We start from the raw sequence: 129,761 nt of genomic DNA on the forward strand, positions 1-129,761 counted from the left end.
TTACAGGCTGGATTTCTTTCCAGGGTCCAAATTATGAACATGAGATTTGGCTTCTCTATTATGAACTTCCTGTTCAGGTGCATGACTAATCTGGAGAGAAAAATTAATGCATGGGGACAACATAACAACGATGCTATTCCTAAGCTTGATTTATTTATTTATTTTAAAAACCATTTGTTTAGTTTTCAATGGTACTCACTTTGGAGCTGATGGGAGTTGAAAATATTCACTGCCTCACAGAGCCAGGCCTGACAGGCATCCTGATACAAAGATCTGACAGTGCTGAATGCTGCTGAGGCAAAAACCTAAGAGGATTTGCAACCATTTCTAATTGGGCCAGCCTTGACCAGTGCCATGTCCATCTTTGGAGTCACGAGGAACTGGATCTGCTAAACATGGAAGAAGCTTCAAGCAAGTTCTCACAGAAGCCACTCCTGTAGTCCCACCATCTACCAAAACCAGGCAATGCTAAACCAATACAATTTCACTGCATTCCATTCCATTCCATTTCATTCCATTCCATTCCATTCCATTCCATTCCATTCCATTCCATTCCATTCCATTCCATTCTTTTCAATTTCTTTCAGAATTTTATATTTTATTAATAAAATTTAATGTAATTTAATTCTATTTCCTTCCCTTTCTATCCATTGCACTTCATTTGTTGATTTCTCATTTAATTTCCTTTAGTGAAATGAAAATTCTTCATTTCATGCAAGGAAATGAAATCACAAGATTTCAATGAGTATCATTTCAGTAAGGTTAGGTTCATTTCACTGCACTTCACTCTATTCCATTTCATTGTTTTCATGTAATTTCACAATTTACTCTTTTTTTTTTTTTGCATTTCATTAAATGTCATTCTTTTTCCTTTTCTGTCTTTTCATTTTACTTCATTCCTTGATTTCTCATTTCATTCCTTTCATGAAATTAAATCTCGAGATTTTAATGAGTATCATTTCAGCAAGGCTCAGTTGATTCCATTCCATTCCATTCCATTCTTTTTACTTCATTTCACAATTTTTTTTTTCAAATTAATTTCAATCTATTTCCTCTTCTGTCTTTTCATTTCACTTCATTGCTTGGTTTCTCATTTCATTTTCTTTCATGAAATAAGAATTCCTAATTTCCTTTCATGAAAGAAAATCTCAATATTTGAATGAGTATAATTTTGTTTTAATTAATTTCACTACACTTCAGTTCATTCAGTTCATTCCGTTCCATTATTTCCCCTCCAATTCAGTATTTTCTTTTTTATATATTTGCAATTCCACTTCATTCTATTTTCTTTCCTGTCTTTTCATTTCACTTCATGCCTCGATTTCTCATTTCATTTCATTTCCTTTCATGAAATAAAATTCCAAGATTTCAAGGAGTATCATTTCAGTAAGTTTCAGTTTATTTCACTGCACTGCAGTTCATTTCAGTCCATTTCAACAATTTAACTGCTCCTAAGAATTTTTTAAAATTTCATTTTATTCTATTTCTTTTCCTGCCTTTTCATTTCATGTAATTCCTTGAATTTTCATTTCATTTCCTCTCTTTCTATATATTTTAGAGGAGGCATATTTGATTTACATCTGCCGTCACCCAGTGACATAAAATACAGTTTGGTGACACAGCCTCAATGAAGAGACTGAAGGTCAGGGGACAATTAATCTTATTCTTGCCCATAATTTAATATGAAGATATCTGACATATTTAGGACACTTAGGATCCAAAGGTGAAGGCAGTGCTCTTCTGGATTTCCAAGTATCTAAGAGGGAAACTGTCTTAGTTCACTTGCTTGTCTTTGCCTAGAGCAGCCAAAGGCTGTTGATGATTTGTTGCACAGCCCTCATGTGTTGTGAAGACTCAAATGAATCCACAGTACCACAATGCACCCCGTTAGCCTTGAATCACTGCAAATGCTGTAATGCAGATAAAATCAGAAGTCTGGGTAGATTTTCCGGAGTCCAGTTTTGCTCTAAAGAAGTGTAATGATAAACCCCACCTTCCCTTGGAAGGCAGCACATGGCCTTTCTTCTGCTTCTGGGAATCAGATGGGGACTCCTGACTGCATGGTCAGAAAGAGCTCGTTGCTGAAAGGGGTCCCAGTTCTCATTCATTTCATTGGAAACTGAGATCAGTGTGTATATCCAGAGCCTTCTGTCTGTAACAGCTCCTAGATTCAGAAATTCAGGGAACAGGAGCCTCCCAGACCAGAGAAAACTGACTGAAGAGGCATCATTCTCTTTAACGATGCTTCTTCTTGGCAATTTTTCCTCCCACTTTTTCCATAAACCGAAGAGACCACTATCATCTAAGCCTTGTTGTAGGTATGCCTATCCCCAGTAAAATGATAGAATTTGTGATAGTATTTGTGATAGAATCAGCCCAGCACTCTAATTGAGAAGCTGGACACTTCACAGCTGTAATGATGTCTTTTTTAATGCCAGGCTTCAGCACTTCTGTAGCTCTGTCTACACTGCACACTGCTGCAATGTGAATGGATATGTAAGAAAACCTGCTAAATTATTGTGGCACTTCTCTTCCCAAGTGGTTACCCAAAATCTGATGGAAAACCAGAGCAGGAGGTGTACAAGCAGACAGTAAGACTATCCCTCATTTTTGCTGCAGCACTTCAGTAAAAGCCAATTATACTGAGCTCCAGTAACGGCTCTATCAGTAATAGACTGCAGACATTTATAATCTTCATCAATGAACAGGCTAAGTGAAGCTAAATCATTCTGCTAAACCTTTTAGTAAGTCATTAACCCTGAATTATTAACAACAGGCATCTCTGGTAATGGTTATGAGAGAAATAACAACTGGTTGCATGGTTATTAGCATGAGAGCGGTGAACAAGGCAGGCGAGCAGCATGTGCTGCCATGGAATTAATAGAAGGGACAAAGGTAGCAAATGTGATTTCCTGCAGGGCAGTGCAGTTCCAGGGGCTCCCAGAGCTACTCAAAGACACTTGCTTTGGCAAGAGCAGCATGTACTCAGCAGTAGATGGATGGAAGTCAGAAGTGGATAATAACAAGGAATGTTAAAAATAAATCTAGCCTCATTAAGTTAAAAAGAAAAAAGAAAATAGTGAACCTGACAGGGCAGAAACTGGCAACTCTTCAGTTCAAGCAGTTATCCAGGGGACAAGAAATTCATACTGGAGCACCAGGAAGCAGGCAGATGAAGTGACCTGCTGTGCTCTCTGTGCTCCCTAACTGGATCATATCAGTGTCAGTTTTCTGAGGATGTGAGCTCACCAGTTTCAGAAAGGAGGGGGTCTTTTAAGAAGTCTTACCTTAACAACACCCTAAAACATTAGCAGATCCTTAAAACCTTTGGCTACTGCTGTTTTCATAGGAGCATTCACAGGCACCTGTGAATATTGGGCCAATGAAAGCTGGTGAGCTGACAGCCCTGGGACCAAGGCACAGACACAGCACTCATGAAGCAATGTGGGCTCCCTTCAGTGCCTGCCCCTCTCTAACCGTTTTCATGGACCATTTGCCAGCAGAGCAAGGAGCTCCATGTCCCTTCTTGTCCTCTTTGCTGAGAACTTAAATGAGCAAGGCAAATAAGGGCAACCTCATATATGGGAGGGAAAGTGTCCTGCTGGGTACTGCTCTGCAAGTAAGCAACTTGTTTTGCTTCCCAGCATGACTGGGGTAGCAGAATGAAACTGGAACAACAGTATTAATTACAAAAAAAAAAAAAAGCTGAGTTAATAGAAGGATAAGCAGAGGAGAAATGAAGGCAAACACAGTAAAATGGAAAAAGCGAGTCCAAACTAAAACCAAGGCCCTTATTGTAAGCAGAACCAGTCTGATGTCAGAAATGCAGAGGTGAAAGAGATGCTGAAGCCCCAAAACTTGGAAGTTTGTGCTTGCCTCTCGACTTTCTTTTGAACCAGGTGTAGTAAGCAAACAGCTCCCTCTGTTCTTACTGGAGAACATGGGGAATTTGTCCACGTCCCCTGGACTTTGTTAAAATTTAGATGTCTTTTCTTTCTTCTCCTTTCTTCCTTCTCCAAGTTTCTGCTTAATATATTTTAGCAGGTGAATGCAATTTTCCTGGGTTATAAAATGTCTCACACAGCAGCTGCCTCTGCCCTGCAGGGCAGCCCCTTTGCCTTGCTGAGGAAAGGTGCCTCGAATCCCAGTCAGCCTCATCCATGCAATTTCTTTATGGGGTCTTTGTGAATTATTTAAAGTCTGCTCTGACACCTGGACAGAAGATAATTCAATCTCAGCCCTTTCTGTTGCTGTTCAATAACCTATCTTCCTGTTCTGGAAAATGTAGTGGCTGTGTGCCACTATACAATAGTAGTGAGGAGAGAAATCTGGATGCATGAAGTAAGTTATATACATTATATAGGGAGAGAAGGATTTGTCTGTCTATTCTGGCTGCACACCTTGGCCTGGGAGAGTGATAGGCAAAGCAGGGCCCATCTCCCCTCTGCCATAGGGCTTCCCCTCCAGTATAGTACAATTCCTTTGGGAACCGTGTTGAAGGGACTGGATGTGTCCTTGACTATGGGAGATCCCCCTGGGTTTAGGGCAGATATTTACTTGCTTTGTAATTCTTTCTGCCCCCAAGTCATGCCTGAACATCCACAGGAGATCAAGGACAGGAGCTTGAGATGTACTTCTCGTATCTGTGCTACTCCCCCTCTGACAGCTGACATGCTAAGCTGTGTTACCATCCACAGCACAGAGCAGGGAGGAAGAAACAGCTTTTGGGCATGAGAAGCAAGTTTTGCATAAGCTTGAGAATAGGCTCTGTGGTCCAGTTGCCTGACCTGCTATTTCTCATTGAGCTCAATAGGTGTCTTCAGATAATTGCCAAGAGAGGCTTTACTTCACCTAATGCACAGGGAGTATTAGTAGGGCTGCATTCATTTAGCTGCCTAAGATAGATATGAAGACCAGAAAATCCCAAGTTTAGATTTGTCACTGTCCTAGGGTGACATTATGATGCTTGTATCCCCAATTGTCTGTTCTGTTTATGAGGCAGGGAGAAAAAGAAGCACAGAGTTTCGTTATCAGCTGCACTCTTCCCTACAGTCTGCTGGAACACAGAACTCCACTGTTGTTGTCTGGGCATGGACAGGGCAGAACACAGCTCTCCTTTTGCTTTTTTATTAGTTAGTTTAGCTATCTGAGGCAGTTTGAGTTTTCCCTGGACTGTTTTTCTTTCTCTTTTTCTTGGAACCATTTGAACCTGCTCCAGACCAGGACTCGGGGAGACACCGAGAGCTTGCACTTTGTAGCCTGTCGGGGCCTACTGTGGACAGCAGCCTTACCCAGTGCCGGAGGGACTGATAACAGAGCAACCACCCACCGGAGAGACTTTCTGAATTTGTCATCTCTTCAGAGCTGTAAATTAGTTTTGTCATCCGGTATTGTTAATTTTGTGTGCTGGGGAGTGCCTTGCCTGTTAAATAAACAGGTTCTTTCCACTTCTCTCCGAGGAAATTCTTCCCGAACCAGTTGGGGGAAGGGGCTGTGTGGGTTGGCTTTCTGGGGGGCCCCTTTTGGAGGTTTTCTCCCAAATTTGCCCTAAACCAGGACAGTCACATAACAAAATTCTGAAATCAATGTCATTTCCATGCAACAAGGTTTAATTCACAGAATTTTATTGGAGCTCAGCCCACACTACATGAAAGTTTCTGTTGGTGGGACAGAGAGTATTTCTAGCTGTGGTTTTGATGAGCACTAACAAGAAGCACTAACTAGTGTGCCCAGTACCATCAGTTTGGAATTAAGTCTATGGGCAAAACTGGGCATCAGCCAAGTTTAATTCTCACAAGCTGGGAATCATGCACAGACAGAATGAGAAGGGGCCCCAAAACTCACATTGTGCATCTCCCTCAATGTTTTCATGGCCTCTATTTATTTAAAACAGTCTTAAAAATCTCTCAGAGGTTTTAACAGCTTCTTCAGACCATCTCTCTCTCCTAGTAACCATTCCTGTGACTAGAATGCTTTTCCTAATATCTAACCTAATTCTCTCAAGCCTTGATTAAGTCTATTATTCTTGTCCACTTATACAGATAAATTCCATGTTCTCTGCAAAGTATGCTTCTTACAGAAAACTGAATTTCTGTGTTCTCTTTGGTCTTCTGTTGTTCAGACTGAATGCTACATAATCTGTGAGGACAGGACAGGTTCTTCCAATTCTCTCTGCTTGATTCTCTCTGCTTGGCTGCTGTCCAGCTGCACCATGTTTACCTTGAAGAGGAAAAAAATTGCTCAACATTTGACACACCGCTCTATCTGAGGCCTTAGTGGTGCTGAGTGCAGCTGAATGATTGCTTCATGCATTTTATAAGTTACAGTTCTGTGCAAACACTGTGTTGACATTTGACATTTTCACAACAGCTAGGTTCTGTTGACTCATGCTCAGGTTGTGATTCACTACCTGCAGGGCTCCTGTCAGACCTTAGATCCCCACCCTTCACCCAGCACTCTGCAGGTAAAGCCCCTGTTTGTAAGTCAGTGTTCAAGGCTGACACATTGCTCACTCCTGCTCCTCTTTTCTCATTTTTAGAAATATTGGCAAGGTGAAGCCAGTTCTTGTTTCCTGGAGTTCTCAGTACACACTCATTTTCTCTCTGCTGAAGGCACATGAGTTGTTCATCTTCACTAACCCCTCACCAACAAGGGTTTTGCTGGATCTGTTTTAATTCTCATCCAGTTAGCTCAAGGGAAAACAGCTTATGATCTGCATAAGATGTGCTCATCCTCCCATCTGGTCTCATTTACACAGTGAACATCCTGCCATGGTCATAGCAGCCCTCTTGTCTCTTGAGGCCCTGAAAACATCCTGAGGTCTTAGGTCAGGGAGCTGTGGAGTTCTCCAGGTTGTCCAGGTTGCTGGGCAAGCTGGGGGCATGTGGGGGCAGCCCCCAGCCCAGGGTGTCACCTTGTGGGTGGGAACACAGGTGTGGATCCAAAGGCAGGAAGTCCTCTCATGAGAATTCAAGCCCTATGTGGAAAAAAAATAGCATGAGAAAAAAAATCCTCTTTTTCCCCCCAGATATTCAAGCATGCAAAACCCCCAAACTCAACTACATAAATAATTTCCCCCAAAAACAGCCTTTCAGGAAGTTTTATCCAACATAAGCAAAAAATGGTAAAACTCTCTTCCCTTTAAAAATTGTATTTGGCACAGTCCTATCAAAAGGCTATCAAGCAAAATTAATACATTCATGTTTTCTGGTGTATTTGCAGATCTGCACTTCTTAAAATAAAAATGTTCTAATATGTCATAAATTTACATTTCTTCAGTTACCCTGTCTGGCTCCTTTAATAAAATGACTGCAATACAGTACACACTGCAGTGTGAATCTGTAAAGCCTCAGAGCTCCAAATATTAATCAAGAAGCTTTCATAGAAATTAATAAATGGAAGCAAAAAAAATTTAATAAGGGATGAAATTTCACAAGCTGCTAAAAGACCAGCAAAGATGAATTTCATAATATTTTATAAGGCATTTAAAGTAAATCCAATACTTTTCAATGGCATTATGAAACTGAAATCACATAACTGACTGGAGGCTTGGGGCGTGCTTCAGTTCAGGGTTGGTTTTACAGCACTCTGGTCTTGTTTGCTGGAGTGGTAATTCTGAGCATCAGCTGGTCGTGCAAACACCTCTGGAAAGTTTGATATCATAAAAGGAAGGAGTAGCCAAGGAAGTACAAACACTGATAGATACATCTGTGGGATAAACCTGAGCATGCAGCTGCAACTGAGACAATTCAGGAGAAGAAAAATGGAAATATTGTGTAAGCAAAGATGGAAGATAAAATGGAATATGTCTCATTTTTCAGTACCAATCACTGTGTTTTCATCAATCTTACTGTAGGAAAATTGACAGAATTACTTCTGCTCACCACAGCTTTTGGTCTGGTTTTGCTTCTTGCTGTCATGTACAGTTGCTTACAAGATGCTAATAAACACTTTTCTTGAATGGTTGCAGCACATCTATTATTCCACTAGCCTGGATCATGAGTGGGGCCACTAAATGCTACTACAATACAAATAAATCATTAAACAATCATGAAAAAACAACAGAGCAGCTTGTAGTGATCCTCTATTTATGGCAATAGAGGTATTATTAATTTACTTTGTACATAAAATCAGGATTCAGTCGAATTTTCTCCTTTGGTTTGGATTAGCCCACATGATGGCAATCTCTGTTATTAACATGCAGTGAGTTATTCCTTCAAACACTGCCAGTTTCAGGTGTTTCATCTGCACAATACCAAAAATAAGACAAGAAAATCAGCTTGGATTTCAGTAAGTACATGAAACAGCCAGGAGTTTTCCTGACGAAGTACAAATAGCCTGTAACACCATGGAGTGAACCCCTCATACAGGCTTTAGCAAAATGCTCTGGCACAGCCTGAAGAGCAGATGAAAAAAAAAAAAACCCCGATGAAATCCACATTGCATCTGCAGAAGCTGTGCCCCTGCTGCACCCATTCTGTGTCCTCTGCTTAACCAAAACCACTCTCTCCATTTCCAGCTGGATAACGGATGTAAAGCTGAAAATGCCACAGGACAGGTATTCTGCTACCTCCTACCTTCAGGTAGGAGCTAGTGAAAGAAGTGAGGAAGGAAAAAAAAAGGCCAACTACACAATAGTCAGATAAGTCGAACTGCAACTCAGCTTTATTTTTTTTTTTAAAGTATTCTTCAATAATGGCTCAGAATATTACCACAATGTGCAGGGACAAGGCAGTGCCCTGGGCTATGACTGTAGATTACTTTTTTATATATATATTTAAGAACTTAAGAAATGTTGAAGCAGGGCAGTTCGACATTTCTTAAGCATGTATTTCATAATTTTAACATCTTCTAGATCTCTCATATTACAGCAGGATTTATCAAATGCAATGTAGTCACAGAAGTCTTGAAGACTTGCATAAATACAAATATTGATACTTCACTTTGAATACTGTCTATGATATAAATTCTGCCTTACCTTTAAAAAAAAAATCTCCAGATCATTATGTGACCTGGGAGTCTTTCCTTTTCTTTCTCTTTAAGAGTTTTTAAATATATATATATATATATATATATATTTATATATATTTGCTATTGTACATCAAAGTATATATGAATCCCATAATTTCTATTATATTTTCTGCAGACATGGTCTGAAGCAAAATCACTGACAACTAAATCAAAAACTTCCTGGTTATCACAGGAAAGCCAAAGAGGATCTTTCCTCTTTTTTTGTGTGTGTTTCAGTACTGATATTTTTTAAACTTGAAAGGATTCTTCATAAATTAGAGTTCCATAGATCATTTAAAGTAGTCTTTATAAGCAAATTTACATATTGTAACATGCGTTTGAGAGGCGGTTAGTATCAAAATCCAATAGCATTTCTAATAGTATCAATTTCCAATAGCATAGAGCCGTATGACTTTCCGTGATGTAGATATACATTTCACTTCTAAAAAGCCACAGTTCTTTTTCTACATCTGCTCTTATCAAATCCCCAGGATTCATTCAAAAAACTGCAGCTGTTTCGAATGCTGACGCTGTTATCCCCACTGTGGATTAAGACATACACCCAACCTGGTGACATCACCGCATGGAAGATTGATAAGCTTCCCCAAATCCACGGAGAGTCTTTTCTATCTCTGAATCCTCATGATTCATGTCACCCAACAGTACAATGTGATGAGGACACGACTCAGTGCAGGCTAAGGGTCTTCTTCCATCAAAGGAATCTCTAGGAGAAACAAAGAAATGGCATTGATTGCTGATTGCAATTTCCCTTTTTGCTTTTGCAGAGTGTAATTGTTACCAATTCTACAAAACCAGAAATGGACATTGCAAATATCTGAACGAGACATGGGATATTGCCAATTCTAGACCCACTCGGACCCTAACACCTCTATGAAAATTAGATAACTAAAACAACACAGATTTTCTCCAATAAGTTAGGACCACAAAAACCTAAATGCAAACATCCTTGATACTATATTAATCATTGAAACAGCATTCGGAGGTGGAAGGGACTTTAACTGGCAGCCCTGTAATTTCTTCCTCTCCTCCTGGGTCTCCTGTTCCTCTTGTGATACCACTAAAACTATCCAAACCCCTCTGAAGCAGAAGACTTCCTCCACCCAGACCTTCACCCACACTGAATTTAGGACAGTGGGCTTCAGCTCAGTGACAATGGAGAGTGGGATATGAGCCTCTCCCTCAAAATGTCTCCAAGGAAAGCCATCCAGTTTCCTTAACATGCTGAGCAGCACCAACCAGAACTCCATGAAATCATGTCAGTACATGCTCATGTTTGATTTAAAGGTGGGCAATAACACATGGCAAGCTCCCTCCTGGCACATGGACCTGTGGCACTTTCTCCTTATGCCCTGACTTCCATGTCCATGGCTTAAGGCTCACATGCCTCAGATGGAAGGAACATTTTACTGGATGAACAGACATGATGAGTTTGTTAATAAAGGCTGCTAATTTTGGCCCAGTATGAAAATATTATTTATTTCCTCTTTCAAGGAGAAAATCCTGTTATTTGCTGTGAAAGCCAGGGTATGTGAGGGAGCTGTGAACATACGAGTTGAGGAGCAGATGAACAGACCAGCACAGGCAAGATGATGGTTGGCTTTCCTGCTGACAGGTGTTTGCTCACCTCCTTGTTGATGAGACTGGGGTCTGGATAGGAGCCTTCTGGCCTGGCATTCAAATCACATGCACCAAGCTAGCAAGGACATATCACAGACACGAAATTCTATAACCATGGAGTTTTATGATTTAAAAAAAAGTTTCAAATTAAGGTGTAGACAAAACCATGGAGAAAGTAGGAGTGAGTCAGTGAGTCAGCTGCCAGTACAAACAAATGATGTCCCCTGTCCATGCACCTATGCAAGACTCACCATCTGTGATATTGATCTGGGGACTTGTGGATACAGCATCCCCGTCAGTGCTGTGGGATATGTCAGTTCGATCTGAGCCAGGATGTGCTGCCACTTGGAATGTTAGGGATGGGTACAAACTTTGGAGCAGTTCAGAGGAATCCGACCTATTGTCACAGGTCTCAAATTCACTGGGCTGCGTGTCTGGAATCCTGGGACCGGGGTAAGCAGGGGGATTCTGATCTTCTGTCTGCAAAATATGCCCCTGGTCTGTGGCGGCTGAGTATCCAGGTGCCAGGGCATTCAAGCTGCTGCTGACAGCTTCATCGTAGGAAGGCAGCATGACAGGAACACCATCCACCACTACAAAGTTGGGATCACCCATGGAGCCTTCCTGGTTGCCTCTATGTCAAACACAGAAAGGTTATCGCAGAGAGCAGGAGCATGTTAGCAGCACCTCGGAGCAACTGCTGAACTCCAGTAAACACAGTACTTTCTAGTCATGCCAAATGAAGCTACAGGTTCATTAACATTCACAGAAATGCTTGGTTTGACATGTGGAAGCTGTTACAATCGGAAAAAATGAAACTGGTAATGGGAAGAACAGCTCCAAGAAGGGAAGGCAAACAGGTATGTGGAAGAGATAAGGAGCCCCATTTGCTGTGCTGTGCACAGTAGGTGTCATGGATATAAGATCACAGATGTAGTTCACCAGGCAAAAGTGTCTGAACCCCTGGAAAAAGGTATGCTAGAGCACAAAAGTGTTTACAGCCCAAGGAAATGGGTGCTGAGATTACTGATCACCACTGCTGGATGACAAGAGTTTGGTGGCAAGACTTGTTGCATCCTTTAGGTCTTTGTTTCAAAGGATGGAGGCTTCCTTAACCAGTATTAATCTGATTTCTTTTTTAAGCAAAACATTTCTATTGATTGGGAAGGTCCATTAAACCCTAAAGTTTCTGCTTAGTAGCCTATTAAACACAGTATAGTCCAGGCAGGAGGTCCTAGGTACCTTAAACACATGAAAGCATCTGAAAAGGAGAGGACTAAAAACCATTTTAGTAAGCTAGACAAGTTCAGGCTATAGGCCTTCCTCATGGAGAACTCTATGTCAATCAATGACAAATGCTCCCAGCTCCATGATATTTTATGGAAATAAAGGAAGACGCAGGAGATGTTTATGAATCGTGATGAAAATAACACTAATGAAGGTAAAGCAAACCTTTAATATAAATTTCTCCATAGAGAAAAAAGAAATTCTTTCTTAAAACTTATATTACTAAGTCTACAGTAGTTAAAAAATTAATTTCCCCAGCACCTGAAAACGAGTACTTAAAAATATTGCTATTTTTACAGGCAGAACCAGCAGCTCTCAATAGAGAGCAGTAATTACTCCCAGAGTGAATCTGGCAAACTTTGCCTTTTATCTTAGCTGCATGAAGGACTACTGCAGGTTTTTGGGGGTGCCCTTCCACACTAGTGGTTCAGGGTGCCCTTCCACACTAGTGGTTCAGGGACTTCTTCTCAGAGCAGAACAAAGTATCTGCAAGGTTCATAAGCTGCTCCATTTCTCCAGGAAGGAGTGCTGAGTGTGAAAACTGAATCAAGGCCCTCAGCCTTCAAAATAAGAAAGAAACTGGTACAAACCGTGGAAGGAAATGTGTCTTAAATTTGGTCTGGAACATCCTGGCTAAAATAACCAGTAGCAGTATTAATAAAACACTGGTAGCAGTAAATGCCACTATTTTCCATGTAGTCAGGAGGGTCTCCTGTGTATTTGGCCAGGTTTGTTCTGTAACAGAAAGACAATACAAGAGTAGTGCTTGTATATTCCCATTGTTATTTTATATTCAACACTACTCAGAAGTGCACATTTTTTATATGCAACTTGTAAAAACACATATAAACCCTTTGCCATAAACCAAAAGCAGTCTTAACATAAAGCTGTCACAGAGGCTGGATGTTGCTTTTTCTTCTTGACTGGTCTTTTATACATGCAATCATGACCTTAGCTTGCATACATATAAAATATCCAGATGTTAAAAAATACATTCGAAGAGGTAATGATCAAAATGGTTTAGAACCATTCAGAATCCTGGGAATGCATTATATTTACCCTTTTCGAAAAATCTTGAAAAGAAGTTCAAAAATACCAGCATCTTAAAATCAGGGCTCATCACTTAACCATGAAACAGATGAAGTTCACCAGGCATTGCCAACCTACAAATATGCTCTGAAATGAGGAGCTGGAAGAAGACAGGACTGTTAGGATAGGACAGTCCTTTACCTGTTTTGACACAGTACACTTGGTAGGAGGGGAACCACTCTCCATACTGGCAGGTGATGTACTTGTAGTCATTGGTGAGGGTGTAACCAGGGTCGCAGTAGAATTCCACCACCGTTCCGTGGTTGTAGCGCTCGCAAGGCCGTGGGTGGCAGATGTAATCTCCATGACTCACCATTGGAGGTAGTGGACAAACTTGGGCAAACAAACAAAGGGAAAAGGAGAAAGACATTAATGCCAGCAGCCCACCACTGGGAAGCTTCAGAGTGTCAAAATGCAGCCCGCACACTTCAGGGTCCCTCTCGGCTCCCTGCAGTTCTGGGTACGTCTCAGTGGCACCAGGCCACTGCCCAGGCAGGCCAGGTGGCCATCCACACCAGTGGAGGGATGCATATGCCAAGGGGTCACTGAGGTGGGATCTAGAAAGGTTCCAACCCGCTGTGGGAAGAGGAGGGTGAGAGGAAGGCAAAAGGAGACACATTCCCATCAGGTGGCTGCATGGGGATGGAGCAGGGCAGTCAAAATAAGGAGAATCATGCTTTTCATTAAGCATTTATAATTCAGCTGTAACATGCTATTTTTTGTTTCATTAACATAATTAAATGGTTGTATGCATTAATTAAATTCCTTTTAGAAATAAGTTTGCCATCAGCAGTGCTCTAAGAGATGCAAAGCACCTAGTGTTGCTTAAGCATGTGCAGTCTGTATCACTGTAATTTTATTACGTTGAGCTTAAAGTCTACTGGTAGTATTTGTGTTTTGTTATATTTGAACAGCCCGACTGATCTCAGTGGGACCACTGGTGGAGTGAGGTCTTAAATACAGCAGAGGCTGAGCCTGTGTTAATTAAGTAGACTGGTTTACTTAGGGTTAGGTAAGTAAGAGAGAATTGCAATATAAACATGTGTGACTTTTCCTGTTGGCCCTGGGATGACAGCCCAGGCAGATGAACTCCATGGAGAACTGAGAAAGCACTCTGGAAAACAGCAGTGGGGAAAGCAGCTCACAAGCAGTATTTTTACAAGAGAGGAAACTTCCATGGTGTAAGTGTTGGTTGATTACTGCTTTCTTAAGTGCTTCTAGCACAGGGCAAAAAAATCCTACAAAGTGTAATGATGTTTCAAATGACTGCATACTGACCCAAAAGGGCTTTAGTTACTGGATGACTACTTTTATTTCCCTTCAGAGGCAGTTCCTGCCTGGCTCAGTGCCCCATCCTACAGGCCCTTCCCTTCACTTCGTGCCTCTCCCATGCAGGCAAGACCTGCTGCATTGATTTAAATAATGAAAATGACATCTCTTGGACATAGAATCTTCCTAGAAATTACAATTCAGCTGCTTCTCCCTGTGAATCTTGTAACATGATTCTTGTAACATGAATAATGCATTTCATAAAAAAATACACAAGATATTAAATGAATCTTCAAGAGAGGCTGATTACAATGTGCAGCAATGTCTATTTCCCATTCTCTGGAGACACGGTTTTGTTTGCATTTTCACTGGCAAAGCTTAGTGATACCTTGAAATCAGAGTAAGTAATTCACATAAAAATTCATATCCTCAATGCTCTGCACACTTTCCAAAGTCTCTGGACCCACAAGTAAGAGGAATACTTTATGGGGAAGTCAACTCAAGATTGAAAACAATTTTCTTAAGATTAGGGTGAGGTTGTCAAACTGAAATAGCAGGAAAGCACTTATTAATAATTCTTGTATATAAAAAGAAAATGATCAGTGAAAGACATGATCCTGGCCTACAACAAAGAAACCTGGTATATTTTTATTACCTATGCTTAGAGCATGAGAACAAAGGAAGAGAACAATTTAAACTCCTCTGCAACTGCATTTTGCCAAGCTCTGGCAATGTGCAAGAGATGTGTAGATGCCCACAACCTTTCTAGCAATGAGCAAGTAGAGCACACCTTATCACAAAGAGCAACACTCAGAAAAACTAATTTTCCCCTCCAGCAATGTAGCTGCTATATCATCCCTAACCTCTTAATGCCATTGAGAGCCAAAGCAGCCTGCTGAATAGAAAAATCCCTCAAAGCTGGCATCCCAGCAATGTGGGTCAGCTCAGGAATGACACATTTCCAGGCAGATTTAAAGCTATACACTGTGGAGACAACCCAGATATGGAGCTGTCAGTCTGTTTACAAACGGAGGTGTATTTTGTAACAACCAAAAACGAGTATCACTCTTTGTGCAGGACATGTCCCCAGTACTAAAAAGGGTGTCACTCCTTCCAGGGACACATCCATATTTCAAGAGAAATGCATGTGTATTGGTGCTGCCTGGAAACTCCTGCAAACAATTTTTTATTGCCCTGCTAAGTATTAGTTATGAATTAGTCAAGGTTTATGGAGTCATACATGCCAACAGCTCCTGCATGAAACTGGGAACCAACAGATGCAATGGAACAGGTTTGAAACTGAGGGCTTTTAGCTCAGCTGAAACAGTGCTTCATTCTTATGTCAGCTGGACTGCAGGAGTCAGGGATTCTAACTCACTTGGAGTGTCACTCACCATCTCTCATGAATTTTACATTCAACCAGTTTCAGGATCCCTTTAAGACTTCCATGGGCAAACTGGCCCACATGTACAGTCTGTAGAACTCAGGTTCAAAGCCTCTTTTCACAAATCAAGTCAAAGGTACATTGTGGTAATCACATATTCTGTGAACAGAGAGAGACATAGCTCTCCCAGTATTTTTCTGGGAAGCTGTGAGAAAGCTCAGAGAAAGAATTAAAACAATTATTATCTCAATCTCTGCACCTGGCAGGCAATCTCTGTTTGTCAAAGATGTTTGCAAGAAGGAGTTTTCCCTTCTTGACCAATAGGTGAGAGAAGATTCCTAAAGGCCAATCAGGTCTTAGGTCCACCATTGTTTCCATAAGAACTGTGAATTTCTAATAAGAAAGTGCTTTTTATGCCTTCTGATGATAGAGTATCTGTATCACCTTTGTATGTTCCCGATACCCCTTTGGTGATAGTACATCACAAATAACCGTCAATGAACTCACTTGGAGCTCTGGGCAGTTAGTCATACACACAGTCCTTTTCTCCACTCACTTCATTCCCATGGTCATGCTGATCCAAGATCCTTTAAAGCCAGGGGAAAGACAGCCAGCAAGTGGCCTTGGTTTTGACCATAGAAAAGAAATATTAGGAAATGCTAGAGGGCTACTGAACTCTCTTGGCTCTCTTGGACAGAAAATTTTTAGTGCAGAGCTGGTTACATTACAGGGTCTGAACACTTATTTATGCCAGATACCAGTGTATGATAGTGGTTACATGGATTAAAGGAATGTGTCAGATCAAATATGGAGGGAAACTCTGGTGACAAACCTAAGGCCACAGAAGATTTTTAGGAAAGGTAAAATTCTAGCATTCCCAGTGATGAACCCTAATTGTGTTTGGAAATTACAGGCCATGGACTTCAGGCAACTGCATCAAACTCACAGAATTAAAACAGCCATAAACTGATTATAATAAAAGCATATCTGAAAACATTTTCACTGCCAAAGCCAATAGCAGTATGCACAATAATCACAGAAACAAGGGAATTCTACTTCAGAAAGTTCTCACAGATCAAAAAAAGCCCTAAGAGCTGCTCTTAAATATGATACCAACTCTTTACTACCAATAGTTTTCAGCATCTTCACTTTATAAGGCTTTAGAGACTAGTGCTCTAATTACAGCATCCAGCATGGATAATCCAGTCGTATTTTCTGATGACCAGCATTAAAGACCACATACCTGTGTCCTTAACTTTAGAGCTTGGCAGAGGGACAGACATAATTTAAACAGTGTTTGCTGATGGTCCTGCAGCAGGTGATCCTGAGTCTCTGGATCTGTCTTTGTACAGCAATTGGCCACACATTGTAAGGGGATTTACAGGAACTTTATAGCTTAGCATTCAAAGCTGAAAAGTTGAATCATTCATCAAAAAGAAAGAACAATTGTGTTTATATGATAAACAAATCCCTTGCTGGATGCTCAACAGTCCTGTTACTTAAGGAAGTTGAAGGGAAGAATTCCTGATTTGATTTCATGGAGTTCCCTGCCTGCTCCTAAGAGCTGCTGGAGCAGAGAGCCCTCCTCTGAGATGAGCTTTCTGCTCTGGCTGATTTTAATGAAGGACTAGCACTACCAAGAAGAGCTTAAAACCTGGTGAGCTGAGCCCTGTATTACTAGCAGTGTGGCACTGTGGCCTGGAGCAAAGGCAAGGGCTGGTCTGCCCCACAGAGTGTCCTTTCCATCACAGCCTCCACACAGCCACATCCCTTGGAGCAGGGCCAGGGGAGGGTGGCACAGGCTCCATTCTTCATTAATTGAAGAATTAATGAGGTTCACCCAGTGACTTTTTTTCCTACCCATTATGGTCAAGAAGCTTTTTAAACTCTGCCTGGAGGATGCTGCAGTAATTCTGCAATGTTGACACTGGAACTGAAGGAGGGAGGCAAGATTTTTTTGCTTTAGCATATTCTCAATTAACATCAATGGCACAGAACAAAGACATTGCATGACTTTTTAAAAGCCACTGGTAGAGATATAACGGTGGAGTTACAGATACTTACACTGCTCAAAACCCGTTTTTTAGTCAATGTTCAAAGGTTTTAGTCTGTGGTCCAAGTAGAGAGGTGGTAAATCAGTCAGGTTTTGTCCAGCATTTTTTATATGAGCCAAAAACTAAAAGCAAAAATGTCTTGAAGTACAGGACACTTACTTATTAAAAAAAATAAGGGGTAGGAACAAGAAAGCTTATTTTCCATCTGTGATTATTTGTCTCAAGATACTAGTTTACATTTTATATAGGACATTAATTTCTTGGTTAGCTGGGTTAGCAGAAAGCTCCAGTGTAAGGCCAGCCATTTCTGTTTGACACAGGGATGGAGAGGATTAGAGACATTTGCACCTCGTAAAGAATAACTTCTTCCAAACACATCGTGAATGCCTGCTCATTATGCAAAGAATGAGAACAGATTAAGATGAAACATCCAGATGAGAAAGACACGGATAAAAACCTGCCAGTTCCACTGTGCAGGAAAATGCTGGTGTGTCTCACTCAGAGAATCATCTGAGAGGGGGAGAGACTCTCTGCTTTGTTCACAAAGTGAAAGAGAACAAGAGTTTCTTTCTCCTGACCCTCATTTGTCATTTTTGTATACATCAGGACACTAATTATCACCAGGAATCTGGACACCTGACAGATGGCTAAGTCACCCCAACCAATGTTTAATTCAAGCTGTCACCTACTCCATGAGAGCACAGCTGTGTATGTCCCAGCAGTTCTGACCCTTCCCATCGAGGGTGGCCAGATCCCCACCTGAACCTTTACTGGCTTCTTCTGGGGCTGAAGAAGGGATGCTTTTCCATATATTGCCTCCATACAAACACATGCTTAGGGATGCAAGATCTGAAAATTATATTTTTTACAGGAACATAGATGATGAAGATTATGTTTGTTTCTTTTCCTGCTTCTTTATGAACACTGTGCTAATAAACTTGGTTTCTTGGTTCCCTCAGTGTCATCACCCTTCATACCTTCAGAATAAAACAAATCATCAACTAAGAAGTTTTTCTTTCATATTCAGAAGGATTCCCGTCCAGTTCACCTGACAGACCTGTCCATTTCCACAGGTAAATTACTAGCAAATGAATCACACCTGCACTGCACAGTACAGAGCCTGAGGAAATTCTACACTTTGAATACTAAAAAAGGGATTTTTATATTCTATACTTAGATTTCAATTTACAGAAATGTACAAAACCCAATGTATTTTAATTCTAAAATAGCAAAACAAAAATTTCCATTAAAATGGAAAAGGATGGAAGAAAAAAAGAATGGAAGAAAAAACTACTGGACTTAACCACTCATATCCAATCAAAAGCTTGAAGAAGAAATTTAGAGATTTGTTAAAAGAAGGAAATGGCAAATCCAGTGGCTTTAAAATAAGCCCTGTCAAAACATCTCCTTCTAAGAAGAGCTGCTTAATGAGACTTTTTTTAAATTACACTATTCAGGAATGTAAGCAGAACAGGAAGCATTACTGGAGTACCTTTTCATTGATTGTGAACATCAGCTTAACAACATCCTAATGAAGCATTCCTACAACAAATTCTGCTGGCACGGTGAAGGGAGACTTGGTGCCTATTACAGCTGTACTGGAACAACCTTGGAGGCCATTGAATTTGCGTTCTGAAAGCGATGCCATGCTTTCAAGAACTTTTCTGATTACTTGTTCCTACAGCAAAAAAAACCCCAAAAAAACCCCAGCACCAAAACTAATAACAGAATAGAAAGTTCTGTGGAAACAACTGAGCACTCATATATAAAGTAAATCCTATTTAAGCCTGACTGAAGATGTAAAGTAAGGAAGATGCAAGATGCTTACTTTGAACACTTAACTTGCCAGAGAATCTATTTCTTGAAAGCCTAGAGAAAGAATTATTAATAATATTGTATTCTCAGCTGACAGTATCCAAGTTCTTCTCAGTCAACCTTTCTTGATTACTTAACTGTCATAATGCCACTTAGACGTTGTCTACTGAAAAGACACCTAACAGGTAAGCAATTTCTTCTCAACCACTCAGCAAGTCAATGTTCAAGCAGTCAGGAACATACCCCAGGTCTCCTGGCTCCAGACTGCTGGCTGTATCCCTAGAAAGTCACCCCTGGGTAATTCTGAAGCAGCTTTGACAGCAAGGTAAGCCTTTCAATGTGCACACAGTGAGAAGAACTTCTCACCTTCTACAGAGTGTGAAATGAATTGAATAATCAAGTTTTTTAAAGAAAAGCTGCTTCTCTGGTCTAGCTTTGACAAACATCATCTTAATGAGAATTTCATGAAACAATATTAAAGTAATTTCAAACATATTTTAATAATAATTTAATGTTAGCTGATTCCAACAGTATTTTACAAACACTTATGGTACACACTTCCTTCCTGGAACTGCAAATTACATAGCAGGTTTTGCAGTACCAGTCAGTTGAGCTCCTACAGGAGCATCATGCCAAATTCACACTCAACCTCAACAACTCTGCCCTTCCCAGCACAGTGCCCCGTGAAATGCTGAAGTCTTTAGTTTCAAATGCATTTCACAACAAATACAGGATGAAGCACACCCTAAGTGATACTTTCCTATAGATTATAAGTTAAACAGAGAAAGTTCCATTTAAACTACAAAAAATTTGCAAAAATTACAAGTTTGCAGCTAGAGCAGTAGGACATCTTTTAGCAAATGGCCCGCAATTATATTTAAGGAAATATTTATAGTCATTATTAACATGTGAGTGCTTGGAGCACTGTGGTCTCATTTACAGCAGATAATTCTGGCTTTCTTCATAATTTTGTTCCAATTTTGTTTCTTCCTTCCCTCATGAGTGGATGGCTTTATGATCAGCAACGGTCTTTTCAGGACTTTGAGAAGCAAATGCTGGGGACTACACAGACACTTTCCAGGAAGGACTTAGAAAACTGCAAAATAAATCAAGGCTTGGGTATTTGACAGGCATCCCAGGATAACCTGAGGACTAGAAGTACTCAGAGGTATAATGGAGGTAGAGGGGAGAGAGAGAGAGCAGTCATGAAGCTGGCTAAGAAAACCAGGTAGCCAAAGGGTCCTGTCAGGAATGTCTTAAAAAGCCAGTGCTCAACGAAATCTGGATGTGTCAGTAGGTTTTTATGTTACTGTCCTGGTTTGATAAGGAAGTGAATTTTTTAGGAGGTTGTGGTCAAACCAATCAGTACTCAGATTTGAATATTGGCACCTGTTGTGGCCACTGAAGACATGGATACACCTCTGAGAACACAGGGTGTTAAAAGCAGAGAACGCCCAGGAGAACTCTCTCTTGATTTCTGTGAAAGAGGTCAGACTTCCCCTGCCCAGCTGCGGGCTGGGTGAGGGGAGGGAACGGGAAGCCTTGCGGCCTGGGTGAGGTAGGGCGAAGCCTTGGACAGAGAAGGGGGGGTGAGGGCCGCTGCAGGATGGAAGGATGGAGGAACACTGAGAGCCATTAGACAGCACCCCTTCCCCCCCGGGAGAGAGGAAGAGTGAGCTCTGTGCCACCTTGAAATTTGATATCCTGTGCCGGCAGCACAGCCAAAGGAGAAGGGAGGGGGGGGGGGGGGGGAGGGGGGGGAAGAAGGTGTGCGGTGAGAAGATGCCCGGCAGCTGTGGGAGTTTTGGGCGGGCAGAGTCCGAGAGTCCGAGATTTTAACCCTTTTCCTGGATGATGGAAACCTTACAAATACTGATCTTCCTGGATCTGAAGGAGAAGAGAGATAGAGATGAAATAGGAGGAAATGGGCAAGTATGGTGTGAAAGGTCGTGCAAGATGAAAGATGTCAGAAGAAGTTGAGAAGAATCCCAGGTGGGAGGAGATGATGGAATGGCTTTTGGCTGCACTCTCTTCTTGTATAGCCATGGACAGACCCATTTTTTCCCTGCGACACAGAGACTGCTTTAAGGGGGAGGCAATCGCTTGGAGCTAAGAGAGTGCAGTGATGTTATGTGAAGCACTGGCATGAACAGAGCCACGGATGAGGAGGGTGGTGCCCTCTGTCTTCAGTGAAGAAGAAGATCTTTGTTCTCAAGACCCCTTGGCCCTAGGGGATGAATTTTGGAGGGGGACTGGTGTCCTGAAAGTGAGAGACTGTTACTTTTTTGGAACTGGGCAAAGCCTCCTTAAAAGAGGAACCCTAGAAGCAGTTCTGGTCTATGCGCAGTGGTGAGAGCACGTGACATGGAAGGAAGAGGTCATGAGGGCAAATGTTCTCCAGGCGGTGCCACGTGTGACATGGAAACACAACAGGTTTCAACTGTGTTTCCTGGGGAAGCCTATGGTACAAGGGGGACTCCTCTCTCCCTGATGAACTGAGAGTTGATTATCTGAGGGGTGGTGACGAACTGAGGGTTGATTATCTGAGGCGTGGTGACTGGATGGAAAATCTAAGGTTTTATTTTGTGCTGTGGTGGAAATTGGAGGGAGGAGGAATGTTTTGGAAGGTTTTCATTCTGAGTTCTGTGTGTGTTTCTTTTACATATTGCAAGTTTTTTTTCCTTTATTCTGAAGTTAGAGCCTGCTTTGCTCTATTTCTGCTCTATTTCTCACAGCAGCCACTGGAGGGAATGTATTTTCATGGGGGCACTGGCATTGTGCCAGCATCAAACCATGACAGTTACGTTAATCCCTTTTTTAAAATAGCTTATTCTTCTCTGTTATAAGCAGGAATCCCTTGAGTTTGTGTGGGGTTACCTACACCCATCATCAGGGACTGATGGAGACAAGGAATGCTGGAATAGACAAGCTGTAATGCAGGACTTAGCTGAAGGCTGAGGAAATCAAGCTATGGCACATAAGGAAGGAAAAAGAACAAGGTCTCATTCCTAATGGAGAGCTATAAGGGAAAAAAAAAAGAGGGGCAAGGAAAACCAGCAGATTATCTTAGCACTGTAATTTCACAAATCATCTTACAAGACCAGGAAGGCATGGAGGAATGTTGGTTTCTGTTATTTATGTTCAGTTCCCAAGTGCCTGCCTACACTGATTGGTGAAAGTGCCACCCTTTAAATACGGGGTTTTATCTCTGGAAATGAACAAGTGAGTAGACTTCCTGCTGCACAGTCGATAGCTACAGTTCCCTCCATTTGTGGAAGATGTTCTGTGAGTGCACCATGTGGCCAAATTTAATGAACATGTCCATAAAGCACAGAGATGTTTGATTTCAAGGTAGGCAATGTGTTATTTTGCCTTCCAAGCAGCCTTGTCAGATACAGTTAAAGATTAATATCATAAAGTAATCCTCAGGAAGAATTTTTGTCTGCTTTCCCCCACCTAACTCACAGTATATTAATGTAGCATTGCCAGACATGAAGGACAAGGGAAGAGACACAGAATCTTGACTCCATGTTTCAGAAGGCTGGTTTATTATATTATCATATCTATTATATTAAAAATGCTAAACTAAAACTATACTAAAAGAACAGAGAGAAAGATTCATCAGAAGGCGAGACAGGAATAGAAAGGAATGAATAACAAAGTCTTGTGACTAACCAGAGAGTCTGAACCAGCTGCATCCTTGATTAAGTAGAAACATACAACAAGGACCAATCAAGGTTGCATTCCACAGCAGCAGATAATCATTGTTTACATTTGTTCCTGAGGGGGCCCCCCCCCTCAGCTTCTCAGGAGAAGAAAATCCTAGCAAAAGGATTTTCATAAAATATCATGGCAACATATTTAAAGCACTATGGATAAAACACTACATGTATCTGGCAGCTAATATGGAACTTCAGGGCAGAAATTATGGCTCCATGAACAAATTGAGATGTCTGGCTGATTCTGGAAATGCTAAGAAGTTTCTGAAAGGTACAGAGGTGATAGAGCAGGTGTGAAACAATGATTTTCTGTGGAAGTCCTGTGCAACAAGCAATACCAAAGACATAAAAGAAACAGATTACAAGATGTTATTCTGTTGCTTTCTTGAAAAACTACAAACAGTGGAGAAAGCACCTATTTCAAACCCAGCCAAAAATCAAAGAAGATTTCTGCAATGCAATAAAGGAGCAGTCACTTAGAAACACAATGCTATTTATGTTCTTCAATATCTTCAACTTGGAGCCTGTTCTCTAAGCCCTCCATCCCTCATAACAAGAGCTGCAAAAAGCCCATTTTGTTATGTATCTATTCTGTCTTGGGTTTGGACTATTTTTCTTCATGTTTCACTTTGCAATATAGCTGCTGGAGTTACAAAATTGGATGACTATTTAGCAGAATAACTTCTGCTAGACTTCTCTGTCTAGCATTTCATGTCTCTGTGCTACTTTTGAATTCAATTCTTTTCCACACCTCTTCAGCTGGGTAAGTTGAAGAGTAACAGATGAAGTTCATCATTTTCCAACAGCACAAAAATCCAGATACTCCAAGTTAAAATGTTCATCGTCCACACTCATACATTAATGCAGATAATTTCTGTACTCCTGGGTGATGAATGAATCAACTGTCTACAGTGCAGAAACAAGCAGAATTATTGAATGACTTTTTCTGAAGAAAAATATACTTTTTAACTTCTTCAACACACTTGCTTTCCACAACAAGTACCCCCAGGGTGAGACACTGTAAGCCTATTTAGTCCTTTGGGTATCTGGCTAGAGGTGTCACTGACATAAAGGTGTTGCCTTAGTAAAGGTCCTTAGATATATGGCTGTCTGCTGCTATTTGAGCATTTACTCCTGGTTATAGTTTCATTTTGCTGTAGGCAGTGAAATACCACTGCAGTCAGAGCTATAAAAACCAGGCTATCAATGTGCCCTATGTTTACATTAACTCAGTTAACCTGGATGACCTCTTTGGAAGTTGAGCAATACTTATTTTATTCTCCCTCCTGCCTGCCAGATGAGTGGTTGCAAACCTGAAACAGAATCCTGGTATCTACCTCACTTAATTTCTCAATACTACAGTGTTTCATAACTTGCTTGTATTGCTGCCCTTAGCTCCCTCTACAGGACTTCTGTCTGTTGGAGATGTGCTGCATCAACATTATCATCCCTGAGGATACACATCAGTCTGTCATGTTGGAATTTATCTAAAGCCTTCTCAAAGTCAGCAGAGAAACAGAGAGAAGTCCATTTGTACCAATGTGTAACCTCCGAGGCTTAGGATTGCTTACTTCCTCCTGTCTCCTGAACATAACTGATTACAGGCTGACTGCTATCCCTTTTTCTCAGACTGCTGCTCTAAGTTCCTTCACGAATTTAAAAGATTTTAAGTGCTTAGTTTATCAGATAGCTCAGTGTCAACCACTGTTCATAGCATTAGGAACTGTTATGGAAGAATGTAGATCTGTGAAGCTTTCCTTCAAAGTGTCCTGCACATAGCTGGTTAGAAAGTTTCAGCTATTTTGTTTTGAACTATTACAAGGCTATGGCACTTCATCTCTAATATCACCCTCTTCTGTTACACCCTTTACTTTCTAGGTTCTAAGTCAGAATTATTAGCCCCTCTCTATGAGTGTCTATCCCCAGGCTTATGAAAAGAAAAATTTTAAAGCTCTGTTCTGTATTCTGACCTGTCTTTCCAGAGTATTTTTTTTCTCTGCAGCATATTTTGTTGGTTTGGATTTTCATCTGGCTAACCCCTTTTTATTCTCCAGAAATCTCCTGGTACCCAGGTAACGGGGGTTGCGTTCCCTTGCACTTCTGGCTTTACTGCAAAATTTCTTAATTCCTTCCTTCTCCTACCTTTCTTCCACAGTTTCCATAATTTTCAAAATCCTGTCACTACCTTTATGGTTGCTTAGCTTTGTATCTTTTCATATACACTCACAATGAGGTGTTTTTTTATTCCACAATTCGGAAATACCTTCAGGTTTTTTCTGTATTTTACTCTCTTCTGTTTAATGAATCTCCACTTTGAAGTCTATTCTTCATGTTTGTTTCATTTTAATTTTGAATCTACCTAAAAGAATTTGAAATTTTCTGTTTTACATCCTTTCAAATTTAACCTTCGCTAAAGAATATGCTGGTACCACAAAGAGAATGAAGTTTTGATATTTGATTTCTTACAAGACCAGCTTTTCTGTTCTGCTGGGATGATGCTGAAACAAGACATTCTAGATAACAGGACCATGTCTATTGTTTGCAAATTGAATCAACCTCTTTTCTCTTTTACTCTCAAATACAAAGCCAGGAATTCCCAATGACACTATCCAGACAACTGCTTTATTTTCTGGCACTATAATCAAATTCTCCCAGCCCTTCCTCTCTTTATCTGTTTCCCTTGCCATTCCCCACCCAGTTCTTTATAAAAACTATTCTGGAAGATTTTCAGAGGGCATAAAAAATTAAAATACAGACTCGAATTGGCAAGGAATGTAATCATATGCAGATCATGTTCCCAAAGTACTCACAGCCAAGGGGGTTTTTTTTAGTTTGGTTTGGGGTTTCTTGGGTTCAGGGTTTTTGGGGTTTTTTGTTGTTGGTTTCTTTTTTTTTCCCCTCCTCAAAATCCTGTGTAATATCTTAATTCACTTAAAAGTACCATATTATAAACATTTCCTGGTTCCAAATGTTTCATTTCACAGAGTTCCATACAGGTATGTTTTCAAGTGTTTGTTCTCCTCTGATGTTTTTGGAAGCTGTTTGATTTATTTTACAATTAATATTTATACCCCGTGTGGTATTCTTTACTCATTGATTCTGCACCCATATTTTGCATACCAGATTTTACAGAAGGGAATCACTAACTTACATCATTTTCTACATAATTGGATGGATAATTAACCCCAAATTGGTAATTTAAAAATCATATTAAAAACCAAAAGCCCATTTTCCTTCAGTTTTCTTGGAAGTGTCTATTGAGTTTCAGCACAGAAGAAGGTTTAAAAAGTTTCTGCATAATTGTGGAATTCCACTAGAAAAAAAAGGAAATTAAGAAAGTTAAAGAATAAGAAAATTCAATGTGAAGATGATTCATCTGATCCTCTAAATGACTGTAAAATTTTCTAGAACTGGTAAAACAACACTGTTTCCTTTACTGACCTTCTCTGGTATCGCTCAACCATTTCAACTGAAGCCGCCCAAATGATTCAGCTTGAGACTGACACTCAAAAAATCAATCCAAATGTTTTAAATCTGGCAAAGCTACCAGCATTTAAGAAGAGGATCTCATACCAGTAAGGACTTGGCAATCTGAGCTAGAGGCATCCTTTTTTGCCAGTGTCATAACCACTGCCCTTGCAAGATGCAAACAGCTGTTTCTGAGCAGTGGCTGCTCAGCTCTGGAGTGCTGGCTGCACTTCAGTGCCAGGTGACACAGTCTCTATGCTCTGCTCTGACTAGAGCAGCACTGATTACACTTATCAGAAAAAAAAGCCTTCCTTCCCTAACAGCAAAAATTAATCTCTCACCTGAGCTGGTGGAAGCTCTCTGCTCACCAATATTAAGGGTAAAGCTGGGAATCATCAGAAAGCCTGATGTGCAATAGGAGCTGCATGGTCCCTGGTGTGATCTTCTGTTTAAATAGAGCTACAAACCCTTCTTTCAGAATTTTTTTGCCCTAACAAAGAGGAAAAAATTCACCATATTGATGCATAGTATTTTTGTGACTACACACAAATTTAGGAAATCCCTTCTGTGGAGGATTCAACAAGAACATACATCTAAATGAGGAAGCTGTAAGCAGCATTGTTTATAGCAAAATAAAAGCTCTCAAATAGTTTACTGTAGCTTCCTAGCAGTCATCTGTTTTTAATCATTACCATATCAAAATACTGAGCAGGAAATATCATTACAATACATTTTAAGTGGAGAGAAATAAATGGAATTAATTTGTTATTTGCAGATTTCCTCTGTGAAAAATACTGCTTGGCAAGATTACACTGCACACATAAAAGGAACACTGAAAAATTAGCTTAACACTGGAATGCAAGGTGGAGAATAAAAAAGTATGCAGGAAAGGAATTTTGTCCACTAATTAAGAGTAGGGGATTGTAACAAGATTCCTGGAGACCAGCACTCCTTGCATAAATCTCTTGAACAAGCACTTTCAAACAAGGGCATCTCAAGTTGATTTACCCTATCTGAATTCATTTTGGATCACTGCACACCTGCTGAAGCAGCCCTACAGCAGAGTTCACAAGGGGAGCTGTCAGGAGTGATCTTTCAGTGCTGCTGGAAGCTCTCTCTTCTCCCCCAAAGCTGAGCAGAACCAGCTCTTGCAAGTGTTGTGCTCCTGATTTGGTCTCCTGTGGTTCACTGAATGAATGCACTATGGGACGCCCATGTGAAACCACCATGGGAAGTTCTGGCATTTAAAGAGTGCAGTAAGAAAGTGATTCAAAGGGAGGCTGAATCGAAATCAGAACTCAGGAGGCCTCCCCAGTGGCCTTGGCACACACTGATCCCCCCATCACAGATCATCATAGTTCAGTGGGGATGATAATTTTTGACATGTAATATAAAATATAGAACTGTCAGGGCTGAAGTTCCTGCCTCATGTTTTAAATTATCACGAAAAAGGGCCTCTCTATGACTTCATCATACAAGCAAGAAACAAGGAGCACATGAGTTTTCTTTGGTATTTTGATAGCAGCTGGGATGCTCACCTGTGTTAAGTGACAGTAAGACACAATTCTTCCTGCTTCACATGCTTGAGTTTCATGCTCTTATCTTTCTAACTGAAGAACTGTAATTTTTCTCAAATCAGTTATATTGTTTAGATTAAGCCTAACAGGGCCCTTTTGATTTTTTAATGTGTTGTCCATGCTATAAACAACAACAAACAAGCCTTCCAAAAATGGCTTACATAGAGCTGATTGAGGATTAATCTTTCATGGTGGGCTAAATAAACAACAACAACAAAAAAATCATCTTGTTTTGTCATTCCAAAATTGCAAAGGCATTTTTGAATTTTGGAACTTGCACTGTCATCTAAAAATAAGGATAATTAAATTATTTTTGTGCAGTTTGTCACTTTGTTGATGCTTTTGGCAAATTTTTGCACTTCCAGAATGCTTAGCATTTAGTTCAGTGACATAAGCATCAATATGAATGCCTATAATTGCTTTTAGCTAATTTCTACATATAGAGAGCTTCCTTACAGGCTTGAAATAGAACAAAAATGTAGTTTTTTTAGGGGAATGAAATGCAGAGGATGTATTTGGACTCTCAAGACTCCCTAGGATGTTTCATTCAAGATGTGAAGATGGAGGAGGGTATTTTATGCAGTTTTGGCAATGTATGGAGCAATCCATCTGGTATTGCTGTTTTAAATGTCTGGGATGCAAACACAAACACACTACAACACCCTCCATCCCAGCTCTAGTCACAGATTATTCCTTTTGGCTCAGTAGGATCTATCTGCTTCACAATGAATGGTTTTTATGCTCCTCATCAATAAATTAGCTCAGTCGTTTTTCAGTTGTCAATTCTTCTTTAAGGTTAACTGCTAGGGGAGACAGTGAATACTTGAGTGTGCAGCACCATGTGGCGCTGAGTAATGACTGCAGCTGGCACAGCCCAAACCAAGGGTTTCTGTGGGGTATTTTTTAGCTGATCATGGAAATCTATCCATATGCGTAGGAGCACTGACCATCTGCATAGGAAGGTGAGTTACATAACTTCTTCAGTGTTTTGATCAGAAAGGCAGCAGAGAGTTCACATTTTAAAGGCAAAGCAATCATTAGGAGTTTTCCCTCTTGCATTGGGACACTGTGAGAGCAAACACTACTAGGGAACACCACAAGCTGAGGGTGCAGTGAAGCACAGCAGGAACACATCAGAACCCACACAGGCTCTGCACATAGGGAATATCACTGAGAATGGAACCGTGGCTACAGCCCTGAGTTAAAACCACAGAGAGCATGCAGGTCTTGCAAACCAGAAAGAGAAACAAACAGTAAGGCATTTACCTTCCACATCAAGACACCTAGGTGGGCTATCTGACCAGATAAGGTTATACATGCACTCAAGGATCTCTGCCCCTTCTAGTTTATATCCAGGAACGCACTGATAATACACCACTGTTCCTATGGGGAAGGAGGCCCCAAACTCAGAAATGTTAATGTAACTATGAGGAAGAACCAATGGCCTCAGGCAACCTGCAAATTAAGAAGAGGGAGGTTTCTTTTATTATCAAGTGCTTATCTCAGTCATCTTTACACATCTCAGTTACTGTTTCTAAATTGAGGAGTGCGATATTTTTCATCCTCTCCGCTATGAATGGCATGTCTGCATGATCTCCCTCAGATAGATCTGCCTCATTATCCAGTTTCAAACCCTTTTGTTGTTTAGCTCACATGCTTTGCTAACATGGGCTTCACTCCCAACAAATCCAGGAAAGGTTTTCTGAAACTGACAGTATTTTGTTTAACAAACATCTACCATTTCAGCTGATGGCAATCTCTTTTTGAGGTAGAATCTTTAATAAATAAAGATTGCCATTTATATAAATGGTGAATTTTATTCCTCCTTCTAAAAAATGACAGGCATATAAACCCTCTTAAATATTAAAACCGCTCCTGTGACAAAGTGCATGCAACTTTAAAAGATTTGCAGTTAGAATTAATGACTTTGAAATTCTAGTCTGAGAAAGTCTAAAGGAACATGACTTCCTAGGAGCAGTCCCATGACAAACATTGAGCGAGGTCTCAGACTAGGTTATCAAAAAGTTAAGGTGTCTGTTATCATCACAAATTGTAAATGTAGTCAGAATCAGAGACTATGTTCCAGTTCTACTCCTGGAATTACTCCTGAGGGATTTGTATCATGGCTGGTGCTGAGCAGTGACAGTTAAATGGTCACCAACCAAAATTCGGGGCAACAAAGAGCAGTGAATTTAACAGATAGCATGTCTTTATAACATGTCATTCCTCATGGCCCTAGAAATGATCCTCTGGGTACTGCTTGATACTGTTTAATTTTTTAATTTGCAATAATGTGGAGAAAAGATAACTAGTAATTGTGGAATGACAAATAATATTTTAGAATTATATGACTAATGGAGGCTGCATTATAGCAGTCCATAAATGGGTCTCTTGCCACTACTAGGAATTTGTGAAGGATGTTCATAGGACTCCCACAATTTTAAGCCAGAGGAGGAAACAAAAATCAGTCTGAGAACTTCTTGTAAGGTACTGGCATTTAAAACAAAAAGCCTCAGCAGCATTTCAAGCAGCCATTTCCTTGCAATGGTCTTTTGAGGGAGAGGAACAAACCCAAAAGAAAATAAAAGAAAAAGCTTGAAAGCTTTTTGCAGCATGCTGTACCACCAGAGCAATTATTTCAATAGCTGTTGAAGCAGCTGGTTATGTCCCGCTCAAATAAAGCTTCAAGCATCCTATCTGCTGGCTGCTGCTTCTACCCTGATCAAGAATGCTCCCCACACACCACACTAATTCCTGCAAACTGAGCAGTCCATCGAGCAGGACGACATAAGCAGCCCCAGTGAGACAGAAAGAGCACAGACTGTCCAAGCAAGACCAAGCTTACTCTTCTCTGAACTGTAGCAGGGAAAATTTGGTCCTGCTGGCTCAGAATTTTAATGCTCATTATGTTCCTGGTCATGCAGGACAGAGATTTATTCGAATTTGTATGACAGCCAAGCATTTGTGAAAATTCCTAGGTCTCCAAACACTGCTTGAAAAACTCCATTTTGACATTTTTTTGCTAAGTAACATCATTCCAGATCAGTAATTAATATTATCTCATGGCAAAAGTAGAGGTTAGATTCTTACGTACTCCACAATCCTTCCCCACTGCTCTGGCAGGGAAAAAAAAGTCATCTTAGTGTCATAAGACTCCCTTGCTTTCTGTAATGAAAGGGCCATAGAAATGTAACTGACAGCCTACGTAGAGCAAGTAGACAAGTGACTTTAGTCTTACCAGTGCCTGAGATGTCAAAAAGAAAATTCTGGAATTCTGCAGTAACTTTATGTAATTTGGAAAAATATGGCAGGGTCTTGAATCTGAATTGCCGATTCTCTGCCTACCCAGTAATCACGGCACTTGGGTCTTGTGCAATTTATTTCTTAACTTTTATTAGCACTGCTTTTATTTTGAAAAGCAGTTAATATTGACTATTGAGTAGGAGTAATTGATTGTCTTTCACAGTATAAACACAGCAACAGAAGTAACAAGCCAAGGGGTATTTGGGGTACTGCTGCTAACTCAGTAAATATTGCGTGTCAAAAACTTTTTCCCTGGATCTTTGGCAAATACAGCATCTGCAAATCAATCTTTTAAGCATTCATTTCCCCCTACTGCAAAAGTTTTAACCTACCTAAATTAGATGTGAGGTACACCCCCACAGAAGGGGGCTGTACACTTCATACTGCCACACGTGATGCCATTGCTGGTAAGACATCCCAAAACTGGCGCCTGCTTTGCTATGGTTTTGCAAAACCTCCCCTTTGCTGTTAGGCCTGTTCAGATACAATGTGTGCATCTAAAATGCTGAGCTAGCCAGGTAATATGTCTAAGTTTCTGCCCCATTGGAGGGAAGGATCTTGGATGACAGTCTGATGTGCTATGCTCCTGAGAAGTGTGCCAGCTCCCCTGCCTGTCTGCCCTGACTCTGCAAATTGGTGTGACAGTGTCATTAAGTGCCTACAGAGGTGTTAGCTCTATGAGTGGACACATGGCATTAGGGAAAGTTGGGACTAACAAAGTCTGCTCATCAGTTAAAATCTCTTGCTGCTGTTCAGTGGGCCAAGCTTGTTACCAAGACGTGACTTGGTTAAAACAGAGTCAGTGGCACTCAGATGTGCTTATTAGAAATGTGAAGGGAAAGGGAGCCCAGGGTTATTGAATTTCTAGTGCTAAAGCTGACTTACCCCCAGCCATTTCTCACAGTCTAAGCTGAGTTGGGATCCCATGCTGTTGATATTTCTAGTTCTATGGCTAATGGCTTTTCTGGCCAAAATCATCCCTGTGCACACCCTGAATTTTCAGTCAATACGTAAAGGTTTAATGGACTGTGAATCTAATCAACAGCTCTGCTGAATACTCTGACAGAAGAACAGGTTTCAGTTTCTCTCCTCTACCCTTGCCTTCTACACAAGGTAAAGGACGATAAAGTACAGTTAGAAGCTTAAATATTTCCACAAATTAATTGGTGAAAAAATGCAAGACGCCCATCTCAGATTTGAGATTTGCAAACAAAAAAGGAGTATTTAAAGTAGTATTATAAGCATGGCAGTGAGCAAAGGGGAAGAGAAATCAAAAAATCTTAGCAGCAGCACTACTCAAACACTGCACTGTGGAGCTTATCAGATCACTTATATTCTTACAACTGTAGGAAAAAATATTGGCAAACTATCACAAGATGCATGAGCTATAAAAAAGGACGTGCAGGAGTACTAAACCTTGACATATGGGTAGATTATCCCATGTTCCATCATCTTGGCATATAGAAACTATGTTGTCTAAGTCAGGGTAACAGATCTGGAATCCTTCATGACAGCTGATTATTAACTTATCGCCAGTCCTGTATGTCTTGTTATGAACCTCTGCATCTTCAACATGTGGAACAAGGCAATCTGTGACTTCATGAGAAAAAGAAATAGTAACTTAATTAAAAAAACACAGCTAGCTGTTCAGTAATCAAGCTCTTAAACAGAAGTAAGCATCCAATATAAGTACTCTGCTTAAACTGTTTGGAAAATACACGCATTTCAGTAAAAGTGCCCTTTCCCTAGTAAACTACCATTTTGCCAAGTCTATAGCATGGTAGGAGAAGGTGAGGTGCTACAGTAATGGATTGTTCCCCCAGTCTTTTTAAAACTAACAAAATTAGGAGCCTTTAGGAAGACTGTGGTTGATTTTGGCCCTCCATTCATCATGTGTGCAATTACACCCCAAAGTCTGACTATCCCAAGGTTCCATGCGAAGGCAGACTCTGACAGCACTAAGGACAGGACAAAAGAAAAGATATAATACAGATATAGCATGAGGAACACAGAAAAGCGGCAGTTTTAGCAGAGGGACAGATGAAAATCAGGTACATTTACAAGGGTTTATCTAGCTCCATTCCACAGAGCTCATTATGAGAATGCCTTCACTTTAATTTCCTTGATTATGTTTTCAACCAGATAGTTTTGTGTGCCTGCATTCATATGCCTTTAGAGGACATGATTTTTAGGGTCCTGAGCAGCATCTCGAGTGCTTGTAGAAGATTCTCAAGAAGGGACTGCAAACCTGAAGTGATATACAGGCATGGGCCCTAGTGCCTGTCTGTGACACATGCATCAGACAGTAACAGATCTCACTCTAGGTACCAGTGCCAAAGACACCAAAATACAGAGTGAAACTCAGAACACTGAAAGATGTACAAAGTGGAAAGGGGAAGCAGGGGGGGAAACCCCCTAATAATACTGAATAATTGAGAAAAAAGGCAAGAGAGTCTGAGGGAATATTCTGGGTGACTCAAAGTTCATCCTCATCACAAAAGCAAAGTGAGATGAAACGATTTGAAACAGAAGACAGGGAAAGATAAAATATTGGCAGAAAAATTTTATTTCTCTGCCAGCAATCAATCCATGACAGAGATGGTAATAAAAGTTTCCAGGCATCAAAACTCGCAAAGTATTTCAAACACAAGAAAGACAGAAAAAATATTATAAGCCTGTGTTACTCTGTTTTATTCCCCCAACACCTCTACCATGAGAGACAATTATATTAATTTAGGAATACTGTATTTATTAAGAAAAAAAAATCCCTTGAAACTTGTACAGAAGAGAAAGTTTCTGCCATTTTCATGGGTAATTCTTGCTAAAGAGGAAGAGGCAAGGCTAAATTTGAATTTAGCAATTAATTGTTAGTATGCACTAAGCAAAGTGATAGTCACAGCTTGTTTGTTTTGAAGCACAAGTAGAAGGAAGATAAATTGTCATTTAGCACAGGACTCACAAACTACTAAGAGCAAATGTATTTCATAATGTTTTTATTTAGTTAGGCAAACTGAGACTCCATCACTAAATTTTACTAACCTGAAGCGAGACAGTGTTCCTACCTTCCCATCACAGGGATATTTATAAAATACATTGTACTTAGCTAATTTTTTTAGTATGGGGCCTGAGCATATTATTAGTTAAAAATTCTTCCATTTCTCTTATTACTTTTTAGCTTCTTGGCAGCAGCTGTAGGTGCCTCCTGCTGCTGGTAGCAGGAAGGGCTGGCAGCCTGCCAGGCAGGCTGAAAAACTGCAGCAAGAAATTTTCTTGGAATTTATTTATTTATAAATGCACAAGTCTGGGAGGATCCATGCCCTAGCTAGAGGTTGTAAAATACACTGGCGAGGGTGCAGACATTACTTTCAAATTACTTTCAGTTTTCTCTCTCTATAAAGTTAATCAGCAGATAAGACAGCAGAGAATGCCTCAGAAGAAATACCTTGTGCTAAACCATAAATGCTGTCATGAAGAGTCTGTTCTGGGCACCCCACAAGGATGGGATGAGATAGATGGAGAACCTGCTTGGCAGCCACGCAGAAGGAGATGGGAGATGGATGCCAGAATATAACGTCAGTGAACAGCTCCCTCTCTTTCTACGTCTTTCTGTTGCTATACAAATGAAAGTGGTGTATGTACACACAGCACAGTAAAACATAAGATTTCCCTTTCAAAGTGGGGGAAATGGACTCTGTAACAACAATCTATCACAGAGATACCATCCCTATTATTCCAAGGAACAGCTGTAGATGGGATCATTTTAATCGGGTAGATGTTGGCAGAGAACAGCGATAAGTTGCTCACTGCACCATCCTCCACCTGCCACATTCTGGCTGACTTTGGTAACAGGCTTATTACAAGCCCCAGCTAAACACCAGACCAATGGACCACAATATTATAGCTCTTTTTCCTGACGCCGTGCAAGCAAATGCTTTCCCACTGGCTGAATTCATATTTAGCACTTAGGCATAAACTGCAGTAGCCACCTCTTCACAACAACTGGATTAGCTGGCACAAATTCTGCATGGAAAAGCTAGAAGGAAGTGACTGAATTTTAAAATGTCCTGTCCTAGAAAATAAACTACTTTATTCTAAGTCCTTCTCAGCAAATCCATGGAAGCTGCTAAAGCATTTAAGAGAATATACGGTTAACCAGCATCGAGCAGCAAAGGCTATGACTTACACTCCTTTCTGGCAGTTTTACATGATCTGCTTACATCTACTGTGTGAGTATTAAAATGGGCCACCCTAAAGCACACATTTCTTATCTTGCAGGGGCAGAAAGAGGTGAGGTAGAGCAAACAGGCTCAACAGCCTGACAGGCACAGGGGCTCACCTTGCATTAACTTTCATGAAGATGTGTACATTAGGAACTCTTGGCTTTAGCAAACCAAGTGTGTCCCCATCACAGAAAATTGGTCTGAAGAATAAAATTTGTTAAACAATATAGTTAGAGTGTTTTGCTCATGCAAACCATGCAGAACCTCTCAGAACTGTTCCTTCCACCCCATGGGGCAGGAAGATCACCCTATCTCCACCCAAGAGCACTTGGACCCCAACAGCAACTGAGAAAGAAGGCATGACCTAGACAGCATCAAGATAGCCACACCATCCATGGGTACCAGCTGGCCTGGGATGGCTTGTATCTATTGCAGGTGAGCCCTTACCATCCAAAAATTATCCCTGGTCCATGCTAATCCAAGAAGGTGCTTGTAGGATTTACTTGGGAGTACTGCCCTGCCGGATGTTGGCCCAAACCACCCTTACAACACTGTAAGAGTGTGTACAATTGAAGAACTGTGTCCCAATCCCTGTTCTGGCACTGTTTTGTTTGCTACCTGTATGTAAATTCAAATGCAGAGGTCTGGTGCTCCTGTGTATCTCACTGTGGACAAGTCTCTGAATTAGCCTTGACTACATCGAGTCACACCACTGGCAGGCTGGAACAGAGAGAAACAGGGAGGAAGGATGAAAGGAATATCATAAAGAATTGGTTTGATGCAGGGACAGCTCATCTACACTCTGTTCTCTTAAAAGTAAGCATTTAAGAGCAATATTGTCCCTTGGTTTTTTTACTAGTGTTAAATCCACAGTAGTGTGTTATTAGGATTGTTCTGTGGATGGCAAACACAGTATTTTAGTGCTTATTAAATAACCTTTTCTTTTTATTGTCTTTGCTTGTATTTCAACAGTGAAGAGAGATTTCACCTAAGATCTGTGGCCATTGAGCTGTGGCCTGTTTACAAATATCACAGAGTGCTCATAATCAGGCTTAAGAATCAGCAAACACTTGGCAAGACAGATAAGAGATGGAGAAATAAAAATACTTCAGTTATCTCATAGACTCAGGGACAAAGGCAAAGCAAATGGAGGGCTAAATGTCCTACAGGAAAGCTGTAGCAAACCATGTACTAGTCCACTACTTTCACTGCAGGTTTATCATCCTTGTCAGCGGGAGAATGAGGCACTGAGAACATCTCCAAAATGTCTGCTTGCAGAAGCACAGGGAGAGAAGGGCACAGCTCTTTGCTTCATTGCCATCTCCATGCAAACTGTAAATTTAGATTCAATCTCATCGGAAAGAGCTAGCATTTGTTCCAAGTAGGGCAACAGCCTCAGCAGCCACACTATCACAGTGGGAGAAGATTAGATTAAAGTGTGAACATGGCATACTGCTCTTAAACAGTAAATACAAAATTCCTACCTCAGAGGTTTGGTATTTATGTGCATAAGCGTATTAGAGCTGATGAAAGGTACAGTCACACCATGCTGCAGATCAACATAAGAATATAACTCTAAGCATACACATTTTTGACAGGGCATTTATTGGGCACCAAGTCATGCAACTTCATTCTCATCCTGACACTTAGAATCTCCTGCCTCTTAACGAGAAATGACAAACCTATAAAATCAAATAGATTGGGTGAAGAGCTCCAGGAAAATGTATTAGATCTATAATCAATTACATTCTAAAACAGGTTGCTTTGCTTCCTTTGGTAAATAGCATCCATTTGTGATTAGAAATTGTGCTAGCAAATACATTACAACAATTAAACGTACATAATATATAGACATAAAATTATCCTTTTCCGAATCCAAACTCCTGAGAGTAAATGAACTCCAAAGTACAGAGTGTTTTCACTGTTCAAGCTCAGCTGGCACTGCCTGACATTTAAATATGCTGGGATGAGAGGCATGTAGAGCATACCATAGCCCACAGAGCAGACAGCCCCCGCCGTAAATGGTAAATGCAGCATAAAGTTTATTTCACCTTGTGATAGTAATGATGAATGGGAAAACATCAACTTCTCCCTTCTCCAGCAGTTGCTAGAAATTTCAAATTTCTTTCTCTATATCATTACAGAATTTCTGCAATGAAGACTTGTATGTATGTCATTAGACAGCTGAGAATTACAAACCCTGTTGTAATTCTCTCTTAACTCATCTCCAGATGTGCCACGTTCCTACACTGTCCGCCTCCCTACCATGGCCCTCTTTCAATATTCTGCTCCCAGTGTGCAAAAGGATCAGTCTAAAAATCACTTAAGCCAATGCCTAGGCCTCATAGACTGCCACTGAGCCTTTGCTTAGTATTTCTTCTGAATCAGTGCTGCTGTTGTGCATTGGAAAGAATTAAGGCTGTAATCTAATACCTGAGGTGTTATTATGTTAATCAGGGAAGTACTTAAGCACTTGATTCACTAAATCCTAAATCAGGGTCCTACTCTTTGGTCCAAGTAATAAGAAGCATTTTTGCATCTGCCTATTTTGAGCACAGAACTTTAACAAGACTAATCACATAATTACAGTTATGCTCCAGCTTAAGTGCTTTGCTTGATCAGAGCATTGGCTAGCAATCCTTTTTAAGTGTTCTATGCTGGAAAGTAATTATTATCTCTAAAGCAACTGTTGCCACATCATTCATCACATTCTCATCTTCCAATTTCTTTCTTTTTTGAAAACACCTGGCATGAATTTGATCACACTGACATTAGTGGCAGTTTTGTTGCTGATGGCATTGTGATCAGAAACTTCCTCCGCAAATTTCTACGGCGCTGCAGGGAAGAGGTTTGAATATTTAATAAAAAATATTAATTTTAACAACTTCAGTGGATGATACAGGCAACATTTCAAAGATGCACATCAACATTCCTGGCTCCCCACTGTGCTTAAGGAAACAGAATTTCCAAGCATGAAAGTTTTTTCTGGTAGTTCCAATAGCCAGTTTAGACACAGGCTGTTGTCATGCTATATGTATTTTTTCTTAAATAACCATAAGATGAGAGACAAGGTCATTTATGAAAAGTGGCTGTCACAGAAGAGGGCATGATTTTCATACATAGTTATTTTTAAAGGCATCAGGTTATTTCTTTGAAGCTGACACATGTGGCCATATGATGAGGTGCTGTTGGCACCCCTTTGCCTTTATTTCTAGACATCAGCTGTCACCTGATGAGACAGCTCACAACTGTGTCTCTCATGGCTCTGTAGCCCATGGCCTCACACTTGTCCAGGAGAACACATTTAACCAAAAATTCTCCTGCCAAGAGGCCAGCTGCCTGAAAGCCCATGCACTCCTTACCAGCTGCCTCTGCCTGCTTTTCCCAATCTCTCATGCACCGCTTTTCACATTGACCACTGTTTAGGGCTGTTCCCTTCACATGCACCTCCTGAGTGTGGTCCTCCCAGGCCCTGCTTGTCCCTGTCATGTCACATCCCTGTCCTGGCACAGGATTCTCACACCCACCCCCTCCCTCCCCAGGATCACAAGTACCTGCAGTTTTTATAAAGGCTAAGTGATGCATGATCCTATGCAGTGTGTTTGTGAGCCACATAAGTCTTCAACTACCTCTGAATAAAGTCCATGTATTTATTTAAATGGTGAAAGGAAACCTGAAGTAGAATTTATCTTGCTCCACCATGAAGACAATGAGGCAATGGCTAATGTCTTCAGTGGAGAAGTTACAACACTAAAATGTAAACATTTTATTTAACCAACACTTTTCATGTCTGTTGACTTTAATAGCTCTTTTGACCAAAAATGAATCAACAACAAGGACAAGTTATATCTTTAATATACTTGGTGAAATAAATAATTTGTGCTGCTTGGGTGTACTTTGGCCAAAATCTACAGTTACGAAGTTCAAATCAATCCTGCCTCTAAGACCTAGAAGAAGAAAGCAATGTAACATGCTAAGTATTTAAAACCAAATACAATTTCAAATATACAATAAAATAAATTGGTTTATGCCATAATAGTCTGAATTATCTCAGAGTAAACTTCTACCCTGGCTTTAAACTTTTGCAGCCTCTGTGTATTCGATTTTGCTACTTGACTCATGCATGCATCACCAAATACTATTGTTTAAAATTCCTGATTAGCAGGAGCAGTAGCATTGGAAATTGATTGTATTTTCCTAGTAAAATATTCCAGAAATGAATATTAAGTGGGCAGCTTTAATAAATAGTAACAATTAACTTACAATGGAGGTTGTTTTTTCTCTCTGCATCAATTTGTAGCTAGTTAAAAGGGGAGGTTAAATTCTGTTTTCACATTTCCTTATGTTCCTTTCAAAACACACAGCCTCTCATGGTGAAATTTAACTGACAAAGGAGGATTATGAATGGAAAATTAAAGTATGTATCCAACAAGACACAGTGAAATGGACTCCAGCCTGTTGTGTTTTGTCCAGAGACACACAGACATGGTACATGGACAAGTGAGAAGAACTGATGTGGCCAACAGCTTGAAAAAAACTGACTTACCTTCTTGTAGGCACACAGGTTTATCACTGGGTTTCCAGCTCAGGGAGCCATTAAAGTGTCTCACACAAAGTTTTTTGGAAGTACCATTGAGCCGGTATCCTTCTTGGCAATGGAACCGGACCACCATTCTTTCAAAGAAAACACGTGCGCTGGGTGTCTTGTAGCCATGTTTAGGAACCCCAGGATCAGCACATGCTTGCAGGTCATCAAACCCTGTGTCAGACAAAGATACAATCCAACTGTGCTCATTTACTCCTCATGCTTTTTCTATCTTTATCCATTATCTTCATGAGGACCTTGTACCTTCCATACTGACCACTAACAACCCTGCTTGGGTACCAGGTACTCCAGGGTTAGGAGAGGACCCACCCCCAGCTGAAATGCTCAGGTGACAGAAGTACTCCGGTCTTTTCATGCAGCTACTTGCTGCATGAAGCAAATGTCAATCACACTCCTTGGTAGCTGCCCTGGATAAAAATAAAGCACTTAACCCAGCCTACCAGTGGGGATTGCTCAGTAATGTGTCTGTAATTACTTCTGGGGATTATGGGAGTTTGGCAGCCTTGTGCAGTCACTGGTAAGAAGAATAATAATGTGTCAGAAGCAGAGAGAAGAGAAAATAAAGGGGCATGAAACTTAACTGCCATCCAAAGACACAGTAATTGAAATAGGAGAATTGCTAAGTAGAGGGAGATTTCAGGATGGGAGGGAGATCTGACACAGGGGAAAGGGACACTGTGACATTGGATGAATGTGACCCTCTTATCTCTTTGGCTTGGTGGCCCTACCACACTTTCCAAACACTGTTATGGGAGTGCTCTATTACTCCACTGACACCAGAAGGGAATTTGTAAACTCCTTTACCTCTACAACAATAACTGTAAAATAACAAACTAAACCCCAACAGTTGCCATCAATAAATGCGACTGTTTATCACTTTATCAAACTCATTTCAATGCTATTTGCATTAGTGGAAGTTTTTTTTCCTGCAAAGCAGCAAAGGTTTAGTGCAGCAGTGAACAAGGGCTGCATACAGAAAGAGTAAATAGCTTTGGAACAGGAACAGCAGGGGGGCAATTAATGCCGGCGGGAGGGATATCTGGAAAATGTGAAAATCATTGGAGTTTAAATGTTTTGATTTTAAAAGAATTGTAACAGAGAGCCTTAGCTACTTCCTGCATTATAAGAATGAGATGCCTCCAGGGTGCAGTCAGAGAGAAGGACAGTACAGTAAAGGACTTTTTGAAATAAATCTCCATTTCCCCGGACTAAATAATTCCCTCTGCCAAGGGCTCATTGTGACACAGTGGCAGCCAAATGGAGAGCACTGAAGGTGATGAAGGGCTCTTGCATTTGAGCACTGAATGTCCCTGCTCAGTCCTCTGGCTGACAGCTGCTAGTGGAGAAGCAGGAGGCCTGCACCAAGCCAGTTGTGTCCTACGTCCCATTACCTGCTCCTGTGAGCAGAGGCAGGACACACAGTGGAGTCACCAGGGTGGATTGCACATTCCTGATTTCCAGGTCCTGTGCTGAACTCCCCAACCAGGCTACAATTCCCAAGAGATGACGTGATGGACAGAACCCAGCCCAAATTCTATGACCAACAGCCACCCTGTGCCCCTCTGCAGTGCTCCAACATCCATGAATCTCCCTCTCCACTTCTTCAGCATCCTTTCTCCTGGCTGAAACAGCACAAGAGCAGCAGAGCAGCTGCTCCTTTGCAGCTTCACTCCTCCATCCAGTGCAGTTCATCCTGGGAACTGAAGCATCAGTGCAGTGACCAAGTCAAACACATCCCTGAATTCCACCCACGCCTGCTCATCTGCCACAGCTCAAGTCCTCCAGGGCAAATCACCCCAGACTCTGTCATTTGCCAATGGGATGAACAAGGAGAAGCACAGTCATTATGATCATGGGATTACACGCTATAGGCAATACTTATTAACACAGAAAGGCTGTCCATTTTTACTGGAGATTAAAAAGAAGCTTCTTATGCTCCAGACAGCAAACCCATGTCCTTTAATAATGTCAGCGAAGATCTTAATTATTTCCCATTAAACCAAAGGATAACATGAAATTTAGATCAATTTTGTTACTTCAGTAATCTCAGAATTTGCAGTCAGGAGAGGAATACTGTAACTCACCTTGAGGTATGTGTTCTTTCTCACTAGCTGCATCAGGGAAAAGTACACTGCTGCCTACTACTTTGCGTCTGCAACAACACAGGAAAAGGAAAGGTGCTGAGGTCACAACACAATTTGCCTGGTAAAAAAAAAAACGAGCCAAGCTCATTTTCAGTTTTCATAAAGTCAAATATGCAAAGTTAGAGATTTTGTGCTTGTCAGCACAAAACCGGACATGGAAGGCAAGAATGCTTTCTTCCCTGGAGCAGGCTAATTCTGTGACCCTACTGCCAGTTTTGTAGTGACCCTTCACATGCAAAGATTTCCATTCTTCCTTGGAATCCTTTTGCAGCGTGTTGGTCTCTCAGGTTCTTTTTCTCGAGTGCAGTTAGCGAGCAGACAAATTCCCAAGTAGAAACTGGAATACGAATGGGAAAACTGAATTATGCACCCTCTAGTTTCTACAGAGCCAGGAGCCAGCTGTTATTCAGTTACTGCATAAGAGATGACACACAGACTCAGCACAGGATCACCGCTTCCTGGCTTGTTCCTGAAGCAAGGAAGAAGGAAAAAGCCTCAGGGAAGAGCCAGTTAGGCAGATGGCACACACAATACAGTAGCATCTCATGGTAAAGCCATGAAAGCAAAGCAAACAAATCCCTAACCTCATGTTAGCTCCATAGATAGCAAGAGTAGATGCGGCCCAAATGGAAGTCCTGCTGGAAACAGGGGAAGGCACCTGGATGTCAAGCTTCTTTATGAAAGTGTAGATGATCCAGGCACAAAGCAGAGAAGCCAGGCCTGTGCTGGGGCTGGGAAGGAGGAGGTATGAGGAAGGTGTGGGGAGGCTGCCCCTGTGCTGACGATCTCCCAGTGCACAACAGGCACTGCAGGTGTTCCAAAGGGGCAATTGCCACCATCCAGAGAAGCCAGGAACTGCTCTGATTTTCACCAGGGCTGCTCCTCTCTTGCACAAGAGCTGTGGTGAAGTTTCAACAGCTTATTTAGCAGAAAGCTAAGTCCATCAGTCTTTTCCAATTTACTTTCTGGTACAGTATTCAAGAACAATGATGCTCAAACATCCCTGAGAATTGCCATCTTCCATTTCTTCTAAATAATAGCAGAATTAGACCCTTTACATGGTAATCCTTTCCATATTATCTCATCTAGTTAAGCTCCACCCTATCAAAAATTTTTAAATATATGTCTTCAATGAGATACAGCTTGGTAATTTTTTTTCCTCACAATCTTTGTTTTCTTTTCTTTTTCAAAACTATGCATTTAAGAGCAGCTACTCCAAATTGTGACACAGTAATTTTCTAATGGTAGGAGTAATCCTACATTATAGATGAGATGCTATAGACATATTATGCGCCAATCCTTTTAGAACGTGATGAAAAAAGCTAAAAATCTTCTCAGCCAGAGCCATCATATAAGTCTTTGGAAGAGAAAGCCAATCTTTTGGCTATAATAAGAAGCTGTTATCCATCAGGAAAAAGGTATATCAAATAAGATAGAAAGTAACTTAGAACTACAATGGATTCTGTTTCTTGACAAACCCTTCAATGAGTCTTTGGGGAAAAGAAGATTACTGGACTTTTTCTCATGGTTGAAAGGAGGGAAGAGATCATCATCACCACCTAGTAGTAAAAATTACACAACACACTTGTTAAATAAAGGAGTAAAATTTCATGTTGCCTATATAGTGAAAATTTAGTAAGGCCAGCAGCCATCATAATCAATACTACATCATTAGCAGCAACTTTATGGGATGCTATTGCATGGCTTTAAATCCCCAAAGTAAAGACTACACAATTACTGCTGGAATTGACTATTTCAGTAATCAAAATAGGTTAATATTTGTCCAAGTTGCAGACTTTCTGTATCACAGTATCTTTAAGGGATATTGCATAAAATATGGACAATAATGTCTTCTTGGGAAGCTTAATGAGCACATAAGGTCATCATCATCAACAAAGCATGCAGTTGATACATAATATATTTTGGGGTTGGTATTTACCAATTTACCACATTTCTACTCTTGGACCAACCAGAAAATAGCAATGCTCTTGATTTGGATAACCCTCAAGCAGATTATAGGGGTGCTTACTTTACCTAAATTTCTTGATATTGTCAGTCAGGTAAAGTAATGTAAAATTAATGAGAAGACTGAAAAATAAGCAATGCCCTCCTTGGAGTATAAAATGAACCATTGCAAATAACTTGATCAGATTGCTCCTAGAATTCTGCATTGTACATTCTCAAACAAAATAATCAATCTCATCCCCATCAAAAAGCCCGAAATGTTGCAATCCAGGGGAACATTACATGTGTGTGATGACAAGAAATCATGACAGCCACGACTGAGCTTCAGACATGCCTAAAAAAAATGAAAGAGGAAGAACCCCTCAGTTCATCCCCTAAATCTATTTTTCTCTGTTTCTTTTTCTCAGTTTCATGTTTTGTTTTCCTTGTTTCCCTCTTCTCTCACCTCTATCTTACATCTCCTTGTAAATTCATGGTGCTAGCAAGGTGATTATTAATCTAGATTTGATGGACTTCTTTGCCTCTAAAGCTGCTATAAAACATTTCACTGACAAACTGATGATGCATGTGAGCTCAGAACTGGCTGCATTCATTCTTAAATAGAGGCATCACTCTCTTTTCATTTTCTTACATCACTCTCTTTTCATTTTGTTACATACACCCAGTGAATGAAAAGTGGCATATAATGTGCAATAATATTCAAGATAGAGAGTATTTTCAGTGTTTGTCTTCAGCAGGATGGAGAATGGGCTTCTTGTACATCAACACCTGCATTTGGGTTCACTAAATCTGTCTCAATCAGAAGCAGGGGGAGGCAGAGGCTTCACAGACTGTGGCAGGACCAGGCTGCCTGCACGCACATTTTAGGAGTCAGTGAACACTGCAGGAGCAGGTTATCTTAGGCCAGTTCTCAGTAAAAAGCCATTCTGGGACTAAAACAGAAGGGCCACAAGTGCAAACATGCCAAGGGCTTGCTTGTCTTGTACAAAAGAAAAGTAGTTTTCATCCCTTCAGGAGTCTCTGCCCTGTTTCTATGAAAGCCATGCAGTCACAGCACTGTGTGCCTCTGGCTGTTTATGCTTCCTTGATGCTGCTGATGTTAATTGAAGTATCCATGTACCCTAGGAACAAGAAGAGGAAGGATGTGCTTCGATTAGCATCTAGACTTGGAAGTGAAATTTAATTATAAAGCTATGATTTCATTAGTGAAATGCCAGCTAAAACCTAAACTCTCCTTAATCCCTGAAGGGTCAGTAATGCTCCCCTGAGACTTCAGCAGCTTCGTAAAGCCCTGCCCTGTTTAGGATGGGAATCACATCCTCCCTTGCTATCCTCACAGAACACGCTCCCAGCTCCTGGCACGGCTGCATATCTCTCCTCACTGGGCTAAGCCTTACCCAGGGCAGACCAACAAGCCACTGGAAGAAATGGAGAAGCTCAAATTACTTTGCAGGAGAAACAGAACAACAAAAAAACCTCCAATGGCAGATATTTAGCTAAGTCACAAGCTGATCAATCAAATCAAGAACACCACTAAGCTACTTATAACACAACATCCTTCTTATAACACAAGAGCATCAGCAGAAAAAAAAGAAAATCAGTGTGTAATGCAGTTAATGAGCACCAAACTGATCCACCTGCAGTAAAAAACAAACATGCAAGCCCTGCATGAAGGGCAGCAGACTCCAAGAGAGGGAATTGGTCATTCAAAAGGCTGAAAGGTTGACTCATTTGCAGTTCCTCATTTTTCTGATCTTTCATCTTCTCCCACAAGCCCAGCCTCCCACCTGTGTTCCCCATCCTCCTTCACCACAACCCACTGTCAGCCAACCCCCGACCTGCCCTTGCACTCTCCTAGAAGACCGCTGTGATCCCAAATCTTGCCCACCACCTCTCTTTCTCATCTTCTCAGTGGGCCCTTGGAAAGGGGCAGTCACTCAGAGATGCTCCTAAGGGCAACGATCAGCTCAACCTTAAAATCCCTACTCAGGTATGACAAGTCCCTGGGCATTTTTGTGCTAAAACAAACTGATATCTCCCTAGAAAGCCCAAGAATTGCTGCTCCCTCCAGAGAGGGTACAGGGGATGGAATGTGAGCAGCCACAAGCAGGATAAAGGGTCCTCAGAGGACAAAATGGATCTTCTAGGAGCCACCCAGGAACAGCTTCTGCCTGGGAATACCACCAGGGAGAAAGAAGCACAAGCTGCAGTGTCAGCAGGGCAGGTTCATAGGCCCTGCATAGATGACTGCAGATGTAATAACAGCATCTTTCCTTCGGGGGTCACGCCTCCAATCAGTTCCTCCAATTACCATACCACATTCACAGCTTACAGCTGGTAATTACCACAACTGTGGTATGGTGCCACATTCACACCCCAGCTGGTGCCTGACCAGTGTCATACAGCAGGGAACAAGCTGAATTTCCTACCCATGGAAACCATCACCAGTTTGAATTTTGGATGTGAAGCTTGATGCAGGATTCTTTTATTGCCTTGACATTAGGCTAATACATGAGGAAAAACTATTTTAAATTGCTGGAAAAAGAAGGTGGTTCAGAATACAATCAGCAAAGCACTTCAGTAAACCCACAGCAAACGAAAAAGATGCATTTGTTTCTTCTGGAGAAAGAGTTTCTTCTAATTAACATCTCAAACAGCACAGGCTTATCCCTTTAATCACAACTTTTCACAATTAATATAGCTGTGCCGTCTTTGTAAATAAGCCATTTCATTTATAATGCAAGAAGCACATGTTACTCCCAGGCTTTTGTAATCCAACAAGTCTGACTGCATAATTTATGAACCCTTATGAAATGTGATACGCTGCTCTGTGATCCTCTGAACTTGCCATCACGTAAATGAAAAACGAGGCAGAAAGCAAATTTGCTGCTGGCTCTGTTGACAGAGCTCACCTCTTCTGTGTTTTTGTTACAGAAAGTTACCATGGCTATCCTTTGATATGATTCAGGGTGTATAAAAACCTATTTATCACACAATAAATCCCACAACCTCCTCCCAGCTCCTAAACTTTTAAACTGGATATATATTTTTCCAACAAAGCCACTGAAAATAATTAAACTGGTACTCTTAAGGCCTAGACTGGGGTGAGCTCAAATCAAGTATTAGGCAGAAATAATTAAAAACCTGAAGCCAAAGTTTGGTCTGCTTTCTGCAAATATAGGGTGAATGTTTTCTGAATCTCCATTTATTCCGTTAATTCAGTTTAATGACTAGTTTTATTCAAGGTGTAAACTCCACAAGAAATTAAAAAAGGTATGAAACCAGAGAGGTTTTTTCCTATTCTGTGAAAAAGAAGCATGTGAGAATAAATGACTTCTTCAATTTCCAATAATATTTCATGTTTTTAAGTTAATTTAAAATACAAAATGTGCTTAAATAAGCTTTTCTGTATGCATATTTATTATACTTACGGTAATTTAAACTACTTTAAAGTAGTTCTTCTTGGAAATGGCAGTTCCACATTTGTTATCGGAACCTCGAACAACTATGAATTCTAATTTCTATCTATTTTATTTATTCTAGTTTCTATTTAATTTACTTATTCTAATTTCTATCTATAAAAAATTGTAAACATGGTTTGACAAGGATGACTAATTTTTTAAACAATCCAGTTTTAAAAAATAATCAAACATCACCTTTTACCATAATAAAAACAAGAATGCAGTACAAGCTCTCTATATGCTTCAGTAAATGGGCAAATACATAACACATCCTTCTATTCATTTTGCTGATAAGGCACTGTAATAAAGATTATATTTGCCAATGTGTGCTTGTGGACTGGTGACCCATAAGCGTCATCGTAAGGAATCAAATATGTAAATCCAGACTATAAAATATTAATACATCACTTATGCCAAGATTTTCTTTTTACTGATTTAAATTAAAAAGTGAGCTCATTACTTGGATTTAAACCAACCAACCCCATTTCTGTTTTCATCCTCAGATGTAACATTTTATATATTAGGTGTCTTAGAATTTCATTAGAGTTGCAATACTGTTAATGTGGGAATTCAACCTTAGGCCATTAAACTGGATTAATAACAGCATAGAAAGCTACTAATAAAAATGTGACAAATAAAGCAATACCCATAATTTCAAGCATGTTATGGGCCTGCTCTGTTTTTCAAAAAGCAGTATCTAAGTATTGTTGTTTATCTGTCCCATATTCTTAGCACTCTGGAAAAATTTAATTACTATGAGGAAATATAGGAAAAAAAACCCATAAAAAGGAATCATGAGCTAGTTACTATAGTAATACTTCTTCAAGACCAATAGCATACAATATTATTCATCACAGCAAATCCAAAGTGATGAAATGTCACACTGTTCTGCAGAGATCCTTGTTTCTGTAAGATGCAGGAATTAAATACTCAGGAGTATGAGTTGGGGTGTTGATATTTATGGTCTCATCAGCTACAGGCTTCCCTAGATAAAACCATATTTTTATTGTATACCACAGTATGGTAATCCAACAATTTTTTGCTTTTCAGCTGTGCTGTATAAATCGATTTTATACTTTCCCAAGACCAGGCAGAACTGGGTATGGGGACAATCAGGATTAATGTGTGAATATTGTAATATTAAACTTTTAAATGAAGTGCACACTAGAGACGACTGAGAGACAGGGGATTTAGAAAACTGGTACATAATAAAACAGGAGAGCTGACAAACACTGTTTCCAGCTTTTGCACTGATTCCTTATCACAATCCTCTTATGCTTCTGGGTACTCTGACAGCTCTTACGCCCTACAGTGATTTTTCCCTATACGTACCTACCCATGAAACCATGGCCTTTGCTCTTAAATGGGGATCCCATCAAAGCCATCCATTTTTAGTTAATCTTTTTCTCTGTGTATGTTTTACTTGCTGATACTTATTTGCTTAGCCTTGCACAGTTGGGATATTATTTACCTACAGATCTAGCAGATGTAAAAGAAGACGAGGTGGCTTTGTGGGTTCACCAGGTATTTCCCATACAAGAACTGGCATTGCACCTCCAACATTTGCTTCAGATCACCCTGCAAAGCATTTCTACTTTATTCTAAGTAAAGCTTTTAGAAAGTAAGCAGATAATATCCACTGGGTAAAAAATAATACCCTTATTGATTTTGGTCCTAATCTGGACCCAAGGAGAACTGATTTTCTTCTATATTGAAAAGTTCCTGTATGCTTTCTGTGTTCTGCTAGTACTGTTAGCATAAAACACAGGTTTTACTCTGTTTCTCTTCATGACAATGCATTTTCTGAAGAAAAATGGAACGTAATCATCTTGCTCTTTTCCAAGTATGTGATAAATCCCAAAATTGTATAGAAGGGTAGCAGGGCACTAGCAATGAAGTACTGTCATCATATCCAAACACTTTTAACTTAAATTACTCATTTAAAGTGCTCTGTCCTGTGAGTTATTCTATCCATACTGAGAAGACTGGAAAAAATCAGTTAAGAAAATGCAGATCCATTTTTCTTCACTCTTTTTTGTTTCATAACTGTGTTACACTTAATCCTCATGTGCCCATTTCCCTCATGAAGTCCTTCCAAGGAACTCCCAGCTGATAGAAGGTGATGGGAGACTGCTCGCAGCATCAGAACAAGCAACTCAGAGCAAAGTCACAGAAGAGCCAGTGAGCAAGATGATTTATAATTAAATTTATAATTTATATTTATAATTAAATTTTATTTATAACTATAAATAATAATTTACAATTAAAATGCTGCGCAACTCCACAGTCACCATGTTAAACCCCCTAAAAGAAATTCCAGAAAAATGTCAATGACAAATTCCACTGGCACACATAATTTTTGTGGCATCACCAAAAAATCATTGGTGTACAACGTCCCCTCTGGTCCAGTACTTCCCCTTTCAATGCAATCTGTTTACCCTCTAGTCAGTTTTCTATCAATTTTCCAATTCTTCCATGAACCCAAATCTTCACAAATACTTTCCCTAGTAGTACTTTACAAAAGTCAAGGTGGACAATATCTGCTATATTTTTCATCCTTGGGAAACCAGCTGTTTTCTCAGGAGACAAACAGATTACTCTGACACAAGCTTTCTCGTAATACAGCTCTGCTTTATTTTATATCATACCTCCAATATTTTTAAACTCATTACCTTAAAACAACTCTAAAATCTCAAATTTTTGAAGTGAGAGAACCAAGTCCCTGATTGCCAGACCCTGTGGTTTTCTTTCTTTTTTTCCCTTTAATCTGTGAATATTGCAGATAGTGTCTTAGGGAGATACTGGAAGTTGCTTCATTTCAGTTCTATGGCAGTGAACTTAGGCAGAAGAGGAGGAAGCTGAGGACAGAAGTGAAACCAAAGGAACTGGATCAGGAACAGCAGGAGATACTTGGCAAAGGTACACAACTGGGATGTAGGGACACACAAAAATATGTTAGCCTGGAAGGTGACTGACAGCTTTTAGACAGTTTGGATGGTAATACCACTAGCAGGTCAGAGAGGAGGAGATGGGAACACAAGAAGCAGCCCAATAGAGTTCCTAGAAAGTTAAAACATGGAACTGGAGAGGGACAAGAGGGAAGAGGAGAGAGCCTCAGTCACAGGCAACAGAGATGGGCAGTGCCTCACAGGACAACTTTGGAGGCCAGTAAAACACTGTGAGAGCCTCCTCAAAGTTAATGGCTTACCCTTTTGGATCAGAAAAAACTGATTTTTTTTTCTGATGACACATCTAAAAACTACAGACTCTGTAAGGTACTCAGCCTTGACAACACTTGATGCTGTTGAGTCAGGGATGGAAAGAAAGACTTCAGTCTTCAGGTGGATCAGAAGGCAAAGGAATAATAACTTTTTTATTAGCAAGAAATTGTGAGCTTTATAGTCTCACTCGCTAAGTGGGACCTGATTGGTCTCAAAGTAGAAACATCTCACATTATTAAAGACTATGAACAGCACACTGTGGAGAACCATGGTTACAGAAAGAGAGATAATAATTGTTTGAATTCTTTCATCTAAGATTCCCAGGCTCAGCCTGGGAGAAATTGTCTCTTTTCTTTTTTCAATTGAACTGAGAATATCCACAAACACTGAAGCCCATACTGTCAGATCAAGTCTTGTACAATTTATATAATGTATACACATCATTATTAGTTAGCTGAAAGATTGAGAGTTAGGGTATTCTTGTGCACAGATTATAGGTATTGCTGAGCTACCTGATGCTTAAAATATTTTCATAAAAGCCAATCTGAAAATCACATATGCTAAATGTAAAGATTATGGGCTTTTGTTCTTCAGAAAGCATTCATGTCCCTACCTTTCAGGAAAACAGGTTCTCATCATTTTGAAGACACAGAGGAAGAATAAGCTGTTATTAAAATGTTATGGTACTGTAAGTTGATAAACTGGGAACTAGGAAAAATCTAGAGCTAGTGAAGGGATAGTTCTTTGTTCTTATTCAAGGGACAAGAGTTTTAACCATATACACAAGCAATTTATTGGAAACTTATTTTTCTTAATAGATATTAATTTGAGGATTTCTGCAGCCTCTCTTTCCCCAGAGTGTTAGATGGTTCTTTTCAGAACAACAGCTGCAGCAAACCTAGTTAAAATAAAGAGCAGGCAGCATACAGATCCATACATATGCTTTTCAAGAAACAGGCAGCATATCCACATTTATATGTATGCCAGTCCCCTAGGATATCATAATTGTGTTTGTTCTTTTAATAACTTTAGGCTCCAGTGATCAGAATAAAAATTCTATGCTGAAGCTAATGCTTCATCCCTAGTTCACGTCACTACCCTGAATTATATAGTAAGCAGACTTAAATAAATGCTGGAGTCTGGCTCCTTCCTTACAGCAGATTCCAGCCACATACATAATAGGTTGCCTGATTTAATTCAGGGTCTCTCTCTTCAAATCTTACTTTGTTTTTACAAAACATTTGGCTCAGCCATTTCTTTCTGAGCACAGCTTTCCGAGCCCACCTTCCAGCATCTGGGGAATTGCAGTCTCCCTGACAGGAGCAGCACATCAAGCTTCCTGACTTGCAAGACCAGTCAGGTTATTTAGACAATCTTGTTCTTCCTAATTATTGTATCTACACTTTACATTTACAACCTCTTTCTACAAACGTACCCCAAATAACTGAGTTAGTTGAGCAGCTTATTAAGTAGGCATGGCCTTCTAGCAGCTGTTGTGACTATAGCATGCCAGTCATATTCTAATGATTACATATGATTTTTTAATTCCTATAACCAGGCTGCTGATTGTAATGAAAACAGACCTATAGATTACCAGTATCTGAGGGGCATTGAGACAAACAGAGGTCATAAGCACCACAGGCCAGTGGTGGGCAGAAAGCCAAACCCCAGTCAGTCCAGTGTGCCATACAATATAATGGCTAAAAGTGAGCTGAACATGCCTAAATATACTTCCACTTTCAGTTTCTGACCACCTTGAAGGATTTTTATTTTACATGGTCTGACACTATCTTGAACCTTGTATGAGACCAGAGATAACTGCTTTAGGAAGGTCAGAAAGTATAGAATTATAAAATGGTTTGGGTTGGAAAGAATTTTAAAAATTATCTAGTTCCAGCCCCTGTACCATGGGCAGGGACACCGTTCCACTAGAGCAGGTTGTTTAGAGCCCTCTCCAACCAGGCCTTGAACACTTCCAGAGATGGGGCATACACAGCTTCTCCGGGAACCTGTGCCAGTGCCTCACCACCCAATTCTTACAAAATTCTTGGAAGCGTTGCTGGATTAGGCAAGACTATTTGTCTTTGCTACACAGGAAATACATGGCTATTTTTTGCCTCCAATAACTCAAACAAGTTTCACTATAAAATTCTGAGCTTGGTTGTTGATAATGCTGGTGGAAAAAGAATATTGATATGGTTCTTGCACCAGTTCCCTGACCACCACCTTATGATGACCCTTTTCTCTTCATCATTACCCATCTGTCATGGTTTGACCCTGGCCCAATGCCAGTGCCCCCATGAAAACCCATCCTCCCCTGGTGTCTGCTGTGAGATGTGATCAGAGACAGAGCAAAGCAGGCCTCCACTTGCAAACAAAAGGAAAAAAAACTTTATTAGCACACAATTATAAAATGGACACACAGAGCAGAATGGAAACCTGTCAAACATTCCTCCTCCCCCCACTCAATTCTCACAGAATGACACAAAACCTCAGTTCTTTATCCAGTCCATCACACTCTTCAAATAATCAACACAGTCCATCTCCACCCTTCCGACAATCACCTCTCATTTCATTGAGGAGAGAAGAGCTACCCCCTTGTGCCACAGGCCAATCCCCGTCACTCAACAACTGCACGTCGTGACTTCTTCCTTCCATGTTCAGTGCTCTCACCACTGCACATGGACCAGAGCTGCTTTTAGGGTTTCCCTTTCAAGAATGCCCAGTTCCAGAAGAGAACGACAGTCTCTCACTGTTTCGGGACACCAGTCCCCCCCCAATATTTCACCCCCTGGGGCCGAGGGGTCTCACCATTACTCATCACCTGTCGTCTCCACTCACATCACTCCTTGGCGCCGCCTCCTCCTGTTCGGGACACCAGTCCCCCCCAATATTTCACCCCCTGGGGCCGAGGGGTCTCACCATCACTCCTTGGCACCGCCTCCCCCTAAAATGCAGTCTCTGTATTACAGGAAAGATTCTGCTCATGGCTATACAAGAAAGAGTCCAGCCAAAAGCCACTCTATCATCTCCTCCACCTAGGATTTCCTCAGCTTCTCTCCGTCGTTCTTCACTTGCACCGCTCTCTCACCCTTTATATTTCCTCTCATCCGTCTCTCTCCTCCTTCGACTCCCGGAGGATCAGCATTTGCCAGGTTTCCACCTTCCGCAGAAGGGTTAAAATCACAGTCTCTGCTCATTACGAACTCCCACACCAGTTCCGCACTCTTCACTGGGCACGGTTCCCATTGCCTCGGCCCGGCCGGTGCTATCAAGTTCAAGATAGCACTGGCACCTCTCTCTCACTCTCTCTCTCTCCCGAGGAGGGGGGCTGCCCACTGCTTCTCTGAGTTCCTCCACCCCTCCGTCTCTGTGGGGAACTCGCTCTTATCCAAGCCATCACCTCCCGTCTTCGGCCCATGGCTCCGGCCTACCTCCCTCGGCCGCGTGGCCTTTTCCCCTCCCCCACCCAGCCCGAAGCTGGGCAGGGGAGGTCTGAACTCTTCCATCCACCGGAACCAAGAGAGAGCGACCCCTGGGAGCTCTCGCTTTTAACCCCTGTGTTCTCAGAGGCGGATCCATATCCTCAATGGTCAAACCAGGTGCCAATATCCACATCTGGGCACCTATTGGTTTGACCACTACCACCTCCCAAAAACTCATTTCTTCTCAAACCACGACACCATCTTACTTCCTCCTAAGGACAATAATGCCCCTTTGTTTCTGTATCTCCTCTATCCTTACTTAGCTTTCTTCTGTGGGTCTGCAGGGTGCCACCTTCCAAACACCTCTATTAAGATATTTTCCTTTCTTCCTTTCCATTCTGATTGATGGGAGTTGCCCAACATGATTTGATCCAGTGCCAAAACTGCCTTTCTAGAACTGCCTTAAATCCCATGTCTCTGTTATTCCCAGTAAGGTCTCTGCCATCATTCCCAGTAATAATGGTATTAGCTGTATTAAAATCAGCTGTATTAAAAAAAAAGGTTGTGCCCTCCCTGAGGGCACTGACTGGCCCCACCTGGAAGCCCTACTCATACCCTCTGCCCATGGCCAGGAGCTCCAGGTAGCTCAGCCTTGGGCTCCCAGACCATGTCTGGGCTATGCTGTAGCTGTGCCTGTCTCCAGTCCCATCTTCTGGGTGAACCTTGGACTAATGATGGACCCATCAGCACATTCTGCTGCTCTGACTGGGTTCATCCCCTGGCTGCTTCTGGGGCTGTTCCTGGACCCCATCACCAGCCTCCAGCTCTGCTGAGGCCCTGTTCAGTGCCCTGGTCAGTGAGAACACAGCCTCAGTTCCCTTCACTGTTTTCCTTTCTTTTCCTTCGGAAAATCAAGCCCCTCAGCCTGTCCTTCCTCAACATATGTCCCATTCTCCATTTCTTCTGTGTCCTAATTTTCTTCCACATTCTCCCCAAGATATTGTCTCAACTGCTTCATTTTTTCCTCAAGCTTGAATTTATCTTTTTAGGACACCTTCCTATTTCCCCATTTTTCCCCTTTCAAGTCCAGTTGTCTTTTAAATATCACCTCAAAACTCCATTTATTTAATTTATTCTTGCCAGAACAAGCTGCTTTCCCCTTTGAGGATTCTCCATGAGATCTTTGAGTTTTGGCAATAAAATCCACAGACAAGAAAGCATCTTTCCTCACTTGGTGGTCTCAGACATAGTCTGCCCTAACCTTGGACTGAAAATGTTAATCTTTTAACTATTTGCTCCTGGAAAATGCCACCTTTTTCACATGTCATTAATTTTCTGTGAATATGTTGCTGTACCTATAAACAGAGAGCCTTCCATTGATCTGACTGGGCTTATTGTTAAGAATTACTTGTTCCTGGGATGAAAAGAAGTCTCTCTTCTCCTGATTTCTGATTCAAGCCACTTGGTAGCCCACATGCTGCTCACCAAAGAGATATCAATCATCACACATCGGGCAGGAGTGACCTCCACGGGTACTTGCAAGTTCCTTCACTGAGATATCACACATGGCTTCACCTAAAGTTCTCTCCCACTCACAAAGCAGGCCTGTCCTCCGAGCATTTAGACCTTCCGCTCTCATAAATGTGCCTGATCAGCAAACTGCTGAAACTAGGTATGGATATGGGAATGATAACTCTGTATTGTTTTTATTTTTCATTATCTTAATGGAGAACCTGTATAGATATATGTCCCTGTACATTTTAAAACTCAGCATATTTCTATGTCATAGATACAATTTTACACAGTACACCACATACACAAGTCTAACTGGAAACTGAGTGAAGACTGAGGTAAAATAACTGTATCCCATGGAAAAATTGAGGAAACTGCTACTTCTCAAAGTTTCTGTATGCAATCCTGGCTGAAACATCTCATCTTTCTCTCTGGAGGCAAGGGATGCTCTCTCAGCATTATCAGCTGTTCTACATGGTATGGAAAAAATACAAGAACAGGTACTCCAAACTGGGATGAGTTCAGCATTTTTTTTTACAATTCATTTAATCAGTAATCATGTAAACTTAATCTGGTGCCAAAAACCCACACAGTTACACTTACTTTTGAAACCCAGTGTACCCAAATGAGGGAGGAAATTGGTTTTGTGTGATTTATAATGGCAATGAAGAGTTATATTCTTTTTGGTAATGAGATTGTTTGATGCATTTTCTCTTTGGGGAGAAAGGTTCTGAAGTGTTTTAAGCTGTCTCATCTACTGTTACAAACTCCAGCAAAACTGTGAAATCCTCACAGGAATCCTCACAAACTCCTCTATACTTTGGTTGTGGTTTTTTATTGTAGATTCTTTTATGGAAAATTTACCAGTTTTATAACCCACTGGGCCATTTAAAGGGCTTTAGCTGTGTATTATGGCTGCTATGTTTGTGGGCAGCTTTCAGAGCAAAAGGGGAGAGGCAGAACACCATGAGGAAGGAGTGCAGCTTGCTCATGACCTACAGAAAATGAATGAACTGGACAGCACAAACTCCCAGTGTACAAATGGGAAGGGCACTACTTAAAATCACTCCTTGCTTTGGCAGCTGGGAGGGTCAGTGCCACTTCTAGGGCTGGCAGAGGCTGCCTGGAGCTGGTGTTTGTCCCATCCCCTCTGCACAGGTAGCATGTGGCAACTGAGCTGCAGCAACAGCCACTGCACTCTCTTTGACCATGAGATGAAATGCTTCAGCTTCAACTTCCTGCAGCCACACTATTTACCAGATGGATTCCTAACAAACAGCACAATCCAACTGCTAAATTATTTTACATATGCTTGAAAGGCCTGGGAGGAAAAAAAACATAAAATAAATTACTAATGGGAATTGAGTGATGCATTTTTGAGCGCAACAGACCCCATCATTATTTCAAGAAAACCTCTGTGTATTATGATTCTATTAAAATAAGTCAAAAAATCTAAGTAGTTTCCCACTCTAAGTGAGATAATGGGTCTAATTTTCACTCAGTAGAAATATGAATCCTGTTCCCACCTGAGCACCTGTTCATTAGCAATGGTGTACTAATGTATTAAAGATCATATTGTGCTGCAAATATGCTTCAGCTTTGCCTGCAAGAAATTCCCTTTCCCTCTTCACTATGAATCTACATTGCTGCTTCTGTACAACAGCTATAATAATAATAATAGTAATAGTAATAATAATAATAATTATTATTATTATTATTGATGTTGTAGCCACATTATTATTATTATTATTATTATTATTATTATTATTATTATTATTATTATTATTATTATTATTATTATTACTACTTTTTCTTTTGGTTTGGGCTTTCAATATTAGGAGGTGCTCTGCTTTTTTCAGCTTTTTTCTAAAAAAAAAACCCCAACAAAATCTAAATGAAATTAACGCAGCCACGAGAGGAAACCTCTGATGTCTTTGTAGAGAAGGAAAAGCTATTGACAGAGACAGAAGAATTAATGAAAATAATTATAGTTGAGAAATTGAATTCCAAGAATCAGTAACTTTGCCCTATGACCAACTTCTATTTCAGTGTAGGGTTCTGTGAAAAGATATATTTTATGGAGTAACTGCCTCCTTTCAATAGGCAAAGTATTGAGAGGAAGGACAAAAATCTGACTGGGATGAGAACAACCTTGATTAACCGTTACTTAATGTAAAAATGCAGCACCTCTTCAGCTATGGTGAGTAGCAGAAGCAATTCAGGCTACTCAAGAGAGCCAGCTCTTTGCAAGCAGGTATTAATATATAAATACAGAAGGGTAGTAGAATAGTACCAAATTTTCATTATCTAGACACAAACTTTTAAAATGGATTTTGCAAAAGAAAATATGCAGCTTCTTTCCTCTGTGTGAAGTCTGTGTGAACACAGGTTTTATATATGTCACAGCTGCCTTGGCAAGAAGGGGGATGAAACCAGAGCTCTACAGAAAAAACAGAAGAGCTTTCTCAGACCTCTCAACATCTTGCATAACCTTATCATGTTCCCTAGACAGCTGAACCTTCAAAATGTCATAAAAATAGCTAACATTAAAAGTACACTTCTACAGAGTAGCATCTGGGCTTTATATCCTATTCCTGCCATAGCCCTTCAGAAGAAATCTGCCTTAAAGCATATTTTTCTTAAAGGATAAAAAATGGATACAGTGTTTGCAACCAGTATCTTCAACTGGTACAGTACATTTAGTGAAATATTCATCACTTGTTCTAGTCCCTGAACTACTAATGAATTGCTTATGTAATTTTTAGAAGATCCTACATAAGGACTTTTTATGTTGGTATTTCTTAACTATCATCCTTCTAACCAAGAAATTTTGCCAGAGGGGCTTTACTTTGCAATTACAAAAACTCATGTTTTAGTTTATTTGGTCTGGAATTCTGACACTTCCCTTCCTCTTCCTACTAATGGAGGAAAATAATGCCAGGGAAATATCAGACTGATTTCTCTGATGTATGGTACTTGCCATACTCCCTCAAGATGCTTCTCGTGCATGCTAGCTAGGGGACTCAGTTCTGGACTTTTCTTTCCTGTAACTGACACAATACGCTACTGGAACCCACACCAGTAGCACTCGTCAGTTGAAGCTTTCATTCTCATATCCAAAATAACTTGCACAGGCAACCCAAGGAAGAACACATTGGGCACAATAAGGTATTTAAAAAATCTTATCCTAATATTTCCCAGAATCTGAAGCTATTAAGCCAGAGATAAAACAAGAATGTAATATTTCATTTAAATGCTTGTAGCAAAGTTAAAAGGCACTGAAAACAAGGATTCCAAGTGAAGCAGCTTTAGCTACAAGTCTCACTGCCAACTCCACCTTCCTCAACACAGCACAACCCCTCTCGACTACACATCTGTTCATCACACCTAATATAATCTCAGTTACATAAGCAGCTCTAGCCCAAGGCAGTTGATATAAATGTTGATGTCACGGTGATTTTTAAAAACAACATTTCTATTAACATTCTGTCTTCAGCCTTCCCACCTGGCTGACAGCAGACCATTGCCCAAGATGTTCCAGTCCTTCCCTGCAGAGCTTTCTCACATATCTTATTAATAATTCAAAACATTTCTACTGCACCTTTTGCTTTGATTCCCACTGACATATTCAGCTGTGACTTTCAGAGCAGCAGTAATACTGTTGTAGCTGTGATTGCCTCCAGGATACATCAAGGCAACATTTGTCAGGAAAAGAAACATATTTTAATAGATCCATTAAGATTATTATAAAAAACAGATGATCTCGCAGTCACACAAGGCCTTCCTCACAAAGTCTGCTGTATTGACTCTCCCGCAGTTATGAACTAGAAAATGCCTGCTTAATGGTGTGCTGGCCAGAAGGTTGAATTGATTGGGAATATAACCTAACCTTGTTACAGGAGTGTTGCGGTTTGAGAAGGAAGTGAGTTTTTTGGGAGGCAGTAGTCAAACTAATGGGTGTTCAGATGTAAATATTGGCACTTGGTGTGGCCACTGAAGATATGGATATGCTTCTGAAAACATAGGAGTTAAAAGCAGAGGACTTCTAGAACTCTCTCTTGGTTTCGGTTTGTGAAGAGGTCAGACCTCCCCTGCCCAGCTGCGGGCTGGGTGGGGGAGGGAAAGCCATGAGGCCTGAGGGAGGTAGGCCAGAGCTTTAGGCTGAGAAGGGGGGTGCAGGCCCTTGCAGAATGGAAGGGTGGACGAACACTGAGAGGCATCGGGCAGTCCCCCCGCCCCTTTTCCAGGAGAGAGAGATAGAGACTGCACCTGTGCTTTGGCCACCTTAAAATTTGATATGCTGTGCCTCTGTGCCGGCAGCACAGCCAAAGGAGAAGGGAGGGGATGTGGCGAGAAGATGCAGCCAGCAGCCGTGGGAGTTCTGGGCAGACAGAGCTTTAAGCTTTTAACCCTTTTTTTAAATGATGAAAACCTTACAAATACTGATCCTCCTGGATCTGAAGGGGAAGAGAGGAGGAAATGAAATTGAGAGAAATGAGCAAGTGTGTCGGAGATTTGAGCAAGTGAAAGATGTTGGAAGACTCTGAGAAAAATCCTAGGTGGGAGGAGATGATGGAGTGGCCTATGGCTGGACTCTTTTTTTGTATAGCCATAGACAGACCCATTTTTTTTTCTTGTGACACAGAGACTGCATTTAGGAGGAAGCGATGGCTTGAAGCCAAGAGAGAGCAGTAAAAGAGTGGTGTGAACAGAGATGGAGAGGAAGATCTCTGTTCTCCAAGACCCCTCGGCCCCAGGGGGTGAAACTGGAGGGGACTAGCATCTCGAAACTGGAGAGACTGTCACTTTTTGAAACTGACCAAAGCATCTTTAAAAAGAAGAACCCTAAAAGCAGTACTAGTCCATGCACAGTGGTGAGAGCACTGAACATAAAAAGAAAAAGTCACAATATAATACAAGACGGACTCCTCTCTTCTTGATGAAATGAGAGTTGATTACCTAAAAGGTGGTAATAGACTGAAAATTGAATATCTGAAGAGTGGTAATCTGATTAGAAGTCCAAGGCTGTATCATTGTACTGTTTTGGGAATTTGAGTGGGGGGAGGAAGAATGGTTTAAAAAGTTTTCATTTTGAATTCTGTGTATATTCATTTTATAATAGTTGTAAGTTAATAAAGTTTTTTCTCCTTTGTTCCCAAGTTGAGGCCTGCTTTGCTCTATTTCTGATCACATCTCACAGCAGATACCGGGGAGAGTGTGTTTTCATAGGGGCAACTGGCATTGTGCCAATGCAAAACCATGACAAGGAGTTATAAGTTTGCAAAGATTTTATAGTTTGAACCAGGACAAAATCTAATCAAACTAGAAAATATTTTCAAAAGCACTTTTCCTCTCCCTCTCATCATTATACTACTCTTCACTGACCTCTATCACCTTTTCATATACATGTGGCTCAGTGAGTAACTATTTACATTTTATGCTGAAAATTAAGAGGACAAGAAATGCATGCCGAACAAAGAAAAGAATGTAGATCAATCTAATGCTAAAGCAATCAAGGAGAAAGTGAGGTAAAATCACTTTGCAGATCTGTTCCTAGCATTTTCCCTCCCCAGTTTCAGGAACAAGTACAACAAGCAATCACATGCCACCATAAATTAGCCTACCTCTAATACACAAAAGGCCAAAAAACAGTGAGCAAACATCACTGAATATAATGTAAAAAGCATAAAAATTATTTCCTTTTGGCATGGATGTAAGATGCTATGAAGTAGAATAACAGAACCCTTAGTAGAGGGTGATTGCAAATTTCTCCCATTGCCCCAGCAGCACACTCTGATCCCAAGGAGTTAAATTCTACAACCAAGCATGGTTCAACTTCCAAAACTGGCACCTCTGGTGAGATCGTGAAAGGTCATGAGGAGGCCATGAGGGACACACACATCTGAGCAACCAGAAAATCCATTTTACATGTGTGAGTTCATTTAATTATCTACTTAGATGGCAAGAATCTCTTGTCACTGTTGAATAAGGTCACTGAATCATGAGCTTAAAATATTCTTCATCCCTCTGTTCAGATTCAAGGTTTCAAGGCCATTGTGGCTTTTATGTAACCAACTATGAGATGCTCCAACCAGATCAGTTATTTCATTGCTACACAATGAAAATGTTTAGAATCAGAAGAAATGCCTCAAATGCACGTATGGCTGTGAAATCAGTCACTCTGCAACTTCTGAAAATCTTTATTTCTATGTGGTATGCACTTGCCATATTTGAGAGATGCTTGATATAATCTGTACAATGGAGAATTACATCTAGGCCTGATTGCTAGACAACATCTAACTGTAATAGCCAGAATATTCCAATGAGAGCCAGTTCATTTGACCTTCTGCATCTTGTTTTACCCAAGCTGGGAACGTTCCTGCTATGTCATCTGTTCCTACCATGGAAGCAGCAACACAAGGACACTGGAGAAGATGAGCTGTGGTTCGGCAGTTTGGTTCTACTTGAGCCAAGGCAGCATACGGTTATGTTGTGTATTCATCAAGACACCAGTGCAATGAACTTCCTAATTTCAGTTAAGGGTGGTAGCCAGGCTATGCTAAAAGTGACAACTTTTAAAAGCAACAACTTTATCGCTCATAACAGCAATAACAAGGATGGTAACAGTAACAGCAAACCACAATGGCACTGCTGTGTCTAATGTCTTCATAGTTTTAATTTTCTGTCATTTCCTTCACTTACTTTGCGCTATAGATCTTCAAGTCTGTATTGACAGGGTTGCAAAATTGTTATACCCTGAGCAACTCCCCATTTATCTGGACTAAAGCTAGAAGAGATATAAAAGGGGAAGAAGGGTAGTAACATATGGCCAAAATTAAGTATTTCTTAGGCCACATCTCCAGGCTGGAATTAGTCAGGTTCTGGAACACGAGCAAAAATGTCCTCATGTGTGTACACAAACCTTGCTGGATGCCCTTAAAATTCCAAATAGCAAGTCTGAGATCTTCATCTGCTTCTTTAGGTTGTGAGTACACACAGCCTTGCCACATAAGTCCATGTACTTTGGACACAACCTGCACATTACATTGAACCATACCATAACTTTGCAATGTCTGTATAATGGAATGTTTCTCCCGCATTTCCCGTTTGCCTGACAAGACTGATGGACAAGTCTGACAGGGAGGCTTCCTCTGATGTGTGTCAATTTGTGGTATATCACAGAACAGTAGAACTGCTGAGGCTGGAAGAGGCCTTCTGATCATCTAGCCCACAGCCCCAGTTCAACCAGAAGCAGCTAGAGCAGGTTCCCTAGGACTGTGTCCAGTAAGGCTTTGAAAATCTCCTCAGCTGGAGACTCTACCACCTCTCTGGGAAACCAGTGCTTGGTCACCCTCACAATGAAAAACTGCTTCCAGATGTTCAGAGGAAACCTCCTGTGTTTCAGTTTGTGCCTTTTACCTCCTGTGCTGCCACTAGGCACCACTGAAAGCCTGGCTCTGTCTTCTTTGTCCTCCCTATTTAGATTATTTTTACACATCAGTAAGAACTTCTCTGAACTTTCTCTCCTCCAGGCTGGACAGTCTCAGCTCTCCTGGACTCTCCTCACAGGAAACAAGCTCCAGTGCTTCTCTCTTCCCAGTGCAGCCCAGGATGATGTTGGCTGCCTTTGCTGCAAAGGCACACTGCTGGCTCATGGCACTTCTTGTCCACCAGGACCTCAAGCTCCCTCTCTCCCAAGCTGCTTTCTATCTGCTCAGCCCCAGACTAACTAGTAAGATTTTTAAGTGTCTGATAACAAACTCCCCTTTAAAATGTGTGCCTGCATAACACCAGATTTGGATGTTGATGCACAAATGGCAAAGAATAAAGAGATCCTTTAGACTAGACCAGGCAGTGGGATTTGTTACAGCAAACTGTGAAATGTTGATGAGTCAAACATGAGACTTAAAGTGGAGTGCTCAGCTTGCAGCTACCCTGACTTAAAACATTCCTCTCAGACATTCACGCAGGACCAGAACAGACAGTCATAGTCTTCTGCTTTGAAAACATCTCTCTGGTGTAGTTTGAGAAGATTCCACTCTCTCCTCCACAACAAAAGAAGATAAACACCTGTGAACACTAGTCTTATGCCTCCTATGAAACACAACTCATCTTCAACCTTCCACATCCATCATTTCAAACACAGAGATAAAACTTTCACTGGGCTATCTCAACTCCCAGGTCTTTCCAAGGGAAAAGAGAATCCTTGAAAATTTTCTACAGAATTTGTTAAATCATGAAGATTGCTTCTAATCAAAGGCAAGTGGTCAGTAGCCTGTTGCAGTCTGAAGCGTCTTCTGGATTCTTAATTCAATATCCACATGGCTTCTGTAACTATAAAGCCTCTTTCCACAGGTAAAGGTTTCTTCCATGACTTGAAGACATGGCCAAAGCACACTACATCTTCCTCTGGATCAACTCTGGATCTTCTGGATCAACTGCCCTATCATACAGTACATGGTGGCAGATGGAAGCTACAGAGTTCATAACTAGGGGAAGGAAGAACACACTCCCAATGACCCAATATGCCAGGAGCCGAAATCTAATTGAGCTTCCAAATCACACAGTGGGAGGGTTGCGCCCTCTACTGGTGCAACTAGGATCAAGATTCCAAAGACAAGACCTTCAATACAACAGATGCAGTGACAAAGGGTGGCAGAATTCCACCTCTTCTGCTGAGATCTCAAAACTTACTCTTACCAGAATGAAACAAAAAACTCAGGTAACAATAACTCACAATTCTATAGGATTTTTTTTCAATGAGAATAAATGGAATAAGCATCAGTAAAAATTTAGCAATCAATAAAAAGTGCAGCCACGCTGCACTCTTGCTTAATGCACTGCAGAGGAAAGGGGGAGTATATATGGTCAGTGTTTCCCCATTTCTGATCTTTTCTTTTCACATAAAGCTTTAGTCTTAGACATCTGAACTCATTAGACAGATGCACAAGGGTTAACAGGTTAAAAATGTGAAAGCCTAAGTGCATGGTTCACAATATTTCAGCAGTTCTCTCTCAATGCAAAATTCTACTGAATATCAGCCAGATTAATTCTTTTGTTGAAAAATGAATACAGGATTTATTACCTATGGCCTCTGCATCTCAAAAGATTGTACTTAGTACAAGGACAGACTGTAAGCTACAAGTGAGCACACCCTCCTTCCAGGAGATTAAGAAGACAGGGATTTAGAAAGTCTTCAAGAAGCATTCAAAGCAAGTATCTTGAGTCTTCAGTTTTGAGGATGATTCTAAAGAAATACATTATTTATTTAACATATTTCACAATTTAAATCTTTATAACTATAGACCCATTATACAAGTCAGAACTTTCCAGAGTCTGAAACAGAGAAATCAGAAAGCCCATGTGCATGATTGCTTATAAAACAAAAATGTTGTATAAAACACATACATGGCATTAAGAAAACTGAGGTGTGAAACCAGCTCCACTAATTTTTTCAGCCTACACAGACATATGCCCAAAGGATAAATCTATCATCTTCTACGTATTATATCTATTCTGTGCCATTTTAATTTCTAAGTAGTCAGATCTTTTGCCCAAAGAGTCTTCTCACTTGGCACCATTTTCACATCCCTGAAAAAAAATCATTTATTCATTTTAAAATTGAATAGAAACACAATTTACTAACAATTACTTCAGCTACTTATTTCTCTAGATTTCAAATATGAAGCCACAGCTTTGCACCCCTGAAACAAACTCACCCTGTGGGGCAGGATATAGGTTGGATTCTCACCACTGTGTCCCAGTGCACCAAGGTGCACAGGGACATCTCAGCTGCTCCTGCATGACAAGTCCCACACACAGTGGGAACACAGAGCATCAGCCCATTTGGGGCAGACCAGGGACAGGCACTGCCTTCCTTTCACACAGTAGCTGTTTGTCCTGGCCATACAAACTTAAGAACAAGACAAATCCAACAGTATGGCAACTGGTTCCAAGGGTACCTGGAGGCACAAGCAGTCCCTGGAGAATCCACATGGTGAGGTCAAAGCAGGGGCAGCATCTCTGAGCAGAAGTGGTGACCACTTCAGAATAGAATGAGTGTCCTCCTGCACATGCAGAAGACATATTCATGAATAAGGAGAGGTGCTCATCCTGAATAATCAATTTTAGGAACTGTCACCTGCGAGGGTGGAGTGGATAGGAGATTCATGCTTAAATAAATATAACCTGTTTGATTTAAAAAATCACTGCCTCCAGCAAACATTTGAGTATATATGTACATGAAGAACAGAAGAATGAGTAGGCAGAATACAATATTCCACTCCATTCCAGAAGCACGTTGCATAAAAATCTCACACATACAAGCCTGGAGCAATGTCAAGATTATTTCACCGCCTACTAAAAACCTGCAATTTTGCTGTTAAGCTTGATGTTTGGAGCAAGATTCATTAATGGTCTAACAAGAGGTAAAACCACTCACAGAACACAATCAGTTTTGGTAGCAAGGGACATCTGACCTCACCCAGAGGCCATAAGAGAGGTTCTCAATGCAGAGTCAGAAGCTGGATTCATAAGCAGGGAGACAACACTAAGAGCCACTGCTGTTAACAGGGCAAGACGATTCAGACACTGCCCTTGTTAAGCAGGCCCCAGGTCTGTGAGCAGTTTTGCAGACAGAGTAAAGCAGAATTTAACAGAGTGGCTGAAGGAGTCCTCTCATGGGCTTTTCAGCTTAGGTTGTTCAACTCATAGCATGTACAGCATTATCTATTGACAAATAACCTTTATAACATTTAAGCACAGAAGCGCATCTACTAAAAAAAAGACTTAATATTTTCCTGCTTGCAGCTGACTCATAATGTGACTTGAACTTTATATTTAAATCCAGTGTGTGTGCGTGCACAGTGTGTCTCTTGGTATTTGTTTTGGTTTTTCAAATATGTAGTTAAGTGAAAAATGTTCTGCTGTACAAGCCAAAGATCTGAACACAGTTAAGTTACTGTCAGTCTTAAAATACATACTAATTTTTCAACTGCTACATTGCATAAATAGGTATTAAGAGGCTGTTTAAAAGTAGATTATTTATGTAACAGTTCATAATAAATCCTGTAGCAACAGTACCATTTTCATGCAAATTTGAATGCCTTTTAATATACTCTTTTTGTCTAATATACTTATTTCAAAGGTAAAGCAGTTCAGAAAACAAAGTGCTACTGAGCTGTGCAGTTTTCAATTTACATCAACTTCAATTTTGTGAACATATTGGGTCAGATTCATCTGTGTCATAAGTCCAGAGATGTAAGAACATTCTGTAATTAGTATTTGCTGCCTTTGCACAACACTGGGCCGATGGTCACATTTTAAAAGAGATTTCAGTACAGTGGCCTTAAGTCCTTCCTCGCTAATGGCGCTGTATGATTGAAGTGTCTTGGGTCAGGATCTGTTTTCAAAAAATGGAACAAATCATAACTTCCATGTACTTTTACTGGAAATTTGGGATAAAGCACATCTGAAAATAAGTCCTTAAATTAAATCAGTGGTCTTCAGTGCATTTTTTTTTTTACATTAATAACATTTGATCTTGAAATGCCACCTCTTGTGTCAAGGCTCAGCCCCAGGCAAAGATTTTTCATTAAATGGGAAAATAAATGCTAAGAGGACAAACTCTGGAACTTAAAAGAAATTCAAGCCATCAGTTATGCAAATAAACTGGAGTGACAATCTAGCCTTCAGAGAGCCCCAGGGTCTCCCCTGCTCAGTTTCATAAGTCACAGACAGGATCAAGTAGGGCAGAAAAGTTCTGCTGTGTAGGCATTAGCCTGCTACAACTGAAGTCTATTGAACAGAAATAACAATTTCTAAATTGGCACTAAGTTAAAGAAAAATGAAAAGTGAGCTAAATTTTATATTTTCAAATGCTTTCAAATGCTTAGTGTATCTCTAAAAGTATGATCCTAAATGGATTATCCATGGGACAATCTGTGCAGAGCCAGGAGTTGGACTTCCATTATCCTTGTGGGCCCCTTCCAACTCAGAATATTCTACAGTAAGAAATTGTTCCATGAAAATTTAGAAACTAAATTTCTCTACTTAATTGTGACATTTTACTCTGATGCAGAACTCCTGTGGTCTTCACTGAACCAGGCAACACTCAGAAAACACACAGGGGAGGCCACAGCAGCCTTCTGTGACAACTAGTACTAAACGTAAAACTTGCAGGGATGGCAGAACAATTTCCTCTCTTCGCTGACTCAGTACCAGCTTTTCCTTCAAAACTGATAGCAATTACTGGGAATTAGTGTCAAGTGGCCTAGGGCTGTGGGACAGACAGATATCCCACAAGAGTATGGTAAGAGAAGGCCTTCAGGTGAAAGGAGCTACAGATTTGGAGCCAACAAGTGCTGACCTACTGAAGGAAGATGAGTCAAGTACAAATCCCTGTCATGCTCAGCCCTCTTGAATATACAATCACTCTATATTAATTTTCCTTTTTTTTTTTTTTTTTTTTTTTTTTACAAGTTGACATTTAAACCCCCTGCTCCTATTTCTGGCTGCATAACTTTGCATCCTGCATTCCCCATGTATAAAGAACACGATTCTTGTATACAAGTATATTTTTCCTCCAGCAATGCATAAAGGAGTGGGTGTTCACATATGTGTAAAGCATATGGGTGAGCATTCACCCACATTAACATTTTTGGGTTGTCCGTGGCTAGGTTTGTGTGCAAGTAATCATAAGACAGGTTGAGATACAACAGGTAACCATAAGACAGGTTGAGTCCCATCTGCAAAACTGAATCAATCATGTACTGTCAGCAGAGATTTAGCTCACAAAGAGCTTGAGTCTTACAACATAAAGGCCATGCTGGTAAAGCAAATGGTATAAATTAAGCCATTTCTCACCACAGCATTATATCCTTTAAATGCCTAACAGAGGAGCAAGCAAGCAAAAAAACATGGCTGTCCAAAAATGTTAGGTCTGTAATTCAGTGACCACTGCTAAATCAAGAGGACTGGGATTCTTCAGGCAACTCACCTTAGACACCACAGTGATACTATCTGGGTTTTTTTTACCTGTCAGCTCAGGGTTTTTTGCATCCAAATAGTGTATTGCAGTTGACACAATTTCTTCTCTCTGAAGAGCAGAGAGAAAAGAAGACTTCTGAGTTGTGCTTCTCTGTCTGCTCAGGGGATCTGAGGAAACAGGGAGAACAGATGGGCAAAGTAGCATGTGCAAAAGCATCTCTGAACCCAGCAAGTCACTCAACAGAAGATCTAGAAGGGACCCTTTAGCTGTCACTTTCCCAGAGGTATCATATAATGTTTTTGGGCCAGGGTTTTTATTTTGTTAGTGTTTTTTTATAACAGGCATTTTAATATATTAAGCTGAAAATGATAATGTCTGTGGGATTTTTGGCATTGACAGCATTCAGTTAGTCCAAGAAACCAACAAGCTCTGTCCACTGGGCCACAAATCCAGGAAAGGGCTATGACTTCAGAACTGCCCAATCGTTATTCAGAAATCTCTACAATGAGCATGGGGAAGGTACAGCTGAGTTCTGCTCTCACCATGGCATTTTTTTTCAAGAGTCTGGGTAGCTCCTCACAAGAAAAAGGGTAATTACATCCTAGCAGCATTTACCACCCACAGACCCTGACAGATTTAGCAGGAGGTATGGTGATTCAGTACACAGAGGGTGGATTAAAAATAGTGACATTGTGGCTAAGTTGCATCCACTGTTTCTCTAAACACTGACAGCCTCAAAGCAGCCATTTACAACACTTGAAAACTAGCTGTGCTATTGGAATTGTGTGTCTACACACCAAGGTAATGAAATTTCTCCTGGACACAAAGGCAACGAGGCCAGAAAAAAGACAATCTGGCCAAAAATCCTGATTGCACAGTAACTGAGCAAAATCACTACTTCCTACTCCATGAATTTCAGCTTTAAAAACAGATGAGTCAAGAAGGCGAGTGGAGAGAGCAGCACAGCACAAACTCAGTAGCATTACTGTGCCCCAGGATATACTAAAATGAATAGAAAAGAGCTCAAATATACAGAGAGATTGTTCTACTTCCACTGTCTGCAATCAGTATGTTTGTTCTGGGATAAAACAAACACCTATAATTAATACTGAAGGAATGCTGGACTGCATCTCATATACTTGAGCAACTGATCAAGAAATAATTTATCCCTGTGCAAGTCTTGCCGTTGTAAGTCTGCCAAGGTCAGTGTCACTTTAGGTTATCAGCTGTTGGAAGTGCTGCCTAAGTTAAATTGCCTAGAGCAAACTTTAAACCTACATACCCGACTTTGACAAAATGTCTGTGTCTCACTTTATCTGAATTTGCAATCCCCTGATAATGCAAGGCACATTCTTCCCCTGTGCTCCTTATTCTCTGCTCTTATTTCCATTTTTGGCTCACGTAAGTCTTCCATATGTAGCAGACCAAGACTTCACTACAGAGAACATATAAACATCATTCAGCTGACATTCACCATCATATGTCCCTCTTAAGAGATAATTCAAATTAGATTTAAATCCTGGTAAGGTGGCATTTTTTTCCATTAAAAGGTTGCTGTATGTGCAGTCTCCTAAAGTGATTTAAAATTATTTTTTCTTCAATTCACCGTAAAACCATTAAGTAATCTCCTTATCAAATATGCTGCATCACCATTATGAGCCACAGACTACGACCTAAATCATACTATTCAGTAATCAGAATGCAGGTTCTTGCTTTGGTTACCGTCTTAGCAAGTGCCCCAAAGGCAGTAGCACTGCTCTGGTCTGCCCTGTACCTTCACATCAGCTCAGGCTCTTTGTTTCATTGAAAGTTTAGGGACTTTAGGCTTATTTCAGTGCTTAAACTAATTCTAAAGGAGTTCTTAAACTCCAAAGTCACATCACTGCTTTTTAAAGATGTAAACATGTTTTTTCATTCAATTCTGACAGTATCACCACTCACTTTTACTTCGAAATTCAATGTTAGAAACTGGAACTGCTTGGATGCAACAGAGGATTTTAATGACTAGGTAATCCCCAGAAAAACCTAGCAGAAGCAGAGCCCATGCAGCCTGGAAGGTTTTGCAGCCACTCCATGAGATTAGGAGCAAAAGCTTGAGGAAATCCCTTTCCTAAACGGAATCTGGATCAGTTATTCCACAGGAAAATGTGATTTTTCCTTTATTATACCATACTACCAACTGTCTAACCTCTGAAAATCCTTCTTTAAACATAAAATAATTAGCACTCTGAAGGAAAATGGAGAAAATATTTATACTTTAAATAGCACAAACCAAATCCACAGACTTCTATGTTGCAGTTTCAGTTAAATCAGTCACATTTTCTACTTTGGCTGTTTCCAGCAACAATTCAAGTTGCAAAGTCTCTGTCCTGTGCAAGGGCCTGTACAGTACCAGAAGAGCAGAGAGCCATTCTCTCAAGGAATGAGCCTATTATGAATAGAAGCCAAACAGATGCATGGCATCTTGTATAATCTGGCTAAAAAAGAAAGATGAACATTAAACCTCTCAGCAAGATCAGATTGTTCAACAAAAGGCACAGTTGGTATGGAAAGATGAACCTTTGCTCCACTGTCTCATCTTCAGAGCTAAAAATAATAGTGAGTCATGCCAGTAGCAGTTTTGCTATTTATCTTTACACATTCAGGTCATTAGGCTTGGATGTACAGAATCATTCCCTTCCTACCACAGATCATATGAAATGATAGATACTAAGGAATACTCAGGACTGGACACTGATCAACCCTTGCTTTCAAAACTCATGAAGATAGCCCATAACAAACCAAATTAATACAGTCAAGTTCAATAAGAGAGGCAAGAGTGAAACTACCGTTACATCTAGGAAATAAAAGGAAGTTTTACATAAAGTTCTGAATAATATATCCCTCGACATTTTTCCTCATCTAGCAAATCCCTGTCATGTTTTTCTGACTCTTCTTTTTGTATTTCTGATCAAGGCAAACAGTTAAAAAGTGTGCATGAGGACATTTTTTAAAAGCTAGTTGATCTAGACAGCAGAGAGACCAGATGATCTGGAGGAGGCTGAATAAGAGCCAATTACAAAAAGAGACATGTTAAACATTTTTAATTGCCTTGTAGCTTCCCAGAGAATCTCCCAGAAAAGGCACTAGTCCACCTGTTCATTTTATTTTCAGGTAAGTACATTTAAAAATAAGCCAGAGGAAGAGATAAGTATAGACTGACAAGGATGTAAGGAAGAAAGAATGAGTGGTCTTCAGACACTGAAAGGAGAGGCTGTACATCCAACCAGAAGGAACAGCATCATCTTGTGTTGTAGAAAGAAAGGCAGATTTTCCTCATCCCTGCATGTACATTGTGGGGGGGACATCATTTTAGAACTGTTTCATGAGATCAAATCTCTCCATCTCATACAAACTCCTCTCACCCCTACCTCCTCCATTCCTGAGGTCAAGTGTAGGAGGTAATACAGAAGATCCAGATTTGCTCTTGCAGGAAATTTGGGTGTGGTGCTGGTGACCAGAGTCCCCATAGCCTGAATGACTGCCTTGGAGCAAGACAGGAAATCGACAGGAGAAATGGAAAGCTGATAAACAGGAAAATCCCTGCATCATCCGATTTCCAAACACATTCAGATCAGGGAAAAACTAGCAAATGGACTTCGAGCTAACAAACAGCAGCCTCGTGTTAACATTCACAGTAAGCTGCCAGTCCCACTGGCTCCTGAAACCCTGCTTCAGCTTACTGCACTGCCTGGGGTTTGTACTTCAGAGGAGATTTTGATAACAGAATCACATGATGGCAAGAACAGAAAACCTCAGCATATGGAAAATATTTTTTCTAATGCTGTAAGTATATATACATTACCAAATGACTTTTCCCTCTCCAATAAAACAACCAAAGAATTAAACTGAGATTAAGTATGGCAAAAAGGGATCATGAACAGCAAATGTTAAGATGACTACAGAGCTGCAGCTGGGAGCTGCTACATTGTTCCTTTGGAAAAAAATAATTATCAGATCAGATTTATAAAATATATAAAAATTAGATCAGATTTATAACTGTTTTCCCTGAAAGTCTGCATTCTTAAATTACAGCCTCAAAGAGGTCAAGAGGGCAAAAGTCATGAATCATTTACCTGTGATACTAATGCACTGCAGCAAAACCTCCAGTTGACATAATTCTGAGGTACTTTAAATGAGTGCCCCCTTACAGTTATTAATATTCTAATAATGTTAGCATGCAAAAAAAAGTTCAAATTACTATTTTTTTCAGTCCTGTAACCTTGGCCTGGCTGACATATGGACTTCCTGACCTGCTTTAAGTACAAGGTTTCTCAGACAGCCTTTTGGAAGAACCAAGAAAACTCTTCCACATGCAGAACCCACGGTTAAAAAATACACCTATTAGTAGCATCCAGGAAACACACCTCCTAGTAAATCAAGGCTACTTCAGAAAGGCATCTTTCATCTTGGTTTTGACAAAATTCCTCTCCCTGGAGTGAATGCAATTTATCTGACGGATTTATCTTTAAAATGAGGAATGAAGTCCGTCTATGTGACTTTACTTAATATGAAATAAAAATGAAATAGAATCTAAATATACCCAACACTTTCCTGCTCTCCATCCCCCACATGAATCCAGTATCACTCTTGTGCCTAAACAGAAGCATTAGAGGCAGCACTTATCCATTTTTCTGTGTAAAAAGCAACCTTGTAAATGCTAAGAACCAGCATAAGAACCTTGGAAAGACTGTCAATGAGTGTGGTGTATTTTTTGCCATTTTATTCCTGGGTTGTGGTTTTTTTTTCCTTAGTTTCTTCCTCTTATTCAGCATATATGCACACATTTCACTATTTATCTTCTTCCCCACCCATCCACCTATCCATAAGATTAATAAAGGGCATGGCTGCATGCAAAGACAGATACGTACCCCTCCTTTATAACCAGATGCCCCTTCCTGCAATTTCTTCCACTGGCATCTCTTACAGCCACTGTGCAGAGGCATGTCCCATCATGACCTAATTTCCAAGAGATCATAGGCATAATGGAGTTGGGCTTCATCTACACATATTGAGCAATCATTCATATATTTTATCTGATGAATATTTTCACTGGGATTTTCCCCTCGAACTAAAATATCCTAGCCTCTGCAGACCAGACTAGTCTTGACAAAATCAGTCCTAGACTGTAATTTCCTTGTGCTGGTCTCTAAGACAGATGAACTGGATCAGGGCAGCAGTGACAGATGATGCACAGGCTACCAGCAGGGAAGGACTCTACTAGACTTGAAAGCTGGATTCTTCCATCCGGGCAAACATTTCTGAGTGTCAAAAGAGAAAGGGGCAACACTTGAAACAACAGCCTCTCTTGTTGAGACATGAATCCCATAGGGCAGAGTGAGAGGCAGTTTTAAAATGCGGGTACTGCGCTGTCACAGCCATGTCACACCCTCCAGCTCACCCATGTAACTCCAGATGGTATTAACCTGGAATTATGTCTGAAGAAAAGAGACTGTATCCTCCATACTTCTTCTCTGGCCCCACAGAAGAACCCCAGGCCTTGGAGAAGAGAGCAATGAGTGCAGAGAAAAGAGCATGTAATGTTATGAGTCAGCAACAGAAAGAACTGCCCAGGATGATTATCTCTAAACCAAAAGAAGGATAGAGCAGCACCCAGGATTGTGGCTGCAGCAGCTTGGTACTCCCCCAGAATGGCTGTGACTGTACTTTTGGGGGGCTCATGGTCCCCCTTCAAAGGAGAGAAAAATGTTCTGCACTTTTACAAGATCAAGACAAATGTCTGTGTATTTTCATTTTTACTATTGCTCATGATAACACCATTTTAGCTTAATTCGTTCAAGATTACTGCAAAACTGGTAATTGCAGTCAAGCTATTTTATAAGTCAAATTTACAGGAGACCAAATTATTTATTATTTATTTTCAGTTCTAAGTGGATCATTTGTGTTTTCTCTGAGTAAGATGATGTGTACAAAATATCCCTAAAAATGTCAACTGGAGAGATGGAGAGATACAGAAAAATGCCTCCCTCTCATAAGTACCCATTGCTTTCAGAATACAAATCATTCTTACACAAACACAGCAATAGCATGGTAGGCTTCCACAGAGTATTAGAAATACATAAAAAAACCTCCACTGTATGCCATGAAGTTCTTACAGCTATAAAATTTACCCAAGCAAGTAGTGCTGTTGACTTCCATCCCCACATCATTGCAGATCACATCTTGCCAATTCACTTCTTAGTGCTGCTCTAAATCTAACTTCCAGTTTAGCATAACCAAGCAACTTCTCCCCACACACTCTCCAATATCCCCCCCTCTCCCCCTGCCATTCCTTAATGACACAATCTTTCTGGATACCCACAATTACCAACCATTTCACTGGAAATGGAAATGCAGGCACTAGGGGTGACAGCTGTCAAGCAGCTGCTTATCAAAATTCCAGTTAAAATTGTTTATTTGCAAAAACACATGGAAGTCTTAAGCTATTGACTGGCTTTTGTGTGGATCTAATCTATCACCACAGGGCTGTTTAGTATATACAACTTCACTCAGTCTGCAGAAGTAAAATACAAATTCACTTGGGTGCAATTTACTGTGGCAATAACCATATTGTTTACATCATGATCAAGTACAAAGAGTTGGTCTAATATCCCCAAGGAGAACAGACTGTGTAAATAAGCATATTTTATGGGAGGGCTCTGAGATTTATTCCTGATGCTTTCCAACTGTGACTTTGGAAAATCTTTGCAAGCCCTTCAGAACAAGCAAGGTAAAGCTGACCTTTTTGATAGCTGCTGGTAAAATATCTGATCTTGTGTTAAGCACAAACTTAGCTGCGAGCGACCTTCACCAAACCAGAAAAATGGAAGTTCCACCATCGAGAATCACAGCAGCTCCTTCTGCGCTGGCAGCAACACATGAACATTGGGGCAGGTCCAGCTAAACTTCAGGTCCCAGGCTGGTAATTAATACATAACTTTTGAAAGACTCTTTGCTGGGCAGTCTTTATTCTTCCAGCCTGACCCAGGAAAGTGACAGCAGCAGGCAGGTTGGCCCAAGACACAGTACTGATGGATTTCTGCTGACAAGCAGCACAGTGGAGGAAGTAACACTGGGGAATCCCACACTAGAGATGGAAATCCTCAGAGTCCTATGTTACAGCAATGACAATTTAGTTTAGACTTGGAAAAAAACATTTATGAAGGTTTGAGAATGAAGCATTTGGATAGATGGTAGAGTTTCCAACCTAAAGTCTCAAATGGTAACATACCTGAGGTAAATGTGTGACTCCTGTGTTCTGGGCAGGTGGATAAACTACAGGCACTTCTGAGCTCTTTTCCACTCCTATTTCTGTGATTCTGCTCTCAAGTGTGTTGTCCCATGTCTTGAAAGATGGAAATGAAATTTCTGTTCCATAGTTTTTTACTGTACACACTCGCTGGTACTAATGACAGAAGTGAGAACAAGACCCCATGTTTACAGGCTTCTTTTTCTGAGCATATTCTCCTCCCTCCCAGCATGTTTGACAGCTTTTCTCTTGAATCTGTATGGTGTTCTCCAGCCTCCTGACAGATAAACAGCTATGAGTTCTGCTGCCTTTCTGCAGTACCAAAAAAGATCTGAAGGTTTTGCATTTTCAAAGACAACCTCTTCTTTTTGCGTGTTCTCTTGGTCTCCAGAATGGGAGTCCAGTGATATAATAATTCCTCTGATTCATGTGCATGCCATATCTCATTTCTTCTTTAGTAGTATACAAGAGAGTGTATTTTTAGGATATTATCTCATGATACCCTTGATAACCCAACTTCTACATAATCTAACCCCTAGTAACACAACCTATTTTCTTCCTCAGGCTATTGTAAGTTGTTTCCTCTTTTCAGTTTGTAAATTTTTCTAGTTAAAGAATGTGGCTTGACGCAGAAACTCTGCTGCACCCTTAGCTGTGTTTCACCATGTGCAGAAAGGATCGAGGGACCAGATCTGTTTCATCCTTCTGTGTCCTCTGCATTACATCTTATGCTTCCATGAGCAAACATTTGTAAGCTGAACCCATATTTTTATGGGAACACATTATACATCCACTGATTTCTAAAGAGGGACGGGCAGTATAAGGCAATGGCACCCAAGCCACAGCCTGCATGGAGCTGCCTGTCTTGCAATGATCTTCTCCTCTCTAACTGTTCAAGTATGTTAGAATTTATTTAAAACACATACAGTACTTCTCTAATGTTGCTCTTTTGTGTAAACTGTGTTCATGAACCACATGACTCAGCAAGGAAGAAATAGCCCTCCTCTTAGTATGGACTTTACACCATGAGAAACCTGCACAATACCATTTTTCAGGGCTCTACCCTAACTCATGACACGTTTTTTGTTGTTATTATGAAGATGTTTTTGTTGTCTGAAAAAATGCCATGTGCTATCTCAGACATAAAGGAGTCACACAAATAAACCACACTGGAAAAAAGTCCCTGTGATTTGCTTAAGTAGCAATTTAAGTGAATAGGAAATCAGCTGCTTATCTCAATTAAAAGACAGTCACAGCCAAAAAATCCTATTATAGAGACCATATTATAAAAATGTGGATTAGGAATTTCCCTAAATTCTATTTACAGAAGAAAGTGACGGATGAAGATCCAAAGGATGATCTCTTCCCTGTATATGGTAACATCTGTTTCTTACGTGAAATATGTCTTCAAGACATTTAATCTTTCTACAGTCATTTCTCCATCTACAAAGGAGCATAATAAAACTTACATTCCTTTATAAAGTGCTTTAAACCCCATGGATGAGAAGAACTACATGAAAAAAAAAGTCACATTTTTATTACTATTGCTACTATTAAGCTACCACAAGCAAGAATATTTGTCAAATTATGGGTTTAATGAGATAGGTTTATCAAAAGTAAGTAGGGGTGCTGGCAGAAAAGCCCCTATACTCCTTTCTGAAGTTGGTCATCCAGTGACAAAATGAATTAATACAGAAATGTTCCTGATTAATTCTGGACCCTCCCTAGCTAAAAAAAGCTTGGTACAATCCCTTAACAATAAGCAGAAGAGCAACCCAGGATGGACACTACTCAATTTAAAAGATTCAAAGGTCACAAATGCGGAAACATATTTGCCCCACAGGATCTCAGTAAGCACAGATGGCACCACCAACCACTTCCACTGTTTACAGTACGAAGAGAAAGAAACATCCCGACTCAGATAAATCCCATCAGCAGTCCAGCTGTTCAGGAAAAGCCATTGGGAGCACCCTCCAGATAGCAGGAGGCCAAGCTTGGTGCCAAAAAAAGCAATGGGACAGTCAGATAGAAGGTGAGTGTGGACACCAAAAACTCCTGTTATAAATCACTGTGAGAATTAATAGATGTACAGCCCATAATTGGTTTTATATTTCTCTGCTTGTGCCACCTCAAAGGAAGTAGCTGAGGAGATGTAAAACCAAGTGAAGAGATGCCAGTTTCACAGTTAAATTGCTGAATTTGGTAGGATCCTTGTATCTTCAGTCCCCTATTATGCTGGCAAAGCAAATTTTTCCACTTAGTGAATCCAATTGTACACACTACACCACTTTATCCCTTGAGCTCATTTTTTGACTAAGCAATGCTCACTAGGAAGTGTAGCCCAGCCTTCAATCACCTTTGCGCCAGCACACAGCAAATATGAATTCAGGCCATATTTTGTTGTCCTTTTCCTTCCTAAAACCTCATGAAAATGCACAGCACAAGTGCAAAGTTTCCTGCTTCGAGTAATGTGTATTTTGTTATAAAAGGAAATGAACTGCAATCAGAGTTCAACAATATTTGAAAAAAAGAGTTGAGTACATGATCAATCCGGTAGAAAAAAATCTGTAAGAATCTGTAAAGTTAAAAAAGATAGCATTTTCCTAATTCTAGTAAGAATATTTAATTATTAAACCCCACAAATAGCAACAACAAAAAATAATGAATAGTAAAGAACCTTCTACTTTGATAAAGCTCAGTTTATGCTTTGCTAAAATTTCTATTTCTCATTCTGGTAACATTTTCTTTGGGAGGTTCTCGAACTCCCTCATAACACACTCACAAAATACATTGCTTATCTACTTTACAAATGAGAAAATCAAGAAAAGCATAATTAATTAATTCTCCTAAAGTTGTAATCATCCCTAATACAGAGATCAAAGATACTCTATTGCAATCCTGGGAGTAAGGGAGCAAAGGAGCGAAGCAAAAGTTAACCTCAGTCTCCAAATGACACAGTACATCAGTGATAAAGATCCTTCTTGCACAGGGCTAAGAAACTGATTTAAGATTAATCTATCAAATATGCCCACCTCTCTCAAGGCTGTAGGCAGATGGATGTGCCACTAAGACAAATGATGAACTGCCATCCTCTGATGCCACCAGCCTTGCCACTTGCAATCAAAGCAGCACTGGAATGGTGACTAACTGCTGAGAACAGAGGTTGCATGAGGTACATCTGGGACTGAGATCCTGTCACTGTGGGAAAAAATTTTTCCTTTCAAAACAGTGAGCTTCTCCAATAACATGGAGATTAAGAAAAATCCTGCAAAATAACTGATGATTTCTTCAAATGTACAAGGAACTCAAGGCTGAAATGTCTATTTTGTTTGACAAGAAAAGCAGATGCACTAAGAGGGAGACAGTAAAATGCATTAACTGCAGATTAGTGAGAGAGTATCAGAAAACATTCAGAGTTTTCAGAAAACCTTTATAGTCCCAAAATCACATGTAAGTCGCTTAAGGCAAATCTCTGGCTGGCTTTTCTTGCCAGAAACAACTGCAGGTTACTAAAAAGTCAGCCCTATCAAAGACCTGCATCATCATCACATATCAAAAACTTGTATTGCCCCAGGGAAACAAGTCCACGACCCTCAGAAACCTGAGGGATGTGGTTTTGATGGCCACTACATCCAAAGTCAATGGTTAGTTACCATAACCATGGCAAACCAAAATTTCAATCAAATGTAATACAATCACAGAGCAGTAACAATTCAGCCTTAGTCTAGAGAAAGAAGCTCACAACTATTCTTCATGGAATCACTAATATTCAGTATATTTGGAGGTTTCACAACATGCCAGATTTCTTTGCAATTGTGCATGATGTACTTCCCAGCTTAAAAGCACTACTGATGTGCGGGGATGTTGCCTACAGAACATGCAACCAGGGAAACATCACAAATTGATTACAATGCCAAAAAAGGAGTATTTTTTGCCCTGGGAGCTACAGGGAACCAGAAGCTGAATATAACCCAGCATCATTCTATAATGACAACAAAGGAACCCAGGATGTCTGAGCAGGAGGAGAGCTCCAAGGATATTCCTCAGCTCTGTTAAAAGCCAGTGAGGCATATTCCACAGGGAAGTGGTTCCATGAGAGCAAGCTCATGGTCTGAGTGACCAGCAATCCATAAAGTATGACAAAAACTTAGGAGAAGTTCAGAGAAACTGGAGCCATCCAGGTTTTGGAGGAACCAGAGTGTGCATTTCTGCAGCAGAACATCAAAGAGATGAAACAAACCATGAAATACAGCCAGAACGCTGACACTGCTAGAGGCCAGGAGGCAAAACAAGGTCATGGCCCTCTCCAAGCCCATGGTGATGTGTGCTGTAGCCCTGAAACTCCCCACTGGGCCCTGCAGAAGAACAGAGTTCACCCATCTGACCCATGACAACAAAGCAGACACATGCCCAAGTCACACCTGGGTACAAGACCACATAACAAATCTCAAAAAACAGAAGCTTATTGAACTTTTTTTTTCTCCCTCTCCTTTGAGATCTTGTCATCCTCTAGTATTTTCATATAGTTGCAGGAATTTTAAATATATTTAAAAATTCAACAGTACAGCTATTATCTCCATACTAGTTTCACAGTGAACTCTGTACAATACCTTAAAAGGTAAGGGTAAAATACCTCCAGGGTAAGTTGACATCTGCTCCATCCACTACACATTTCATTTCTCCTCATACCAGACTTCTCAGCCTGCTCCTGCTTTGTCTCTTTTTTTGTCCCTCCTGATGAGGAGCAGCTGAGGGAGCTGGGGAAGCTCAGCCTGGAGAAAAGGAGGCTGAGGGGGGACCTTATCACTCTCTACAACCACCTGAAAGGAGGGTGTAGCCAGGTGAGGGACAGCCTCCTCTCCCAGATAACTAGCAACAGGACAGGAGGAAATGGCCTGAAGTTGCACCAGAGGAGGTTTAAACTGGATATTAGAAACACTTTCTTCACCAAAAGGGAAGTCAAGCATTGGAACAGGCTACCCAGGGAGGTGGTTTAGTCAGTCACCCCTGGGGCACTTAAAAGATCTGTAGATGTAGCACTTGGGGCCACCGTTTAATGTTTGCCTTGGCAATGCTGGGTTAACACTTGGGCTCAATGATCTTAAAGGTCTTTTCCAACCTAAATGATTCTGTAAACAAAAATGATTAGATGAAAGCCACAGGCTAAGTATGAGAGATACACTTTATCTTTGGTAGCAACAGAGTTTTTAATATATCAGGGATGAATGAGAGATATTGATAGCTGAAAGGTTTGGTCATTTGAGTTCACTTCTACAGCAAATTTTTTTGCTAGATTCAGTTTTGCAAAAGTCAAAGTGTAAGAAACAAAGTTATTCTCTGTAGGGTTATTGAAAAGAAAAGAGTTATAAGTGGTATTGATTTCGGGTGAAATGGTAGAACGTGACAATCAATAGAGCTTAGTCAGATATAAAATAGACGGAGTCACACAAGTCATGACAGGATTATTACAGGAGACAAATCCTGGTATCTGCCAAGGAAGGGAAGAAGCTGTAAACGGGATCCAAAATATAAGCTGTAGATTGCTTTTTAGAAAAAATTACCCTAAATTATTCATTTTAATGTTTTAATATGTGAGGTCGTTTTTATTTCAGCATATTGTCAGTGCTGTTTTTCTAAAGCTTTTGAAACAAATTCTTTCCACCTCCATAGTATTTTAATTAAATGTCATCAAAGGTCTTTTCTAATTGCTGAGAGAAGTATGATTGTCCTTATTTAACAGATAATGAGAAGATAGAAGGAAACTGGAGCTACATTTTCCAAACAAGTCAGTAATGCCACGTGCCTTGAGTCTAAATACACAAATCTATAAAATGAGAGTCCTACAGAAACGAAATTTTCAAAGGTCCTAGAAAATCACAACTTTGGTCAACAGTTGCTTACAGAGCTCCCAAACTCTGGGTCACAGGCTGGGGAGCTAAAACCTGAGCCCTCACAGCAAACACAGCAAGCTACATATGTACAGTGAGCCTGCTCACAGATACAACAGAGCCTAAAATAGGAGGGATGCTAATTCACAGTCCTCTGTTCTAATTACACAGCTCATTATTTTTACCACTCGAATGACTCAGGGTGAAAGAAACCCAACAACCATACATTCTACCACATGAAGGGACTGTACCTTTGCTGGGATTTATACAGTGCCTACCTTCTGAGCAAAACCACATTGGAAAATAATAGCAATAATCAGAACAGCAATAAATGTTTTTCACTGGTGATTATGCCCATGCACAATCGTTCAGTGCATTGCCTTTTCCTAGACTCTAGTCCAAAAATACCCCCAAATTATTGAAAGATACTAAAGTGATTTACAAATGAAATTTGATACAGAATTAGTTACACTATGGAGGTGAGAGGCAGTGGCATTAGTAACAATGAGCATTGCACAACAATTTATTGCAGGCTGGGATGAAAACTATTCAATTTGAGGGAGATATAAACCATATTTTGAAGAACCTCTTGCACTAATTGGCTAAATAAGTGCTGTGGGATCCCAATCAATCAACCAAACCAAATAAGTGTGTTTGATCCCAATCAAACTGTGGGATATGCAGAGCTTCAGGGAGCAGGGGGCCTTGGAGCAGCTTCATTTTTATAAATGGAGCCATAAGAAGGAGGTTAGAGAAGGACAGGAGCACACACAACTCCAATCCCAAGAAAGACACAGGACAGGCTGAATAGCACCACCACACTGAAACATGAGCTGCCCAGGAAATCAAGAGTTACACAGTTGCAATAAAATAAATTTTAAAAGTAAAAAGACATTGATTTCTACAGTGGGATATGTAGTGACTGCAACAGTTTAAAAGTTTTTTTAGCTGGAATCACTTCTGCAATCACGGGATTTCTATTAGAAAATGGCATGATCATCTCCAGAGAGAAAAATAGGACTGAATCAGGAGGAGGATGGACAAGATGACCTTTTGAAGCCCTCTTCAGCCCTATTCCTGTAAGTCCATATTCAGTGACAGAAAACATGTCTGGACTAGAGCTGTTGTAGCTTTAGGCATTCAAGTTAGAAAATTTTGGCATAAGTCTTTGGCATGAGAAGAAGCCCAAGCAATTTTTATATTGGGCTCTGCCTGGCATTAGTGATGCAATTCAATCATAAAATGGCTTATTCCCCCAACATAAATATATAGTACCATGCTGGAGTAGGAATGTGAAACTGCTCTCGTATTACAGCTAAGTTCATTTTGCAGCAAAGCAGTTTACTTTAAGACTTTTCCAGTAATCTAAGTCTAATTATGAAATCAATTTAAAACAATTTTGTAATTAAAAGTACCTCCTGAAATATCTCACAGGCTCAGTAATTAAAATGAGAGTGTAAAAAAGGTAAATAAAGTTAAAAAGCCCAAATAAGGCTGGGTCGCTACTCCACTAGGAGAGTGCTGAAGGACGTCGCATTTGCAAACCCGAATCGCCAGCTTCCTCCCCAAATTCCTTTCCCCAGCTGCACCGGGATTTCGTACTAAGAGTCATCCAAGACATGTCTGAGTGGACCGCGGCGGGGCAAGGCTTTTTTTTTTTTTTTTTTTTCGCTTTACATTCAAAAAATTACGCTGTTTCAAAATGAAGCTGTACTTACAGAGAGCCAGTGCTCCCTAGCCGAGGTGAGGCTCCCTCCCGCCGGGGGTCCCCACGCAGGCTGCCAAAAGCTGCGCGCCCGCGGCGGGCACGGGAGGGGGCGAGGGGCGCATGGGGGGGACTTTCCCTGCTCCCCTCGGGTCGGGGCTGCGAGGCCGACTGAGGGATGGGGTGGCGCGGGCCGCGGCCGAGCGGAGGAGGGGACCGGGGACGGGGCCAGGGCGCTTCACTCACTTACCGCCCGCCGCCAGCCCCGGGCCGAGCCTCAGTGCCAGCTGCAGCCACAGCGCCGCGGCCAGCGGCCGCCGCCGCGCCGCCAGAAGGGCACCGCCGCCGCTCGCCTGCTTCCCATGACACATCTTCCGCCCGCCAAAGGCATCCAGTTCGCCGCCACCTGCAACGAGAGAGCCGCTCCGCCTCGCCGCTGCCCGGGGCTCCGCGGCGGCTCCGTGGGTCAGCCCCGCCGCCCGCGGCGCGGCTGTCCCCGCGCTGCCCCGGGACGCGTTCCCGCCCTCTCCGCCGCCCTCCCGGGTTCCCTGGCTCTCCCGGTCGTGCGGGGCCCTCCCGTCAAAGCCGGCGGTACCTCCGCGGCTGCTGCCGCCGCCTCCGCCGCTGCGGCTCGACAGCCTGCCGGGGCCGGGCGGAGCGCACACTCACGCACTCACTCACACACGCTCACACGCCACACAGGCGCACAGGGACTCCTGCGCACCCCGCAGCCGGCCGGCCCTACCTGCGAGCGGGGCAGCGGCAGCCACAGCGCGCACCTGCCCGGCCCGGCCCGGCCGGCGTGGAGCGGAGGCGCGGAGAGCCGTGCGCGGCGGGAGCGCGGGCAACCCCGGCGCGCCAAGCACGCATGGCAGCCGCGAGCACGGCCGCGCAGCCGCTCCCGCTTTGCCGCCCGGGCAGCCCGGCCCATAGGGTCACTCCCCGTCCCGCGCCGGGAGGCGCCCCGACACTGCCAGGGGTAGGGGGAGGGGAAGTAAAGGCTTCGCTCCCGGTAGTTCTCGTTTTCACCTCAAACGGGGTTTCGTGGTGCACAGCATTGACGGAGCATCTTTGGAGTGCCCTGTTCTTCGTCGCGTAGGCAGAGCGTTAGATACGAGACACGGTTTAGCAGCGCTGGTGCCAGTGCCGCATCTTTCACAGTTTTTGGGAGTGGGAAGGTATCTTCCTGAGCACTCTCGCCCATCAGCTGCCACTGGGGAAAGGCAGGACGCCTGAGCCTGCCGGCTGGAGCAATTTACTGTTACGAATCAGCATCCAGCTATATTTAGTGAATCTGTGAAATTCACAGCCATGAATCACTGAATCAGAGACTCGGTCTCGTGGCTCCAGCAGCTGTGGTAGCTTTGTGTTTTCTGGTGCCATTCCACAGTTGGGCATTGCATCTCTTCCCTTGCTCAGAGGTAGAAGAGAGTGTCCTCTAGCTGAAAAGGACTCTGCTAAGCAGATTAAGGTGTTTGGCACACTCCTGGGACACAGCAAGTGGAACAAAACCAGGGACAAGGGAATACACATTTATAATGAAACATACCTATGCTTAGTACAAACACAGACCCAAAGGCATGTGGGGTAATATTAACAGCATGTGGACATAGCACATCCTGATGCTTCAAAGTTAATAGTAAATATTGGTAACATTGAAGTTATTTTCATGTGTCTCAGCTATCTGATGCTGTCTCCTCCAAGTTAAAACTTAAGGCTCTTCAGGATAGATTTTAGTTCAAATCATGTATCAGTTCAAAGGCCAGTGTAAGAAGCATAGTACTTTACCTCCCCTGGAGAAAATGGACATCTCACAGTGAAATGGAGGTATTCTGCTAAGAATAGGGAAGTATTGGCCAATTTTCAGCTAAGAGAATTTTGCTGTTCCCTTTAAACAGGAAAATTTGGAAACTATAGAGCATTTTCACCAAGCATCATTTCCTGATCAGGTCAGTTTTCCTGTCCCCAGCCAGCCCAAAGAGGGAATTCAGGGCAGTAATAGCTCTCATAAGCTGTGCAAACACAGCACAGGCAGTTACATGATAGAGTTCCTTCAGAGGCAATAAGGCATTGACTACGACAAGTGGCAGGACAGAGCAATAATGCAGCAATTCCTATTATCTGTAATAAGAGGATCTTTATGTTACTGGTTTGGTAGCTTTCACTTTTGAAATCAAAATAGCAAAAGATAATGTCCTGAGCAATCTGATGCTATTCGTATTCTCCATCAATTGAAATGCAAAGTGCTGGATGCAATGTCTACCTTCAATGTGGATGGAGCACCCAGACACTTCTGAGGAGGAAGAGGCAAATAAACTAATGTCTGTCAATGTTGATAGGTAATACTTAACCCTTGTTTCTGCCACTTATTCCTATTCCCACGTGTGCAGCTGCACCTCTGACACCATTCAGCTTGAGGAAGGACAACTGAGTGCTCCAAGCATCTGTCAGCTACCCAACAGGAGTGGGAGCACCCCTGCTCCAAACAGCACCAAGAAATTAAGGTTTTCCTGTGCAGCAGCTCTTCTTCAAAATCTTAATGAACTGTAAAAATTCTCCTCTTGCTGAGCAGGGCATGTGTGTGCAAGGTGGTGGCAGTGGCTGAAGGATCTGGGCCCCCAGTGGCTGAAGGAGTTTAGTGGGAATCTGTGTCAGCCAGGAGAAGGGAAGGTCTCCTGCAGGCTGGGAAAGCCTAAACTGAGTGAGGAGCAGCAAAAGGTGGAGGAGGAGGAAGCCTGTAGCAACCCCATCCACAGAGAGGCAGAGGGGAAGGAGCTGCTTTGCTTTACTTTAGCTTGGACTTTGTTTCTGGAAGGGAAGGATGGATTGCCTGAAGGGCTACAACCACTTTGTGACCAAATCTGACGTCTGTAATCAATTTTACTGCACCCTCCTGAGCTGAAGAGGGGCCAGAGAAGTGATCAGTGGGCTGGACCTGAAGCTCTGAGCTGCTGTTACATAGCACAGACTGTAAAATAAGGAGTATTTCTCCCCTGGTTATCCCACCTGGATATCATGATTTCTGTGCCTTCATACACTTGGCTGCCCCTCCACTATTTTTTTTAAGCAAGTTACAGATGAGCCTCAAACCTGTGGGGACTAACCCTGAATTGCCTCTGGTGGGGATAAACCCTCCCTGGTGCTGGTGCAGACGGGCTGCAGACAACTCCAAGAGATTATGTGACCTTTTTTTTTTTTTTTTTGCTTCATATGTACTCACAAAGCTGCTTCCACCTCCCTGCACCGCTTTTGCAGCTAAAAATGCTGCCTCTCAGAATGAAGATGAAAAGTGCCAGTGCTCATCTGCACCCTCCAGACTCAGGTTCCTGTTGTTTGGGCCCAGGAGCATCGAGGTGGTGGTGGGAGCAGGGGGAGATCACATTTCCTCGTGGTAGGTTGTGGGTGCTGCCGTGTGGTGAGAGGTGCTCCTAGCCAGCTTTGCTCTCCTTGGAGGAAGAGGCTTCAGCTCTGCTCCAGCTGGTGCACACAGTCAGCTCCTGGCTGTTTCTAGCAAGTGCAGGGTGAGCATCCCAGCCAGATTCTGGCTGGCTGTGGGCTTGCAGCTCATCTTCTCCTGGGTTTTTGTAATCACCTTGAGAATAAACAATTGTGTGTATAACTCCTGTAGTTGCAGGATTTTAGCTTTGTCTTGCTGTACACATTCATATGCTTCGTTCTCTTATTTTTATCTTCTCACATGCCCTCCTTTAGTTGATTATCTTATTCTGAGGTCTGTACTGGATAAAAAGATAGATTGAAAAATTCAGTTAAATGCATCCAACTCAAGAATTGGCCCCTCACTCCAAGCCAAGTGACAAGAGCAGCAACATTGACTCTGCCCAGGACTAGGAGTATGAAGGCATGCCCACCCTACACAGCATTTGGCCTTGAGTCCTCGATACAATGTAATAATTTTCTTTCTGTGTCAAGAAGTAGGGACTATTTTTCAAAGCATCCAAGGCAATGTGAGAGTCTGTGGCATCACCAGTCCAAGTGGTGCCCTTGTAACGTGAACCTGTGTTGCACAGCTGCTGCCATGGCACATGAAAATATTTGAGAATGCTCAAAAACCAGGACCAAAATGGGACAGGAGCAGCCAAATCTGCTGTAGTGTCATTCACACTGCTCATTGGGAAGGTGTCTGGATTAAATTATTTCCAGAACTGCTGACAGATATTGTTTCAAAGGGAACAAATTAATTTACTCAAAAAAAAAAAAAAAAAAAAAAAAGAGCTAGGGAATGAATGAGCTCATCCAGTCCTCCATCATCCATACAGGAAGGGGAGAACTGGGGAAAAAAGAGAAGAAACTCATGGGTTGAGAACAGAACGCAAGTTCTGAGTTTATTAATTGAAATAAGAACAGTTTAATAATTGAAACAAAGTAAAATATAATAAGGATACTAATGATACTAATAATTAGACTGAAAAAGATGGACAGAGAGAGAAGAAGCCCCAAGAGAAACAAGTGATTCACAACACAGCTGCTCACCACCCTCTGAATGACACCCAGCAATGATTGGTCCCTCCTGGCCAATTTCCCCCAGTTTATCTCCTGAGCATGACTCCTTATGGTGTGGAATATCCCTTTGGCCAGTTCAGGTCAGCTGTCCTGGCTGTGCTCCCTCATGGCTTCTTGTGCAGCTCCTTGCTGGCAGAGTATAGGAAACAGAAAAGTCTTGATTCAGAGTAAGCACCACTCAGCAACAACAAAAACATCAGTGCGTTGTCAACACTGTTCTCATATTGAACCCAAAACACTGCATTTACCACCCACTAAGGAGAAAATCAGCTCTATCCCAGCCAAAAGCAGGACACTGTGGTAAGAGTCAGCTGGAAAGGAGGTTTTATCCAAATTCTTGGGTACCTAACTCTCTGGTTGGCCTCATTGCATGCATGAGTGGTCATGGGCATCTTTAATTTGCTAGCAAAATGTAACCCAAAATATTGGGTATTGGATTAAGTGTTTGGGGGTTTTAATTTTCGCATTAAGATATTCCTTCTCCATGTTTTACCTGCTCAAAAGCAAGGCCAGAAGGAGTAGTCCTGGTGAGGTGGCTGTTGGGTAGGTAAGTTTCATCCTTAAACTGGACTCCAGAAAGAGTGAAAAGGAAGCGGTAAGGGTTGTAGCTGAGTGTAAAGAGAGAATTTATATTTGTTAGCGTGCAACTTTAAAAAAAAGACCCCGGGGCATGTTAGTGGCAGCTGTATGAGCAAAGGGGTGGTCAGTCCATGGGGAAAAGAACAGATTAACACAGAAGTCTGCAATTAATTATTTTAAAATATAAAATTGCAATGACTGGCATTGAGATTTGGCTGCAGAACATCAATCCAGGCTGTAAGTACATATTGTTGCAAAACATCCTTCAGACCTCCTGGCTACAGACCAGCTTCCCATTTTATTGGCCACAAGGAAGAGTTGTTGCCTCAAGCTTACAGGTATTTATTGGTGTAAATACAATTCCGCACACAAAATTAAGAAAAAGAGCTCAAGCATCATCTAACAAAACGCAGGGAGTTGCTGAAGAGAGTTCCAAATGCCTTGGAAGGTGCAAAACTATTCAGGGCTAAGATTCACAATGACCATGTTGTGTCCTTATGAACAATAATGGCCTTAGAGATGCTGTATTATTTGTACTCTAAACAGGCTCAAGCTTTCAAGCATTTTCAAGTAAAAACTCATTTGTTGAACTCCCTGATATATCAGATAAGGCATTCAGTCACTTCCTTCATACCTGGAGTACACTGTATTTCCCTTTTAACTTAGGAATATTAATGAGCTGATATTTCACAAAAATAAGGTTTGCATGGGTGATCCTGGGGAGGTGCCCATTATTAAACCATGTAAGAATAAATAGATGCTTTGCCAAGAAAGGTTTTGTCTTCTTAGAGGCTAGTGGTGATGTCTTACAGTTAATATTCAGGAATTAATAAGTTCTTAAGTGCTTTCCAATCTATTCCCAAGTGCCTAGAAGGATACTCCTGGAGACCCTCCTCTTCATCATGACCTTGCCTTTGCTTGATTCTGCAGGAGAGTCACCCCCTACACATCTCTGGGTAGATTTGCACTGGAAACCTTGATTTCATCATTTCCCTCCATTAATGTCTAAAAAGGCCAGCTCTCTCACCTACCTCAGCCTGAAGAGGGGGATTGCTGGACATGCAGTAATTGAAGGGATTGCAGGAAAGCAATTATTCTAAACAGAATACTTTAGGGTGACTGCATATAAGAGAGGCTTCACTCATAAATGTGCTTTCAAAAACAGGTAAGCCATTAGGAGGATAATTATTCTGATGAATTCTGAACCACTAACAGTTATGATGGCTCAAGAAAAGCAGCCCTAGAATTGCAGAGTCCTGATTCTGAAGATGCTAAATAGTGCTGGCTCCTTTCAACTCCTACCAAATTGAAAGGAGAGCTGAAGGCATTCATTTTCTCACAAAGTCAGGATTTAAGAACCTTTCTCTTCCCTAAACATAATCACTTTTATTTGAAGGGAGCAGGGGACACCCTGAAGAAAATGACAGGAATATGAAAGGAGAATTCTTTTTCCTTCACTGAGCCATTAATACTGACAGCCATAAACTCACATCCGGGTGTCTCCGTCTCTATCTGGGAGCCTTCTCAGCAAACCCCGGCTGGCCCTGGCCGGCACACAGTGGGGCGCAACCCCCAAAATGGACCGACAGCGGGGGGACACTCTCTCGTGCCCAGGGGTGCTGGTGGCTTTTAGGCTAGTTGCCTTTGCAGCAGAGAGACTTCTGGAGACAGTGGTAGAAGATAAAAGGCCGACTCTCAGCAGGAGGCCAAACCAAGGTTTATTCAGAGCCCCAGAGGGACCCTGGTTGCCTCAGGGGGGGCCTCTAGCTCAGAGCCTCGAGGGAAATGCGGAGGCTACATTTAAAGATGGGAGGGAACGGAAAGTATATACGTTGCTTGACCAATAAAGATCCCCCAGGCATCAGGCCACGGGGAATGGATATTTGAGATAACGTATAGGACAGTAGTTGAGGGGCTGACCTTTGGCCCCTAGCAAATCACTCGATAACTTTGTCTGAAAGTTCTGGATATAGGGGACGGGATACCAAGTGATTGACAAGGAAACTAGGGAGGGGGGTTTGGGGATGATCTCAGCAAAAGGAAATGCCTAGATAGGCAAAAGGGAAGGGGCACATTCTGGGATAAACGTTTGGGAACAATAAGGGAATATAAAATCATGCGATTACAAACTATTACAAAATATAAATGCACAATACTACACCTGGGACCAATACACAAACATTATTAACCAGCCATCAGTGTAGTTTTACCAATTAGTGCTAATTACATTTCATTAGAAAAACTGGCAGTGTAGGGAGGATGGAGTTTGAACTACTTTTTTGTTTCCTACTAACCTACATAACTAATGAAAAATTTTAGTTAACAAAAAGCCATGCTTTGTTTTTGTTTCCATCGACATAGTTTAGAGGACATCACAGAAACAAATGATACCTGGCTAATTGGAGAACTGAACCAAATCACACTAACTGTGAGGCCAATTCTTCAGCTGAACACATGGAGGTTTTTGTACTCTTCTGATTACAGCCAAATTGAACTTGCCACGAGTCGTGTGACTACATTTGGCCCTTGCTTTCCAGTAAACAGTAATTCCCAGCAAAAGAATATAAAATGAAACAACTCCAGGAGCTGAAACAATTTAAATTGGTTATGAGTGCTTTTCATTTCCTCCCCCCAGACCAGAAGAGATTTGAAAATGCAAAATACAATATGTAGTGTTTGATTTGCAGCACCATTCTAAGCCCTGAATGGTATTCATCACCCTTAAGTATAAACTCATGAAGAATTTCACTATGCCCACAGCACACTTGGCACAGTCCATTTTGTTTGCATTATGATACCTGAAGTTCTGCATAAGAGAACCCCAGTGTCTTTCACCTCCAGCTTACAGGTTCATTACTCACTGGTCTGTTTAAATTAAGGTATTCAGCCCCATCCATTTACTCCCTGGAAAAGTTCCCAAATCCCACTTTCTGACCTTTTCATCAGTCTGGCAGATGCAGACCTGAGTGCCATGGTGCCTTTGGCGTGGGCAGCACAGCAAGACACAAATTCCTTCCCACCACTGCCTGATCTTACAGTTACAAGCAAGTCCCTCAGACTCAGCTCCCCCAAAAGGTATCTACATTCAAAATTTCAGCCTCCAGACCCCAGCTCAGCTGCAGTTTAAGTCAAAGGCACTTCACTATCTCTGAGCAAAAATTCCCAGGAGTTTGCAGTTCTGTTTCAGGCTGTGGGCTCAGCCCTGGCAGCAGGGATCTAGTGGCTTGGTTGGTAGGGTTGTACCTCTGGATACTGGATTCACAGAAGCTTTCACAATGCTTCTGGATAAGCAAAATGTCTTTCAAACCAGAAAGGATGTGCCTTCCTCTGTCCAAACAGAGAAGCTGAGCTTCCCATTCAGGTGCAGAAGAAATCCGCCTCCATGGCCGTTGGATTCTTGCCCTTGCATCTCATGTCTCTGCAGAGTTGATGTAGACAGAGTGTGTTTGCCTAGAAGCATTTAACTAAGCCATGTAGAAAAGTAAAAAATTCTGCACAACCTTTTTCCTTGCATGGAGAGCAGCTTTATTTATTCCTTGAGGACACAAGGAAAGAAGAATAAGGAACAGCAGCAGAGTCTGCATGAGAGAGGAGAATGAGAGAGCTGAAACAGATGTGTTCAAACATATTCTTTGAAAAGCTGTGACAAAAATAGAGCAGCAGGTTGAGAACCCTTCCAGTGCAAATATCTGTACCTTTACAATCCTAAATGCAGAATAACAGAAAGAGTTGAAATGTCACAATTTTATAGTGCTGTATAATAACTTCCTAAGATGTTGAGATTTTTTTTTATATTGAGTCCCAACTAAATGCCATGCATTTGGTCAAATATGAATTCAGATAATTAAGAATTAATTTACATGCATCTTAGGTATTCCATGTCTACACATTTTTATGTTTCTTGGTGGGCATAGAGCAACTTACATTAACTTTATTTCACAGCAAAACCATGGAAAAGCTGCAAGAGGATAGTTCTGTCAGTGTTACACTAGAATTTGTGTGACTTCCTCTGGCATCTGTTCTGATGCATATACTGAAAACCACAGTATTGGGCTCCAAAACTGTTCCAAAAGCCCACAATGTGAAGCAACAGCCATATAGCATGAATTAGTGCAGCCAGAAGAAAGGGAGCAGAAAGAAATGTCCTAGACAGAGTTTGCTATGAGCAGACCTTGAAGATGCAGAGATTTGGATTTGAGCTGTTCTCGTCTTTAATTTTCATGTTTATTTTCTACCTTTTTCACACAGACACAAAAATAACTCTCTTCTGCTGTAACCACATTACCACTGAATTGTGCCAATTTTATCAGCTGTTCATCTGGCTCTCAGTACAGGCAACAGCTCAGGTTTGTTCAGATTTCTCCCTGCACGTGATCCTTTTCTTCCTTTTTGCTGATGCATTTTTGTAGTTTTATATCTGTCAGCTCTTATCAGGTGAGATAATAACAAATCTAAAGCTGTCAGGAAAATACGTGATCACCATTCCTGCTTGCTGATGCCACCCTGAAATTCATAGCAACAAGAGGATTAGCTTGACTTGAAGACTAAACTAGATAAGGTTTGATTAGCTATTCTCATTTATCAAAAGAAACTCTAAACAAAACAAAACCCCAAACAAACAAAAATGAAAAAATTATGTCAGCAGTTCCTAAAAGGAGAGGTGCAAGAAGGTCAGGACAAGTACAACCAGCCCTGAAGGTTATGCATCAGGTTGTGACTTTGGTGTCCCTGCCCTCTCTGGTTCATAGAGGCAAAGCTGTGGGTGTATATCAACAGAAGGTGGGAGAAAAGAGTGAGGAAAAAGGAAATTGTTGGAACTGGTATGAGTTACCCTGTGATAATCTTTGTAGGAACAGAAAACATGGGAGTGAGAGCAAGCCCTATGTGGTCTGGAGAAGGAGAGGGCAGCAGGGACATTTTGTTGTAAGTGGCAACAGCATAGATTGGAAAGATCTCTGAAATGGTGCTGCTTTCCTCTTTTCTTCATGTCCCTGCCTTTTCTGCAGGGATGTTGTGTCCCTGCACAATGTTTACTGCATCCTCCAGGGACACCAGCTCCCCAGAGCAATGGCTGAAACCCAGCTTAGCTGTACAGAGAAAGGAATTTTGCCTTTTTTTGTCATGTATAAGATGACTTTCAGATATTTAGATCCCCATGGGAGTCATCTAATTCTTCATGCTTACTAATGAAAAGCAAATCCAGCCAGGTTTAGTCTTCCTCAACAGATTAATTGTCATAATATTAATTATTCCTTTTTATGAAGTTTAGGGCCATTTAAATCTTTGCCCTTCTTTGTACTTAGGTGTTAAGGTTATATTATTTATATGTGATTGTTTTGTTTAAAGTGTAAAACTGAAACATAAACTCTTTTTGGTATAGCAATGCCAATACATTTTGGGTGCAATAAAGCATCAGGTATTAAACATATGGATGAGACAATGTGTGGTGGTGAGATGGCAAGAACTTCACATGACAGGCTTTTAAAATCTAATGCTAATTACATCTTCACCAGCTCAGAACTTCCATGTGACCACTTCTATGTGTCCCTGACCTCTCTATTTCTCTCAGTTGCCCGAATATATTTTGTATGCTGAAGCTCTTTAGTGTCTGGTTAAACCAAAGTTTCCAGGACATCCACTTTACTTATGTTAGTTTGTTCAAACACTTGGTTACTTTCCATGTGAAAATAAGATTTCCAACTCTCCAAATTGAACTTGTCAACTTCAGATGACAAACTGATTTCTCAGAGGTTTTTTCTCTTGGAGTTCCCCTTACCCTCATTTGGAGTCCCTTCATAACTACTTTTTCTCACGAAAATACCTCAATAGCACATTTGAAGCGCACTTCACAAGATTCTTTAAGGTAAGAGCAAGGTCTTCAAATTTCTTACACTGCGAGTATTAAAAAGGAGCTTGTTTGAGCAGGGCCACCTGGCACAGAGAAGGCTGAGCAGGGGCAGGACCCCTAGATGGTCTAGATGATCATTCTATGGTCCTATGATTCTATTCTGTGACAGGGGCATGCCTGAGCTGGTGGCCCCTGTGACCTGGACCTGCTCAAGCCACCTCTGTGCTCATCACTGCTGTGGCACTAAAGGTAAAGCACTGCTGGGCAGAGAAGGCCTTGGCTGAGCTTGCTCCTGCATCAAGCAGCAAGGAGAGAAGGGTTTTGAGCCCCCACCTTTGCCAGCCACTGCAGCAGAAGCCTGTGCCAGGGTGGAAAAGGCTTTCCTCAGTCCTACATAGGAAAGGGCAGGAAGAAACAGATATTCCTCTCTTAAGAGGTGGTTCCTTCTCTTCTTTGGAGCTGCAAACTTCAGGTTTGGTTTCACTGTTGAGAAGTTCATAGTCAAATAGTCCCTTTTTCAAAGGGATTTCTCCATGCTGATGAGGGCAGCCACCAGCCCCAGTGGTGGGCTGTCCTGCCCCTAAAGAAAAGCCCAAACTCTCTTGTGCACAGCCTGAAAGGAACGGAAAGAGTTCACGGCCACGTCTTTTTGTCCCTCCTCCATTCCCCACACTTCATAAATTCTCATCTGTAATTGATCATTATATGTTGCCCTTATTTATTGATTGTATATAACTGCTTATTCCTAATTACTGCTTTCATTTTTTATTTTTTCCCTAGAATTTGGCTTTCAGGCAATGTTGTCATCTTTCTTAGCACTGGAATCACTTTGGCTGTTTAATGAGCTCTTCTTGAAAGAGCTCACCATTCTCCATCACATTTGGTCCTTCTGGGTTTTTTTCTCACTCTCACTCTCTTCATCTGTGGGAAACCAGTCCTTCTGAAACACTAATAATGTATAAAAGTCTGTTTTATTTTTGTCCATTGTAAGTACTGGCAAGCAGTGATTACCATTCCATGGCTGACCACTTAGCTTTACCTGTAACAGAAGGGTCTAGACTGGATTTGTTTGGGATGGGTGTTCAAGATTAGAAAGTTATACTTGTAACTTTTAGGAAAAAAATGCCTTCAGAATAGTCTTGAAGGATAATGCAGCTCTTTCCTTACACAAAGATTATTATTTCCTTACACAAAGATTTCCTTACACAAAGAAAAGGGGGACTGGAAATTTTCTTGTAACTGATTCGAATCCAGGAGTTCTTGTTCAGTCCATCACAGTCAAGTCAGAAATTATTTTTCTAACACTTGAAACTGTTAGGGTAGCAGGTTGTGTTTCAGCTGATGATTTATTTATAAATCTGAGCAAAAGGATTATTATTGTTATGAATGAAATTTCCAATCTAATTTTATCAATAATTTTCAAGAGCCAAATTATGATATAAAAGCAAAGTACAAAATTTATTTCGCGTATATTTGACAGAATTTCGGTAAGCCACGGATCGGACAGAGTCTAGCCCGGCAATAGACCCTGGGTGACACGCTGAGCAGCTCCAAGCACTGGCAGCTTCGGAGTGCGGCGGCACACCTTGGTCTTCTTCCACTCAGGTTTTATCCCATTTTTCTTGCCGTGGGCTAGGAAGTCCATTGTCCTTTTCATAATCAAACGAGTCCCAAAGGTTTCTCTGGTCCAGTAGAATGGTATCTGATGGAAGATGGTCTAGTCCTCGATGTCTTTGGGAATAATTCATCGGCTTCTGGTCTTGTGCTAGACAGGACTAAGCTTAACAATACACACAGTCCCATACCAAGAGAGATATCTTTGTTATCACTCTGAATACCTGATACTCAGTCCTTACTGGAAATCTCTTTTACAAACTAAGAGATTTCTCAGAAGTAGTTTAAAATTCTGAATAGTGTGTGTTCTTCTCCCCCCCACCCCAGATGTGCTGCCGATGGCGTAATTCCTTGTGCAGCTGAAACCTCAAAACCAAGGGCTCCTGCTGTGTTTCACATGTAAATGTGGTCTATCAGTGTGGTATGTGTGTTGGTTTCTCACTGCTGCTGACTGCTTTCCTGGTTTTCCTTCCTTAAAACATGTCCAAACGTGACCCTTATGTCACCCAATTATTTAATATCGATCTACCTTAATATACTTTATACTACCTTGAATCTATTTCTCTACTTTAATAAATATGAATTTTGACATCCATCCATAACATTATGACTACAAATTCAGGATAAATTGTGAAATTTTACCTATAATCAGAGTAACAAGACTTCACATATATTTTATTCACAAGCTTCCTTCCTTTTACATCATTTAGCAAACATAACATTATCTCATTATATGTGGTCTTTGCCCCAAAGAGTTTGCAGTCTCATTCAGGCACCAAAGAATTTTTAGCAGAGGAAAGCATAATGAAGTAATTAGTTTTGAAATAAACAGACATTATTGCAGATTAGAGAGGATGCACATTAATTAAGGCATTATCCAGAACCTGCAAGGCAGGTTCTCCTTCCTGCAAGGCACATGTTCTGCACCAGTCATGGCTAAAGATGTTACAGAAAGGACTTCACTGAAAGCAGAGAAATTTGCCTTTGGATTATGACTGTGGAGTCATTTCATCCATGCCAAGATCAGAAGTCCATCAATAAAACTGAAAGGAGTATGTATGGATTTCAAAAGCCATATATTATGTTTAGCCCTCCTTACACTCAGAGCACTTCCCCATGGTTTGATTTGGCTGGGAGCTGAAACCATTGAGGTGCTCAGCCCTGAGGCAGAGTTACAGCATCGAGAATTATTCCACCACAGGTCAGTGCCATTTACCACGCCTCATCATACAGACAGCCCTTGAATGCAAATGTGAAGAATAATTTCATTAAATCATTTCTGGAACTGCATAATTTTAGTAATTAAAACCTTTACTTATACGTTTTCAGGAATGAGCAGAATAGTATATTAATGCACTGCACTTATTAAATTTTTGAGGTTAACTGGTAAATTTAGGGGTGATGCAAGACATAGTTAAACACCTTTGAGGAAAAAAATGGTCAAACAGTGTTCTGATTAGTACAAATATGTGGCAATTGTATCCTCAAATTTAGTTTGGTGGGAACAGATGGGCTTTTCCACACACCTGATACTATGGCTATTTTGCTGTACTTCAGATGTTTCTGAGGCACAGGTGTTTCTAGGCAACATATAAAGAATTCTCAGAGGAAAAATATCTGCATAGGAGAAGCAAAACTAAAAGCTGCCTGACCCAGCCCCTGTACTGAGTTCCCATGTTATCTACTTCTTCAGTCATTAAAGGCCAAAGAAATATGCTTATTTATTTCTTCAGGCTTTGTGTCAAGCTTTCCGGTTATGATTTACAAAAACAGTGGGAAACCCAAACAGAGTGAGAGGAATGGCAGATTTGTCTTTACAAACAAGCTGTGGGTCTGGTGGTAGATAAAACTAGCACTGAGAGATAAAAGAAACAATGGGAAGGATTCCACTGATTGATGAATGGAAAAAGATATTTGCTTTTACAAATAAACTTTAGGGTGTAATATTAAATTGGACATTGAAAGATGAAAGAAACAATGGGGAAAAACCTAAATTCCATAAGAATTAAAAATGAAAACTGTAATAAATCGAGGAATAAATTTGTGCTAATAAAAGGACAAGTATGAAATAAAATATATCTGTGGGATGCCTGTCAGAAATAGTTTTGTGTGGTTCTGATATTTTATGAAAATTCCTTTGCCAGGATTTTCTTCTCCTGAGAAGCTGAGAGGGCCTCAGCTTCAAGTGTAAACAATTTGTTATCTGCTACTGTGGAATGCAGCAGGTGCTTTCTCGATTGGTCAATGTGGGATATTTCTACTTGGTGGCCAATTGAGGAGGCAGCAGCTCTCGGACTCTCTGGGAGTCAGAGAACTTTGTTATTCATTCCTTCCTATTCCTGTCTCGCCTTCTGATGATTCTTTTCTCTCTGTTCTTTTAGTATAATTATAGTGTGGTCTTTTTTAACGTAATATATATCATAATACAATAAACCAGCCTTCTGAAATGGAGTCAAGATCTCTCCTTCGCTTCACCAAGTCCAGACTGCCCAGAAGACCCACGGCAATAGTTTCGAGGTTTAGCAATCGCACACCGGGGCTCAAGAGGAGATTATTACCTCACTACCTTGTGAAATCGCAGGTGGTCACTGAATAGAGTTCCAAATTAGCAAGTGAAGGAGCTAGCCACTGCGGAAATGTTGGGCGATTTCAGGAACACCCAAGCCATCAACGACTGATAACGACTCAAGATCGAGATAACCCAGAACAACCCACATCCCAATGCCTAGTTCCTGTAACTCGAAATTAACATTCATCTTTTCCCAGAGACTGCTTTTGTACACCTAGGAACTGCTTTGTCAACCTGGAGACAGGCTTCTTCCAACTCTTGACAGAGAAAGAAGACTACATGAATATGTAAAGGAAAAGAAAAGAACAAGAGGAACTTCGCTCCGGGCAAAAAAAAAAGCATAAAACCTAAGCTCACCAGACGGACTTCATGAACATTGGGAGTTCTGATGCCATAGAGGTTGGAACGAGGTTCACCCAGTGCCGAGACCCGGGCTTGACGCTGTCCTTCTGATTGTGACTATCAGAAAATTTAATTCGATTCGCGGAATAAATTCTGTTTCTTTTATTTTAATTTGGCTGTCTCAATTATTGATTTGGACTTATCATATTTTACCTATAACAAAAGGGAGGGTTATACATTAGAGGGAAATCTTTGGTATCAGGCATATCGGGAAGTCTGTACCTCTCAAGCACCTCAGCCAGTGGGGAAAGAAAGAAGGGAAATGCAGCCAGGAAATTAGGATAAAAAGGGAGGTTGCATCCTCAAAAATTTGAGAGACCCCATGGGAATGCCCTATGGCCTCCCCCTTTATTCCAATCAAGTAAAAAGCCTCCTCTGTCTCCTTTTTGGACATAAACCTCTGATGTTTGTGGAATAATTTTCCTAACAAGAGCAAAGCCCAAGAGATATGTACGGTAGTACTGAAATGAAGACATTCATCAAATACTGATAATCATTCCGTTATCTCCCTAAGCATGGACAGGACACAGAAAACAAATGCAACAAAGCACATGCAGTACCTTAAAATCCTGATTTCATATATATTTTATCTTGCCAAAAAAACCCTGGATTTCTCACAAACACACACAAAAAATACATATACAAAAATACACACAATACAAAACAAAAGGGAGCAAGGCTCAATACAGATTTAATCACAATGTCTGATCCCAGATTAGTTTAAAATAAAATTAGAGAAATCATCTCACCTTTCATAATTCATTAGAAATGTAAGTTAGACACTACAATTGATTCAGATGAGTACCTGACAATTTTTCATTGCCTCTTTTCTATTTCTCTGCCAGAAAGCTCTTATATCTCAGCTTCTTACAAGATTGTTAAATTACGAGTCAGAAGAACAAACCTTTCAAAAGATTTAGAGGTTATACCTTCTGGATTATATACCATGGTAATTTAATGGTAACAAGCTGCAGTGCTGACTAAGGCAATTTGATTCATAAGAATTTATGGGCTATTCAGAATATATCCAAAAGCATGATTACAATTATCTGATGTGAGAAACAACTGCTCACTTTGCAAATTTAAAAAGGCTTATTAAACCTTGACAAAAATACAACAAAAGGACTATATAAGGAAAAAGCTGCAGTGCTGGGAAATACCCTTGTGGATACCACATAGCTGGTTTGTCTTCAAGATGGATGCTCAGTCTTTTGTACCCCTGGGGATTGCATCAGCCAGCGCTGGCCCCTCCCAAAGTCTGTCAGTCAGCTCTTCTTTGCTATTTATCGGTGGAGACTGCTTTCTTGTAACTTGATTGGAGATCAGGTATTGCCATGCTGCACCCCCTAAGCAACAAGCTTTTCCATTCCCAACTGCCCCATGCAAGGGACACATGTGCACACCTTCTTTATTACCTGTCCTAGATAACCCTGGCTGTCTGATGGTCACAATGTCACAATCCCGGGGCGGGGAGGGGAAGGGAACTGTGGGGAGAACAGAGAACATCTAAACTACAACAAAATAACTACACATCACTAAAGCTTTTCTTAATATTCACACAATAGTTATCCCTTAATTGTGAGAGCAAATAATCTCATTATCTGTCTATAACATCTGACAAATTTTACTGTGAGGAGGGGGACTGATGTTGCATCCATGTCCTCTTCTCATCCCAGGCATCCCAGGTCTCTGCTTCCTTCAGCAGCCCTTGGCTGTGGCTGGGGCAGAGCTGCAAACATCCCAGCCATTGCTTCTAGGTCCAGACAAGACCTGCAGTGTTTTGATTCTACACTTAAAACCGGTGTGCACAATAGAAGGAAGAGTTGTTTAATAATCCTGGTAGAAAGAGGCTTTCTTTTCCTGGTCCCTTCACAAGTCTGTTTATTCTCACTGCTATCCAAGCAAAGGCATCATGGCCATAACAGCTTTAGGCACCTGCTGAAAGCCGAGATCACAAGTCTTTTGTAATTCATGGGGATTTGTCTTTGGCCTCAGCCATTAGAGGATCATTATTGAAATCTTTCAGCACTCTGTTTGCTCTCGTGTACCTCCTATGCTTGATCACATTCCAGCTTAACAAACAGAAAAGTCCTTGGGAATATACAATTCTGAGAATTTACAGTTTCACCTTAGCTGCTGTGACTACAAGGTAAAAAATCATAAAGAAAAAGACACAACAACAAAAGAGTATAGTGGGGTGGAATTCTGTTTTCTCACCCTGGAATCGCTCCCAGGAGCGTTGCAGCTGAAGTGGATTTACACTCAAGTAGATTAGAGCAGATTTAGTTCCTAGGGTGTCACCCATATCTGCCTCTTACCTCATCATTGTCATGCTTGCACTATACTGTTAAAACTATTGAGGAACATGCCTTCATTTAACATTGAATCTGTAATTCCAACTGTATGACAACGAGGTTTTAGCTGCTGCTGAATTGGGCTTCTACTTCTGTTCTTTAAGGAAAAGAAGATGTTCACAGCCCTCACATTTTCCCTGACAATCATCCAAAGTGCTTCTAACTCATATCAGCACTACTTTCACTTCAACTCTGACCAAGCAACATCTTGGATGGCTTTGGAAAAGGAGAAACGCCAAGAGGCTTCTGTTCTTTCTAGTAGCAGAGCAAATGAGCATCCTAGGACTTGTGATCTGAGCCACTTTCTTTTCAGCCTCTGCAATATCTTTATCACCTCTGGCTGTTACATTACATATCCATCTGTGATAATCATTCTGGAGTCATTTCAAGCTCTTATTACTTGGTGTTCAGGTGCAGTTGTTGTCAATAATTCTAAAACAGAAGAGTTCCTGCACTCTGAGAAGCTAAACTGCCTAATGCCCTGAGACTGACTCTCCTCTGGCTGAATTCTCTTGGTGCTTAGACTGGCCCTGCCAGCTCCCCAAAAGTTTACTGCCAGATTTCTTTGTCAGAGACTGCAATAATTAATTTCCTATTACTTTTCTGTGATGATGGATTAACCTTTTGTTATGGATGAATGTCAAAATTCATATTTATTGAAGTAGAGAAGCAGATACAACGTAGTATAAAATATATTAAAGGTAGATAAATATTAAATAATTGGGTGATATAGGGATCACATCTGGACATGTTTTTAAGAAAAAGCCAGGAAAAGCGGCCAGCAGTAGTGAGAAACCAACACACACACACCACACTGATAGACCACATTTACATGTGAAACACAGCAGGAGCCCTTGGTTTTGAGGTTTCAGTTGCACAAGGAATTACACCATCGGCAGCACATCTGGCTACTCCCGACGGGGGGGGGGGGGGGGGGGGGGGGGGGGGGGGTGGGGGGAGAAGAACACACACTATTCAGAATTTTAAACTACTTCTGAGAAATCTCTTAGTTTGTAAAAGAGATTTCCAGTAAGGACTGAGTATCGGGTATTCAGAGTGATAACAAAGATATCTCTCTTGGTATGGGACTGTGTGTATTGTTAAGCTTAGTCCTGTCTAGCACAAGACCAGAAGCCGATGAATTATTCCCAAAGACATCGAGGACTAGACCATCTTCCATCAGATACCATTCTACTGGACCAGAGAAACCTTTGGGACTCGTTTGATTATGAAAAGGACAATGGACTTCCTAGCCCACGGCAAGAAAAATGGGATAAAACCTGAGTGGAAGAAGACCAAGGTGTGCCGCCGCACTCCGAAGCTGCCAGTGCTTGGAGCTGCTCAGCGTGTCACCCAGGGTCTATTGCCGGGCTAGACTCTGTCCGATCCGTGGCTTACCGAAATTCTGTCAAATTTACACGAAATAAATTTTGTACTTTGCTTTTATATCATAATTTGGCTCTTGCAAATTATTGATAAAATTAGATTGGCAATTTCATTCACAACACTTTTCAAGGATTTGGGGGAAGACTCCAGCTGTGAAAAGCACAACCATGGCGGGCATTGCCATTGCAGGCACCAAGGAAGTCTGAGAGTCAGCTGCCTACTCAGAGAATCCCTGACTGAGCATTTCCCTGTAAAGTGCTTCACACCATGCTCAATTGCCTAGAATTACAGATTGGAAATTTAAAGGCTGTGCATTGACACCAGTAAAATAAAAGATTTTTATGTACAACAGAAGAAATACTTGACCAGTCTACAGTCTTTGTAGGAGACATAATCTTCAATCCCATTCTAACTGCAAAAGGAGGAAATCTGTTAAAACCAAATCACATTATAGTGTTTATGCTTATGTCTAGCATAAATTTCTTTCTCTCTATAAAGCTGACTCTGATGAGAAGGAAAGCTATGTTAGGAATGATTATGTGCTTATTTTTGTAGAAATGATCCACCAGTTTCTGAAGAAAACAACAGAGAAACATGCTTGAAAGATACCAGCTCTAACATCACATTACCAAACTCATTTTCTTCCACAAATACCAAAGTCTTGAAAAAAATCTGAAAGTTCTTTAGTCTCTTAGACAAAAATGAACATACTCAATTGTGAAACAGTAAGTTTCATACTGAAAACTCAAAAACAATGGAAAAAACATCATTTTGCAGAAATATTTGGGTTTATGTTTTGTTTAGGGGGCAGTCACTGAAGAATCTGATCTATGACAGCAAAGTGTATCTATCACCATCTACAAAGCAGTTAGATATGCGTTAATTTTGAGAGAGAAGCCAGCAAGCTGCTGGTTCTCTCTCTTTACTCTCTCCCCACTGGCTAAAACACATAATAGCAAAAAAACCCAACCCAAGCCCCTAAACTGAACAAAACAGGGGTGTAGTTCTACATTTGGTTTAAATAAGCATTTGTTTGAAACCTTGCAAGCCTTTGTATCCAGCAGCACTAAAAAGCCCAAAAAAGATAACACATAAAAAAGCAATCATAACTCACATCCAGGTACTGCTGTCCTTATGCAATTCACTAGGCCTTATTGAAATAACCTATGAAAACACTGCCCCATATTCTACTGCTAATCCCAGAACAAAGAGTAAAAAGGGTACTTCATATACACCTCAACAACCTCATCTAGTTGGGCTTAAAGGGAATAAGGTGTTTTCTAGGCATCTTGAATATCCAAATTTTAAATCCAGAGAGGGTCATTAGGCATCATGAAAAATTTTAACATTTTCCCTCTTCATCTTTAGTATTCTGTTTGCATTAAATAATTAAGTTCTCATGCTCCCTAGTGCCAAGATTTTGGTTTTCGACATAATGCCATGCAGAGTTGCTGGACAGAGAGATAAGTGAAACAAGCAGTTTCTAGTGGGGTGTATCACTGCTCCCACTGCTGTGAGGATACTCAGTGTAAACATAAATGGTTTTCTGTGTTATAGTGTAGGAATCTGAATATCTCGGTACTCAGACAATTTATTGATTTTCAAAATCTATATGGCTGAATAATATGGCACAAAACAAATCTTTTATATTTAAATAGTGTAGTTAATATATTGTGTGAGAATCCCTTTGCTAGGATTTTCTTCTCCTGACAAACTGAGAGGGCCTCAGCTTCAAGTGTAAACAATTTGTTATCTGCTACTGTGGAATGCAGCAGGTGCTTCCTCGATTGGTCAATGTGGGATGTTTCTACTTGCTGACCAATGAAGAGGGCAGCAGCTCTTGGACTCTCTGGGAGTCACAGAACTGTTTTATTCATTCCTTTCTAGTCCTGTCTCGCCTTCTGATGAATCTCTCTCTCTGTTCTTTGTAGTATAGTTACAGTGTGGTCTTTTTAATGTAATATATATCATAATACAATAAACCAGCTTTCTGAAATGGAGTCAAGATTTCTCCTTCCCTTCACCAAGTCCAGACTGCCCTGAAGACCACCGCATCAAATGGTGACCCCAGACGTGTCATCAAAATAGAGCAAACAGGGAATGCCACAGTGATATGATGAAATTAATTTCTTTTTATAACAGGAACGTTGTTTGCTGCAACCATTGCAATAGAAACATAACTGGGTGAGTTTTCACCTTATTAATTCCTTTTCATTGTAGAACAACCTAGTGATAATGTATTTTACTTTGCCTTTCTAAAATGAGCTTGAGTTTTCTTTTGTTGAATCCCTTAACATCAGGGAAGCTGTTCAGCTGAACTGTTCATACTGAGTCATAACAATTCAGAAGCTGAGCAGACAGAAATCTAGTTATCCCCCAACCCTTACCACAGATCAAGTCTCTCTGGGAAAAGGTTGGTGAGTATGAATAAATGACAGTGGAAATCTTATCTATTCAGCTTCTTCAAGCTAGTTATTTCACTAGGGATCAAGTAACAGTCCCAAACTCCAGTTTTCACACTGCCTCCTGCAATTTCAAAGTAGCTGGATGTAATCTGAATATACAGATGTATCTGCATCCTTTTTAGATGGCATTGCGCAAATTATGTCTGCTTTATCCAGAAAAACTGCAGCCAAGAGGAATCATGTACTTAATACTACCAATGCTGTGTAGCTGCCTCTTCAAGGGAGGTGTAGCTAACAGGCAAGGCAGGTTACGCCAGCAGAGCAGTTCCCTGTCAGCCGAACACTTCAAAGTGCTCCTGCCTCCCTGTGGCTCTCCTGCAGGTGGGATCAGGCTCCTTTTCAGAAATCCTCTCCTCTCCCTTCGATGTTAATTGCCAGACCTGGCGTGCAACGCAGAACTTGGAGTAACACTGATGTATTCTCAATGCTTTCCTGGTGGTCTCAATACTTCTGTAGGCAAAACCCTAAGAAAAAGAATCCCTGACCACAAGAAACTTTAGACCCTGTGGTTGGCATATCTGGAAGATGTGGAGTAAGAGGCACATTTGAGTACAGTGAAGGAATAGAATGAAGCACCCCCTTGAACCTACCCAAGAAGAACACTTAATGGGTTAACTCCTCAAGAATGTCCTGGGACAAGTAAAGCTAGAGGATGGATTTGGATAATGATAAAGCTACATTGGGGGACCATCCAATCACCCTGTTGTGGTCTGCTGAAGGTCTGAGAAGGTGTTAAAATCCTTGAGGGAAAAGCAGATAAACATTTCCAACCTGAATGAGATTGCTGAAATCTTACTAGAAAAATGTCCCACTCAAAAAATATTTTTTTTCATCATTTCAGCAGTTTCCTAGGATACCTATGATATCTGTCTTGCATAGCACATAGACCACTATGTCTCACTCCTAAAGGTCATTGACAGTTGATTAAAATTTCAGTGTACATCCAACTTTCAAAGGATGTCTCCTCATCTTGCTATCTGAAAGGTTAATAACACACAGATTCGCAGGCCGTGCTGCAATGCTTGGATCCAAAGATGGATTTCAGACACTACTGATTGTAGCAGCTGCTCAGAACTGCATTTTGGGTTCTTCACACAGGAAAAGCCCTTCTGAACTTTTGTGTTCAGTGTCAATGCTTTCACAGGGTTCCATTCCTTGGAGATGCCAGCGTTGACTACTTGAGTGCTGGGCATGTAAATAATCAGAAAGGGTCTTGTGAAAAGATAACAAGAGATTCTCTGTGGCCATCTGGAGAGGGCAACTGAATCACCACCTGGGACTGCTTTGACAAGCAAACGGCTTCAGCCAGTTTTGGTGCCACCTTCCCTTACATGACATTGAGCCTCAGGGCTGGAATTCAGGGGCAAGTAATAACATAGACAGATTTCATCTTCTCTTTTAGCACCAGAAAGATTAGCAAAAGCTTTCTGAACAGTGGACTTTCATAGCTTATCTGTGACCCTTTTGAGTGCTTTTGGGGAATTTCTGGTGATAGACTCACAGCTGTGGCATTGGAAATACAGACCCCCTGGGATGGCATTCCTAAGCATGTTTAACGCAAACTCCTTCCAATGGACTCAGCTCTCTCTTTTCCAAAGAACATCCCACTTCATCCTATCTTTCAGCATTAAATAACTGATGTCTTCTTGTGCTTGGTATTTGTAAAGGTCTCCAAAGCAACAAATCCTAAACTTTAATATTGGTGTGTGGCTTTGTCTTCCTCTCACAGCCTCAACTAATTGACCCATTCTTTGCATCCACACCCTTGTCTAACAGGTGCAGAGGAGCACAGTGATATGTAACCCAGGAATGCTGCTTGTGCTTGGAAAATGGTGTTGCACACCTCACCCTATGTTGCACCCCATGTAGGGCTGCAGTCTTTTACCGCACACGGATCATCAGCCATAGAAGGGCAAAGGCGCTTGACAAGCTGAGCTGTCCCCTGTGCATAGAGTCCTGTTTCCTGGTAACACGTTACAACACATATAAAAGAAAAACAGCATCCAGAACTGTAGGCAGTGTTCCCCAGAGAGGAAAAATTTGCAGATAAAGTCTGCCATTTGGTACATTATTCTGGCACTGCTTAACATTTTGTTCTATTTTTGCTTGGGAAGACAGCTCATGATGAAGAATGTCTCACCTTATCAGCAGTGGACAGTAGCTGCTGCACAGGGATGGGAGGTCTTTAGGTGATCAGCTGTGCTGGGAATAATTTGAAGAGATGAGAGTTAATTAGTCCAGGATAAACCAAGAAGGGATCTGATTAGCCAGAGTACTAAAAGCCAATTACTTACAGAACACAGCTAAATGGCTTTACAAAGCTAAAAAGGCAGCATATGATAGCTTTTCCAACACATGAGCTCTGACCACTAAAAAAATAAATGACCCCTTCTTGTCCTCCCCCAGAAAATTTAGTTCTGGATGAGGGCAGACTTAAAAGTTTGCTGCTTCTTTTTTTTTTTTTTTTTTTAATATGAGTAACTTCTACAAGGCTTTGTAAGATACCCAACTACTCTTGAACAGGCTTTAATGTGCAGAAAAACTCATCACCACAAAGCATAATTTTTTTTGGAGAACCACTGCGAAGCACAAATTGATCTCTTTTACTAAGTCAAATTGTCCCTTCTTTAAGTGGAGCTGGCACTCAGGCAAGTTGGCCACCCTGGGAACTGCATCAAGTCAGCCTCCTAACAGCTGGTCCCCTCTTCTCTGGCAAGAAGAACATGTCCTGTATGTAAATAATGACTTGATTGTTTTCTTCCCATGGGCTGCACAATTAAATATCTACTAACTCTGTTTGTGGCTGAGACATTTAAAAATGTATTTCTGGACATTCAAGCATACTCAGTATCTTGCTTAATGTATATAAAAATGAAAGGATGCTCAAGGTAGGCAAAGCTGAAAATGTGGGGAAGAATTGGACCATCTGTGGGCTGGTGTGTGGCTGCCTCTGTGGCTGCTAGCACTTAATTCCAGCTGGACTGCCAGCTCCTTCCTTGTAAGCATACAGTCAATGTAAATTGACAGGAATCCCCAGGCTCCAGCTTCGTTATGAATTCCCTTATGCAGCGCTAATTGTTCACAACAGGGCAGATCTGGCAGGAGAGGATGTTTGACTAATTGCATATAAAATTTCACCCAAGCCAAAAGCAGCCCTGAAGAGGCAGTGTGCAATTTCAGATAGGGTGAAATGGGATCCCATGAATACATGAACTTAGCCACTCAGGTTCTGCTTAAATTCTCCCTTGGAGACCTAGCAGAATTTGCAGAACAGTAAGCCGTAGCTCTGCGTGAATGTGAATTGCATCCCTAGCATGTCTAAACTGCGCCTTGAATAGTTCATGAGAATAGTCACACAGGGTCATGCTAAAGGTTCATCTACCTCAGCATACTGTCTCTGAGGCTGAACAGTGAAAGGTGTGTAGGAAAAAAGCATGACAAATGGGATAAGCATAGCATGCTCCTTCCCCTGGTGGGCTCCTTATCTGCTGACATTCACTGGTTCAGTCTTCTGGAGGCTGTTCCTGCTTCCCAGAGCTTAATGGTCCATAAGAGACCTTTCTTACTGATTCTGTCTAATTGCTTCTTCTGCCCATTCTTGCTTCTATCCAAAACATCTTGTGGCAAGGAGATGTACAGTTTAATTACATGTTGTGTGCAGATGTGTAGCCATGATATTTTATGAAAATCCTTTTGCTAGGATTTTCTTCTGACAAGCTGAGAGGGCCTCAGGAACAAATGTAAATAATTTGTTATCTGCTACTGTGGAATGCAGCAGGTGCTTCCTGGATTGGTCGATATGGGATGTTTCTACTTGGTGACCAATCAAGGAGGCAGCAGCTCTCAGACTCTCTGGGAGTCACAGAACTTTGTTATTCATTCCTTTCTAGTCCTGTCTCACCTTCTGATGCATCTTTTCTCTCTGTTCTTTTAGTATAGTTTTAGTGTGGTCTTTTTAAAATATAATATATATCATAATACAATAAACCAGCCTTCTGAAACATGGAGTCAAGATTTCTCCTTCCCTTCACCCTTGTCCTGGCTGCCCTGAAGACCACATCACAGATATTCTTAGTTTCATTTATTGTGGTTAGTAATTTCATCTGTTTATCACTAATTCCTGAGTTATAATAGAGAGTGAACAATCTTTTCTTACTCATTTTTGCAATTTGCTCTTCCTCTCATAAATTGCTTTGTAATATTTGTAGAAAATTAAACCTTCAAGTCTCTCATTTCAAATATTAAACTGATAAAAGATCACACCTATTTGTTACCTTCCAGCTGTGAATAGCAGACCTGTTCTGAATTTCAGGCGCTAGAAATGATCTCTCTTTAATGTTCAGGCTTTGAATACAATTTACAGCATGAACCTGCCTCCAGCATTACTATCCACTGGACTACTGGGATTTAAAAACTCTTTGTATCTTGTGTGTTACTATGGCCATTCTCAAAGTCTGCTGTGTCTGTGCTTTGTACCAGACCTGTAAGTATATGGCTGCTTAAAAAGTGCAGCATTTCAGAGAAAATCTTTCCATATTCAGACACAGAGGTTTCAGTAGGCCCCCAGATAGTAAGACCAAAGGGAACCCAGAAACCTTGCATCTAAAAGAAAAACAATCCTGTTTCTCTTTCCCCCTCATCTCCACATGTAATATTGTGCAAAATGGTCCTATGAAGTTCTCCCTCTGCAATTGCTCCACCCACCATTGGCTTCTGCATCTTATTCAAAGTCTCAGTCACAGATATCCTGTCTCACTTTGTGCAGTGTACCTGTCTCCTAATACTGCACCAGATGCATCTTCCTGATTGCTTGCCATGGGCAACAGTCATTTTTCCTTTCTCAAGGGAAAGCCATATTCACATATCAATTCTCCACCTTCATGTTTCTTGTTTTCAAAGCTGCTCATACAAAATGCATAAGGGGTAAGAAATGACAGAAAATCAGAGCATCTGCGTTTTGTATTCCTCCAGCACTGGCTTGAGTGGCTGCACAAAAATACAGGCCTGGAGTTTTGAGATCCCCAGCCCTCATCACCCTCATATCTCTGCTTCTGTTAAAGACTTTATTCCCTTCTGGCCTGTCTAAATTGGAGTCAAAGGCAGGAAAAAGTTATATTTGCAGTGGTCCTCTTCTCAAGACCAGTGTCTGGGAATATCAACAAGTCAGTGCACCCTGACAATTGTTCATTTCAAGTGTGGAGCATTACTATTCTCATCAAGGGCAAAAAACCTAGCACAGTTCACAAGAGCTCCGATGATTTAAGCTCCTTTCTAAATTTACATTTCTGCAGACAGCAGACCATTTAGTTGAGTCATTCTGTGCAAACTGAATGAAATCTTCTAGTTGCAGTTCTGTGTGATCAATAGCGGGTGCATCATTCGAGGAGAGTATTTTAAACCATCCCAGGTGGAAGTTTATCTCTGGCAGCCTGGGCAGTGGCTGGGCTTCACTACAGAGGAAAGGGCCAGGGCAGCCTCTTTCTCCTCCTCCTGCTGCTGATCCCTCCTACTCCAAAAGAAAAGTGCGCAAGAGCCCATCAGTGGAGACAATCAGGCAGTGCTCCCAAATCTGCCCTGCCCAGGGCTGCACCATGCAGCAGGATGGGCAGGGAGCCAGCAGCTGGAAGCATGGCTGTGGCCTGGATGCTCCTGAGAGCTGGCACATGACAGAACAGCCTGGCCCAGCCTTTGCATGCCCTCCTCCAAGCTGTGTGTTTCCACAGAACCATGTCCAGTGGATGCCCTTGCTGTTCAAGATGTCCTCCACCTGTCCACTCTTGCATGACAGCACTCAGGGGACAAGTGAACACAGCTCCTCCCAGCTTCATCTGGGGACCAGGGACCCATCTGCCTGGTTCTGAGGGAAGAGCTGAAGCAGGCAGCACCTGGAGTGCTCAACACTCTTGAAGGATCCCAAGGATCTCTCTCTCTCCTGCTGCAGCATGATGGGCACCGACTTCCTCTGGATGAAGGGCAGCAGCACCATCCTCATTTCTGCAGATGTGTTGGTTCAGGAGAAAAGACTCACCCTGCCTTTTTTTCCAAAATTCAAATGGTGAGCAGCAAGACTCCCACCATTTTCAGACAGGGCAGTCAGAGCCCTTTGCTTGCAACCATCCTGCAGAAACCAGGCTGTGCTTAGAGAGCAGCCCTGGAGAAGAAAGGGTCTCTGGGAAGCTGCCACCCAGCACCAGCACCTTGAGCATGGCAGAGCTGGGACCCTCTGCCCTCTGGGGCTCTCTGACCAACAAGGCAGATTTCCTCCCAGCATCATCACCAAGGCTGTGCTGGTGTTCCTGCTGGCTTTCCAACCCTCTGTGTTCCCTGAGAGGCATGGCTGGACCCTCTCTCCTTCCTTCCCACACTAGCTCACCCCACTGGCCACACATCAATGCTGCACAGCCAGAAGTAGCTGAAAGGCAGCCTTGCTACTGCCATCCTCCCCTTCTTCTTCCTGCCCCACTGCCTTCTTTCTACCACTCAGCACATAAAGTTCTCGGGGCAGGGCTCAGACCAGAGGGACACACAGCAGGGTAGCAGTTCATCTCTTTCTCAAGAAATGTTATGGATGGCAGACACACAAGGGAGGAATCAGGACACAGCCAAGGGGAAGGGTCATCACCCTCCACCTGCTGGTCTTCACTTCCCCTTGCTTTGGGCTCCACTGCTAGTCCTGATCTCTGACAAACTTGGTCCCGCTTTGGGCCACCAGCCTTTAGGCCCAGCCACTCAGCTGGGCCCAAACTTTCAAACTACCTCCCATTCTGCTCCGCCTGCCCACACTTCTTCAGCTTCTCCAGGAGGCTATTCTGGCAGACAGTCCTCCTGAAGTTGCCAATGGCCACTCCAAATGTACTCCCCTCATGTCCCAGCCCAGCCGTGTCACCACAGAAGATAATCAATTTGGCAAGCAGGGTTTCTTTTGCTGTATTCATGCTGGCTCCTCGTTCCAATCACCTTCATGTCCTTCGCATCTCCAGCATGTGCTGTGGTATTCCAGCATCTCCATGAACACAGGATCCCCTTTTCTTACCAAATACAATAATAAGTTCAGGGTACCTGGTAATCTTGGCCTTAATTTTTTTTCAAGCCTCTCCAAGAATGTGACAGTGAACACTACAGCAAACATTTAACAAGATGTGTGGGCTCTGTCCTCATTAGTCTAAACATGAGAGGTGAAGCAGCAGATGCATGCAGAGCAGGCATTGCTGAATGACAGGAAGTTAATTTGAGCTTGGAAGGGGGAGCCTTTCACTGGCACATAGCCCTGTATAGCAAAGGCACTGATGTGAACCAGCACATGCGAGCCCTCAGCCACACTGCCTTGCCTATTGCCCCAGGGTCCTTCACTGGAATATAATTTTGAAACACCCCAAAAAGCGAAGGGCAAGTGGAACAGAAATTTTAGATTGACTTTTCATCAAAGCTGTTTTGAAACCTGAATTCGCCTTGTCTTTGAGAGCTTATTTCCTTGAGCTGTGTTCACAGCACCCACTAAGAAATTGTACTTCCAGGGCATTTTTGTCCTTGCAGGCTTGCTGCACTATCACCCACATTTTATAGAAAGTGAACAGAGATACAGGGGGAGACTTGCTCAAGGTCAGAATATGCTGATGTGATAGAAATGGAAAAAGCACAGAAACAATGTGGACAAGATGGGTCTGATCTATACAGGAGGGACTTGAATGATAGTGATTTAAACAAGTATTAATACCAAGCCTGAAATGAAAACACAGTGTCAAGACATTTACATTATCGCTTCTTTTTATTCTTAATAAAGACAATGATTTGGCTTGAAAAATAGAACTGTTCTGACCTTAAACATTGACTTGATATTTTCCTCAGGGATATTTAACTTTTGATTATTATTCCTTACACTTTCTCATCTCATCTCCCTCTCAAATTAACGGTCATTTATTTATGATACTATCCATGTCTGAGTTGCCAGGATGTCTCCCGTGAGCAATCCTCCCAAAGTATCTTCCACAGAGGCTTAGGAGCAGGCCTCTTCCTTAGTCTAGCCATAAAAGCCTCCCTCTGTTACAAGAAGATCCAAATACAGTCATTATTTTCAGGGAAGTTCATGAACCAAGGGATTGCATGCAGCATTTTGTAGAAAACCATTACAATAGAACTGCCTGTTGTTTAGCTTGAGGGTAGCTTGAAGTCAGTCCTGTACACAAGGTGACACCACAGCTCCCTCCAGCAGAACAAGACTTCCCCAGGGGCACCTGGGGCCAGCCAACACCAGTGCAGTGTAACAGTCTGATACCCGTAGGGAGGAAAAACATTTTGCTGAAAAGAACCAGAGACACAGGCATCAACTGTGATGTGCTCAGAGTCCCCCTGAGAGGCACCATATTATGCCACCAGCGACAGTCTAGAGCAGCAGTGATGCACATCTTGCCCTCAAAGTCTTAAGAAGATCACAGGGATTTGAATACAGAGTCCAAATTCAAGCTGCAAGAATAAAACTCTCTCCTGTTCCTTGGGTAGATCTGTCTCAGCCACAAATGATATGACAAGAATCCTATACTGAAAAGTAAGATATAGCCTATGAAAACTATGTGGGCCAGGGAGGAGAATAATAAGAAAGACCCTCTGTGATGCCACAGACAAGACCACTGTGCCTGTGTGGAGCGGATGAGTAAAAACATAAGTTTTAAATTAGTCCCCTGGCAAACGTATGGCTCATGTTCAGTCTTACTACACAGGACATAAAGTATCTGCCTGGACCCTGGGTTCCTCAGTACACTCTTAGAGGAGCCATTTGTCAAGTTGTCCCTAACCTATGTCAGCAGCTAGAGAGGAGCCAGAGCTGAGGGTCATGACATCTTCCTCCTTCAGTTCTATCCCTGATGCAGAAAGACAGTGGGATCATGTGAGTTGGAACACATTAGTGCAGCTCCGAGCACCATTCTGATTCCCAGTTTGTGCTGTCCAGGCCTCCCATGAACTCAAAAATCAATATGATAGAAGTGTGGAGAGTGTGTTGATCTGCATGAATTTGGCTTTGGTAGTACTGGTGTCTCAGGCAAAATAAGAGCTTCAGCTAAAGTTTATTAGGAGAAGCCCTTCTGTTGAGTCATGAGGGGCAGAAAGAACCCCCTTGCTCTCTAAACTCCTTCCTAGAGAGGAGTCCAGGTACTGCTGGATCCAATCTTAGCCCCAGATTTGTCAATGATTTATGACTAAAGGATTACATAGCTGTAATTGAACCTTCATACAACTTTGTCCAACAAGGTAAAGGATGGGGAACCAAATATATTTATATAAAAATAAATAATTTCATTACTAAGACTAAAGGATCTTAATCAATTTTTTTTACTGCACAGTAGAGGAAGCTATAACTATTAGTATGAAGCAATATTGAAGCAATTATATTGCAGCAAGCAAAACTAGTTATTAAGTAGAGATTGATGTTACTCACTTGTGTGCAGGCAAATCTCTTTCACTCAACCTCAAGGAGTAACCTTGAGGGGTGTCCCCACTTCAGGGAGGACTCTCCAAACACACCCCAAGAATGAGTATGTTAGAAGGTGTGAGCCCTGGAATAGGATGCCCAGAGAAGCTGTGGATGCTCCATCCCTGGCAGTGTTCAAGGCCAGGTTAGGTGGGGCTTTGAGCAACCTGGTCTAGTGGAAGGTGGTCCTGCCTATGGCAGGAGGGCTGGAACTGGATGGTCTTTAAGGTCCCTTCCAACTCAAACCATTCTGCGATTCTATGAAGATCCTGCTGTTAAAAAGTAGGACTGAGTTTTTATATTTAAAGTGATTTTCTGTCCGTCATATGTCTCCACGCCAGCCCTGTTAGCTCAGCATCTTTAGAGAAGTTATCAGCATTATCACTTGCTTATCCCTTTCTATCAGGTAATTTATCAGGTCTGCCACATCTTCACCTCACTATCAGGATGTTTATCTTTGGGAACGATGAGTCAAACAGTTTCCAGCATCATTCAACACCAAAAGGAGCGTACCAGCCCCCTTCTCCTTTCACTGCTGATAGCTTTGCAAAACCAGCATTGTTCGAGTTGTTCTCCCCCCACTCCAGGCAGAGCTTCCTGCTACAACTGCCCTTCTGAGCAGTCACTAGAAACTATTTACTTTGACTAGAACCTCAAGTCTATTATTCAATCCTGCTTCCACCAACCTTGAATTCAGATCTTTTTGAAAACATGTAATAGCATTTCCAGATGAAGTCATTAGGCCCAGTTATCTTTAACAGAGGTAACTTTTACTGGAAAAACTATAAAGAGCTGTTGAGAGAGGTGATCTCTTATACTCAAAGTGATAAAATATGGCTAATTGGGCAATGTTTCATTTTCCTAGGGTGAAAATATGACTGCTGGTAGGATACTAATTGGTCTGATTCTTGCAGTGCCTTCTGAACTCCTGATTCTTGACATTTGCCACCCTCTCTCTCGTCAAAGAAAAACGTCTGGAAAAGGGAGGAATATTAGTTAATCTTGTGCTTCTCTTGGAGCTCATCAGTAGTGATTAATGGTTTGAAGGGAGAAAATCCTTCTTGCATGAGTTCAAAAAGTGACCTGAAGGATTGCTGTAATGTAGTGTCTCCTACACAGTTTGTGATAGCAGTTACTTGCCCCTATTTGTTCCAAAATTGAAATTTGTGTCCAGTTTGTAGTATGCCAGACCAGGTGGGAATATTTTACTGGACAAAGAGACTTACTATTACTTTGAATATCCTTTCTTCTCTATTATTGTTTAAAAGGCAAAACCCCAATGGTTTTTTGCTTGAAGACTATATTAAAATCATGCCAATGTTTTGATTTCAAACTTTTGACTTTCCTATAAATTAAAATTTTGAGGAAAAAAGAAATTGCATCAATTCATTGATATTCCCATACTGCTTCAGCTCTCTTCTGACACTGAAAATGTAGTAAGACTGATTTGTTTCAACACAGAGGCACTTTCTGACAAAAAGAGTATTTTGAAGGATCATTTCTCAGGTAGCTGTTACAGAGACAGGCTGAGAGTTTTCCAAGATCTCCCTCTGCCCACTCTGGTATTTCACCATTGCTACAACTCTCCTCTCTCCAACTTGTCAGTGCCATTCATATCATTAGAATATCAAAATAAAGGGGCTGCTTTGTCATCCAACAGACTCTGGGTTTAGCAAAAGGGTTGAGGAAACTGCTTTGGAGCACAGCCACATATGGGAGAGCTGAGTCACAAACTCCATGTTTGCATTTGGGGCGAACCTTGAGGTAATTTGGAATAGCTGAGGTGACTATAATAACTTCAGTGGGGGAGGTGTGCAGCTCTGGGATGGCATCAGGCAACACTAAATGAAAAGGGGAAAATTCCTGGCTTTCCCTGCATGGTTAGCGTTGTACATCAGGACTTTAGGAGGTCAGGGAGGTGCAGGCAGTGACACAGAGAGACACTCAGCATCAGCTGCTGCTCAAACACTCCCAGGTTTATCTGCAAAATTAATATATTCAGTGCTGATAAAGTAATCCAAGATAATATAGGAGAAAATCAGAGCTGGTCTTATTAGGATGTGATATAATTAATTTAAAATTACTTATTTGTGAAACTGTGATGATCAGTGTTGTGTTTTCTCTCCAGATGACAGGATTATTAGTTAGCTTCAGGCTGCCTGAGGGTATGAAGCAGGCAGGAACTGTAATTAAATAGCATGCCACACTTATTATCTTAATACCCCTCCCCTTTTTTCTCCCCATCATGCCCCCTGGCCATATCTCCTTGGTCTTTTACTTGCTTGACTTCTGGCATGTATTAAAAAAAGCTGACAATCAAAGGTCAGTACAGTCACTTACTACTGCTTTTGAACAATATTAATCAGAATTTAATTTTAGCTGCAGCAACACAGTGTGAAATAGAAGCACTTTCTTTAAACACCTCCCGAATTTTCTCTCCAAGCCTTCAAGATTTCATTAGAATTACCCAACTGAGCTTTATCTTGCAGTGTTCAGGTCACATTCACAAAATGTTTAACAAACAAGAAAAAAAACCTGTGATTCTGTGAGATGACACAGAGAGTCAGTCCTTGATTCCTTTCCCCCATGCCAGGGCTCACCCAAAACTTGTCCCTCAGTAGAGGTTTGCATCAAAGCAGTTGATGTGAGATTTTGCAATCTGTCCATGTCTCTTTTAAGACAGAAGGTGCTACATACAGGATAAAAATGGACATAATAAATTCCACCCATGAAAAAAAAAAAAAGGAAAAGGTGTTAACTGGAATTTTCGAATTTCAGCAATCAAAGTGGGACCATTACAGCAAGGTTAGCTCAGACTCTGTTACTCATTCCTCTCTGGGAGAGGAGATGCTTGCAACACCTCTCCATGATTTATACATCTTTGGCTCATTCTGGCCATGTTTCTTAAGCAGGTTTCTCAGTAGAGGACCTTTAAAATGGGGTGGACATTCCTGTGAGGGTCTTTCCCCTTCATTCTCTTCTGACAGAGCTTGTTCTGAGCTCCCAGGCAGAGCATATCCCACTGTGGAGGCCCAGGGGCCTACCACTAAAACTTTAACCTCAGGGCAAAGAGAGACACCCTTCTGAATGCAGTGGTCTCACCCATGGGCATTTGCAGGCTCATGTTGATGCAGCAGGTTTTGTTGGTATCACCCAGTTCAACTGCCATTTTTACCTTATATGTACTCCCCCTAGAATGTTCTCCTCTTTTGTCCCCCATTGGTTGTGGCTAACTGTATCGCTCCACCTCTTTTTCCCCCCATATAAAAGCCCTGTGTTCTCAGCCCCATTTTGTCTCTGTCCCTCGACCCTCTTCAGCACAATAAACAGCGTCTGGAGTTCCACACAAAGACCCATCTCTCACCTCCTTTGTCAGCAGTTTAAGCAAGTGTGCTCCGGGCTCTGGGAGTGCAGGTCGCTCACAGAGGCTAGTTGCAGACACGCCGCAACATCCCACCAGGAGCACCACGCCCCAGCCAACCACAGCACATTCCTACAGAGCCCAAGGGGAGCTGGAGCTTTCCTCTGCTTGGGAGCAGCCGAGCTGGAAAGAAACTCCCAAAAAAGCTCTGCTTAAAAATATCCAGACCCTGCCAAAAGGAGCTGGCACATTATCATTTCACCAGTCCTGCCATATACAAGAACTCACTGGGTCTTGGAGTTAAACAGTTCTAGCCTTGAAAATGTTTTTGAAAACAAACAATACTAAATCCTTCCTCTGAGCTGGAACTGGTGACATCCCCTTGACTCTTTCCTGTGTATTGAGTCGTGAACCTCATAGTCAAAAATTATTTTCCAAAATTAAAATGAACTATATTTATTATTTTTTGAGCTAGCCACTGGCACTGGCATATGTGAGTATATTCAACAAGATTGTTTTGAGGATTAGAGCACCCTACTAATCTGAACTGGAAAGAATGAACTGTTTTATTATCTTATCTGACCTTTGCTTGTATTGGAGTCAAGCTTGTGACTTCAGTGATAACTAATGTTTTATTGTCTGTTTTTTCCTGTTACTCCTATAAACCCTGAAAAGTGTGGTCCAGATTTTATTTCCATTCTTTATCACCAGGGAAATGGTGTACTGAGTTCCCAAACATTTATACACTGAAAATTCACTTGAAGCAAAGATGCCACTCAGGGTCCAGGCTGGAAAAAGGTATCAGGGCCTATTTTGTTTGGTGGAACCTGTATTGAACACAACGGTCTGAGACATCTGCCCAGGCTGATGGGAGGCACAGAGAAAGTTAAAAACTTTTTCACTTGAGAACTGAGCATACAGTTTTAAATGGATATTGTGGGTGACAGAAGACACAGGGCTCTGCCAGCCTGCATGCAGAAGAAGTTTTCCTTTTTGAAAGAGGACTCTCTTCTAAAACTCAACACCAAGATGAATGGTGATGCAATTCCAGCAGAGCAGACTGTCACATACCAAGAGATCTCAAAGCAATAAGATGGGTCTGGAGGCTCAGGTAGACCTTGCTGCTCTTTTATACTGACTTTAATCAGGCTGTGCTGAAAGGCAATTTTTGGATTTCACTGTTTGTGCAGTGCTCATGGATGCAGCACCTGTACACATCTTATTCAATTTGAAAGCAGATCTGTCTCACAGAGCTTGGTTATGGGAATGAATGACAGGGAAAATATTGAGCCAAAGCCTTGTGTTGCTGGGAGTGAGTTAAAAGGGCTAGATGAAAAGGAAGCATTACAGCATGGATATCATCAGCATTAAGAAGCACGTTTGCAGACAGATATATTTGTCCCTTTGGGCACCCAGATGTTTCTCCTCTGGGGACTTGTCACCGACATATTTTATGAAAATCCTTTGCTAGGATTTTCTTCTCCTGAGAAGCTGAGGAGCCTCAGGAAAGAAATGTAAACAATGACTATCTGCTGCTGTGGAATGCAACAGGTGAATCTGTGATTGGTCTCATGTGGTTGTTTCTAATTAATGGCCAATCACAGTCCAGTTGTCCAGACTGTCTCGGTCAGTCACAAGACTTTGTTATTCATTCCTTTCCATTCTTGTCCAGCCTTCTGATGATTCCTTTCTCTCTATTCTTTTAGTATAGTTTTAGTTTAGCATTTTTAATATAATATATATGATAATTTAATAAGTCAGCCTTCTGAAAAATGGAGTCAAGATTCTCGTCTCTTCCCTCGTCCTGGCTGCCCTGCAAAGACCATAGGGACTGATCCCTGTCAGGATAGCTTTTTTTAAATTCTAGTGGTTTTTTATTCCATCCCACAAGTAATTTTCTAGAGCTGTTAGAAAACAGGAGTTAGGAAGGGATGCTTTCAGGAGATCTGGGTTGTCATCAGATCTGAAAAACAGAGTCATGGGTTGTCCCCATGTTGTGCTTCCCGAGGGAGATCCAGGGAGGTTTTTCTCAATTGGCAGAGACCAGGATCATATGAAATTATTTTAGTATGTGTCTTAGTGCCCTCAAGCCCACATATTATAAGTAATCTTTACAGAAAAAAAAAAAAAAGAAAAGCTTTTCTAGGTTCTCTTGTGCTGTAGAATAATTGTTATTAATCAAAAATACTTCAGCCAATTCAATAATTGGCCAGAACTGGGCTTTGCAAATACCTTTCACAGTTTCATTGCCTTATAAATATATAAATAAAGAATAAACATATAACTTATCACTCTCTAGCAATTATTTAGGATGCAGTAAAAGCAGCAAAGGAAGGAGGAAGAAAAGTGAAATCTTTCTGAGAGCACAAGTTCCTTCTGCTCTGTGGCATGTCAGCTCCCCTCTGCTTAGCAAAGCAGAAGTTGATGGGAGGCTCCTCACAACCCATAGGGGTGAAATTCAAAGCACTGGTGGTACCTGCACAGCAGATGGGGACAAGTCTATTTGAGGTAACATGAAGCAAGCACCAGTCTCCTGGGAGGGATCTCTGGTCAATCCAGTGGACCACCCTATCTCAAAGTGTCAAAGATCGAGTGTTTCAGAGTAGCCACACAGATGGAGGGTTACTTTAAACTTCACAGGAGGTTTGCTCTCAATCTCTAATATTAGTGATCAGCTCAAAGCCTGCAATGATGAAGTTTCTTAATTTTTCAAAAGGAGGTTTAGGAATAAATATTAAAACAAAACCACTGATTGCCCTTTTGTCCATACAAATGTCTGATCTCTCTTCTCATCTTGCCAAATACTATAGACCAACAACATCCAGTTACAAGTTTTGTATTTTAGTTAGAATTTGTAAAATCTATTTCCTCTGATCAGGTCTAAGTGTGTTACATCAATATTATATTGAATATCTTCTTCTCCTGCAGTACAGCAGATGTTTTCTTGAGAGAGCTCCTGGCAAACCCATTGGCTAAGAAGTTAGGTTCTACAAAACTTGAAAATAAGGTTAGAAAAAAGATATAAAATCTACCAAACATTGCTATGAAATTCTTGGCTGGTTTCAGCAAAATATGGGGATAGTGCCAAAAGGATCCAGACTCCACCTGCTTGCCAGGAGTGGTGGAAACCCAGATGCACCAATGCTGTGTTAAAGCACACTGGTGCCATTGAAAGATATGGAATACACTTCAGGTATTTAACTTCAGTCTGAATGAAAGAGCACCACTACCTGATGTATTTGGCAGCACTGGGACGTGTGTGCTCCCTGACAACCAGACTCCTCACATTGGGATTTTGGGTTACCTGGCTTTTCATTGCTGGTGGTAATTACTCTTGCATGGTTTTATTGCATGCCTGCCTGCACCCCTGTTTATTCCAGTTACAATGGTGGGATAAATTGAGATGTCTGGAGGGGGAGGTTCCTTTTGTCTGTCAGGTCATTTGGGGGTGATTGTGCTCCTTGTTTCAGGAGCATGTCATCTACTGATAAAGACTTAGTTATTCCCCAAATTAGATGGTACTGAAGAACACATAGCCCAGCTCCTGGGTATTGTAGGACCAACAAAACTGTGGATGAGCACTGCCAAAGGCTTCCTCTGGCTCTTGTTCACAGGAGATCTTAACAACACCCTTCTATCACGCAGTAAGTGTCTCCACAACAGCCCCATCACTGCAGTGGCCCTACTCAGCCAGGGGCCCCATGTGAGTGAGGGCATCCATCTGGGCCTAGAAGATGTCACTGCAGCAGCTGAGGGCTCTGCTAAGCACTCCCCAAGCAATCTGTGCAGGCTAGCACAAAATGAGGCTGGGGACTGCGCTGATATGAAGACAGCCACAATAATCAGAGCAATAGATAAAGAACCAGGAGTGGTTCCCCAGTGTAATTAGGAAGAGCACTGTTATGCAATTAAGAAAATTAATTAGATGTAGACGTAGAGAGTGCAGCTTGAAGGCATAGTGCAGCATAGGCTTGTCTAGATCTGTGGTATTTTTGAGATCTGCTGGTGGTATAATTTGTTTTACAGTGTCTCTGAACGAGCTGTATTCCCAGATTTCTCTATTGACCACTCCTATATCATGGAGCATAATTTACTACAAACAACAGAAAAGTCCAGCCTATCAGAACCGATATCAAAATATGCTGAGCACCTTGTGCTAAATACAGTGAACCTCATTAGTCTAGCCAGAATCATTCCTCCTCTACTTGAGTTCTGATTTAGCTGTCTCCATCCCTCCATGAAACAATCTTGTACTTTGGGATGGAAATATCAAGTATCCTCCAGCCAGCTATCACTGTGTTACCAGCTCCTTTTAAATTAAATGAATGAGACCTGACCAACAGCATTTTACTTACCTTTTTCTCCCAGGAATCCCAAAAAGAAGGGCTCATTCAGAGGAAAAGAAAGTTGAAATAAAAAATCGTTCTCAAGGTATCTGAGGAAATTTCATCTGTTGTATGTGTAGGAATCCAGAGAAGCTATACCATGGTTTGACAAACACGTGATTATTCAAGACATGCTCATTTATATGTTACTCATAAAATGTACCTTGTGCTAAAAGAAATGTACATCCCTAGTGACAGTAGGGTATCACAATTACATAGCTCCATTATATCACAGAATGGTGATAGGACATCAGGTACTGAGCGGAGATATCCTTTAAACTAAAATAATATTTGCATCCTATGGAGGGGGAGAGGGTAGTCAAGGATTTTTATGAGGACAGGCAAAATTAAATCTGCCAGGGTAACATATAATAATAACCCACATAATTTAAAAAATATTTTTCTTCTTACATTCCTGGTATCACGATAGAGTGCAAGGTGTAAGGTCTAAAATTAGTTGGTTTTTTTCTCTCTATAAAGCTTGTTCATTGTTTGTACTCTAGTCAACTTGGATCCTAAAATTTGGTTAGATAATTTCTCATTCAAGCTTTCATGCACCAGACCAGTGTGCCTGCAATTCAGACATTATCAGCATGTATAAAAGCACACACACACAAAAAAAGAATCCCAGCCCAAAACAGAGATGAGTTCAAATTAAATTAACATGTAGAAAGCTGACACTCTCTGCTGGAATCAGCTTCGTTATGATTAAGTTTACTACTGCTGTTTCCGCTAGCTCCTTGTCTCAGGGTTCTGGCTAAAGGTGCTTTACAATTAGAGGTCAGGTTGGTACTTTATAATTTTCTCATTTTTCCTTTAATCTCCTTTTTTTTTTTTTTATGTTTAATTAATTCTATGGTTATTCTTTCTGCATCTGAAAACATTTTCCTGGTTTCCTGTATTCACAGTTGCCATCTGCTGGGCAAAACTTCCCCAGCAAAGATTCTTTCACTCAAGCCATTTGGGAGCACCCTTCATATGACACAACCTGCACACTGGAATATCCCTTGGGAATGCTGCTGCATCCCAACACAGACACCCTGTGGGATGCCCCACTGCCTGCCACACCACCAATCATCACCAGTCATCAATCCCATGTTTGACAAGCACTGCATTTCCTGAGCTCCAACTCCATGCAAATTAATAAGCAAATATGATGATCTTTTAAAATATTGCAAAACACACTTTGAAATAAAATGTGTTGGCCACAAAGCTCCTTTAAACTCTCAAGAGATCATACCTGCTCTGGTATGTGTACTGGGTAAATTTGCACAGTGGTTTAAGATTATGATTACACCTTGGGAAAATGCACACAGGTTTACAAACACAGTTTCAAGTTGGCTGGCTTAGTTACTGTGCCAGATATCTTATTCATATAAATTACCAAATAAAGCTCTTTTAATAAGAAAAAATATTTTTTTCCTGATCAAGCCTACATGGATGACATCAAAGACAGGTAACCTTGAAGTCCTGGTATCCAGAGAGCTATGCCCAAGAAATGGCCTAGGAGTGCTGGATAATCAAGTAAAGGTGTGTTGAGAAACTAAGACAGAGAAATGAGAAATCTCTGGTGTGGGGTTTCACCCCCGGATTGGGGTGACCCCGAAAGATGGAAAAGTCTCTCCTCCAACCCGTGCCTTTAAAGAAAGACTCAGTAGTCTTCTGTTGTCTGTTCTCAAGGTTGTTTATTGTTGTTTATCTTAAAGATTCTTTTCCCTGAACTGCTGTGGCCCATTCAGCAGGTCAGACAAAGGCACACTGCCCTCCCAGGGGGTTGGTGCCATCTTTTATATCATATATTACGTACTACATGTTTATACTTTTTCCCCAATGCCTACTATCTATATTGAATGGTGACTTTCTACTCTAAACCAATCTGTGAGTGCTAACATCACCAAAGACATGGAGGTTAGGAAGGAGAAAGAAAGAGGACAGGGCACACCCAAGTCCCTCCATCTTAGACCTCCTTACCCCCATGTACAAAACTTGGACCCCTGCATACAAGGCTTAAAACCCCCCTGTACAGCACTCAAAAATCCTTCCTTTCACTTTGTGACTACTTCTACTACAATACCTAAACTTGTGTGTGTGGCTTGTAATTCTTCATACAGAGTTGGTAATTTGCTCCATGGGCTAAGATCGAAACCCCACGTGTGTCTTTGGCTGCATGCCAGGGTCTCAGAGCCCCCTGCCAGCGGCTCTGGCCATCCAGGGACCCAGAGGGATGTTCTGGATTCCGACACTCTGGAAATGCCAAATTCTGTGCTATCTGTAGCTAAGATGTGGCAAAAGGATGCCCATCATTACTAAAGAGAGCACTGATGATTTTACATTAAAGCAATATCACACTGCCTTGGCCTATCCTCCTTCTCCTTTGAAAGCTTCATTAGACAAACAAGTAACCTGACTCCTTTCAGAGGTGTTAAAGGCAATGCAAGCTACTGGTTTAGTAATAAACCAGTTTCTGTGTTTAAACATAGGCCCTCAATGGCAAGCAGGTTGGCTGATTATTTTCTCTTCATAGTCTGTGATGCCACTGCCAGGGCAGTGACGTTTGTGGTGGGAAGTTCAATGGTGTCCCTGTGGAGCCACAGGGCTGAGTAAAGACATAGCGAAAACACCCACTTACATGGAAATGTGGTTACTGTACCCATGTATCTATGATGAAATGAAGACACATATTTGGGAAGATGTGTGGTACTTTCTATGTGAACAGACTGAAAGTTTTCTTGGGGACTCCGTGGGGACTCTGTGCCCCGTGTACCTGGGCTCTGAGAGCTCTTTCAAAGTGGCCTCAGCAGAGCACCTGGGTGATGTTTGCCAGTGATTGTAGCTATTCCTGTTGCTCCACCGCAGCAACTGGTGGTGGTGTGGCAATTCTGGAGCACAGTACAGATCCTGTGATCTGGGTATGGTGTATGTCTTCACTGGCAGGGAGTGAAGAACTAAGGAAGATGATGAAAGTTCCCCTTCAAAACCAGCCTCAGTGGTGTTTTACATATAACAAAGGAACACTGAAACATTTCACTGTATCAGCTGAAAAGAAGCATACAGCAGAGATAAAAATGTGACAGTCTGTGCCTTTTGGAAAATAAGAGAGAGACTATCAAAAAGGATATGGGAATTTAGGGAAGCCTGAAATGCTTTAAGACATTGGAACAGGGCCCTCACTGTTACCTTCTCTGTAGGAGTGAGATCAAGCTACACCATTTAAACTAGCCTAGGAAAACCTAATTTGGTGAGAGATCACATTGAGGAGCACACCAGCTAGTTTGAACTTGAAGAAAATACCTTTCAGCTTGGTGGTTTGTAGGTTTTTTGAATGTATAAAAGGTGGGTTAGAAGAAAATAGCTTAATCACTCCTTGGGCTGACTATGTAGTTTTTACAGGTTTAGAGGTGAATGAATAGACAAAACTACCAATGTTTTACAGAGTTTTCCAAATAGCAAAAGGTTTTGTTTTTTTTTCCCTAAGTCAACCATGTGTATTTTGAAGGCAATGCACATGTCTTCTTCCCTGAAACTTGCAGGGCCATAGAGAAGCCCATTTTCTCCAGTTCCTGACATTGTTTAGCTCCTGAATGGACAAAAAGCTGCTTCATTCACCTTCTTCCTGGTTATCATTCCAGTTTTTTGTTATTCCAGTTGTTATTCCTGGTTCTTTGTCCAGGTACTTCTTGAGTCCATCCCTCAGATACATTCTTCCAGATTATTTTCTGCTCTTCATCTTTGCACACAACCCTCCCCAAGCGCCTCCTGTCCACACAGTGCAAGTCAGGTGAGAGCTGCATCGAAGATTTGAAAGACTGAGGAAGGAGTTAAGGAGTGGCCAACAGTAACAAGTGAAGTAATTTGCTCTACTAAAGAAAGAGAGGTTTTTATGCTGTATGTGCCAGTTAGACAGAGAGAGACAGACACCATGGCAACAAGCTTGTCAGGCAGGAGCAGGGCACTACTTTAAGATGAACTATCACTGAGACATCATTAATGGCGGAGAAACTTCAAAAGCTTTGGAATTTGGGTTCCTTTGCACCCAGAATCTCATCTGCTGTTACGGAATTTGAATCTCCAGTCTATAAGCTTAGCCTGGGATAACAGTAGCAGGCTGGGATGTTGGATGCATCCTGAATAACATGGAAAGGAAGAATGTGCCTACAGTATCTCAGTGCTTCCAGGCCTGCCTGGTTGTTGGAACTGTATGGAAAGGAAGAATGAAAACATACCATTGAGTCAGGTTCAGCAGGATTGTCTAAAATAAAGATTGAAAGGGAATTTGTAAAGGACTGTTCCTTCTGTGCTTACTCATAAGCCATAGATCTGATCATTAGCCTGCACTGATGGATTGATCCCCCTGTAAATCTCCCATTCTGGGAGGGTAGACAGATATTTGCACATGCGAGGTTGATTCTTTTTATTCTCCTAGCTCATAGGCAGAATCCCAAATATCTGTGGTTGTCCTGTCCACAATGCAGACACTTACTCTGATGCAATGCTGGAGTCAGATGCTGATACGGTAGGATTAATACGCACAGGAAGTTCCTCTGTAGGCAACCACAAAGCAATTAGTGCACAAGGCATGTGGGACTCTGAATGTGGTGTAATGTGAATCTCATTTTACCAGAGCAATGTACAGAGTTCAAATTTCCAGTTCACCAGCCTGCAGTGCAGAGGAAAACATTTCTATGGACCAGTGGAGAGAGAAAGGAAAGATGTGAAGACCTGTGGCAGAGTTTCTGTGGGAGTCTCTTTAGCCCTGCTATATCTATAAAGTGCTAAGAATGCCGCACAGCAGAGTTTTCACTGTGACAGGGAATGGATCACAAATTCATGAACCTTTGTGACTTGCCTGTATTATAATTTCCCATGACTGAGCTACTTAAATCTAAGGAGAGCTGCAGCCCTTCACAGCTCCAAAAATGAAGCACAGCCAACATGCAGAGTGTAAGAGGGCAGAGAGTCCAGATGCCCAAGCTGTGGCTCAGCTCACCATGCTCAACTGCTTCCACAGGAGCTGCTGCAGGCATTTTAGTCAAAAGCTATTTTAGTCCCATCAGGACTAACTAACTGGGAGAACTGATGAGCACAGACATTTGCCCAGCTTGCAACATAGGGAAGGAAAATCAGGTAGACATTAATCATCTTTTTGCAGATGTGCAAAGTAAAAGGAGCAGCACATTCAAACCCATGAAAAGGCTTATTTTTGAGTAGTTGTTCTCTAAGACCTGATAGCCAAGTGCTGTACTCAAAGAATAATTGAAAGAAGAGGTGGCTCCTCTGGCACTGCCTGCTTTCCAAAGATAAAGGAAGATGGAGTGCAGCACTCTGCTCATCCTGTACAGGCATGAGAGCCATTGAGATAACTGTGAGAATTATTGTGATGGGGGCATCTGGCTTGCTCTAAAAGGAGAAGTGGGAGCATGCAATGGATATCTGCATATGTTTGAGTTTTCCCAGTCCTGTGGAGAGAGGCCTCTCTGACCATAATTGGAACGAATTCATGAACAGTGCATGTGAGCAGAAAGCAAATCTGAAGCTGCAAGCAGCCAGCTCACCCTGCTGCATCATTAACAAGAAGACGTATTGCATATGCAAGATGTAGGGCAGGGAAGGACACGCTCATCCTACTGGAAAGGCAGAGCATTCACCAGAATTTTCTGGTGGTTTTGGAGAGCTCATCTTGCCCCAGGTAGCTTTTCCTTCCGGGCAAGTGGAGGTACACAGATATGTGTTGTTGTTCAGCAGGCAAAAATCTGCCAGGAGAAACTGGTGGCAACCTATGACAGCTGCACACAGGTCATGGCTAGTGATATGTGCAGAGGGACAGCAGGGGAAAGCCTGTGGTTCCAACTCCAGCTGCTTTTAGCCTGCAACCCAAATTAAATATTTATTTCTCTTTTACTGGCAGAGGACATCAATTAGAAAGGCAGAGTTGTGCACTGACACAGGTTCTGCATCCCTTCTAGTCACATAAGGCCAGCAGCAGGAAGAAATGCTGGGAGATGTGAGGTGTGGGGTTTGTCACCAGACATTCTGTGTTCAGAGATGGGAACCAAACAACAAACAGCTCTCTTCCTGGTCAAAGGAAAAGCTTAGGAACCAGCAGGCGTGCAGAAATGCTTCTCTCAAACACAGCACTGAAGAGAAAGAGGGGGACAGAGTCATGGCCCCACATCTGCCTTGAGGACACAGATGTCAGCCTGCACTCCTTCTGCTCCTGAGAAGTGTCCGACACGTCACTGACCATGACATGCATGGTCTTGTCAGATCATTACTGTAAGTTCCAGAAATATCTTTTGATTGCTAATACAGAGTGCTAGATTATCTTGCCTGCATTGCATTGATATTACTCTTTAGAATACTATGAAATTTAATGTAGAGAGGAGCTTTTTCAAATGTTTTACAAGGTTTTGGGAAAGCATAGAACTCTGAGCTAGTGCAAAGTTTAAGACAGTTGAAGCCAGTTAGCTTCAGTTTCTTCTTTAAGTCACAGTCCACATTAGCACATCCCCAACATTCTCGGGCTCCTAGACCCCCTACACGTGCATTAATTGTTTTTTGCCTTCATGAGATTCTGAGTTCCAGTCACTCATTAAACTAAAGCTCCAAATCCCATCTTTTGGCATGCATATGGACAAGCATTCACAGGGGAAGACCTCAGCTGAAATAACTGCAGAAAATTGCATCTGACCTTCCATTCTTACTACTCCTCCTGGAGGACTGAGCCAAGACTTGTGGAGGAGTGCCAGCACATTTTCCTGATTCCCAGCTAATCCATGGGT

General features: G+C 41.4%; 1 protein-coding gene across 3 annotated transcripts; it reads right to left on the reverse strand.

Annotated features, from left to right (window-relative positions):
• Positions 1-5,607: 5,607 nt before the first annotated feature.
• Positions 5,608-84,620, reverse strand: SUSD4 (sushi domain containing 4). Of its 3 annotated transcripts, XM_038131945.1 has the most exons (10): positions 84,286-84,620; positions 74,065-74,152; positions 42,523-42,590; positions 40,379-40,591; positions 33,029-33,208; positions 29,576-29,764; positions 13,165-13,356; positions 12,525-12,669; positions 10,899-11,281; positions 5,608-9,733 (listed from the first exon to the last, which is right to left on the reverse strand). In XM_038131945.1, the coding sequence occupies exons 1-10, from the start codon at positions 84,404-84,406 to the stop codon at positions 9,705-9,707; spliced, it is 1,608 nt and encodes a 535-aa protein (XP_037987873.1). In that variant the 5' UTR covers positions 84,407-84,620; the 3' UTR covers positions 5,608-9,704. The 3 variants fall into 3 exon arrangements, with proteins under 3 accessions (XP_037987873.1, XP_037987875.1, XP_037987874.1); XM_038131947.1 differs by lacking the exons at positions 42,523-42,590; positions 74,065-74,152; positions 84,286-84,620 and adding an exon at positions 40,748-42,446; XM_038131946.1 differs by lacking the exons at positions 42,523-42,590; positions 74,065-74,152; positions 84,286-84,620 and adding an exon at positions 40,682-42,446.
• Between the last annotated feature and the right edge of the window lie 45,141 nt (positions 84,621-129,761).

The sequence above is a fragment of the Motacilla alba genome, chromosome 3, assembly GCF_015832195.1.
Source record: "Motacilla alba alba isolate MOTALB_02 chromosome 3, Motacilla_alba_V1.0_pri, whole genome shotgun sequence".
Classification (NCBI taxonomy): domain Eukaryota; kingdom Metazoa; phylum Chordata; class Aves; order Passeriformes; family Motacillidae; genus Motacilla; species Motacilla alba.

Coding starts and splice junctions, on each gene's coding strand:
- SUSD4 (XM_038131945.1), bottom strand. CDS start 84,406: ATGTGTCATGGGAAGCAGGCGAGCGGCGGCGGTGCCCTTCTGGCGGCG. Junction 40,592..42,522: donor GAAAGAACACATACCTCAAG/GTGAGTTACAGT, acceptor TGTCTGACACAG/GGTTTGATGACCTGCAAGCA. Junction 11,282..12,524: donor AAGACACATTTCCTTCCACG/GTTTGTACCAGT, acceptor TGTTTGACATAG/AGGCAACCAGGAAGGCTCCA.